The sequence below is a fragment of the Juglans regia genome, chromosome 4, assembly GCF_001411555.2.
Source record: "Juglans regia cultivar Chandler chromosome 4, Walnut 2.0, whole genome shotgun sequence".
Taxonomy (NCBI): domain Eukaryota; kingdom Viridiplantae; phylum Streptophyta; class Magnoliopsida; order Fagales; family Juglandaceae; genus Juglans; species Juglans regia.
The window spans coordinates 32,467,352-32,608,292 of NC_049904.1; the positions used below are offsets into that span (position 1 = coordinate 32,467,352).

The 140,941-nt window shown below is 34.6% G+C and overlaps 15 protein-coding genes and 1 non-coding gene across 29 annotated transcripts in view; 9 read left to right on the plus strand and 7 right to left on the minus strand.

Moving 5' to 3' along the window:
- Positions 1-5,008: 5,008 nt before the first annotated feature.
- Positions 5,009-8,469, minus strand: LOC108985411 (protein trichome birefringence-like). The gene is made up of 5 exons (XM_018957699.2): positions 7,279-8,469; positions 6,690-6,882; positions 6,370-6,563; positions 6,130-6,288; positions 5,009-5,797 (listed from the first exon to the last, which is right to left on the minus strand). Exons 1-5 carry the CDS (start codon positions 8,292-8,294, stop codon positions 5,449-5,451), a joined length of 1,911 nt encoding a protein of 636 aa, XP_018813244.1. The 5' UTR covers positions 8,295-8,469; the 3' UTR covers positions 5,009-5,448.
- Positions 8,470-16,340: 7,871 nt separating this feature from the next.
- On the plus strand, positions 16,341-16,422 carry TRNAS-GCU. The gene has a single exon. It is a non-coding gene; the product is annotated as a tRNA-Ser (tRNA).
- A 1,498-nt stretch (positions 16,423-17,920) lies between these two features.
- Positions 17,921-19,742, minus strand: LOC108982717 (activator of 90 kDa heat shock protein ATPase homolog 1-like). Its single transcript, XM_018954172.2, has 3 exons — positions 18,661-19,742; positions 18,506-18,585; positions 17,921-18,373 (listed from the first exon to the last, which is right to left on the minus strand). Exons 1-3 carry the CDS (start codon positions 19,528-19,530, stop codon positions 18,280-18,282), a joined length of 1,044 nt encoding a protein of 347 aa, XP_018809717.1. The 5' UTR covers positions 19,531-19,742; the 3' UTR covers positions 17,921-18,279.
- A 1,419-nt stretch (positions 19,743-21,161) lies between these two features.
- Positions 21,162-24,496, minus strand: LOC108982715 (gamma-tubulin complex component 3-like). 2 transcript variants are annotated; one of them, XM_018954165.2, is made up of 3 exons: positions 22,039-24,496; positions 21,473-21,932; positions 21,162-21,376 (listed from the first exon to the last, which is right to left on the minus strand). In XM_018954165.2, the coding sequence occupies exons 1-2, from the start codon at positions 24,309-24,311 to the stop codon at positions 21,641-21,643; spliced, it is 2,565 nt and encodes an 854-aa protein (XP_018809710.2). In that variant the 5' UTR covers positions 24,312-24,496; the 3' UTR covers positions 21,162-21,376; positions 21,473-21,640. The 2 variants fall into 2 exon arrangements, with proteins under 2 accessions (XP_018809710.2, XP_035545681.1); XM_035689788.1 differs by lacking the exon at positions 21,162-21,376 and having other exon boundaries at positions 21,758-21,932; positions 22,149-24,496.
- Positions 24,497-29,713: 5,217 nt separating this feature from the next.
- Positions 29,714-34,745, plus strand: LOC108982716 (E3 ubiquitin-protein ligase SINAT2). Of its 4 annotated transcripts, XM_018954167.2 has the most exons (5): positions 29,714-29,834; positions 30,470-30,586; positions 31,482-31,800; positions 32,994-33,380; positions 34,163-34,745. In XM_018954167.2, exons 3-5 carry the CDS (start codon positions 31,585-31,587, stop codon positions 34,481-34,483), a joined length of 924 nt encoding a protein of 307 aa, XP_018809712.1. In that variant the 5' UTR covers positions 29,714-29,834; positions 30,470-30,586; positions 31,482-31,584; the 3' UTR covers positions 34,484-34,745. The 4 variants fall into 4 exon arrangements, with proteins under 4 accessions (XP_018809712.1, XP_018809711.1, XP_035545669.1 ...); XM_018954166.2 differs by lacking the exon at positions 30,470-30,586 and having other exon boundaries at positions 29,715-29,834; XM_035689776.1 differs by having other exon boundaries at positions 29,716-30,586.
- A 988-nt stretch (positions 34,746-35,733) lies between these two features.
- Positions 35,734-39,238, plus strand: LOC108982707 (probable protein kinase At2g41970). Its single transcript, XM_018954146.2, has 8 exons — positions 35,734-35,851; positions 36,343-36,509; positions 36,661-36,917; positions 37,000-37,126; positions 37,216-37,489; positions 37,753-37,885; positions 37,996-38,082; positions 39,113-39,238. Exons 2-8 carry the CDS (start codon positions 36,422-36,424, stop codon positions 39,236-39,238), a joined length of 1,092 nt encoding a protein of 363 aa, XP_018809691.2. The 5' UTR covers positions 35,734-35,851; positions 36,343-36,421.
- A 1,738-nt stretch (positions 39,239-40,976) lies between these two features.
- On the plus strand, positions 40,977-49,567 carry LOC108982709. Its single transcript, XM_018954148.2, has 8 exons — positions 40,977-41,473; positions 42,259-42,618; positions 42,703-42,962; positions 45,337-45,478; positions 45,675-46,046; positions 46,177-46,308; positions 46,886-47,014; positions 47,116-49,567. The coding sequence occupies exons 1-8, from the start codon at positions 41,351-41,353 to the stop codon at positions 49,435-49,437; spliced, it is 3,840 nt and encodes a 1,279-aa protein (XP_018809693.2). The 5' UTR covers positions 40,977-41,350; the 3' UTR covers positions 49,438-49,567.
- Positions 49,568-50,456: 889 nt separating this feature from the next.
- On the plus strand, positions 50,457-51,529 carry LOC108982718 (calcium load-activated calcium channel-like). The gene has a single exon (XM_018954173.2). It carries the CDS (start codon positions 50,471-50,473, stop codon positions 51,113-51,115), a length of 645 nt encoding a protein of 214 aa, XP_018809718.1. The 5' UTR covers positions 50,457-50,470; the 3' UTR covers positions 51,116-51,529.
- Positions 51,530-52,847: 1,318 nt separating this feature from the next.
- On the minus strand, positions 52,848-67,514 carry LOC108982714 (kinesin-like protein KIN-7K, chloroplastic). Of its 4 annotated transcripts, XM_035689687.1 has the most exons (26): positions 67,464-67,514; positions 67,099-67,200; positions 66,454-66,532; positions 66,085-66,346; positions 65,903-66,000; positions 64,354-64,443; positions 63,296-63,348; positions 61,746-61,811; positions 61,594-61,647; positions 61,345-61,404; positions 60,184-60,262; positions 59,971-60,038; positions 58,899-58,961; positions 58,659-58,763; positions 57,865-57,969; positions 57,587-57,694; positions 57,353-57,499; positions 56,764-56,949; positions 56,370-56,516; positions 55,849-56,079; positions 55,057-55,197; positions 54,841-54,969; positions 54,707-54,757; positions 54,467-54,514; positions 54,191-54,364; positions 52,848-53,778 (listed from the first exon to the last, which is right to left on the minus strand). In XM_035689687.1, the coding sequence occupies exons 4-26, from the start codon at positions 66,327-66,329 to the stop codon at positions 53,221-53,223; spliced, it is 3,006 nt and encodes a 1,001-aa protein (XP_035545580.1). In that variant the 5' UTR covers positions 66,330-66,346; positions 66,454-66,532; positions 67,099-67,200; positions 67,464-67,514; the 3' UTR covers positions 52,848-53,220. The 4 variants fall into 4 exon arrangements, with proteins under 4 accessions (XP_035545580.1, XP_035545579.1, XP_035545581.1 ...); XM_035689686.1 differs by lacking the exon at positions 67,464-67,514 and having other exon boundaries at positions 67,099-67,425; XM_035689688.1 differs by lacking the exons at positions 66,454-66,532; positions 67,464-67,514 and having other exon boundaries at positions 67,099-67,425.
- A 10,517-nt stretch (positions 67,515-78,031) lies between these two features.
- Positions 78,032-85,947, plus strand: LOC108982710. Of its 4 annotated transcripts, none has more exons than XM_018954155.2 (12): positions 78,032-78,216; positions 79,778-79,950; positions 80,115-80,374; positions 80,641-80,794; positions 81,479-81,588; positions 81,917-82,004; positions 82,472-82,807; positions 82,898-82,972; positions 83,275-83,903; positions 84,431-84,539; positions 84,640-84,819; positions 85,408-85,947. In XM_018954155.2, exons 2-12 carry the CDS (start codon positions 79,783-79,785, stop codon positions 85,582-85,584), a joined length of 2,286 nt encoding a protein of 761 aa, XP_018809700.1. In that variant the 5' UTR covers positions 78,032-78,216; positions 79,778-79,782; the 3' UTR covers positions 85,585-85,947. The 4 variants fall into 4 exon arrangements, with proteins under 4 accessions (XP_018809700.1, XP_018809694.1, XP_018809696.1 ...); XM_018954149.2 differs by having other exon boundaries at positions 78,089-78,216; positions 79,762-79,950; XM_018954151.2 differs by having other exon boundaries at positions 78,092-78,216; positions 79,685-79,950.
- Positions 85,948-100,584: 14,637 nt separating this feature from the next.
- On the plus strand, positions 100,585-102,414 carry LOC108982706 (zinc finger protein 8-like). 2 transcript variants are annotated; one of them, XM_018954145.2, is made up of 2 exons: positions 100,585-101,413; positions 101,975-102,414. In XM_018954145.2, exons 1-2 carry the CDS (start codon positions 100,740-100,742, stop codon positions 102,024-102,026), a joined length of 726 nt encoding a protein of 241 aa, XP_018809690.1. In that variant the 5' UTR covers positions 100,585-100,739; the 3' UTR covers positions 102,027-102,414. The 2 variants fall into 2 exon arrangements, with proteins under 2 accessions (XP_018809690.1, XP_018809689.1); XM_018954144.2 differs by lacking the exon at positions 101,975-102,414 and having other exon boundaries at positions 100,585-101,962.
- Positions 102,415-111,859: 9,445 nt separating this feature from the next.
- On the minus strand, positions 111,860-114,833 carry LOC108982704. The gene is made up of 7 exons (XM_018954143.2): positions 114,626-114,833; positions 114,457-114,507; positions 114,128-114,179; positions 113,952-114,010; positions 113,757-113,802; positions 112,548-112,681; positions 111,860-112,292 (listed from the first exon to the last, which is right to left on the minus strand). Exons 1-7 carry the CDS (start codon positions 114,749-114,751, stop codon positions 112,287-112,289), a joined length of 474 nt encoding a protein of 157 aa, XP_018809688.1. The 5' UTR covers positions 114,752-114,833; the 3' UTR covers positions 111,860-112,286.
- A 1,725-nt stretch (positions 114,834-116,558) lies between these two features.
- Positions 116,559-127,550, plus strand: LOC108982711 (carbon catabolite repressor protein 4 homolog 1-like). Of its 2 annotated transcripts, none has more exons than XM_018954160.2 (12): positions 116,559-117,307; positions 122,416-123,160; positions 124,166-124,252; positions 124,365-124,448; positions 124,525-124,611; positions 124,720-124,806; positions 125,259-125,312; positions 125,412-125,503; positions 125,649-125,763; positions 125,938-126,085; positions 126,178-126,332; positions 127,390-127,550. In XM_018954160.2, the coding sequence occupies exons 1-11, from the start codon at positions 117,150-117,152 to the stop codon at positions 126,321-126,323; spliced, it is 1,803 nt and encodes a 600-aa protein (XP_018809705.1). In that variant the 5' UTR covers positions 116,559-117,149; the 3' UTR covers positions 126,324-126,332; positions 127,390-127,550. The 2 variants fall into 2 exon arrangements, with proteins under 2 accessions (XP_018809705.1, XP_035545457.1); XM_035689564.1 differs by having other exon boundaries at positions 127,395-127,550.
- Positions 127,551-128,148: 598 nt separating this feature from the next.
- LOC108982712 (DEAD-box ATP-dependent RNA helicase 37-like) lies at positions 128,149-132,749 on the minus strand. The gene is made up of 7 exons (XM_018954162.2): positions 132,516-132,749; positions 131,339-132,124; positions 131,138-131,221; positions 130,043-130,285; positions 129,295-129,462; positions 129,055-129,168; positions 128,149-128,869 (listed from the first exon to the last, which is right to left on the minus strand). Exons 2-7 carry the CDS (start codon positions 132,092-132,094, stop codon positions 128,378-128,380), a joined length of 1,857 nt encoding a protein of 618 aa, XP_018809707.2. The 5' UTR covers positions 132,095-132,124; positions 132,516-132,749; the 3' UTR covers positions 128,149-128,377.
- A 2,021-nt stretch (positions 132,750-134,770) lies between these two features.
- On the plus strand, positions 134,771-139,888 carry LOC109018985 (serine/threonine-protein phosphatase PP2A-4 catalytic subunit). Of its 2 annotated transcripts, XR_002000683.2 has the most exons (12): positions 134,771-134,981; positions 135,126-135,182; positions 135,479-135,562; positions 136,135-136,206; positions 137,124-137,195; positions 137,387-137,427; positions 138,080-138,146; positions 138,447-138,638; positions 138,807-138,896; positions 138,999-139,106; positions 139,241-139,360; positions 139,465-139,710. XR_002000683.2 is itself a non-coding variant. In XM_019001188.2 (11 exons), exons 1-11 carry the CDS (start codon positions 134,889-134,891, stop codon positions 139,304-139,306), a joined length of 942 nt encoding a protein of 313 aa, XP_018856733.1. In that variant the 5' UTR covers positions 134,771-134,888; the 3' UTR covers positions 139,307-139,888. The 2 variants fall into 2 exon arrangements, 1 of the variants encoding a protein (XP_018856733.1); XM_019001188.2 differs by having other exon boundaries at positions 139,241-139,888.
- Positions 139,889-140,217: 329 nt separating this feature from the next.
- LOC109018983 (lipid phosphate phosphatase delta-like) overlaps positions 140,218-140,941 on the minus strand; it is a 2,905-nt gene continuing 2,181 nt past the window's right edge. The window contains exon 8 of the mRNA XM_019001186.2: positions 140,218-140,789. Coding sequence (XP_018856731.1) covers positions 140,388-140,789 — 402 coding nt within the window. The 3' untranslated portion in view covers positions 140,218-140,387. The remainder of the gene's footprint in view (positions 140,790-140,941) is intronic.

A 140,941-nucleotide genomic window follows, 5' to 3' on the forward strand; every position in this document is an offset into this window, starting at 1 on the left:
ACTCTACACTTCCATTTTGAGGATGAGAGTAAGGACATGAAATTCTATGGGATATGCCGAATTGTTTAAGTATAGTGTTAAGTGGGCGAAATCCTCCCCCCCCCTAGTTTGATTGAATTGATATAACGTTGGAAGAAAATGTATTACTAACATATCGTAAAAAGGCAAGAAAAATTGAAACAACATCAGATTTAACATGTAAAGGAAAAAACCATATGTATTTAGTAAGGTCGTCTACAATGGAAAGATAATATATGAAACTTTTGGTGGACAATACAAGAGCTGGTTCCCATACATCTAAAAATAAAAGTTGAAATGGAAAAGATGAACGGGAAGGAGAAGGAGGATGAGGGAGAACATGAGATTTTGCTTGTAAACAAGCAGGAAACACAAAAGACGACTTAATGGTAGAGGTAGGTAAATGAAAGTTTCTAATGATAAGTGAGGTGAGCCGTGGATTAGGATGACCCAAGCAGTAATGCCAAATCTGAGATGTTGTACGTTCTCCAAGTAGTGCATGAGGTTGAATATGAGTGTTGTGTTGGATAGGTGACTGAGATGATTTCGAGTTGGCCTATGCATCAGCTTGAAGTACATAAAGCCCATCTTTAACATGGCCTTGAAGAAGTACCTCCCTGGTATGTAGATCCTTCACAAAGAAACCACAAGAGTGAAATTCAAAAAATACAGCATTATCAGCACAAAACTGTCTAACATAAAGTAGATTACGAGTGATTGAAGGCACATGTAATAAATGTTTAAGAAAAAATTTGCGAGAAGATGAAGAAAACTCAGCCATGCCAGTGTTTTGAATAGAAAGTTCAGATCCATCACCAATGCTAACTTGATCTGGTCCAACGTAAGGAGTGGAGTTGAGATTCAAATTAGCAAAATTAGGAGTAAAGTGATTAGTAGCAGCAGTGTCAGGGATCCAGTTTGTGACGGAGGGAGGAACAGTGGGAAAGGCAATATAGTTGGCATGGATGGAAGAAGGAGGAGGGGTTTGATATGCATGATCAAACCGATGGTAGCAAGACATGGCCGTGTGACCAGACCTGTGACAAACCTGGCATGTTAGGCGTTGAGACGAATTTGGAGTAAAGAAATTGAAATGAGGGGTAGGAGGACCACGACCTCGACCACAGCCTCTCCTTCCACGACCACGACCTCTATGAGAGGTTGGAGGGGAAGATGAGGTCTGAGTGATTGTCGAGTTGGCAGAGACGGGACTAGCAGACAGTAGAGAATGAGTCTGATGTGCTAGTCTTGACTCATGGTTGAGAAGATAGCTAAAAACTTGGGCTGATGAGAGTGGTTCAGGTCGAGTTGTAATGGGGTAACAATTGATTCATAATCGGAACCTAGACCAGCTAAGAGATATATATTGAATTCCGAATGGGAGAGGGGATGACCCGCAGCACTTAGAAAGGAAGAGAGTGTCGTAGCTTTGTTAAAGTACTCTGAAATTGGTTCAGAGTATTTCTTTAAGGTGGCCAGCTGAAATTGCGTCTGCATCACATGAGTAGATGAGTGAGCAAAAAACAGAGAAGAGAGTGTATTCCAAACAGCACTCGAAGTAGTGCATTCAAGCACTTGAGCAAGAACATTATCTGTCAAGGAAGAGTTGGTTGCTGAAAGTATTAGCTGATCTTGAAGAGACCAGTGGGTAAAAGCTGGGTTTGGTTTGCCATCCACAGTGGATGGAGGCAAAGGTATAGAGCTATCGATGTAGCCGAAGAGACAATGTCCTTTAAGAAAGGGTAGGATCTGTTCTTTCCAAAGGAGATAGTTGTCGATATTGAGCTTCACCGGAACTAAATTTGTGGCTAGATTGGTGATAGTGGAGGGGGAAGGGAGGGAGGAAGAAGAAGTGGATTTATCGGAAGCCATAACAGGTAAGGAAGGTTGGACGTGAGTCCTTGATTATGCTCTCTAATACCATAATAAGAAATCGAAAGAACAATGCACAGAACGTGCTTGACAAAATACCAAAGAGGAAAGAAAATCTCTGTAGTGTATTCTTTGTATTTTGAATTTCCTTGCATACAACAGTGCTCTGAAGCAGAGCTTTTATAGACAGTATTACAATGCAGAATCATAACAAACATATTACAAGATTGGATCTCCATTGTACAACTCATTATATTTTGTTATGCCTTAGTATTCCAGAGCATTCCTTGAGGGAGAGTTTTGTTATTTCCGTAGAGAGGTAGGTTTGCATGTAGGTGTTGCACTGGCAAGGTCTTTTTGTAATTTTGATGAATATGTAGCCTTAATAAAGAAGAAACCATTTCATTTCGAATAGATCGATCTATTTCAGAAAAACTAAAATGATTGATCTGGGGTGAACAATCAAGGTTGCAAGAAAAGAGGACACCCGATATTTACTTCCCATCACATATTAAAAACAAAAGCTTTGAATGAAAGGTAATCGTTTTTAGGGGACAATATTGATTGACTTCTTATAAAAGTGGCCGGGATGAAGAAACTGCATCCCGGCCACTTTTATCTCCATGGGCTTCATGGAGATAAAGTCACTCTTAACATCACATATAGTTTCGTTTGGTTCCTCAAATACTCTCAACTCATCTCAACTCATCATTACAACTTTTTCAAATCTCAATATAAAATATAACAAATAATTCAATTTTTTCAAATCTCAAAATAATAATAATATTAAAAAATAATATTCTAACAATATTTTATCATCTCAACTCAACTCAACTCAACTCACTTCAACATCCAAACACAACCATATGTTAGAGATCATGGTTGAGCTGAATTAAGAAACTCATTTCTGAGGTCTGGCAAAGAGCTGCTAGTCAGTACAGGGGGCCTTATTGGAAACTGTGCCGTTGCATGCACTGGTGTGGAATTAAGAAGATTGGCCGTCGAGAGCCCAGATGATATTAAAACCCAAATTCAAACAAACTTGGGTCTTGATCATGAACACAGTACTTGAGATATTTCCCTATAATTGTGATGAGGGCCTGATATTTGAACATCTACAGCAGTATTTACCTGCAGCCTATAAACCCATCCAAAATACCCATTTTAAAATCTGATAACTTCATTATCAAAATTAAATAAATAAGTAAATATTTGATCAGCAGTTTCTCCTGTTAATATTTATTATTATTATTATTATTATTATTATTATACACAAACTAATGCATTTGATTTCCCTGCTGGGCCTCAAAATCTGTGTTGATAGAGAGAGAAGAGAATATGAACCAAGCAAAATGTCTCTTTCATAGTGGTAAAAAAATAATAAAAAAAAAAAACTTGATATCATCATTATTTTTGGGACACCTTTTCTTTCGAGAAAAGGCAAATACATAAGGGTAGTGATAGGGTTACTATCCATCTATTATCCAAGTACATTTTAAATTTTTTTATTATTATTTTCTTTTAAGTATTTTTTTACCATCCTTAATCATTAAGAAAAAATTAAAAAAATATATAATTTTATTAATATTTACTTCCTTAATCATTAAGTAAAATTAGAAATTAAAAAAAAATCAAATACAATTTGAGTAGTAAATAGGTAGTAATAGGATAGTAATCCTATCATTATTCAATACATAATCTTGTTCGTTAGCCAGAAGGTCAAAGTAGTGGGGGATCATACATTTATTACATTATGCGTAGCTCACCTAAATTCCATTACCACTCTCCCTCCCCCAACCAAATGGCGTTTGTATATTGGACTCATCATTAAAGAGTAATAATAATAATAATTCCCAATAAGTCTCAGAATTACTAGGACTAAATTTTGTTAACGATATAGTCTATTTAAAAAGAAAAATTATATACCATACTATCATTCTACTTTGACCTCATTGTGTAAGATGTGATATATTTCTCGCCATTAGATGATTATTTATTTGATAATTTTTTATCATCCAATAATAATAAATGTGTTACATCTTACGTAATCGGATGAAAGTGAGATGAGAATATGATATATATATAGCATCACTTACTTGAAAAACCTAAAATTTATCTACATAATCACATAAAATCACAGGTCATGCATTTTATCTCCATGAGATGGGCTCTTTCATGAGTCAAGGATTGAGACTCTCAAGATCCACTCACCCAGGACAAAAACATCTAATGTGAAAGAGTAATGTTAATCATCATCTTAACTTCCATCATCCATCTATGATTTGGTATTAGGTAATTGAAAATTATTTATTACATTTCACTTGTAAACCTATCATTTAATATCACATCATTGGATGATAGAAAGACGATGAGAATTAAAATGATGAATAAAATTTTTCAATGTGAAAGAGTAAGCATTATTGTTTTTAGTTTTTTCTTTCCCCCCCAAAAAAAAAAAAAAACTACTCTGACCATGTTAATAATGAAAAATGATATTCGTAATGTGCAGAAACTTCGGACTCTCTTTAAAAATAAAAAAAAAATTCAATTAAAATTCTCATAAAAAATTTATTTATTTTAATAATAAAACTCATTTTTTTCTTTAAAAAAATATACAAAACTTACACTCGAGTGTATCATGCATTGCTCCATTATAAATTAAAGTGATTCGCCCCCACTTTTGGTGGGATAAGTTTGTATATATTCCAGGCCAAGCAAAGTCGGTCCACAATTGTGGGTGTTTTATTTACAAAATGAGGATCACCGACAAACAAGTCCGATTTAATCAATAATTTTCTGACTTTTTTGATTAACGGCAAAACATGGCATGTGACACCACGTTCGGAAAAGAGTTTCAGATTTTTTATATAATAAAAAAGGAGCAAGCAGTTGTCCTCTTCAAGCTAGAATTCCCTTTTTCCAAATATAAATAATATTGATAGGAACAACTACGCGAAGAAAACGACATGAAAAAGCATCACAACACAGTCCGTGACAATATATATTTAAAAGCTAGATTCCATGCCAAGGTATTAAAGCTTGACCATCACATATTTAAATGGAAAGCTCATAAATATAAAAATCCTACAAAAATATATATAATAGTGAAGAGAAGAGATGGAAAATAATAATTACAACAATTGCTTAATTATTATTATTATTTTTTTAAATAATATGAGATCGATTTACAATCCTCAGAGAACTTTTGAGGCTTTAGCCAAAAGAATATGAAGTGAATCCTGGGAAACCTTAAACTGGTAAGTGGGAAACCTCTACCCTTTGTTTTTCAGCCATAAGAACAGAGATTTTGATTACACGACGGATTGACCTCTTCCACCAATCTTTTCATTTTTCTGTTTCCATCTCTTCTTCTCCTTCATAATATATATATATATATATATAAATACCCTTTCTCAATTTCATCTCACGTGGTGTGTTTGTCACTCTAATTCCGCGTAACGAGCCAAAAAAACTACTATATTTCACATACGCGTGATTGCACCTCAACGATTAATTAAAATGTGGATGCAGCACCCCCCTATGTTTGTGCAGTTTTACCTAATTCTGCTGTTGCTGCCTTTGGTGCTGTTTAATCAAGAGCTCAGCAAAGAGAACCTCATTCCATGCATCAGGAACGCCGGGCAAGCACCAGTGGCTGCAGTCCTGGAACCTTAGCGGCAATCTCCTTTCCTCCTCAGACAGGCTCTGCTTCCGGTATATTGAAGGATGGCCATCCTTCCGGAAATCTGTCATTCTTGTAATATTCAGGTAGGTGACATGAGTTTTCATGCCTCTGAGAACTCTCTCCAAAACCATCATCTTAGGTGGATATGGCCGCAGATACGTCTCGTTCTTGATGGGCCGAGTCTCCTGGTCGCATTGCCCGCCAGAATTCCACTGTCCACCACTGCACAAGAATAATGCCACTAAATTTATAACTTTTTGACTCTTCCTTATTTTGAAGTCGCAGTGATGCTGAATTATAAACATATACAGCAGAAAACAACGCTCATTATATCTTCAGTGTTTCTTGATTACTATATTGCTAATGTAGAAGAAGGTTACAATGCTGTTAAACTAACAAGACTTTCAAGAGGGGGAAAATGCTTTCAAATATTTTTGCAAAGTGTAAATGGTGACAAATGATGGTTAAGTATTGCATAAAACAAACCAAAATGCATCAGTACCCAAACCTAATTCGTCCAGAAAACATGGAATCAATGTTTTCCATTGGGTTACCTAAAATGGGAAGCAGAATAACCCCTGAAGAAGACCAGAGACTTCGATGGATCTATATTGGCATCAACCCATCGGGCCCATGTAGTTAAAGCTTTTCTAAATGCCTCAAGAACATTCAGCTCGCCATAGACATGGCTTCCTTCTTGATAATAGTCCTTCCTGCAATTTCCCACACTAAATATTAGGTTCATCCAATAGAAAATGCAGACTGTATCATTACCAAAGTAATCTTGCGCGTACCCTTTGGAAGTTTTTTCATGAGTCCACCAGTGTCCAGTGTTAAAGACGATGAAATCTGCCCCTTTATATTGATGAGAAGATCTCCCCACTAAATCAAGACGAAGCGTTTCCTTCTTTGATCCATGTTGGTCGGGCGTTTCCGTTTCTTGAACTAAGAAAGGAGATACAAAGAACTCTATGGAGCACTTATAATCCTGCCCATCCATCCATTCCAATCCAGAAAAAAGGGGACAGAAGTTCACAAAATAAGAAAACGATTCACAAGGTAAATGGGAATTGTAATAACGAAATTAAATAACTAGATTTGTTCGTTAACCTACTTTGAATACGAAAGAGTAGGAAGCTTCCCCACGAAAATGGTGTCTACCATTTGCTTCATAAACCTTGGTCTGATCTTTCACTGAGTTCCTCAAGATGCAAATCAGAGACTCCCACATATTCCTATTCAGAGAATCACCCACAAAAACTAGCCGCTTGCCTCTCAACAAATTCAACAAAATACTTCCGTCCAATCTGCATATGACAGTCCCATTTAAATCAATTTCATCAAAGAAACGAAGCCAGAAATTAAATTAATGGATCACTTCCAAACGAGGTATAAGGTAAGGAACAAAGCCCAAAAATTAAACGCCATAAAAAAAATGAAAATCCGGAGTCCATTACCTAATCCGATCTAAGCAGAACAAGCCTCAGATAACAGAATAAATTATCAGCTTAATGGTTAAATACATTAATCCGAAGCTTAGTAGAACCATCTATAACAGTAAAAAAGAAATTTTATCTATTTATAACATGCCAATCTCTGGATTCAGTTCCTATAAATATAAAAATATATATATATATATATATATATATATAAATTAATGGGAAAACAAAAGTATCGTTGAAATATACAATTACAGCACATACCTTGGGAGACTGCATCCCTTAGGTTTCCATTTCATTTTCTGGTAATCTTTATCGGGCCTGCCATTAGAAATACAATTGAACTGCTCGTCGATCAGTGAGCAAGACCCGGGTTTGTAAAGCGGATACGAATCATCCCTCACCCATTCCCCATCAAATAAATCACAGTTCATCAAAGATTCCACCAAACTATCCTTCCCTTGCGTAACAACTGAATTAGTTCCATTGCTCTCTTTCTTCGATTGCGAAGCCGTGTGGTTCGATATCTCATCTTTCCCTCCAACAAGTTTCCCTTCTTTCTCAGAATTGCTCGTATCTGAGGAACCCGATTTCCCTGTCGGACTCGCGCTCTGATTTGGAGCCACCGGGGCTTTTGGGGCGGCAATTGTACTCTGATTTGCTTTTACAACTGTCACTTTATCAGAATTTTCTGAACTAGAAGTTTGATTTTTCACAGAGGGTAGTTCTCCATTCATCTTAGGAGCCGAATTTTTCGGCAGACTAGCACTGCGATTGGCTGCCACCGGAGCCTCTGGGGCAACAACTACAGACTGATTTGTGTCTGGGACTTTACCCTTGTGAGAAATCTCTGTACTTTGAGTACGGTTGTTCACAGTGGATGGTTCTTTAGCGAGATTAGGAGATTGGGATGTGTCATTACTAGATCTAGACGCGCTGGTTTGTTGAGGAGGAGGAGAAGCAAAGTTACGAACTTGTTGTGGGGATGAGTTGTTGGGCAAGAAGTGCGAGAAAAAAGGAGAGAATCGAGATCTGTAAGAGTCACTTGCCGAGGCATTACTGCTACTGCTATCACTGCCACTGAAGATGTTGATGAACCAAGGAGAAGCAGCGTTGGGAGAGGGGCTGAAAGCTAAGAAAACTGTGAAAGCAACAAAAGCAAACACGAACCCATATGCTAAAACAACGGTTCTTCTGGTTTTGAGGACGGGGAAGAGGCTCTTGAGGTCTGACATCAGGGTCCCGCCGGTGATGGGAATGTGCTTCGCAGCCTCAGCCATGGAGGAGGGTTTCTCACGCTCTTGCCTATTTTGCCTGAGACCTCAAGTCTGGAGAGAGAGGTAAGGAGGAAAGAGACAGAATAGTGCCTGGTTCCAGAGGGGGGAAAATGGACTTATGGCGAAAGTGAATGAATGTACTGCTGAGAGACAAAGACAGAGAGTGGGGGGGTGGGGGGTTGAGTTTAACATGAGTGTACGACGACGGACGACCCATGTCATCTCGGTAAAGACTATAAGGGGTTCTTGTACATGTTTTATATATTTGACCTCTTGTTCCTCAATTAATTGCATGAGTGCCACTACAGGAGGTGCTCTTATCCTCGCACGGAATGCAACTTTTAAGAGTAAAAACTCTCAAAATTAATATTTGAAGCGTGGCTAGCCACCTCTCAATATTTGTTCGGGTTTTTAGAAGAGTTTTCTCTCCATCATTTCACATATAATATACTATTTTTATTTTTATTTTTAATTTTTTAATTTTATTCCTATTAAATTAATTTAATTTTTCTATTCATCGTCTATATATTACTTATTTAATAAATAAAAAATAAAAAATTATATATGATATATAATATAGAGATAATGAGTATAATTTTTATTTTAAAAAAAGAAATATATATTAACAAATATTATTTATCATTCTCATACTATTTTAAGATTCGTTATTTTTATCATTTTATTTACATACATATATTTATATATTATTTTATTTAAATAAAATGATAAAAATGATAACCTCACATATTTAATGTATGAAATGATAAATAGAATTTTTATTTTATATTTAAAGAGTTTGTGTAGTAGTTCAAAATTGAGCTGCATTGAAAGCCGTGGCAAATTATGTAAATATAATAGCCCTACTGCCCCAATTTCCATTACTTATCACCGCTTTCCTAAATGGCTGTCCGTGTAGGACCAAACACAATCACTGTTTACAGTTTTCTGTCGTACAACAAGTTTGTACGTGGCAACACCTAGCTTGTGCGATCCAAACTCGCAGAGATAAAATCCTACGGCGCCAATGTAAACGAAGTCTCAATTTTCAGCAAAGTTGGCAGGCAAGCACGATAGCCTTTGACACCGCGTCGATTTTTATTGGTAATATACGACAGAAGTTCACGGATCAGACGCATAATGGAGTTAGATCTGGAACCACAGCCAGACAGACAGCCTATTACTTCCCTCTCTTTTTTCAAAGATTAAACTAACTTTATATGTTATATTTCAAATAAATAGTTAAAAATATTTTATAAATTAATCTTAAATTGTAAGATATATTTATTATTAAATCAATTAAACGTATCACTTTAAACTATTTAGCGTTTAAATTTATTTTTATAAAATATATGTATAGAACTATCGTTTTTCTATATTTTGTGACATGTCAAAAATAAAGTTCATTTACATATAAAAATATTTTCAATCTATCTTAATTCATCTTATTATTATAATTTTTAAAAATTTTTATATAAAATATAATAAATAATTTAATTTTTTAAAATTTTAAAATAATAATAATATTAAAAAATATATTTTAATAATATTTTATTCAATTTATCTAAAATTATTTCATCACATTTCATTATTCAAACGAGTTTGAGCCTTTTGCCAATAGTTCTAAAAATTTCCATAACACGAAAACGCCCCAATTCTCAAAATAAATAAGATATTATTGATACAAACGAGCCTAAGTTTTTTTTTTTTTTTTCTTTTAAACCTCAAATGCTTCGTACGGTTTCAGGCTTTGAATAATGAGAATTGCTATTGGTCTCAAATTTGGAATTTAAAAAATATCTCGAATAATATAATTTTTTTTATGTATTTTTTTAATTATTATAAATATTTTAAAAAAATAAAAAATTCATAACATTATTAAAAATTATTTTTTTAATCATTCGGTAAAAATAAAAATCTCATTTGAGACATTTTTTGAATCTCAAATTTGAGACTCATAGCAGTACTCTTGAATAATACTCCATATGAATGGTAATTTCATGTCATTTTTGTTGAATAGCAAAAGTCCTAATATGCTTACCAAACCATCTAGACAAGTGCTTCTTCCTCTTCATTTGTCTACATGGCAAAGTCTATATTCTGTTCTCAATACACAAAAGACTATTTCTTACTTTCTTTTATACTGTCGGACAAAATCAACCATTTTGTACTCACACGTCTTCAATTTATTTTAATACATAAACCATTTTTCTTAATCAAATAGCGATTTAATTATTAAAAATTTCCTTTAATATATGTATTTTATCTTTTAATTTAATTATTTCGATGTAAAAACAGTATTTCTTAATGAATCTGGTAGTGGAATTCGGATGGACGGAAAGTGGTGGGTCCCTATAAACCGACGCCACCCTTTACAACTATATTTTACTGGACAATGAAGCCATATGAATATAAATTTATAATATACTTACCAAACTATATTAGACATGTTTCTATACCACCATTAATCCATGATCTTAATTTATATAGGGTAGTGATACCCTTACCACGCTATACTACCGGTCTACTACTGATTTATTTTTTTAATTTTTTTCCTCTGCAGGTCAGGACTTCACAAGTCCATTTCACTGCTCAGATCACGCGATTTGATCGAATCTCAGATGAAAGTGTCAGCTTCTGACAAAAATAATATAAAATTCGTTTCTATCAATATTCAAAGCAAAATGGTAGCCCACGAGTTTACTCTCACATTTTCACCTTTCATCTATTTAATTTTAATTTTTTAATTTTTTATTTAATAATTAAGGAAATAAAATTTAGAATAATGATATATTTTTTATTTTTTAAAAATATGAATAAAAAAAATAAAATAAAATATAAAATTTATATCAATAAACATGCTCAATCATATGTTAAAAATGTGAAATTTATATTAGAAAAAGGATAATACTAATCTTCTCGCTACCGTTTGCATTTTTTTTTTTTTTACTTTAAGATTATGAAAGTGTTTTTTTAATGATGTTATCAATTTTTTTAAAAAAAATATATATTTAAGTGTTAAAAAAATAAATGTAAAAAAAATAAGAAAAAAAATACATCAAAATAACTAACGAAAATCAGTCGTAGCTGTAATGCCATCCTAAATTTAAAGAAAATGATACTCTTATCACTAATTCTTACAGTTTGATATTACTGCTGAAATTTTTTATTTTTTTTATTTAATTATTATTAAAGTATTTTTTAATAATATTGTGATTTTTTTTTTAAATATGTTTAAAAATGTAAAAAAACATATATAAAAATATTTAAAAAAAAAAGGACCAATTATACTTAACTGTCGGAGTAGCACAAAAGCTAAAAAAAAAAAAATAAGTCCATATATTTACGTCAAATCTTACCGAAAACGTGTCGAAGGAGGAAATAGTAAAACTGACAGAAAATTCAAAGTGAAGGGAGCGTGCAGCACTGCTGAGGCAAAATAAATTTTAAAAAATAAACGGGTAGTAGGCCGGTAGTACAGCGTAGTAAGGGTATCATTTTCCATTTATATATACTTCATATGATTGTTAATAAAATAAAACAATAATATTTATATAAATTGACAAGACGAAACCCATAATATATCCATGAGCTATCGTAGAACTCCGCGTGGACCTTGCTTGATTCCTAACCGGCCACGTCAACCCGTCAAATAAGTGCCGGATTCTATGTCGGCGGTTTGTTCGACACAAATGGTTTTTTTTATTATTATTTATTTAAATATTAAATAACTGAAGGTACGACGTACCATGCAAAGAGTATAAGTACGGTGACTGTAATAGACCTTAGTCGTTATAATTGGGTTAAAAATGAAGGGAAATGCTTGGTTGCCTTTTTCAAACTGTCGTTAAAAGTGTTTTTAGTCTATTTTATTTTCTTAAAATATTTAAAAAAGTTATTATTAGTGAATTTGAGTATTATTTTTTAATATTTGAAAACAAAATGTACTTAGAAGATACTTTTGGCGACATATTTGAAGCGGATCACCCAAAAATTAAATAATAAGTAGCTAAATAATAAAAACTCATAAACACTCGCTCAAACTAGATTTAAGCCATAATTTTTTGTCTAAATCCGACTAAAAAATTCAATAAATCATATCAAACCACTTAAAAGTAATTCAATAATTATTGAGCCATCCTCGTTGATTGTATTTTCGGATCTTATTTACTAAAGAAAGATTTATATAGCTGTGAAATTTGATGATTTTATATTACTCATTATAAATTGGCTAGTAATTTTTCTTTTTATAGCTATTCTTTGATTTTATGCAAAAAAAAAAAAAAATACTAAAAACTCAAATGACAATGTTTAAGGTTGTGTTTGGTTGTTGAACCAAATTCAACTCATCTCAAATTAATCATTTATGAAACCCATTATTTTTTCAACTTTCTATACAAAAATTAAACTCGTCTCAACTTACTTAATATATTGTAACTTAAAAAGTTAAATTCATCTTAATAAGATCTACAAAATATTATTATTCACAATCCAATTCATCTCAACATCCAAACGTAGCCATTTTTAATGATCATGCTTGGTTTTTTAAAATTTTCAAACTTTTCTGTTTATGTTAATCCAAATATCTTTTAATTTCAAAATCTATTTAATAAATAAATAAAACTTTTAATTTAGTCAGTTGCTTAAGTTTTCGCAAAACTACCTCATAAAAGTTTTGTTCATGCAATCTTTCAAATATCTTTCACAAGCTTCAATATAAAACACATCTTAAAAATAATTATCTACACAACTTTCTATTTTATTCCCACACACAAAAACCAACTCAAGATCTATCTCAAATTTTTTCTTTCACTAAGTCTATAAATTATACAAACTCTCCTTTACCAAACATTACCTTCTGACTATAAAAAAGAAATAAAAAATATATGTTTCTTTAAAAAAAAAATAGTAGGTCCCTTATACAGATGTTTTCAAGCCAAGTACTTCATCTTAGTTATGTTCGTTTAATTTTTAATTTTATATTTACGATTGGTTTGTATATTTTTCGAATGAGTTCGAACTTATTCGTGAGTTTCTTCATTAATTTCTTATTTTTTTAATGTGTTAAATAAAATGTGGCCTATATATAGGAGGTCAAAGGCTATACGAGAGCATTACTAAATCAATGTAGAACTCACTTATTATATATACATTAACATAATAAATATTAGTTAAGATTTTGCACACGTTACTAAATTAATATTAATAATTAGTTACTTATTTGTTTTAAAATTAGTTGTGTAAATTAGCTAGCCAAACTACAGGTACAACATGATCTTTGTTATTAAAGGTAAACTAAAAACCTTTCTACATGTAAGAAATCACATATATATATATGACTTTATATTAAACAAATTTATATCCAACCTTATATTATTAAGGATTTAAAATACATATATCGCATTAATAATATAATTAAAAATATATAAGTATTTTTTATCATTCCACGCAACAAGGAAGCTTTGATTTCACAAGATAGAAAATCGATCAAAACTTCAAGCGATATTAATGATAAGCTTCTTGTGATTTGACTTCAATTTTAAAATTCGGACATAAAAAAACATCGATCAATATCCGTCAAGACTACTAATATTAATGTCAATTGTCAACTCCACCAAAAGTCTATTTGTAGGGAGAAAAAAAAAACGATAAAAAAAAAAAGCAATGAAATGAGGAACAAACCATAGTATTTGATATGGATTAGAATAGAACAATAAACACAACTTTCATCGTTACACGTGTTGCATCTGCATGCTAAGTCTTACTTCCTTAATGTTGTAATCTTTAGTTCATTCCATCGAGATCGTGGGTTCACGTTTTCCAGACCAAAACAACATGGTCCTATACACACACACACTGACACACACACGAACATTTTGAACTCCAAATGAACCCTTCAGTCCTTTATTCCTTGGATCATTCAGCTTATAATTACTACAAAATGATTATACAAAAACAAATTTATAAAATACCGTAATTTGATGTGTTATGTAACACTTCTCATATCAAAATATTAAATATATATGTTTATATATTTATTATTTTATATCGATAATTATAGCTAAAGATGAAAAACAAAAGCATGTATTAATTTGATTTAAAGAGCATACATAGCATTAAGGCCTCGTTTGTATTCGTAATTCATCTCAACCCATCTCATCTCATCATTATAATTTTTTCAAATTTTTACATAAAATATAATAAACAATTCAACTTTTTCAAATTTCAAAACAACTTTTCTAAATTTCTACATAAAATATAATAAATAATTCAACTTTTATTTTACTATTCATAAACCATTTCAATTCATCTCAATTTATCTTTTATAAAAAGATCAGTAGCAAGTAAATTTCATATTTATTAAGTTTGGTGGGAAAATGATAACAATAAACAAACAATATTCAACGAAATTGGAAGTTGTCAAGCCTCCATCTCAATGCGTCATTTGTCATATGTCATCAAAATAAATAATAATAATAATACATGAAGTAGAGAGAAAGGAAAATGAGACTGAAACTTGCAAAAGGTAACCCATTTGTTTGTTTCCACTCTTATCTTTGAACAGAGGTGTTCTATAAATCGATCATTTGGAGTCCAATAAGTACACCACTCATCCTTCCCCCACTTTTTTTTTTTTTTTCTTTTTATTTTTCCTCCACCGACGGTCGGGAGACCTTTACAACTAAAATCAAGCTTTTTGTGGTTCCATTATTGAAAAGGACAAACTCCACCATTTCACTCTCTCTCTCTCTCTCTTCTGGCTTAAATAATAAGGTGGTGGATTTCTCATTTACTATTTCATATCGACGATTAAAATAATAATGTTGGACTATCAGAGTGATATGAAAAGGAAAAGAGCCGTGACTTCAAGATAATCCTAAGTTTCAGATTAAAAACCTCCGCATTCGGAGTCTCATATTGTCCCGGTGCCTCAAACTTCGGACTTCAGCTCAGCCGGCCAACTCATGTTTGTGGGATATGTATGCACGTTTAAAACAAATAATTATTCGGAGTTCATATATATATATATATATATATATATATTCATTAAAATAGCAATTCCGTGCCCAGGAGGATCTGGGTTGTAATGACAAAATAATAAATAATAAATAATAAATAATAATCCATATAATAGAAATTATGAGAACCAATTAAGCAATATTGCAACCCAGCTAGGAACTTTCGTCCTAGTTATCATGTCAGATGTTAAAAATTACAAAGAACCAGTGTCTTCCGATTATAAAAAGGGAATTATCACCGGCCACTAGGGTCTATCTACTACTTTACGTTTCTATTAATGTCGTAAAAGAAAGTTGCTTTTTATATATTGTAATATTTTCTTGAATTATTCTCGAGGATTATATATGCAAATCCATTGTAAAAGGTGTTCCCTTGGCCCTCATCTCAAAAAAAGGGACTGTAACTGAAGAACCATCCGCTCCATCACCTTTTGTTACAAAGCCCCAAAAGATGACCAGCGCCGTAGAAAAGCCGAGAGACAAGGGGGACGACACTTGAATAAATTACTTCTCGTAAGATACAAAGCTTTACAGGACTAAAGAAACAACGATGGCCTGGCCATCTATCTTGAAGTAACTGTAATTTATATTCTTTGTAAATATAATACTTCTTTGCTCTCATTTATTTTTAAGATGAGATAAATTAAAATTTGAAAATTAAATAAAATATTATTATAATATATTTTTTTAATATTATTTTTATTTTAGAATTAAAAAAAATTAAATTTTTTATTTTATTTTATATGAGAATCTGAAAAAAATATAATAATTAGATGAAATGAAAATAATTGTAAAAACAATCGAGTCCTAAAAAGAAAAAATAGATATAATTCTAGCTGGGCTTCAACTCTTGGGCTGCTTGAGACCCAAAACTGTAAGGGAGGAATATGTCAAACAACTTTTCACGCTGGGGCGGCCCAACAACTTCATGAACTGTGGAAAATATTTTTGAAGACCAACTGGACAAGTTTTCCTTATGCGTCCTATATCAAAACACAAAGAAATATAAATAGAATGGCCTAAGTGCCATACCGTCGCTTTGGCCGAGTGGTTAAGGCGTGTGCCTGCTAAGTACATGGGGTTTCCCCGCGAGAGTTCGAATCTCTCAGGCGACGTTTCTTTTTTATTTTTACAATTTTTTTTCTCAGGCGACGCTTCTAGCTATCGCGAAAATTAGGTAACCCAAGACTTATGGATTCAGACCACCTTGACCATATACGAACTAACTACCTATCCAATCTAAAGATTCGAATGTTTTCAAGCTCTTTTCCGGCAGGTGAAAGCCTTTTCATTCTCTCTCTTTAGGATTACAAAACGCGCACACATCTCAAAACTTTGCTCCCCGTCGAGCACGAAGCCTCACAGTCATAAATTCTTAAAAAACAAAGCCAGCCTAATCTGTTGAGCAGAATATCCATGCAGAAGCCCCAGCTTTCAACTACAACCATGAAGGCGCGCGCACTAATGGCCTTTAAGAAGTCAGGCCTTCACCTCAAAGTCGTAGACCAGAATTAACAATGTACAACTCAAATCAGATTTAAGACACTGTTAGAGCATTCTTATTGGATTGATCAAATTTATCTTTAAAATTTAACTAATATTACACTTTTTTACATTTACTTATTCCATTTAAATTCAATCTCCACATTAGATTAGCCATCCACTCTCTATATAATAATAAAATATTATTAAGTTAATAATTTTTTTATTTAATTTATTTGTATCACATTTTATAATTCTACCAATTTAATATTAATAATAATTATATTCTAATTAAATTAATATTAAAAAAATCATATTTTCAAATGTAATTTAATGCTAATAAAAAAAATTGAGATTAAACTTAATTGGAGTGAGAAATTATTATTTTAATGTTTGATGAACCAATTGTAGTTCTCTATATTTGACTAATCACTGTAGCAGAAATTCAAATTATTTTAAAGATGGTCAATCCAATGTAGAATCTTTTTGGTACAAATTATCTAAATTTTAGCTAATCTTCTCATTTGGCCAAGCCAATGAAGATGCTCTTACATAATACATCTGCAATAAACTCCCAGGAGTTGACTCAAGTGGTACAGGCCTTGGGCATGAGGATATGCTCCCTTAGGTCTAAGATTCAAATTCCCTTGGGTGGAAACAATCTCTAAGGGTCAACGGACTGAAAGATTTTCTCTTTGAATTATCCAATGTGTACTTGAGGAAAACTCCTTACCGAGGGCCTATGTACCCCCTGAATTAATCGGAACACTATTCCTGGACAGCCGGTGCCAAAAAAAAAAATCTGAATTATTCCACAAGCTACTATAATTTTTGATCAAATCAACCTCAGCATTTTGAGCTACCTACTCGAGATCTTTCTGTTTTAGCTAGCAATACTAATAGTTCAAGTTTTCATTAAAAGTTCATCTCAAAATAGAATAGCACGCATCAATATGATTTCTAAATACCAGCATTTCCTCGTAACAGAACCTGACTTCAAACCAGGAACTAGAACTAATTAAAAGATTGCTACTAAATACTAAAATTGCTCAATCACATTCAGCAATGGCTAACAACAAAAAAAAGAAGTTCATATGCAACAGAAAGCAGTAATAAGCACAAATACCACGGTTCTCTAGCCAAAAATGGAAGACAGTTTTGGCAGTAATGCGTTCCGATGTCTTCAAATGCAGTACAGGATAAAACAAGATGAGGGGCATCTAAAGTAGGCAGGAGCATAATCTTAACAAGAGACATCTCTATCATTGAAACCAAATTGCTAAACTGATGGAAGAATTACCAATACAGAAAACACTAAAGTTGTGGTAGTTTAGTTTGAAAGACAGTCTAGACAAAATCCACACTATCAAGATATTCCATGACATTCGAGTGTGAACATAATCCAAACACAGTAGCCTTCCATTACTGATCGAAAAAAGCAAAAAGATTGATTAGAACTTCTAAACATAAGTGGTCACATCCCAAAAATCTCATATACCAAAACCAAAAACTGCCCGTATCCTGTTGAAAATAAGATCCCGCCATCCCCTCTCAGTATTCTCCACCACAGTCGCATTCCCATACCTGCAACCAAAAACAATCCAAACAGAGAACTTCACCCCACCAGCCGAGAAAACAATAAACTTCCTACATTTCTTAGGAACTTCGGAAAAAAAAAAAAAAAAAAATCAAGCCGACCCATCTACAAAGACCCACCTGTCTTCCTCAGGAATATCAGTATGCGCCAGCTTGACTACGGTAACCCCGGGCTCTGGCTCGTCCAAAGCAAGTTTCACCTGCAAGAATAATCCAAGACTCAGTCACTACACCAATCCCATCAATTACAATCTAATCAAACCAAAAGAACTCACCGTCGAATGAATGCCATCGTCCCAATTCGCGAACCTCCAATTCAGCACAATCAATTTCCCATCCTGCAACTCCAAATTGGTCCCAGTTACTGACCCATCAAAGATGCTAAACTCCCCACCCACCTCTTTGCTAATCCTTGCATTACTCAGCGTAAAACCCTTCCATCTATTCTCGTCCATCAGTATCTCATACATATCCCTCGCCCGACAGCTAAACTTCTCGCTCAAAGTTATCGTCTTGAACCCCTTCTTCGCCTCCTTCTTAGCCGCCGCCTTCTTTTCCACAACCAACTCCTTTGGCTTCGTTGCAGCCACCGTCGACTGAGCCTTCGGCACGATCTTCTTGACCTCCAATTCGTCCTTGGCGGGCCCACCTTTAGCCATGGTCTGCACGTAGACCCTGACCTTATCGAAAATCAAGGGCTTCCCTTTCGCGAGCATGGCCTCCTTGAGTCTCCTCCCAAGAGGGCCTTCGTCCTTGATGGAGACCTTCAATTCGGGGTCCTCGTCGGCGTTCTCGTCGGAAATGTAGGGGATTTCGACGAGACCTTCGGCTTTTAGCAGGGAATTGCCGTCGGAGTCTTTGGCCTCACCTTCCCAGGAGAGCGTGACGCTGATCTCATAGCCGGGTATGATCTTTCCCTTGCGAACGTTGAGGTAGGCCTCGCCGTCAACCTTGTCAACCTTCTTGATCTTGATGAAGAGATCGCCTTCGCCGTCGGTTACGGTGAGACCGGAAAGGAGGTTGGACAAGAGGTTTCGGGACCAATCGAGACAGTCAGTCTCGGCCCAGTGCCAGTTGTGGACGTTGGCGCCGTCAGCTCTGTCCTCCACAATCCACCGCTTGTCACCCTCTCCGTACTTTGCCATTGCCCAATGTTAGAGAACCCAAATTAAAGTATAAAGGGAGCTCCGAGAGGAGTTAGTATGTGTGCAATAGCCTGATTATGCGTACCGTAATCTCAGAGAAAGGGGGGGACACAGAGAGAGAGAAAGAGATGGTTAAAGTGAGGGAAAGTGGAAGAAGAAAATCAAGATTAGAACTTGAACCAGGAGGAGGTGGGTTCTGGAGTGAGTCTAGAAAATTATAGAAAATTTAACCATGTTTGGATAAAAAGTGGTAGGAAATTATTTTTTCATAAAAGCCCCGATTAATTCTTTGAGTTATGCCATTAAATTATTAAAAATGAAAAATACTGTCGTGACTTAAGGCATCCTTAAAGGTGAGATTAAAATTTTATAAATAATAATAAAATAATTTATAAATAATATTAAAATAATTTGAGATAAATTTTTATTGAATTTTAAGAAATAAGAGATAGAAAATTAAATAAAAAAATATAAAATTAAAATATTATTAACATCATATTTTTTAATATTATTTTTATTTTGTAATTTAAAAAAGTTGAATTGTTTTTTAATTTTTATTTGAAAAGTTGAGAAAATTATAATGATTAGTTTGAAAGTATTTATATTTAAATGATATTTGAGAAAGAAATGAGATGAAAAATATTTCCAAACATCCATGTAGCTTTATGTTAGTCAAAAGAACTTAGACAACATGTTGAAGTGGGATTTTGGAATTAGACTTAGATAGTGAGATGAGATAAAATAATATGTGAATAATAGTAAAATAGTTTGTAAATTATAACGAATTTGTTTAAATTGATATATTTTATGAAATTTTAAAAAAATAGAGAAAAAATTAATAAAAATATTATAAAGTTAAAATATTGATAAAATATAATTTTCTTAATATAAGTTTTGTTTAGAAATTTGAAAAAATTAAATTATTTTTTATATTTTGTTTAGAAGCGTGAAAAAGTTATAATAATTAAGTAATGATTAAATAAAAATTTAAAATTAAAAAATATTATATTTATGATGTTTGAATATTGAAATAAAATATGATGAGATGAAATGAAAGCTTACTTGCTATCCAAACCAAGCCTAATGGATACAATTTTAAGAAATTGGTGTTTTGAGAGGGCGCGTTGGAGATGCTCTTATTTAATAAGTGAAAAATAAGTTTATAAACACCATCAGCTCATTCTCCAATCAGTAATTGCTTGAAGGTTGGTTCTCTCATATTCAAGTCTACTTATGCTGCATTTAATAGAAATAATTGTTTTTATCATCATAAAAAGAATCGTGTCCGAGCATAAATTTATGAAAAATCTCCTCTTTAAAGCCTTGTTTGGATTCAAAACTCATCTTATCTCAACTCATCTTATATAATCATTACAATTTTTTTAAATTTCTAAACAAAATACAATTAACAATTAAACTTTTTCAAATATCAAAATAAAAATAATATTTTATTCAACTTTCAACTTTCATTTCATCACATCTCAACTCATTATCCAAACCTTCCCTCCCTAAGTGCAAAAACGACTCTATAGGTGTTCGTTGGTTCAAAAAGCAATGGTTTATTTCTATGCCACAACAGAGCTAGACGAACGAGGAGAAAGTAATGAATCCAAGTGAAGGAAGATGCAAAAGATAGGTAAACACACATTGCTTATCATTAGACAATATAAAACTTATGGTACAGTATCCAAGCTCTGGATGCACAGCTTGTGAAAGTCGCAAGAAATCTTCCCAAAGAAAATCATTCACATATCAGATAAACACTACCACAATTCACCCCCTAATCTATATACCTTCAAGTCAATCAAACTTCCACATAAAGCCATCAGAAAAGAGCAACCACCATCTGAAAATTAAGACATGCCTATGTCAGATCTCCGACAAATATTTTAAACTGTGCATACGGACTACGAAAACATAAAGGAGCTAAAAGTTCACATACCGAATTAGAGCAACTAAACATGAACTGTTATATTGTCCTGAAGTCAGCCAGCCCCGATGAATATGATTGTTTCAGTCACTTGGGCAGGAGCAATTAGCAAATTGAAGCATTTTCTTTATGCTTTGATCGTGGAAACTTTCCTCAAACTCTAACACGTCAACTTATTTTCTATAAACTAGGACCAGACCGGCTATAAAATTCAGTGAAGTCAAGCCGGAACAGTAGGAACTTTAGATCAACATGCTGCTGCACAGGCAACTGAGAAAGGAAGTCCTCAAGCAGCAATGAATATTCCTTTGCTATTTCATCCAATTCTTGTCCCGTGTTTCGAAAAAATTCACCGGCACGTTGTGTGAGGGCCTTCCTGCCATCACTTATCCAGGACCCAGGTTCTGAAGCTTTATCACTTACTGGCCTCCGTGATTTGCTCTTGTCTCGAGAGGGTAAAGAGGATTCCATTCTGCAGCAAACATGTACATTAGTATATACTAGCTTGACCGAATGCAGTTCTTACGATATTACAAAAATTTGTACAGAAATATAACAACAATAATACAGATGAATACCTTGCTTCTAGCTCACATATGCCTTCATATAATCGATCGATATGACTTCGGAACCGCAATATAAGATCAAAGAGCAAAAAGAGTGACTTGCAAAGGGTTTGGGAACGTACTCCAAGGAGGGATTTCTCTACAATTGAATGGAGATACTTCTCGTGTGCAGCCAGTAGATCATCAAGATCCTTTGCTACCTCCAGTTCACTCGAAAAATTTGACCATGACACCTCCAAGACTTCAAACATGATATAATATTGCAAGTTTGTTACAAAATGGTTCATGTCATCCCAAAGAACCTGGCATCGCCGCAGTGTTGAAAGCAACTGGAACTTGACAGCACGCTGCAGCTTAGTGAAGGAATGAGAAGTAATACAGTTTGGTTTCATCGTCTTCCAGGCACCAATAAGCGCATGCTCCCCCCGCCTAAACTTCCACAGGAAATTAAAAATTCTTAAATACCTTGCCATAACAGATTCTGTAAACACTGTATCCAAGGGCACTCTTGCATCATATTCCAATGAGAAAACATCCCAGCCTCTATCTCCAGTTTCATGTGGCATCATCTTAACCCTCAACCTATCCAATATGTCAGAATCATCATATTGAGCATTAGAAGATCGAATTGCAGTTTCCAGCAAGCCCGCTAGTTTAAAAGTGCTAATGGTGTTAGCGGGCTCTGAAAGCTCTGGCCCGACAATATCCATTAGGTACTGAACAAAATCACCTTGTCCAAGCAGTAAATACCGCTTAATTGCAAGACAATGTTCTTTGAACTTATACTCCTTGTACATAACGTCCAACAAATGCTTATCAATCCTCTTTGCTGCTTCATCAACCAAAGACTCAAGGGCATCAGTTTCACCATAACCCAGGCCCCCTCTTCTTGTTGTAGTCCCAGCAGCTGTGGCAGCTTCTGTTGCAGCATCCGCCCAACCACGATCCTCACAACAAACCCGAAGAAAATTTATCGACTTACCAGTCCTTAAAATGCGCTGTGCAAGAGATTGTGAGATAAATGAAGGAAGCATCCCAGCATGGAGCCTGTAACCATCTCTCCAAAGAGACTCGGCTTTCACAGGCTGACCCAGAATAAAAAATTCCGCAAATATATCTTCCAACTCCCCTTCCAAAACCCAACTCCTTACCATCTCAAAAAGTGGAGAACAAACTCGCTGGAGCAAGCGCCTCATGAACTCATGCACCAGTGGATCACCGTGCTGGGCATGCAAATGAATAGCCCCAGCCATTGCCCCACCCCTCAAAACCCTACACTTATCAACCAAAACAGCCATTAACCTCATTTTCACCGTCGGCTCTGCAAACCATACCGACAGTCTCCTCAATGAAAGATAATTTTCAGAGCACACCTTCTCAGAAACCAGCGGAATAGGATTCATCGACTGTGCTTCGAGCACTGCCAATAACTTGTAGTACTCTGAAAGCTCATCCTGCAGTGCAGCACAAAAGGCCTGCCCAACGATTCCCACATCCTCGGCAGGAAACCGATCCATACTCTCTGAAATATACCCTTTAACTTTCCGAAACAACCAACCCAATTCGCAAAGCTTCTGGACGACTACCCGGGTTGCTCTTGGAACCTTTACTAAATCCGGTAAAACAAACCCATCAGCATTTTTATCAAATTTGACGTACCTCCCGTCAATTCCTTGACAAGCATACAACACATCTCTCACCAAAACCTCTTCACACACCTCATTCTCTTCCTTAACCAAGTTCACGAACTCCCTAAATGCAATTTCACGTCGATTTTCCGGGTCTTTTGAGACTAACAAAACCCCATTTCTCCAATCTTCTTCTTTGCTTCCTAGAGTACGTGAAACCCTATAACGATTACCCGATTCGGCGTTGTTTAACGCCAAATGGGGCAACAAAACCGAGGAATCTAACTGGGTTTTCGCGGCTTTCCGGTCGTCGGCTATGATTTTGAGCAAATAAAGGACAGCCCATTTGTTATTGACGCTACCTAGGCCGGTTTTGGAGGCGAACTTGGAGTTAAGCTCGGCGAAAGTGAGGGCTTCGGAGGACTTACCTTGGGTGGCGAGACGGCGCTTGATGGACTCGGCGATGGCGGCGGCGTCGGGGGCAATGGAGGGGGTCATTCGGCTGGAAAGTAAGCGAACTGCGTAGCGAAGAGAGTTGCGAAAATCGGGAGAATCAGGGTCAAGGGCGTGCGAATCGGAGGTGGGGTTTCGGGAGAGCAAGCGTAGGACCAGCTCTTTGATCAGATCTGAGACCTTTTGGTGGTCTTCCTCTTCCATTGCCCTTCACACACTCGCACCCACAGAGAAAGAGAAGGGGATTGTGAATTTTTTGCGAGTATGTGCGGACGGAAGTATGGGCGCGGAAACGAGAAGCCAACTTTTTGAAATGGGGTCTGGTCTGGTGTACTCTGCGTGTTGGAGCACATCCGCTGGCGTTGAAACTCGGAACCTGAAAATATCACCAGGTGAGGTAGGTCTCTGAATTTGGCGACTTACCATTCCTTATTATTGAATTTTTTTTTCGAATTTAGATTAAAAATTTTAAAATATAACATTCTTGTATAATTTAAAATAAAATAAATTCAACTAATGTAATTATATAATTTAATTAAAACTAAATATAAAAATTGATTTACGAAAAAAAAAAAAAAGTCAATTTTTATAAAATTAAATTTATTTTTGATTAAATTACACAATTATGTTGGTTGATTGAATTTATTTATTTTTTTCTAAATTATGCAAAAATGTCATGTTATGAGATTCTCAATCTAGATTCAAAGATAAAAAAGAAAAAAATAATAGCTGAGTAGTAAAGTAATAGTAAATAAAGTATGGAACATAGAAGCAGTTGAGTTCATTTGAATTAAGTTTAAATTTAAACATAATCTAGTATTCAAACACACAATTTTTAAATTACTAAACATTACTCAACTCAATACATTTTTACATATGGGACCCACAATCTTTTTCAACTCAAAATCTTTTTACACGCAAGATTCATAAACTTTTTCAATTTCTCATAAACATATCTAAATATATCTTAACATTCAAACAAATTTAAATCCATCTTAGGTGTGTCTCATAATACTTACTTCATCATCTCAACTCACTATTATTTATAAAGAACTCAACTCAGTTCAATTCAGCTCAACATCTAAATACAATCTAAGAATATCATTACCCTACATAAAAATACAAAGATTTTCATGCCAATTTTTACATCAATTGGGCCTCTAAAAGAAATAGTTACATCAATTGGAACTTATTTATTTTCCCACAAATCAAATTATGTTGCCTGAATTTTAATTTTAATTTTAATTTTAAAACTCATCTCTACTGAATTTTTTTTTTTAGCATTTAAAAGAGAATTAATATTAAATACGATTTTAGAGTATGTAAGTTTCTACATTTTTTTAACAAAAAATTTGAGTACACTACTAAAAAAATATTTTTTCATATAAATTTTAGATTTATTTATTTAAATAAAATGTGTGAAACTTGCACATTATTATACCTAACATTACTTTTGAAAGAGGGTTAGGGCTTATTTGGAAATAGATTTTATCCTAAAATTATAATCTCATTTCATTCTCAAACATAATTTAAATACAAATATTTTTAAATTAATCATTATAACTTTTTTAAACTAACTATTACAACTTTTTAAAACTTTCAAATAAAAAATAAAAAAAAATCAACTTTTTCAAACTTCAAACAAAAATATTATTATAAAATTATATTCTAACAATATTTTAACTTTCTAATTTTTTTATTCAATTTTTTTCTCTCATTTTTCAAAACTTAAAAAATATTAAACTCAAACTATCTCACTACTATTTACAAACTATCTTATTACTATTTACAAAATGATTATCTCATCTCACTCCCCAAAAGAGTCCTTATTATAATTTTTATTTGTAACCATGCTTTAGTCCTCATTTTTTTCATATTTTCTCTTAATTTATATCAAATTCTTATATAAAATAAAATAAAAAATTTTATTTTTTAAATCTCAAAATAAAAATAATATTTAAAAAATATTTTTTAATAATATTTTATTTAATTTTTAATTTTAATCTCATTTTATTTAATTTTATTTTATCTATAAAAATAAACGATACCTAATACGTGGTTAAATTGGGTTGGGCCGAGTCTTTGAAAAATATGGCTTGGTGTTTAGGATGACGTCTCAGTTGTTTATTTTGTCGGTAGGGCCTTTTATTTTTTTTAAAGGTCGGTAGGGCCTTTTCAATCCAATCATATGAGTCAATGAGTCATGATTATGTACACACAACGTGACAAAACCAAATGCGCCCTTTCGTTGTTCTTCAGTGCTTTGCGAATTATGCACCTGATATATATTATAATTCAATAATTATATTTAAAAGCATATACACTATACAATTTACGTGATATAATTTAATTTAAAATATAAAAAATATTAATCTTCTTGCTGGGGCTCCCACTGATTTTTTATTTTATTTTTTATTTAATAATTAATGAAATATTTTTTAATGATGTTGTTAATTTTTTTAAAAATATATTTATAAAATGTTAATAAAATACATATAAAAAAATATAAATAAAATATACTAACGGGAGCTCCAACAATATCCGTAGAGCCACCATTAAAATATATTATAGCATATAGATGAAGATATGTTATGATAGAACAAATAAGATGCTACAAAGATGAGTGTGGCAAAAAGGATTCCCCTCGTTAGGTTTGGTTGATAAAGTTGATAAGTACGAAATAATATGGCATAATTGTTTATACGTATAAGATTGCAAGTAGTTTTCAACAGTATTATTAATTTCACATTAAAATAAAAAAAATACTTTGGAACTAATTGTTTATACAGTTCTTATATATACAACGGTAGATACAACAGATATGCAGTCGTTTATGCCACATCAAATTTAAAATGAATTTTTCCTCTCTCATCAGCTCTCTCTCTCATCAACTCAATCTTTTTCTCTTACCAGCTCAAGCAGCTCGGTCTCTCCCTCTCCTCAACTCTCTCTCATCTCTCTCATCAGCTCGGTCTCTCTCATCAAGTATCTCCACGTCAGTTACGTTTGCACGTCATTTACACTATACACTTGTGTTTATATGCTATCAGATGGAAAAGGTACTCGTGCTGTTCTTCTCTGTGGTGTCCAATGTTTCACCCCCCCTGAATTGATCCAATATTCATCAATGTTTTGAAGAGTACTTAATTTTTATTGAAAACATTATGGTTAACGAAGGAATTTTGAGTATTTTTGAGTTTTTTTTTTTTTAAATATATTATATTTGCAAGTCGGTGGATAAAACACACAATTCATATTATTGACATGACAAAACTTGATTTGTAACAAAAATTTAAATTTAAATTCCTTATAAATTAATTCCATTATATTATAGGGATGCTATTCACACCATATAAAACGGCGTAACCCCCTCCCCACCCCCCGCCCTGTATAGGTTGAGGATGGAGTTTTTACCTCAGCCCCCCACCCCGCACCGGGGGGTGAGACGGACTCTCAATTTGCTCTGTCACGCGCTTAATTCAATAATGAATTATAATCCATTAGGCCTAAAAATTATTTATGGGTTCAAAAGTGATCAAAAATATATTTTTGAATCCAAATTATAAATTTAAATTTATAGATATGACTATAATTTAAAATTATGTAGTTTTCAAATTTGTTATTACATATTTTGTATAAATTATAGTGTAATAGAGTAATCTTTTTATAAATTTTCTTTACAATATAAGTTTTACATTTAAGTAATGTGAGATTCTTGTATTATCTTGACAATTTATAAAATAATTATCTTACTATACCTCAACTTATATAAAATATTAAGTAAAATTTTTACTTAATACATATTACTATATTTATATATAATATAAATAATAATAATTTATAAATATATATAATAAAATATATAAGTGTGTAGCAGGTCCCAACCCCACATGCTAGGGGGTGGGGCGGCCCCGTTGGCCACCCCTAAATTATATTGGGGGGTAAAAAGCATGCTCTTCACGCTAGTTCATGAGTAGAATAACTATCTTTATTTAATTTTTCAATCTTTTAACCTTAAATTACCAAATTATTGGCAACGATTTTCGAGATAAAAAGCACTACAAAAACAAATTTCTTGAAACTTTATTCTCAAATAAAACTTATTTTTATATTTCCAAATAGATTTATAACATTCACCCAATATATATATATATATATATATATATCTCAATTAAGAAAAAAGATTATAATCTAAACATGGCTATTCTTCCTGATTCTAAAGGAAAATAATGCTCTTCTTGTCGGAGTTCTTCTTGAGATTTTTTATTTTTTTTACTTAATAATTAAGAAAATATTTTTTTATGATGTTGTAAATTTTTTATTTATTTTAAAAATATTAAAAAATACATATAAAAAAAAAAATAAAAAATGTAAAATACACTGGTGGAGACTCCAAACGATGCCGTAGAGCCACCCTCCTCTAACATACCTATTTTTTATTCCACCCTCCACATTATCAATATTTTGCAAAAGTTCATTTTTTTTTCCCTAAATTTGCAAAAGATCGTTGAAAAGTAAGAAATGGTATGAACTATGACATTTCCCCCAAATGCCAAGCAAAGGACAAAAAGAGTATACTGAATCCTGATTGACCAATGCGAAACTTGTGTACTCCAACTCCCCCAGTGTATACGTTCGTGGAACAATCTGAACTCGCTGCGTTTGAAAAAATGTGTACTCGCCGAGTCATTCGGTGAGTTTGACTGACTTTTACGCACATTTCAATACGGTAAAATGCCTTTGCTCCTTCTTACTTTTTATTTTTTCTAACAAGACCATATATTTACTTGAATTGAGCTAAGCAAACTCCAAAATTCACGTGATTACGCTAAAAAATTTATTCTCTCAAGTTTAATTTGCTTGTATAAGGTTGATGATTTTCTAATTTCATGACATTTTTCATCATTTTTACTAAAGATATTAAGATAAAGTTTGAATAGTGAATTAAGATAAGTTGAAAATTAAATTAAATATTATTATTATTTTAAAATTTAAAAAAATTAAATTATTTATTGTATTTTGTGTAAAATTTTATGAAATTTATAATAATGAGATGAGATAGATTGAGACCCTCTCAAATTGAGGCTTTTTTTTAATAATTTTTTTAATCTAGATATTTTTTATTTTTTGAAAAGAGATGTACGCACTCTAAATGCAATAAAATTTAGTCTAAATATAAATTTTATTATACGAAATATTGTATATAGATATTATGAAGTTTGGAATTAAATACAATAAAATTCACCTTATATCTTTATACTTCTTTCGTATTATAAAAATATTTTTAGAAAAATTATAGGAAATGTCACTCGATTACTCATAGAGGGAACGTGACAGAGGATCCCAGCGAGTAGTCGTTGTTACTCTAGACGCGAGAGTACAGGACTCAGTTCTTTATTCTAGAAATTAAAACGTCAACGGTCTTAAGTAAAAAATAAAATAAAAAACGAGAGAGAGAGAGAGAGAGAGAGGTATCGAGAATTCAAATGTTGCGTGCGGGTCGAGCCACTGGTCCACGGTCTGGGACAAAAAATTAAAACACAAAAAGTAAAAAGAAATTAAGCGAAAAACATTAGAAAAAGGGAGAAACTCTTTATAATAAAACCACATTTCACAGTAATGATTTGTGGAAGCATAGAGACAAGTCGACAACACAGACCTCCATGACCAGCACCGATAAAAACAGGATATCCTTTTTTATTTTTGTTCTACAAATTCCATAACCAGGTAATACGCGCAAGTCCCGGAGCTCGTGGAACTGGTTTGTTTTTGTTGTTTTTTTTTTTTTTCGTTCTGAAAGTTTTGTTTTTGGTTTTTGTTTTCTTGTTCATGATTCGAGTGAAACCCATGAGTTTATGGATTTAATTTGATCGTTTTCTGAGACATTTGGCTCGGAAATCTCAATTGATTATTTGTATATGTTGTGGGCTTGTTTTTTCTTTTGATCGGATGATGATTTTTGGATCGTATAAATGGGTATTCTTTTGGCTTTTCTTCTCGTGCCAGATTTCACCGCATTCTTGATTTGGTTAAGTGGGAAAGATAGTTTTTGGCAAGACCCAGTTTTGCGTTTGATTGGAGTTGGTTGGATGGAATTTTGAGACAGGATTTTGCGTTGTTTTAGTATTCTTATAACTATTTTGATTTATTTTATTAATGACTTAAGTGGGAAAGTAATGATTGGCAAATAAGTTTTGAACTACGTGGAAAATTGTGTTTTGTTTTTAATTTGAATTTGTTCGGGTTTCATATCTTGACTGATTCGGTGCTTGATATAAGAGGGATTGCATTTGCCAGAATTCTGTTCGGCACTTATGCCATATTTTTTTTTTGGAATTTTTGTTCTAATGGTTTGTGCATAGATTTTGATTGCTTCACGGTTGATCTAAATGGAAATGGCTGTTTTCTGAAAACCCACTTCGAGTTTGTTCCGTTTATGTTGAATGCGCTCAAGGTCGTTGGAGATTTGTTTGACTGAGGTATGGTGGAGGAACTATGCGAAACTTTTTGGTCTGGGTTATATATTTGCGTTTAGCTTTGTTTTCTCCATTTTGTATAATATTTTTAAAGCTGAATCACTCTTTATTTGGTGTTTATTTGCGTTTAGCTTTGTTGTTTCCATTTTGTACAATGTTTTAGCTGAAACACTCTTCATGGGGTATTTTACTTTTGAAAACAAATATCGTGTGTTATTTCCTCTTCTTGTTCTTGTTAAGGCACATGCAATTTCCTATCAATTCTAATACTGGTGAACTGCAAAGTTAGAAACTTTTATTTATCTGCAAAGCACCGCTTCTCATTTCCTGACTACTTTCATTGTTTTTCATGGGGAAGAGATTTATTAAAATTGTTTTACTGGGGAATTCAAAAGAAAGGATGGGACCTACTGATGTTGTCAAAGCAAAGCTGTAGTATAGAACTTCTGAATTCCCAGTTACAATCTTTAATCATTAGAATAAACGGCTAGTTTTATGATTTGGGAAATGTTGTTAATAGACAAGTTTTATGATGTGGAAATTGTAGTAATAAACGAGTAGTTTTATAATTTGGGAATTGTAGCATAGAAACACCCAGATAGCATAGAGGCCCACTAGTTGTATAGTGAGAACCTGGCAAACTAAATTCTACAATTTATCAGTGTGATTTTTCTCCACTTTCAAAAGCCAGAAGAGTACTCTTGAAATGCAAGTTAAATAGGACTAATGTGCTGTAAGCATACATCTATGGATCTCTTGCGAGTTGGAAATATATTTGTTCATACTTATCTGGTCCAAGATCTGTACATACTGGAAAACAACAATGGCTTGGAAATATATGGTTTTATTTAGTGTCTATGAGGTTCTTTCACACTAAGATCCCTTATATTCCTGACAGAGCAATATCACCATAGGTGATTGGAGGAGGCACAATTAAGGAGGCAATTACAGTTCTGGATCTTGGTCATTGAGCTACAAATATCATTAGATATCTATCAGCCATGGCTCCTGGTAGCAGCGCTTGCAAAGAAGTTGTTGAGTCTTATTCTACAGTTTCAGATTATGAAATAGCAACAGCAGAGCTGGAGACTATTAGTAAACCTACAAGAGCTACCAATGGTTCTGGTGGACAGCAGGGGATTTATTCAACTAATGGTGTGCATGAACTGCTTGAGTGCCCCGTCTGCACATGTTTGATGTACCCTCCAATTCACCAGGTATGCTAATCCCATATGTTCCATTCCTGAACTTTTTTATGATCTGTTTCTGATAGGACTTCCATTTTTAGTTCTGGGATGTTCATATGGAATGACTCCTGTAATTACTATGGTATCATTCATAGAACATCATTTGAAATTTATAGAATTTAAATTATTACGTTTAGCACGTTTGGTGATGGCTCCATTATATATGCATTCTTTCAATTTTATATTCTACTCCACTGTAAAGGTTGTATTGAAGTTTCAAATGCTGATGTTAACCAAATTCTGGGTACAAATAACTTTCTGTCACATGTTCAAATATAACTATAATGCAGGATTGTTTCAGTTGAAATGAGACAAAAAGGCTAATGTACTGAATACACCGTCGAAGAATAATGCTTAAGTAATGGGCTCTCACATACACACATACATAACCTTGGTATTTTTCTTGTAATCTAGCCTACAATGACGCTTGGGTTCTTACTGTTCCCCTTACAATGCAGGTGCAATGGCAACTATGCGTTTAATGTAACTTGAATATATAAATAATTTATTATTATAGACCCAAAAGGAATTCACTTATGACCAAATCTTAATATAGCTATGAATTATAAAAGAATGTTTTAAGCACATGACAGTGACTGAAGTATTAATTTTCTTGAACATTTTCTATTTTAATGAATCTGTGTGGTGGAAGAATATGTCAAAGGGAGGCATGTCTGTTCTGTTTATTAACACCCTATTCAGTTTTTGAAGCTGCTGGCCTCTTAGGGTGGGGTTTACTTTTAAGTTTTAACTAATATTATCGTTCCAAATCTAATTTCGACCTATTGGATGTGGTATACACCATCTAAAAGGAAGGACACTTTTAGGTTATGAATTTATTACCTGGTGGGTAGCTTTGGAGACTTCTAGGTAGCTGTATAGCTAATGCCTAAGAGATATATCTTGGCTGGTGTTTGGAGTACTTTTTGTTGTAAGTGATTTAACTAGTAATTTGATTGGGAAAGCTTTGCAGTGAGTTGTAACTGCTTCCTACGTTTGAGCTGGTTTGGTTATTACATTTTAAAATAGAATTAGAAAAGAGCTTATTGTCAGTTTTCTCTTAACATGCTGGTTTTGAAATGATTCTAACACATTCTAGATAAGAGTGCCCAAATTTTAAACACATTCTGAACTCCTTTCGTATTTGGATTCTCATTTTGTAGTGTCCAAATGGCCATACTCTGTGTTCAAACTGCAAGATAAGAGTGCACAATTGTTGCCCAACTTGCCGCTACGATCTTGGGAATATAAGGTGTTTGGCTCTGGAGAAAGTTGCTGAATCGTTGGAGCTCCCATGCACATACCAGACTTTGGGTTGCACTGATATTTTCCCATACTACAGTAAGCTTAAGCATGAGCAACACTGTCGATTCCGTCCATTCAGTTGCCCTTATGCTGGATCTGAGTGCTCTGTCACGGGTGACATCCCAACTCTTGTTGCACATCTTAAGGATGATCACAAGGTTGACATGCATGATGGGTGTACCTTCAACCATCGATATGTTAAATCAAACCCACATGAAGTTGAAAATGCCACATGGATGTTGACTGTAAGTATTTTATGCTATGGTCCTAATATCTAGCTAGTTGTGCTGACTTTTGTAATTTCTCAGGTCCCATTTCTATCTTCTCTGTGTCTTATTGGAACATGGAGGAGATGGCCTGAGCCCTGAGCTGTCCCTTATTCATAAATACACTACTCGTTCAAGTAAAAAAAAATCTTGGACGGGCTGGAAGTATATTGGACAAGATATGATTATATCTTATGCCTCATTTCTTGTTAGGGCTTACAAAATCTTGCATCACTCATTATCATAAATTTTTTTATGGTAGCAAGATTTGGTAATTCTTCTTGTGCCTAATTTGTTGGGATTCAGGCTTAGTTAAGTTGAGTTGAGTTTAAGATTCGGTCATTTTTAGCACATAGTGGTAGTGCTGGTGAGTGGCTGTTGATCTAAATTTAGTTTTTAAATAAATGAAATGGGAAAAGTGGTTCCTAATTGCTTCTTGCACTGCTTGGGAACTGATAAATGATAATAATTTCTTAAGCGGGTTCACATGCTTTTTGTACAGGTTGTTTGTAAAACATATTTCATGCTCCTAAAGGAATTGGTCGAGTATTGTTATTTTAATCAAATTGCATTAGTTGCATTAGCAGCAATTAGTTGTATGCGAAGTGATCTTTTCCCTAGATTCACTCCCATATACCCGCTTCCTTATTCAGAAATAAAAACGTTTATATACCTACTTCATATCATGTACTTTTTTCATTCTCTATGCAAACAAGTTTAATGCATTCCAATTTAATGTTTTGATCTGCCTTTTTGTGCAGGTGTTCAACTGTTTTGGAAGACAATTCTGTTTGCATTTTGAGGCTTTCCAGCTTGGTGTGGCACCAGTATACATGGCCTTCTTGCGATTCATGGGCGATGACAATGAGGCAAAGAAATTCAGCTATAGTTTGGAAGTTGGTGCAAATGGTCGTAAGCTCATATGGCAAGGTATACCAAGAAGCATTCGTGACAGTCATAAGAAAGTTCGTGACAGTCAGGACGGACTCATTATTCAGAGGAATATGGCTCTATACTTTTCTGGTGGGGATAGGCAAGAGCTGAAGTTGAGGGTTACTGGCCGTATATGGAAAGAAGAATAACAGCTAGAAAGATTATGAATGTTTAGGTGAGTGTACAGTAAGACATTGGGGTTGCTTCATGTGGCAACTGGTGAAGCTTTAATTATTCCGATTAGGTTTCCCTTTGTGTTTACATGATGTCTCTGTAACTGGGGTGAAGGCTCGCTGCATTTGTTAGCTTGCCTGCAGTCCACATGCTCCTGTTGAAATTAGTGTAAAAGATCAAAACATACCAAAAGATTCATTTGGTATTATGAATGTGTTTTATATTTTATTGATCTTCTATAATTTTGTTATTTCCTTCCATCTGGAGGCTTTTAGTTTTAGCCCTTAAATTAGCTTCTTCTGCAACTTCGTTCACTGTTTTCCATATCCTCGAACCTATCATCACGCGTCATTCTTACCTCTTGACTATTGAGAATGCATGGACAGTGGACGCAAAAATAAAGGTCCCGTAATTTTATTAACTTTAGTGCCTATACTTATGAATCATTCAAGGATCGCCAACGGGCCAAGCAATCAATAGCTTCAATACTTTCTTCCTCCTTTTGAGTGTATTGTACGATGCCTGGGATTTTGGCCTCGACCCATACATTCATTTCTCACTCGTTTGACCCTGCTCATACAAACTGGTGTTAGATTTACAATGAATATATTTCATGTTCTCTGTCTTCTCTATGAAAAATACTTATAATCTACAAATAGATCTTATAAAAATAAACTAATATAACTTGGCGTTGTACTAAAATGGCTTTTACAGTAAATAAATATGACATACCACGTCAAACTACATAAATTTGTGACTGGGTTAAATGACTCGGCTTGCGATATTGTGGTTAGTAAATTAGGAAGTACAGAAGACGTGCATTATTCCTTGAGAGACATGAAATATCAAATATTCGTTTGCTAAGATCAACTTTTGCACCATCAGACCATGTCTACGGCTTTAAACTTGGTTTTTGTATGGAGTTCGGACAATGAAGTTGTGGGTCAAACGGCGACAGTTGGACGTTGCATTTTTATAGCATAATCCATATCTAAACATCTGAGTTTTATTATCTGTGTTTTTATTAAACGAGGCATGAAATCTCCCCGTCTGTCTTTTTGTTTTTGGGGACGTGCATCGTGGGGGGCACTTAGACGTGTAGGGTGGGTTATTAGGTTTGTTTTAGCGGTTAAACCCTCCAACCGAGCTTCCCGCGGAAACAGAAGAACGTCTGCCTTTGCCCCGAAACAGAGACACATCCGAGGAAGTTAGAGAGGAACGACTTTCTGCTTCCCCTGTTTCCAGATATCTTCCCATTATTTCACAATTTCTTTTTCTCGGTCTCTGTCTGTATCGATTGAACTTTTGGTGTCTGTGCTCTTGTCGGATCGTTTGGATCCCAGGTACGACCCTCATTATTGTTATTCGAAAGTTCTTTCAAATGCTGTTAACATGGGAACATCTTTGAGTTTGCATAGGATACGTAGATGGGCAATGTTATCCTGTTATCAAATTTATCTTTTCTTTGTTGGATTAGGTGTGCTGCCTTGCTGTTATATTGAAATCTCGACAGTACTGGTGCTTTGAGATGATACAAAGTAGGAAGGGATCTTTGAAAATTAGAAAAAACTTCAATTATTTTACAAGTGATGCTACAATCACACTCGCAAGTTTCTTTCATCCACTTTCTCGGGAACCAAAAGAATATTTATTAATCTGTTTGTGCGCTTTCTATATTTTCACCTGGCTTGTTTCCATCATTTCTTTTTTATCCAGTTTTGGAGGTAAAAGGGTGGGGTGGTCATTGAAGGTCACTTTCACTGTTGGCGTTCATCTTTCTTTGATTTTTATGAGTCATGGTTTGATGTATGGGTTTGGATTGCTGTAATTGCAGGAGCTATTATATTCTGAGGAATTCCTCTTTCATTTGCTCTGCATGGGGTTTTGAGATCGCTGCAACCACAACTTGAACTATGTTCTGCTGTGGAAGTAAGGAGGAGGAAAACCACGGTCTCCCAGCTAACCACTATACTGCACCACCCAGAGGCGAAGATACATACGGTGGGGATAACAATCCTCAACTCCTTCTAATACTCTATTTGGTGTTATCTTGTTACTCTTCACCTACTCTTTAATTATGAGAACATTTTTGAGTTAGAACAAGGAAATATGTCTAAAAGTGTGATGGAGTGTGATTGCCTCTTGATTACAGGCATCGGGAGAGAAGAACCAAGGAGTTCCAACATGGTCAAAAGTGGAGCTCCTCAGAAAGTATTACCCATTGAAACACCAGCTATATCATTGGATGAGTTGAGTAGGTTGACCGGCAACTTTGACACAAAGGCTTTGATTGGAGAAGGTTCTTATGGTAGGGTATTCCATGCAAAGCTGAGTGATGGTCAGGCTGCTGCAATAAAGAAGTTGGATACCAGTTCATCACAAGAGCCAGACTCAGATTTTGCAGCTCAGGTGAGCTTTTAGGACGTCATTTTTCTGCTGAAGAAGGCAATGCGTTTGGGACTTGATTTTACTGTTTTCACGGTTGATGCAGTTATCAACAGTTTCAAGGCTTAAGCACGAGCATTTTGTTGAGTTAATCGGGTATTGTTTGGAAGCAAATAATCGAATCTTGGTACATCAGTTTGCGACTAAGGGTTCTTTACATGACATATTGCACGGTATTCCAAGTTATTTCACTCTTGAACTTTTTTCTTTTTTCTTCCCCGTTCCTTGTGGAATTCAGTTCATATTTTGTTCTCCAATGCAGGGAGGAAAGGTGTAGAAGGGGCTGCACCTGGTCCTGTTTTAAACTGGAACCAAAGAGTCAAGATTGCCTACGGGGCAGCCAAAGGCCTTGAGTTTCTGCATGAAAAGGTGCAGCCTTCTATAGTTCATCGTGATGTCAGATCTACCAATGTCCTACTTTTTGATGACTACCTGGCGAAAATTGCCGATTTTAACTTGTCAAATCAGTCTTCTGACACGGCAGCTCGGCTGCATTCAACTAGAGTCTTGGGAACATTTGGCTACCATGCTCCAGAGTAAGCCTTAGCTTTTCTCTATTTTTAGCTTCCATTCTTCATTTTGTTCAGTCTCTTGTGGAACATGAACTATGAAGTGCCAGAGGTTCTGCAATTTCCTGGATGAACACAATTGAGCAGTTGATCCATAGACTGCAAATTACATTCCTGTCACGTCTTCTCTTCTTGGGGGCCTCTGATGAAAAACACTTTATTCTGCTCTCAAGATTATTGTTTCCTGATACGGATTTTCCTTTTTCTAAACATTATTGCTTGCTGTTCAGGTATGCAATGACAGGGCAGATAACTCAGAAAAGTGATGTTTATAGTTTTGGAGTTGTTCTTCTGGAGCTCTTAACGGGAAGAAAGCCTGTAGACCATACAATGCCCAAAGGACAGCAAAGTCTTGTTACTTGGGTATTGTCTTCTGCTGGTTTTGTCTGAGTTGCTTTGTTTTCTGCTACATTTGATTTCAGTTGCCTTGCCACCAATATATTCACATCTGATCTGTATTCCAACAACCCCAGGCAACTCCAAGATTGAGCGAGGACAAAGTGAAGCAATGTGTTGATCCCAAGCTAAATAATGACTACCCACCAAAGGCGGTTGCTAAGGTATCCTTTGTTATCCTTTCCCTCAACTTTATTGTTTCAAAACTTGCAGATTTTGAAGCTTTTATATGTTCTTTTGTACTAATGGAGAATACTAGTATATAAGAACAGAAAAAAGAAAGAGCATGAATCTTGGTCTGATAACCTTCCTCCTAGGATATCTTGTCATGAAACCACTTGACTTTTAATTCTATAATTGCAATGTCTAGTTGATCTTGCAATGCATGCCTATCGCGTTCCATCCAGAATTGCTTTTCATGTTGCTAAATTCGTTGGAGGGATGAGCATTATGAGGGCTTCACCACCTAACCATTTGCTTTGTATATGATTTGGACCAAATTATGTTAATGCTATATCAACATTCCATTCCTGTCACACTCAGACTTGCATTCTTCAGTAATTGAACAATCTTTAATCGTCCATTACTGTTATTCTAAGGGGTGTGATCACCAAACGGTGTACCCCTTGGAATGACATTCTCTAATATGGTGATGGTTCCCATGAGGGGTGATGTTAAAGGAAGTGTCAAGAGACACAACCTTTTGATTTAGTCAAAAGGTTGTGTCACTTCTTAAGGATGTGACTTTTGGGTTACCATTGGTTTACCAATGGTTGTGCCTTTTCACAATAGGATGTGTCACTCCTTAAGTTTGTGACCTTTGGGCTACCATTGGTTAACCAATGGATGTGCCCTTTACCAACCGGTGCATGATGGCCTATAAATAGGGGTCATTGGTGCACAAACAAATGCACTCAATTCCCTTTGTTCATCACCAACTTGTGGGACAAATACCCTCACGGGAGTGTCACTATATTGTCGTAATTCCGCTTCTATTTGTTGTTTTAATCTCTACAATTACAGCTTTGCTAATGATATGATATGATATATCCATTGCTTTCATGTTTCATTCAAAGTTCAGACACAAACCCAACCCATGTGCTCGAGGCATGTTTTAATCCAGGAGTTTGAGCAGATTTGTTTATCCCAGAAAAGCTTTCTAGTTCTTACCGTGTTTTCATGTAATATTCTCAGTTGGGAGCAGTTGCAGCGCTCTGTGTTCAATATGAGGCAGACTTCCGGCCTAACATGACAATCGTTGTCAAGGCTCTCCAGCCACTTCTTAACTCAAAACCAGCAGGCCCAGACTCTCATGCCTAATATAATTACCTCAGAATCAGACAAACATGTCTTCTGCATTACGCAACTTTTTCCTTGTTCCTCGGAACCTTTTTTTTTAAATATATATATATATTATTCTGAAATGGATGAAGAACAGTAACAACCATATATGTTGTGTCTGACCTCCTGTGAATTTCCAATCATATATCGTGTGGATGAGAATTGTAGTTCTATAGTCTTGAATTACTCGAAATATTCAAGGGAGAAAGCAGGTTCCAGGGGCCTAAGTATTTTGAAATTGTTTTATCACAAAAAATTACTTATATTTTGACTGTTTTTATAACTACAAGAGTAACACTAGATATAGTCTTAGGATGCGTAAATCCCGTGTGTACTCTATTTGAAAAAATAGATAAATATAAAACCTGCAAAATCGACTATAAATATCATTTCTCTAAATACAAAACAGTTATAAGACAAATGTCAAGACAGAATTGAGTTCCACATTTGTGAACATCGTGCTTAGAGATATCTAATTATGGTTGACTAACACCTCCACAAAAAAACAAACACTCATGTTTTTACTCTATTTTCAAGTAATCATGATTTTCACCACGAAATTTGCTATAATCTCCATAAAAAAACATATTAACTTCAGGAAATTGTCTTTTTCTACTTTTGCCGTCGTGATTATCACATCAACTCGTCATTTTTTTTTTGTGACAAACAAAAAAAAAAAGAAAAGGGAAAAGACTATCACACCATTTAGAAGAACATAAAACTCAAGGCAGATTAAAGATATTAAATACCAAATATGAAGTATTTTGGACATTTAAATAGAGTTTCGTCCAATCCTTGGCACCTCATCTTTCAACAGCGTGACAGCACCACAAGCTCTTCCACCAAAGGACAAATTAAAAGGACAACTTTATCACCACAATGGAAAAGGCTAATTACATACATTGTATAATTCCGGATCAAGCTCAACATCTACTATTTTTATACCAAGTTTAGGACTACATGGAAATGAGAGAAATTCACGAGGTTTGGATTTTATAATATTTGTCGATGTTTGTATATCATTCCAAAAAAAAAGTTGAGGAGATAATTACAAAATAAGAATTTAGGCTTTATTTATTTATTTTTATGACAAGAACATTAGATGTTATTGGAAATTCTAATAAATAATTATCTAATATCTTGAGATGCTAAAAAAAAAAAAAAAAATTCTAGAGTAATGTTATCGTCAACATTTGACTACCATCTCATGACATGTTATTTAATGATTAGAAATTATTTATTATATTTTACTTGTAAGACAATTATTTAATGTCATATCAAGAGATATTGAATGATAATAATAAAAAATATGATAAATATAAGAGTGATGCTACTCTTATCGAAAGTTCGGTACGTACCGAACAGTGTAAATATTTTGTTTTTCAAATATTTTTTAAACCACTTGAAACATGTTAAAAAAATAAAATTTATAAACTTATTAAAAAATATTTCCTTAGACATTAATTAAAAAAAAACTAAAAATACAATTCGGTAAAAAATGCGGTATATAAATTCGGTGGGAGTAATGCTTCTCTAAATATAAATATTATATAAATGAGTATCTAATTAGAGTCGAACATAGGATTTCGTATTTTGTTTTTGCCATTTATGGAAATAATGAGAATATCGGACCCAAATCAAATTTAACCCACACGTTAAATTGTAATGTAACAGTAATTTTAACCTCCCTTTTAACCGAGCCATTCCTCCCAATGCCAGTCCACACTCTCTCCAAATATATTCACAGAGACAGCACCAAATCTCCATTTTCTTTTCGACCAAAAACCCCTACCTCCTCCTCCATCACTCTATCTAAATCTCTTCCAGTTCTCGCCTATCCAATTCAATCCAATCCGTAGATTCATCTCCAAGCAGCACCGTTTCGATCGGTGGACTTGTCGATTTGTAATTTACGAATTAATTATTGTTTTTTTTTTCCTGATCAATTTGCGCATTCCGCAATCCGATTCGATTGAATTTTAGGTTAATCGATCGGATTCGGTCCTTACCGGGCCGGGAACGTGGGCGGTAATCAAGGGACAGGAATGGAAGCATCGGTGAACGAATTTACACGCGCCTGAAAAAGAAAAAATGCCAGGTCTAGCGCACAGGAATGGCCAATTTATTAATGGTTCAACCGCGTCTTACACGCTCTCGGCCAACGGGTTTTGGTCCAAGCATGGCGACGATGTTAGCTATAACCATCTCCAGAAGGTACTAGATTATTTATTTATTTATTTTCTTCTCTTTTTCGAAGTAATATAAAAATTGATTTAGATCATTGTTTGGTATTGGATTTTATGTGAATTTTGATGGCCGGGTTAAGTTTGGATTGGATCTTGGAGTGCTAATTATTTAGACAATGTGTTTTTGTGGGGTTCAGATTGATGATTATTAGCTAGAGGCTTTGTTTTAATTGGATTATTCGTGTTTGGTTTATCGGGTCCATTCTAGATAGTTTAACTCATGGTTTATTTATTTACAAACGTTGCACTTGATATATTATTTGTTTTCATAGCTTTAACTGGGAATCAGTTTTGTATTTCCAATTGATAATAACACATTGGCGCCTATCCGGTGGCAAAGAAACCTGTGGCCAGAGAATGAGATATCATATTTCTTATTATTTGGTCTGTCATTATCAAGAATTCTTAGAATTTGGAATAGAATTTGTGGCGGGATTTTACACGTGTTCTCTATTTTATCTGCTAAAAGGAAACCATAATACATAGACAGAAACATTTGCATGGAAACTGGCGATAGAAGAATTTTCTGTTTCATCTTGAAGTATGTGCCATTTTTCAAATCATTGATGAAAGGAATTTTTGGGTTTTCTTGATTTTATCAATGATTGCAGTTAAGCTAGCAAGTTTCTGGTAACAATTATAAATTGTGATCAACTATATATGGTGTTGCATGAGAATGTGGTTGCTAAGTTTGCGTGAACTTACGAGATGTTGTGATTAGTCATTTATAAAGTGCCTTTTACTTTTGACTAGTTCTGGAGTGAGTTGTCACCGCAAGCTCAGCAGGAGCTTCTGAGGATCGACAAGCAAACCCTCTTTGAGCAAGCTCGTAAAAATATGTACTGCTCTAGATGCAATGGGTTACTGCTGGAAGGTTTTTTGCAGATTGTCATGTATGGAAAGTCTTTGCAGCAGGAAGGATCAGTTGGGCACCTTCCCTACAACAGACAGGGGGACTCAAAAACTCAAAATGAGAGTATTGATAACAGTTGCCAAGATGAGATTCAAGATCCATCCGTACATCCTTGGGGAGGTCTAACCACAACACGTGATGGGTCACTGACACTTTTGGATTGCTATCTGTATGCAAAGTCTCTCAAGGGTCTCCAAAATGTAATTTCCATTGAAACTTATTGTTCAATTAGAATTTATAGCTATTCTTTAATGACTTAGCAGTTGACTTTTTGCTTGAACTAGGTATTTGACAGTGCACGTGCAAGGGAACGGGAACGTGAGTTGCTTTATCCCGATGCCTGTGGTGGGAGTGGTCGTGGTTGGATAAGTCAAGGAATTGCGAATTATGGCAGAGGGCATGGAACAAGGGAAACATGTGCACTGCACACTGCCAGGCTTTCTTGTGATACTTTGGTGGATTTCTGGTCAGCTCTTGGAGAAGAAACACGGCAGTCTCTTCTAAGGATGAAGGAAGAGGATTTTATTGAGAGGCTTATGTACAGGTGTTTTACCTATATGCTTATTCCTGATATGTAACATTCAGTTTATATTGTAGAGAAAATGCATGATAATTAATGGTAATAATGAGTTGCTATTATGGGAATGACAAGATGAATGATGAATGTTCATATTAGAGGTGGTTATTCCTAGGAAAATTGATGCAGAAGAAAAGAAAAGCTTATTTGGAAGCGTATACGAGGTTCAATTTCCACACTTGGTTGGTTTGGAGAGTTTGAATAGTCCTAAACTGTTTTTTTTCAAGGCTTTTCTTCTGGTTCACATGCCTTTGATGTCCATCAAGTTATTGAACATTTGATACTTCTAGCACAAATCTGCAGGTTGATTCAAACAAATCACCAATCTGTCATTCTGGCAACATTACAAATGGTTATCTGATAGGGCATGCACTATGCAGTTAGGATGTTGATTATGGCAGGCTTCAACAGTGATTGGGAATCATGTCCTGTAAGTGACAAAGTGTGTGAAATATTGTTTGTATATCCCCTTGTAAAAGCAGAAATGCTGTGTGATCAACAATATGTTTGAAGGACCATGAATGTTGTTCAAGATAAGAAACTACACAAGCTGCATTAAGGGAATACTACATGTTTGTTTGTGCGGGCAAGCAATGTTCCAATTCCATCTCTACTGAATTTTGAAGGTTCGATGAGATAAAGGCACTATCTGAAGTATTTGGGTCTTTCACTCTGTTTGGCTTCAAATAGAGGAGTAAAAAAATAGAGAAGGAAAGGGTAAGGAAGAGAGAAAAGGTAAGGTAATTAAGATGTCTGGTTTGACTGAAATGCTAGGGAAGGAAATCTATGGCTTTACGATTAATTATCCGTACAGTAATTCTACCATTATAGTCTTATGCAAAAAATGTATGGGCTCTTGATAATTAGCTGAATAAAACAGGGGAAATGTTGAAAAATGCTTCACACAAGCCATTTCCTCAGCAGTTACTCTGGTTGAGCTGGGGATTCAAATGGGAGGAACCTCAGAAATATTTCTTACCATTTCATTCCCGTCTTTATTTCTTAAACAGTAAAGGCAACATTACTTCTCCCTTTTACTTATCATCTTATTTCCTCACCCAAACTGTATGAGGGGTTAAGAGCTGAATGACTTGGCACTGTTATATGCATCAGTTAGGAGACTGTAGACGCCATTATTAATTGGAAAGGCTTCAAGATCCATTGGAAATTTTTCCTTACAGGACCATCTCCTATCAAAGTATTACCACTATGTAATGCTTGCTGTCAAGGTTTGCCTTAGGGGATAATAGGAGGGTTCTGAAAGGCATATCATTCGCATTTTGAAGGATATTGTAAGCTAATTCTATACCTTCTTTCTGGAGTGAATGTCCTTGGCAATATCCACGATTAAGGTCAGACATGAAAGCCATTAGGAAAATAAATAATCACCACTAGGAGTGTAAATTGATACTTTGAATGAGGATTTGGTGACATTGTTGACAGAAGAGGTACAAAAGGCTTTGAAGGGTGAGAGTTTGCAAGAGAGCAAAGAAAGTAAGAATTAACCACCTGTTTCTTCATTGCGAACTGGTGATTGCTTTATGGAATGAGTTATTTGCAAGGGTAGGCATTGCTTGGGTGATGCCTTTTCAAGTGGTGGATTTATTGGCTAGTTGGCAAGGCGCTGCGGGATGTGGAGGCAATAAAGCTGAATGGAGGATGATTCCTTTGTGTTTGTTCTGGTGTCTTTGGTTGGAGAGAAATGGGAGGTGCTTCGAAGATTGTGAACACACAATGGGGGAATTTAGGGATTTTTTCTTTAGCACTTTAAATTTTTGGGTGAACAATCTAGTGAAGGACATGAATACTTGTAATGCTTTATTTTAATTCTATTTTGCTTTAGTTTGTATTTAGGTGTATTCTCATGTATACTCTCTGTGTACTTGGGCTATGCCTATTTACTTGGAATAAAATCTCTTATTACCTATCAAAAAAAAAAAGTAAGAATTGAAGTCACACTCTTTTAACTGGAGACATGGCATCTAAATGATTAGAGTTGCTGGAGGATATTCCCTGCTATTAATAACTGTTTTATAGGATTTTTTTTTTCAATATCGAGTCATTCAGAACAAGTTTTTGCACTGGTGGATCTGGTTTTTCTGTAGAAAGACAGATGCCTTCGAACATCCTATGAACTATTTGCATTATTCTGAAACTGAAAACTTAATTATTGTATATTGCATGCAGTTATTTGCTTGTTTTGTCCTACGTGTTGCACATCAATTACTTGAATACCTAGCATTTTATCCAACGTCCTTGCCCATTTAATGATTATTATGCTACCTATTTTTTCATTAGGATTTCTTGTAAGGTCTTTCTGTTTTCCATATTCTTGTCACAGATTCGACAGCAAGAGATTTTGCAGAGATTGCAGAAGGAATGTCATTCGTGAGTTCAAGGAACTGAAGGAGTTAAAGCGCTTGAGGAGAGAACCCCGCTGCACTAGTTGGTTTTGTGTTGCAGATACAGCCTTTCAATACGAGGTGTTGCTTTTGTCCATTCCTTCAAGTTTCTTTTTCTCCCCCCTTTCTGTGAATCCAGTTAGGAATTCTTGTAAATCTCATTTTAGTAGTTCAGAGAAAATTTTCTGATATAATGTTTTTGATAACTTGTCACGTGCTTTGGGGCTTTTGGTGAGGACTCAATAGAGATGTTGTGCTATTATGACAAACTTCTCAGGTATCTGATGACACAATTCAAGCTGACTGGCGCCAAACTTTTGCTGACACTGTGGGAACATACCATCACTTTGAGTGGGCAGTTGGAACAGGAGAGGGAAAATCTGATATTCTGGAATTTGAAAATGTTGGAATGGTTGGAAATGTCCAAGTCAGTGGCCTAGATCTTGGTGGTTTAAGTGCATGTTTTGTCACTCTGAAAGCTTGGAAATTAGATGGCCGCTGCACTGAGCTTTCGGTGAAAGCTCATGCATTAAAAGGTCAACAATGTGTACATGGCAGGCTTGTTGTTGGGGATGGTTTTGTGACAATCACCAGAGGGGAAAGTATCAGAAGTTTTTTTGAGCATGCTGAAGAGGCCGAGGAAGAAGAGGTAGCTCTATCTCTGTAGGGCTAATTAACTCTTTGCATGCATTTAGAATTTGTTACTTTTGTTCACATATTTATCTCGGTAATCCCTTGAAAGATGTAGATTTTTCTTCTATGTTGTGTAATACTTTTAGGATGATGATTCCATGGACAAGGATGGAAATGAGCTTGATGGAGAATGCTCCCGTCCCCAAAAACATGCGAAGAGTCCTGAACTTGCTCGAGAGTTTCTTCTAGATGCTGCAACTGTAATTTTTAAGGAACAGGTATTTTCAGTTTACCAAGCCTTTTTGGTTCCTTTTTCTTTTTCTAAATAAGAATGGTGTTAAGAAAGCGGGACTAGAAACATTGACTAGTCTGGTAGTAGGTCTAAGTTTATGTTTGGTTTTTCACATAGACAATCGAAGAGTATATTTCTCGTAGGATTTTTGCTAGTTTTTCCATAAAATAAAAGAAGTTAAAGCAAGAATATAGGGGTGGAAGAATGGAACCGGCTTGTTGTTTGATCTAAAAATCCTAAATCGTTGACATATATTTCTCTTGTTACTGCTATGGTTGGTAAACATTAATAGCGGCTCCCCAGTACACTTGAATTCCAGTCCAATGATTCAGTTAGCAATGCTGCATTCTATCAGGCTTGCAAGGAGCAATATTGTTGTGTGCTTGAAGTAATGGCAAGTAGACAATAATTCACCCCTTTGGGTTTTTTTTTAGCAATTTTTGGTAATTTTTTTTCTTGTCCAAGACATTTTTTAGCAACTTAAAGTAGAAAGGACTAGAAGAGATGGCTAGCACGATGCTGTAGATCTTCTCCACCTGATTCTGTGAATACTATTGTTTCAGGTTGAAAAGGCTTTTAGAGAAGGAACAGCGCGCCAAAATGCACACAGCATCTTTGTTTGCCTTGCACTGAAACTGCTGGAAGACCGTGTTCATGTTGCATGCAAAGAAATCATCACATTAGAAAAGCAGGTCTTGATATTTGTGGTATTTAGGGATAAGACTTTGGCGACAAAAGATTAGGGGAGCCATTTCTTGGGAGAAATTCGTCTCACAAATGTTTTTTCCTACAGATGAAACTTCTTGAAGAAGAAGAAAACGAGAAGCGTGAAGAAGAAGCACGCAAAGAGAGAAGAAGAACAAAAGAAAGAGAGAAAAAACTTCGAAGAAAGGAAAGGTTGAAAGAGAAAGAAAAGGAAAAAGATAAAAAATGTCCAGAGTCAAATCAAACTCCTCTTCATCCTGACGTCACAAAGGAAGAATCGCATGAGGGTCCAAATAATCTCCTCGGCTGCCGGGATTCAGTTAGTGAAGGTGATACTATTCAATTTAGGCCTGGATATCCTGATATTCAAGATGATTTTTCAAATGGGTATATTAGTTCAAGAATGCAAGATCGCTCTTATGATAGTCCAGATGGGGAAATTACCTATGGGAAAGATTGGAATGATTCTTTTACAGATGAGCAATCAAGTTTTTCTCGTCGGAGACTAAAATTTCGGAAAGAAATTCAACTGGATCCATCTTTGAAGTGGTCTGACAGACACCGATATGTAACAGCAGAATTTGGGACTGCGGTTCAGAGATCTGAGTCAAGATACTATGGTGATAATTGTGAGACTCCTTCCAGGGGCATGAATGGATCTAATAGGCAGTCAAGGATGAATGCTCCAAAGTCCAATGGTCGACATTGTGGCCCTAAGTTTTGCAGCAACAGATTGAGTGAAAGATTTGACCTCCATCCTTGCAGCTGTAACCAGAATAATGAGTATAGAGCGAGGATTGATCCACATATTTCTACAATCAGAGTAAGTCGGGATACCAGATCTGCAAGCAAGTTAGAGTCTGCATTGGATGTGTCCAAGCAATTTTATCGTGGTAACAAGTATAATCAAATAGAATACTTGCGAGCTGGTTGTGAGAGACCCAAAAACAAAGCCATCTCAGGGAACAATCCTCCTGGCAAAGAGGTGCTTCACTCCAAGAAAGTTTGGGAACCCATGGAATCACATAAAAAGTATCCACGAAGTAACTCAGAGTTCGACTTTACCTTGAGGTCATCTACTTTCAAGGTTGAAGGGGCAAAGCCTGATAATAACTTTGTCAAGTCATCTGGTAGCCATAGTCATTGTGAACACAGTGAAGATTCAGCTGTTATTGATCGGGAGGATAGTAATTCAAAGGAATCAGAACTTCATGGCTTTGAAACTGATGGGCCCTCTGAGAATGAATTTAATGTGGGAGCAAAGGGCCAATGCAACTCAATTGAAGCGGCTTCTGAGGAAATTGGATCATGTCCAATCAGTTCTGCAGTGAATTCTGATAAATCAGCATCTAATGGGACCTCAGAACCCATCATGAGTAGCACATTGAGTTCTGATAGCTTCTCATCATGCCTGAGTGAGGGTGACAGCAATACGGCCTCTTCAAACCATGGAAATCTGGAATCCTCTTCCACATCAGATTCAGAAGATTCCAGCCAGCAATCAGATGGAAGAGAATTATGCGCCCATAATGGCTTCTCTAAGTGTCAGGAAGTTGCAGTGGAGAAAAATGAGAATTCAAATGGCGGGAAGGTCATGGGAAGCAGCACATCTGTTGGTCTTTCATTGGATGGATGGGGAAGTGTTGGTCGGGGGAAACCAGCAACAGGAGTCTTGCAAGTTTTTGATAATGGATCGTCTGCTGTTAGCATTGGTTCTCAACCTCAAGGCATGCTTCCCCCAATGCATAACCAAAACATACACTTTCCAGTGTTTCAAGCTCCTTCAACGTTGGGTTTTTACCATCAAAACCCAGTTTCATGGCCAGCAGCTCATGCTAATGGATTAATGCCCTTCCCCCATACCAACCACTATTTATATGCTAGCCCTCTTGGGTTTGGTATAAATGAAAACTCACGTTTCTGTATGCAATATGGTCCGCTGCAGCATCTAGGTGCGGCTGCCCCGGTATTTAATCACAACCCAGTCCCAGTTTATCAACCAGTTGCCAAAGCCAGTGGTGTAAATGCTGATGAGCAAACTCAGATCTCTAAACCAGGTGCAGGACAAGAAGTTTTTAATAAAGCTAATGCAGAGAAGGCGGTCAGAGCCGGACCGCATCCAAAAGAAGAACCAGGAAATGAAGTGGGGCAAAACGATAATCCTTCCAAATTGCATACGGGTAACTCGGGGTTTTCCTTGTTCCATTTTTTTGGGCCTGTTGCTCTTTCAAATGGATGTAAACCAGATCTGATTGCTCGGAAAGAAGGGGTTATTGGGGATTTCTCTCAAGAATATCCAACCGATCATGTTGAGAGTGATCGTTCTTCGAATTTGAATAAGAAAGAGAGTATGGTGGAAGAATACAACTTGTTTGCAGCAAGAAACGGTACAAGGTTTTCATTTTTCTAATATAGTAATGAGAAGGTGTGAGGTGGCTGTTGAGTATTTCAGTACCCATCTTCTTATTTGGAAATGGTTTGAGTACTTTGTAATTCGGTGAACAATAATCTTCAGAAATTCCAATTTTTTACTTGCAGTATCCTTAATTGTGTGTTATCCCATTTCTCTCATTATATTTCCTAATGTCGAGGAGAGGAAAAGAGAAAAAAGGATTCTAAGAGTGCATAATGTTTGAAGAGTTTTCTATATGGAGTCAGTTCTTTTCCCCATTAATGAAGGATTTGTTGGCATTAATCATTTTCATTTGATTCTGGTGCAAGTTGTTTGGATTAGTTGCGTAAAATATTTTCACTGCACCTTCATAAGGATTTATGCAGGAAATGACCCAGAAAATATACCCAGAGATCAGTTGCTATAAAAATCAAACCTTGATCCTCTGAGCTACACTACACGACTGTTCCAAGTTATTCTCAATATTTTGAATACCGTACCGGTCAAGATACTAGAATGAAATATTTCGTTATCGGTATCGTTTCGGGATAGCGTTTCGAGATAACGTTTCGGGATAGTCGATATATAAATAAATTATATATATAAATATATATAAATTATATTCCAAAATAATAGTTTATATATAAATAAATTATATATAAATATATATATATAAATTATAAATAGTTTAGTCTGAATTAGGGGTTAAAAAATAATTTTGTATTTTAAAAAAATGAAAAAAAAAATAAAAAAAACACAAGCCGAAATATAGGTCGATACAAGCTGAAATTTAGTCCAGTATGACCAGTATTTTAACCGATACAGAACAGATATAGTACCTGTACCGGCTGGATGGCCGAAATGAAGCCGGTATGGTACGAAATTTAAAATATATATTCTCACACTATCAGCTAGAAGTAGAGATGACAGAAATGAAGCCTTGAACTGGGCCTAGGCCCACTTGGATAGAGGCTTTCTTCCAGCCCACTTCTTCGGATTAAATTATTAATTATTTAATATTCTCTAAAATAAATAACAAAAACCACTTCCAATGCTCCCATCGGAACTACCGCGAGAAAACAGTACTTTCTCGTCCCTAACACTCGCTTCTACTACTCCAATGGCCACACCCCAGCTCTTCTCCTCCTTCAAATACTCCGACAGCCTCACCTTGGTGGCCATTTCATTGTGCACTGCCGTAGTTTGCGAGGCCATCTCCTGGCTCCTCATCTACCGCACCAACTCCTACAAGTCCCTCCGTTCTTCCATCGACAAGGCTTCCAAGAAGCTCGAGACGATGAAGACCGAGTCATCTGCCAAGATCGCCAAGAAATCCAAGACCAAAAAGATGGACCGCGTCGAGACCAGTCTCAAGGAGTCGAGCCGCGACCTCTCCCTCTTCAAGTTCAAGTCCGGAGCCGTCGTCGCCCTCGTCCTCTTTGTTGTCTTCGGTCTCCTCAATTCGCTCTTCGAAGGCAAGGTCGTCGCCAAATTACCCTTTGCACCCTTCAGGATCGTTATGAAGATGAGCCACAGAGGTCTACATGGCGACGATGCCACCGATTGTTCCATGGCCTTCTTGTACTTCCTCTGCTCGATTAGCATCCGCACCAACCTGCAAAAGTTCTTAGGGTTTTCACCGCCACGTGGTGCCAGTGCCGGCCTCTTCCCCATGCCCGATCCCAAAACCAATTGATCCGGTCCAACGCTACACCTCCTCTCTTTTCTTGTTGTTCTCAAATTAGGACTTTGTCTTTTTTCTTGTTGTTCTCAAATTAGGACTTTGTCTTTTAGATGCTATCGAATTGACTTGTGTTCTAATTTCAAGCTTCCCGAAGATATAATTGTATGATTCTATAATGAGAATAATGAGAAGTAGGATCGAAAATGAATAGTGATTGAGATGTATTTTAATTGGTTGAGCTCGGGTAAAATGATTGCTGATTCAGATGCAGAAAATGTCGTGTTTTAATCTTGATTGTTACCGTTTCATAAATATGATGAAGCGGCTAGTGTGGTGAACTTTTGGAAGGTATATTTAGGACTTTACACTCATTGATTGTGAAATATTTCTTAAAGTTGACATTGTATCAACCAGAAACCACTTCCATCTAACATGTCATCTTTGATTTAATATTCTGCCTGCTGACTGCTGCATGCTATTTTAATTTTTGTAGTCGTTTAGAATTGTCATGTATATATTTTGTTGTTTGTCTTTGCACATGGATGCTGTTATCGGTGATTTCTGCACACATTATTCATGTATTCAGGAAATGATGTTATTGAATGTGTATATTGACTTTTGCTGCTAGATGCTTTACTTTGAAATTCCTTCCCCAAATTAGTAATGTTTAGAAGAACTTAAAAGCATTGACAATGGTGGTTGTAATGATTAATACACACCATGCTCTGTGAGATGTGTCTCAGGCATTTTTGAGGTTGCTCAAAGAGCCATGGAATGCTAACGCAGTCAGTTTAGGATTTACTGTGAAAGCAAAGATGTGAACAAAGTAATGTTTAATTTCCCCTCATTATAAAGAAACCACACCTTGTCATCTGAAACAGAAGGCATATGAAGTATATTGGCAGACTCTGCTTTGATTGTTAGCGGTGTATTCATATATAGATTGTCGTTCACGCTCGCATAATACCAGTTTGGTTTGCTTATGAAGATAGATGGGAGTGGAAATGTAGTTTCCTAATGAATAGATAACAACTTGTAGTAACTTATCATGATGCTTAGAACTCATAACTTATTTTTCATTTTCAGTTAACATTCTTTTATATTTCTCCTCAGCGTTTTTTTATATTTTTCTCTTCTTTCTTTGTGTACTAAGAGGGTTTGCTTGTTGATGATCACCATTGATCTATGAGAATGCAGCCGGCTGTGTGGTTTCGTGATGATAGTAATTGACCTTTGCATATAGATGTTGTGACAGAGATCTTGATTGTGATTTTATGCTGCCTAACTTGGACATGTACATGACGTCTTTAGAAGGTTGAATTCTTCTTTTGTTGCTTATAATTTGTAACAATTCAAGAAAATCTAAAGACACTTGTGAAATTTATACTTCAGTGTGTCAATATTATAGTGGAGTTCTCTATAATCATTATTAAACGATAAACTACACCTTAAATCCTCGTCGCATAATCTGGTAGGAGAGGTCACATTTTACTGTTGAATATCGTAGTGCAATTAACAACAAACAGAAGAGGTCGTTGGCACGATGTGCAGTGCTGCTTTTATAAATGTCACCTATACAAATCAAGATGGGCAAAAGTGTTTTCACATTTCACACCATTGGCACGGAAGAACTTGATTTATAAGAAAATTATAAAATTTTACTATCGACAAATAAAATCTTTTCATGCAGCTGTGTAAAGAATGTAGCAAAAATAATATTAATTTCGTTTGTACCACGCATGGATTTTGCTGCCAGTAGGAGTAAATATTAGATTAGTAGAACTTCACTTCAGAAATCACAAATCAACATATCAAACTCGCCCCATGCCACAAGTGGATAAACTGTAATTTACACGAAAGAAGAAAAAAAAATACAAAAAACTTTGTATACAATGTAAGAGTGGAAATTGACAAGGAAGGAGCTTTCATTTGTTATGTACACAAACAGGAATCGCCTACCATGCACACCAATCCCTAAGCAGTAAGCACACCTCTCTCTCTCTCTCTCTCTCTCTCTCAAAACCAGTACCAAACTGAAGGCCGAGGATCATAATGGGGTCATTGTTCTAAATCCTAAAGCCGTTTCCATTAGTGTTACCTGTTACCGTTGGTACAAATCAAATTCCAAAACCTTCAACGCGCGGAGTCTGTCTTGTTGATTCAGAAGCCTCAGTTTCGGCACCATGGGATTTTTTCAACTTTGCCACAAGAACCCACATGTTGGCTAGTTCGTTTTCGAGATAAGCTTCTCTTTGCTTGGATTCCTCAACCGATCTTTGAAGCTGAGTCTCTCTCTGATCCTTCTCTAATAGAGCAGCTTCGTATGAAAGCTCTCTCTCCCGACTTGCAGCCAGTTCTCTCTTGATATCAGAGACTGGCCCACCTTGATCGTTGCGCTTAACATGACTATCTCTCCGGCCATTTCTGACTGCAGGACTAGTTCTACGCTGAGTGGGAGAGTTTTTAGATGCGGCCAGCTCGGCAGCCAGTCTCTCGTTATGGTTCATAAGCTTGGCAACTTCTTCTGATAATGCCTTGAGCTCAACAGCAGCTGCTGAGGCTAACCCTTTGGCATATGAACTCTCCTCCGCCAGCTTCTGGTTTCGAAGTTCTAGCTGTTCTTTTGATTCTGTAAGTTCTCCCACTTTCTGCTTCAGTTCTTCAATAGCCGTTGCCTAATCGACAAAACAAGTAAGGATTTAGTACAAATATTGACCTACTTTTTCTTTTTCCTTTTTTTTTTTTTTTTTAATATATGAGTAGGAACCTAAAGGCCGTGTAAACGCAACATCATGACCTTTTACTTGGTTATAAATACTGGCTTTTAGTAGTTTCATTACTACGATTAAAACTACTAAAATCCATCAAACTATGATAGACAGATTCGCTTTTATCACTACCATATTTTTTTTCTTTGGTTTTCTAACTTGTTTTTTTCTTCTTCTTTTGTTTTGCCTTTCGTTTTGCTTTTTTTTTTTTTTTTTAATAGCATTTATTGCTAAATAAAAAAAATTAAAAAAAAAAAAAATCATTTTTTAGATGGCTAGCAATCCTTAGCTAGAACTAGTGAATATGGAAGGTAGAAACCTGTGCTCCTAAAAGCAATCCTTTGCCTGAGCCCTCTTCTCCATGCGAGCTCTCTGTTTCTATAAATCGTTGCGAATAAGTGATTGCAGTATTTAAATTGCTCAACTCCAGTGCATCAGAGAGCTGCTGCTTCAAGGAGGCAATTGTGTCCTGCAATCCTCCACATTCACTGATCTGGAAGAAGGTAACATCAGGTCATAACCGGGACTCGAGTAATAACATGACTGATAAAACGAAATATAAAAATCAAATAATTCTGTTCAAGTGGCTCTGTACCTTCTGGTTCAGCTGCTCTTGAATTACACGATTATCTGCAGCTTTAACCTAGAAAAAATAATGATACAGTGCTCATGATATCAGAAAATGATGTCGGTTTATACATTTCATAATTCTCGTCAATGAGTTAATTTAGTTGTAACACTCAGATTTGATAATGACCCTGAAACTAAAATATGAATATTAATGTAACAACAGATTAAAGATAATTACTGGACCAAGATGTACAAAATTAATCACCTCAAGTTCAAATGACTTCTCGTTCAGTTGCGCCATCAATTCAGAAACAGACTGCAGCATGAAACAACATGCAGCATAAGTTTGGACTTGCGAGAAAATAGAAAGCTACAAGGAGAAGGGAAGCTAAGACTTACTTGTGATAATTCAAAATTATCAATCTTCTTGTGTGAAGCGACGACAATGGAATCAGTAATTTGCTTTTCCAGCAAAGCTATTTGTTCGTTCTTTCCCATGATTTCATCTTTCAAGTTTTTCATCTCCACCTACATTGAAAGATATCTACTAGATTTGAGTTCCTAGGCACAATACGCACAGTTGAAGAAACAGAGCATAAGGTAACAAAATATTACATGAATAAGATCCTTCTGGGGGTTCCGTGTAGCCGCCTCAGACAAGCGCTTCAAAGCACTTGAATGGAGTGCCACCTCTCCCGACAAGATCTTTTTCTGCTCCTTTAAAAGCTCAATCTGATCGATTGATTTTATGCTAGCCTGGGATTTTTTTTTTTAAAAAAAAAAACTATTAATACATGGAGTTTTCAACCTGTGTTCATTTCCAAAGAATCCTTGAAAGGACTTATAACGTCTCAGAGCTTCTAAAGTTGGAACTTCAACGTTTCAAATCATGATCTGGGAGGAAAATACAAACCCCGAAAAGTTGCCCAAAAGAGTCTAAAGTGGCGTTTACAAGCTAGAACAAAGTAAATATTTGTCAAACTCAAAACAACATGGGACCTAAGGTTTTTTACTGGGGATGAAAAAGGAAGTTGTGATGGAAATTGGGTGTGAAACTTGACTCTGAGAATTAAAAACCACAAACCAGCAATTTTGACTCTTACAATCAGTAATTTGTTTGTAATAAAAAAACAAGCATCAATACTAGAAGGATAAAGAAACCAATAGCTTCCAATTTTGTACCCCACAATTTCTAGATACAAACATAGTTCTTAATTGACAACCACATTTGTCCATTGACATGCACTTCAAAGGTGATATAAAGAAAATTAGCGGTAAGGAGGAATTCTTGGGGTAGAGACCTAGAGCCGGTTATAACAACGGACTTAAAAAAATGGTAAGGCATGGAAGTTTTTTTAAATTATCCAACAGAGCCTGAAGAAAGAAGAAAAGAAATCAATCACATACCAGAGGTGTCTCTTGTCCCCGGAAATTATCCCCATGAACTTCTCTATCCTCTCTAGCCTCGGATAAAAGTTCTGCAGATGGAGAGCTTTCTGTAAGTAGAGAATGGGAAAGTCTGCCTTCTGTATGGAGGTTGCTACTTTCTCCTTGTGGTGTTGAGGGTGTACTCATGGACTTTATTTCACTTGACTTATCACTGGTGCTTGTCAAGGTCCCCAAGCCACTTTCTCGTTTCTGGCAAAGAAAAAAAGAAAAGAAAAGTTAACTTGCAGAGGCCCAAGATTTTGAATATAAATCGTAGAAGGAATAGAGCCAAAGAACAATAAAAGGTTCTATTATTTAAATACAAGCATACTTGAGTTTCAACCACTTTTTTATTGTACCTTGATAACGTGTACCTTAAAGCACGCATAAACACAAACAACTATTTAGATTATCTGTTCAAGCATGCATAAACACAAAAATCTATTTAGATTATCTGTTCAAGCATGCATAAACATAAGCTCAAAGATAAAGTACTTTACCCGCGGCATCAACCAGTTTAGGAGTCCATGCTTCCGGGTCTTTTTCTCCTTCAATGTAGCATTAGTGGTTTCAGCATTCCCCTCGTACAATTCAATGTTGTCATTATCTAAAATCAAGTCCTGCCTCTTGTGTGGTAGGCATGCAAGCTGTATGTTTCACACAAGCAACTGCGATCAGCTCATATAGATTGCTTTTTCTTTAAACAAAACAAAAACACAAAAAAACTACGATCTGGTAGAATTGAGGATTGAGAAAGAAGAAAAGCAGTGAACACAGAAAGAGTCTAGTCATCTGGCAGAGTGCTAAATTACAAGATTGCTTAAGGTTATCGAAGTTTAGGTACCAGAAGAAAAACATAAGGGGAAAATAACTTTTGGTACAACTCAGTCACACCTCCTCTTCACCAAAGGAATATCTTCTTCTATGATCAGGTCTATGAGGAAGTACTCTTGATGATTGCGATGCTTTTGAGGAGACCAAAATTAGTTTTGTCAAGCGTTGAATTCTGGCTAATAAAGCAGCTTTAGCTTCTTCTTCTTGTTCCAATCGTGATTGCAGTTTGACTTGACCATCCTCTAGCTTTATACACCAAATCACACCAAAAAAAAAAAGTTTGTCATTTCACATTTCTGTTTAGGTATGTAAATGTTCTTATAGCAATCTAGAGGAAAACTGTTCACGGTAATGTTTTTATTTATTGTAGCTCAAGTAGGTGAAAGGGAGTAGCTTCTTTAAATTATAGTACAGCTAAAAATCTATAACAAATTTATACACACACCACCAAGAGGAGGATCAGATAAAATTAAGATTGTAATCATAATATATGCATGGAAATCTAACGGTAGTAGAATGTGGACTTAGGCAAAACTTGAGGTCAAACACCAAAGCTAAAGACTGAATTTACAATCTTCATAAAAAAGAAGAAGAAAAAAAAGAATCCCCAGGAATACCATTAAAATTAATCATAGTGGTGCAAATGTACCTTTTGTTTTAAGAGCACAAGGTCTTCTTCTGCAGTAGCTTTCAGTTGTGGAACTCTAACAATCCCCCTCCTCAACTGCTCTAACTCTTCCTTTAAAGAACGAATCTCGTTTTGGTACTTTTTGATAAGTGATTTCTCATCAATAATCTGCAGGTTCAGAATTTCTTCCTATAAGTGCCAAAGAGAATACAATGAAAAATAGGGACAGCTCAGAAAATAAGTAAATAAATGGACCTTGTTTTGTGCTGCTTGGATTTCAATGTGTTTGGCACGGTGTGCAAATTTGAGCGTATTATGTGTCTCTTCGGAACTGCTTGATGAAGGAGTGACAGTGCAAATAAGCTGTAATTTCAGAGAAGAAAAGATAAAGGAAGAAATATTGAAACTCAAGTCAGCAAGTAGTATTTATTTATTAAAAAGTAAACTGTCACATTTATATTTTAAAATTATCATCTCATCCACCCAGATATATTTCGTGTCTGTTTCTGCAAAATATATACAAGAATCCTTACAGATACACGTCCATGGCCACTCAATGAAGACTGAAGAAGTCTGGTCAATTTAGAGTCCCTGTATGGTATATGAGCAGCCCTCCCATCTGTTAACTTGGATATAACCTATGACAACCATAAATTGTTACAATGACACAAGTATATTTTGTACGATATCACAATTTTAAGAGAGAGTACACAAAGAACCAACAGATGAGAGAAAAAAAAACTGCATAACCATGTGCCAAGGCTATATTTGCATAGAATCAAATTATAAGGGACAATGTTGTGTGTGTGCAGTGTGTGAGAGAGAGAGAGGAGAAGAGATCGGTTCCATGATAAATTCTTATAAACAATTTCACAATATTTCAAAGCATATTAATTGACAGAAAAATACCATTTTTCAAGAAATTGTATATGCAAATTCAATTACGAATATCCACAAACAAGAACCCCCATGATATAGAAACTATAGTTATATAATTCACTGAAGTCCTGACCCAAACAAAAGTTACAACTGTTCACTACAAATCATGCAATCTCACTAATGATTCTGTGTATTCAGTCTTTTGATGAGAACGACCATCTTCAATATCCATCAAAACTGTAAAATTAGGAGCCACGAATAATATACTGGTTCTCTATCTCACACAAACATGATATAGTCATAAAAAAGCAAACAATTATGAGATCACTTTGAAAGTAATCAAATCCAGAAAAATTAAAATCAATATAAATGACAATGTTGACAAAATGATAAGCAAACAAATAGAACTCCCAAGTAAAAATGCTTGACCAACACAATGAGGCCTCACAGTTCCAAGAGTTAGGAGGCTCTTATTAATATAGGATCCTTCTTTCCGTCTCACACCTGTAGTTTCTGCTTTTGAGCTCTCAGAACCTGCCAGATCGATGAGGTTCTGCAGGTATAAGTAAAATATAAAATTGTTATATGCATTTGAAAAACACAACAGAATTATTTTTTAGAGAAATATGGAAACAGAGGTTAAATACATTCCCGCTGAAACAGTAGTTTATCAATGTCAATCAATTACCAGTTGTGACAGGCTTACTGCTTCCCCTTGACTATTCTCACCGTATGGGCTGCTCTCTATAGTCTGTTAATATGTTAATAAGGTAGTAAAACGAAATGGATAAAATGTCCAAATATAATGGCAATACATCATTCAAAATGAAGGAGCAATTTCATTTCTTATGATAATTTTTTTTTTTTTTTTGGGGGTGGGGGGGTGTTGAAAGAGGGTTGAGCCCTTCATAACGTTTTAAAAGCTCAACCACACAAGATATGCTAGTGCTGCAAAATGTAAGTAGGGAAGAGAGCTCTGAACTAATAGTTAATCAAGAGTTACGTGGTAGAATCTCAAGGGCGAGTAACTAATATGATGAGACAATTCTACTAAGAAATTATATCAGATAGCAGAAGAATTAAAATTATGTGCCTGATCGTGCCATATAATGTGGAGGACCAGTTTTAAGTAATTTAAGGAAACGGGTAGATGATGTGTTCCAAGAAATCAAGAATAGAAATAGACAAGCTGGCTGTTGACCCTGATAGCAAGGCGTTTCAGCTAGGCATAAGCATACTGTACAGTTCACTACACAATGTAATATATAGCTACATCATCAAAGCCGGGCCAGTAAGGTGGTAGACCATATACATGACACAGAATTTACGTTTACAAGTCTAACCATACACTGTAGCTTTCCGAATGTAAAAAGGCACGTGGGTCTTTTTCTGTCTTAATGTCTGTGTTTATTTCAAGAACATTATAAAAAGAAATAGAGTAAAGCACTAAAGCTTCTCTCACCGCTCCCGGTCCCGCTCCCAGTTCCGCTATATTTTTTTTATTTTTTTAATATTTTTTTTTATTTAGTGATTAAGTAAGTATTTTTTAATGATATTATAATTTTTTTATTTTTTTAAAAAATATTTTACAGCATTAAAAAAATACATGTATAAAAAATTAAAATAAAAAAACACAATATTTTACACTAACAGTAGCTCCCAGCGGGACTGGGAGCGGTGGCTGTAGAGCCATCCAAAGAAATATAATGTAAGAAACATTTACTGAAAATCCAAAAATCAATTAAAGATGGGAAGAATACCAGCGTAAATATCGTATGGCTCCTGCTGCTGAGTAAATTAAAATTTGTGGACCCCACATGTCTATGCTCTGTCATCAGTTTTAACAATGCGAGAAGTCAAAAAAATGAGTTCACACGTGACAATTAGACCATTAGTAAGTGTTCCAGCTCAAATTTTTTATGAACCCTATTTTTTTATTTTGGATTTCATTGCATGACAAAACATAACAACACCTTCTCCAGCAGCTATAAGAGAAAGGGCATGAGCAGGGGATAGCACAACTTCCTCCTTTATTCCTTCAACAAAGATGCCCTACAGCCATCAATCAAATTAGAAATTTAGAAAAAGTAATGAACCATGTAAACAACCCAAAGAAGAGTGTTAAAAAAGTGTTAAATAGATGGCCTAAATACAAATCAGTAACTTTCAAGCAGCAAATGTGACATTTGGCATCCCCCACCCGGGCCTTATCGTAACAGCCAAAGCTTTGGACAACTTACAGAATTATCTTGACCTAAACTAAAATGTATAATTAATTCCGATCGACTTATCGCCAATTATCTGCCAAAGGATTGTTTCGCAGGGTCACACACGACATCATACAACTAATAGAGTTTGCCTGAGACCAAGGCTCACACAAACAGTGCCACAAACCAAGAATAGGAGTAAGAAATTCCCACCTCAAGGCTAATGGAGGCATCTCAACTAAGCTTATTATAATTCATAATGTAATTCTTTCACTTTCAATGTTCCTTTTAACTAAAATAGCAAACTTCCACTCCCAAGACATCCTGATGAACTTCAACCATCTTGGCTACACGGCTGAGTTCATTCAATCCACCCAAGCCGTGACCTTCTGCCACTTTCGAAACACCCAATGCACATTGAGCCACGTGCTCTAGATGCCTGTTATGTCCTTGAAACCTCCAGTCCCAAGTCTGTGCCAACTTTAGCTAGTCCTCAACTGCGTCTGCTTGTAGGATTGAGATGCCTAGGAAGCCAATTTATGGCTTTGATTTCATTCTTACCAGAAAGGTTTAACACTGAAAGAGAATAGAGAAAGGATGTCTATAGAAAGTTTTCTCGATGTACCACTATCTCAAGACCTGTGCAAGTGTTATGGGTCCATGTTGAAGCATGAAAGAGTAGAATACTTTTTATAGACACCTTTGTCTATAGTAGTTTATTTTGGCACCTAAAGCTAAAATTGACCAATACCATGTGATTTCCATCTTATTTCACTATGATTCATGACTTTTTATCCTTATGCATTGAATCCCAGCATTAATTTTGCGTAGAAGCAATAAAAAACCAATGACCATGTTTACTCATTGACAATTATCAACAAGGAAGGTAGAATTGTGAAAAAAGACTGGCATGTAACTAACAACTACCTGAGAATCCTCTCTAATTCTTAAATTCTGTCCTGCTGGGTTTAACAAGTCATTCATAACCTGAAATGAAAGAAACCTTGAAGGTTATTGAAGTCATTGGAAAAATAATTCAGCATCAAAGCTAGAGTATAACCAACATATGCATCTTACAAAACTATAACTCATGATAGGTTTATGAAAAACAGTGAGCATTTTAATCGAAGCCATCACAAACCAAGAATAAATAATAGAGAATAGCAAGAAGCTCACCTCATTGTAGATTTCCAAGTATGACACACGAAGAAGAAACTCTCTGTTTGGAGTCTAGGGAATATATACATGTCAGACTCTGTAGATTCTGTAATTTAAAACAAAAGTTATGGATGGAAGGTACAGAGAGGATAATATCCCTCATGCCTTACCTCTTGGATAATGCTGAAAGCATCTTTCACCGCCAGTGGTATAATTCCAGGGGACCTCTGATCACCCTGCAATTGTCATATGTACTATATAAGCATGTTTCTAAGATTTTCACGTCCAAACCCATGGCTTCATTAGTCCTCTCAGTATTTTATCCTAAAATAAAACACAATTCTTGTTACGGTGCAGCAAATTTAAATTGCAAGTTTTAACAAAAGGATGGGATCTTCCAGAAACTGAATTAAGTAAATCATGCCTTCTAAAATTCCTAAATGCATGTGCAACATGGACATGTGTACCTATGGGGTTTAGAAAGTATTAGGCGTATATGAGATGAGATCTACCAGCTAACCTATGCATACGACAACCTAGAAAGATATATATTACCCTTTAGAAACAGTATGGAATTTGGAGTGTATTTGGACCTAGGTGAAACAAAATTAGACAAGCTAACGTGTATGCACATGAAAACCTAGCATGGAAATTTTGAAAATGATGATACAAATTTATAGTGGCCAAGAGGGTAAAAAAAATGAGGCATGAGCATAAGAGCCTGCTTAACGCACATTAAATACATAAACAGAGGAAGTATACTGAAGTCCAATGCCTAAAAGTCAATTAATTAGAAAAGAGAACATCAGTTTGCCGGTGTTGCTTTCCTCCACTTTCAACGTTATTCACAAACAGATTGGAATCATTTAATCCCAGCACACAAATGAACAAAATTATTGATGCAGTAACAGAAAATGACGTTATAGAAAAACCAAATATCGAGAAAGTCTCATTATTAAACATTTTTACAAGTGATTCTTCCAAACAAACAGCTAATATATGCTGTATGAAAATGAGAGCAACCTTCCATAAAAAACTCATTTCAATAACTTTAGGTTGGCCTTGAATTGGTTTAATGGGAAAAATACAACTGATATGAACATGTCACTCACTTGTCATAACCAGAGGTGAAGATGCTCCCAGCTCATTAATGCTAGAATCTCATCATTTTATTGTTGTTTTTCTTAAATAACATCATCCATTTTCCAGAAGATAAAGCAAACCATTGGTTCTGGACAAGCAATGTATGGTTATGTTGGAAGCATCAAGATGGCCAGCCATGATAGCACTAACAAAAGGTAATGACTCTAGGTAAGTTCCACAGTGAAGATAAACGTCCAGAAGTAATTTCTTGTCACCTATATCATGTGTCATATCATGAAAAATTAGAACTTTGAGGTGACAGTGCAGATACAGTGCACATATAATAGCAATTTTGGATTCCCACACAAACGCCACCAATACAAACATTGATCAACTACAGGGATTTCAATAAAACATGATGAAAGCATTGAATCATCAAATTTCACTCCCATTACACAAAAAAAGGTCATGAATCGGTTCTACAGATAAAAATGACGACGACAGCAAATCAAGTCATCATTTTCTAACCACGCAGTATATCATGGAATAGCATGGATATGGTGTTTAAGGAATGTGCATTATCAATGTAACTCAAATACAAGTCAAGGAAAGGAGGGGCTTAAATATATCATCTCACATGCATAGTGTGGGTCTTCCCACTGCTTGTCACCCCGTATGCAAAAATTGTACCTGTGAGAAACATAACACATAGAATAGATAATTAAACAGTGCTGCATGAAATTAGCAACTTAGATAACGATACATATGGCAGTAAAAACAGTATCAGTCTACTTGTTGCCCCGCCTAACACACCACCCAACAACCACCTCAAACACTTTACAGGGAGTACTGGTAGACCAGTATAGACGAGGAAATGGCCTTTTTGGTGCCTAAGCAACTACATCAAGTACCCAGAACTGAACAACGTATTGTTCAGCCACATAGGCTGAAATCAACAAACATTTGGATAATTTTACACACTGCTGATGATTTGCTGAAGGCAAATGGATTTTTCAGTGCCAAAAAAAAAAATTCACCGGTCAAAGATCCAACATCCCAGCTTTCCCCTTGTAACAAACTGCTACCTCCTATAATCTACTTCCAAAAATCAATATGTGGTAAACACTTGTGACTTACAGAAACTGATCATTAAGGCATACACCTCAAATATCTGGAGATTATCATGCTGCAGAAGGCCATCCAAAGCATTTTTCAAATTTTGTAGAAGAATATAAAAAGTGTGAGCAACTAACAACGTTTCATGAGCTTAACTCATCATGGATAGAGTAATGCTTTTGGTTTCTAGTATTAGTTTTAAAGAAGAAGAAGAAGAAGAAGAAGAAGAAGAAGACGGGTATCACAGGGACAAATGCAAAAGGGGCCGGTGGGAGGCCTCCAACAGCTCAAAGAAAAAAGAACAAAATTGATAAATAAATTAGAAATTGGAAATAAATCAAGCCGGAGAAAAATAAAACAAAATTATAAACTTTATTTGAAAAATGAAAGATTTTACAGGCTTGACCTGCCCCCCCCCCCCAAAAAAAAAAAAAAATACCAACTCCAGTTGCCCTCCTCTAGAGTAAGGTCTTCGCCTTGTCCATAAATAATAGTGATAAGACACTTGGGTAGATAAAAGAAAATCTGAGAAAGCTGAATATAAGGAAGAAATCGTTGCATTGAATTTTAGATAATTACCACTAATGCCTTCCATAGCGCCACTAACAACATGCTGGGCGGCAACATCATATACATTCCGGGTTGTGGTTGTAGGGCCAAATACTCGATCTGCAAGCATGGAATTGAAAATCAAAGAAGTCAGATTCAGAATGTTCATACATTGGATGAAAATCTTTCCCTAAAAGAAAACAAGAAAGATAACAAGTCTGCAATAAATAATTAATAGAAAGAGGATGAACAAGCAAACATATTATTATTTATTTGACTTGCTTCAATGAACCATGTTTTGATTTCACACAAACTTGAAGCAAGATCAGCTTAAAAAGTGGTGTTCTTATACAAGCCCCAAACTTCACCCCACTGCAACACGTGGTTTAGCCTTTCACCACTATAACCAAAAATATTCGGCAATATTTCTGAGAATTTCACGACAGAAGATTAAACTTGTGTTTCAATTGTCTCTGCAGGCTTTGCAGCACTGCAAAATTTTCCTAGGTATTTTCTCGTCTCTTCAAAACTTCTTGCAAAGTGAGATGTCTCTGAAATTAAATATGAGACAGACTTAAAAATCATCTAGCATCTTCAAGGTTGCTTCAACTATCAACACAGTGACTGCTGACCGCATTGCTCGTTTGGATAGTGAGATGAAATAAGATGGTTTTAGATGAATTGAATAAAATATTATTAGAATATTATTTTTTAATATTATTATTGTTTTGGGATTTGAAAAAGTTGAATTGTTTATTATACTTTATATGAAAATTTAAAAAAATTGTAATGATGAGATGAAATGAGATGAGATAAAATGGGTTGAGAGTCATTTTGTATCCAAACGGGGTTATTAATTTCATATTGTAAGAAGCATAGGGAGTCAGTTAATCATTTGCTTTTACACTGTGAGGTGGCCAAGGTTTTATGGGATGATTTTTTCTCAAGAGCCGGTTTGTCTTGGATTATGCCTAGTAGATTGGTGGATTTCCTCGCAAGCTGGAGAGGACTATACGGAGACTCTCAAGTAGCGGCAATTTGGAGATTGGTATCAATATGCATGTGTTGGTGTATTTGGCGGGAGAGAAATGCTAGATGTTTTGATAATCTAGAGAGAACAATGGATGAGTTTAAAGTTTTCTTTTTTAAGTCATTGTTCCTATGGGCGGGGGCTTTAGTTGGTAACGGACTTGGTGTCCATGACCTTCTTCTTTCTATTGTAACCTCTAGCTAGGTATTTTTTCATGTATACTTCCTGTGTACCTAGGTTTGGCCTATTTCTATGAATACTATTCTTGATTACCTATAAAAAAAAAATTAATTTCATACTGTAAAGATAAATTTTTTGGATAAATGTTAATTTCACATGGTATCAGGTGTTGTGCTCGTTCATTAAAGGAGAACTGATCCAATTCATGACGGAGAGTGTCAAGATAAAATATAAATGATTAAATCTATATCTTCCTATCAGTTTAAATTTTTTGAACAAATAGTGATTTCATATGTTTGAAATACTAAAGTTAATAGACGAAAAGAACATTGTGATGCTAAAAATTTATTAGGGGTTTATATAGTTTACCGTATGCATAAGCTATTGAAGGGTTATGCTCGTTCCGCACGATAGTTTCACCATCTGCATACCATGCAATCTCCTCTCCTTGACGGATTTCCCTCGGACTACTCCAAACACAGACCAGAACCAATTTAAAGTACTCATCAATAGAAATTTCAAAACGAATCGTTTGGAAATGGAAAATGCACCTTAGCGGACGAAACCGAACTGTAACTGTGACATTTTCTTTGGATCTCTCAGCACCCAAAGGTAGAGTCTCTGAGTAAAAGTGAGGCTTACTTCGAACCGATGAAGATGCAGGAGAGCTCTGACCATCAATAGATGTGTCCAGATACTGTTTGGAAGACGATGTGGTTGAATACGAAAGAGAATTAGCTGCTTTAGACTTAGTCGAACCGAACTTCTTCGATTTTGATTTTTGTTTGGACGCCATTACGACTTCAAGTCAATCTTTCAACACGAAGAAATAAAAATGAACTCCAATTCGATCCGAAACAAAGAGTTCTCAGAAATAGTTCTCTATTCTAAGCGTCCAATCAATTAACCAAGAAAAAAACCTTTTAATGGGAAGTGAGTATATTCTTTCTCCAATTTGTGTCATACGTTTTTCTCCAGTAGTCTGCGGTACGGTGACAACTAAAAACAAGTTCATAATTAGTCAGAACCATCTTTAAGATTTGAGCTTGTCAAGAATATAGCGTCATCTACGGCGGTGTATGCTTGGCAAGAAAATGCAGGTAAAAATAGTAAAGAATAAATCAAAACCTTTTTACTCAAAATTTTCTTTACTTAGAAGGTCAAGAAAAGAGAACAACTCATATTAGCTCCGATGATTAGTTGAATTGAAGTTTTCCAATTCTTGTATAACATCATGAATATCACCCGAAAATATAGAGCTGCAAATTATGCACCTCCATTTTCTCAGCAGCCTACTAGAAAGTAAGGAGAAAATTCTCGACTCAAGCAAAAGGAGTGGGATGCAAAAAAGGTTCAAGAATTGAAACATAGACAGGAAATAAAAAGCAACTGACAAGAAAGTTAAAGGACGTCATTGCCGCAACGTTTAGGGATGGTACATGCATTGAACGGGGCTTGACAAATTCCTTAGTCAAAGCAAAAGATATAGGAAATCGGAATTATCTTTTTTCCCTCTCTTTCCTTCATTTTCTAGGGAGACAAACAGGGCAAGATTTGACGGTTACCTGAAATAGAGCAGACGAGGATAGCAGGCAGACCGAATCGGGTAATGCACAGAGAAAGTGATTTTTATGAGAGGGAGATCTTCTTCGAGCTGAGAGTCAGATCTAAGAGTGAGAGAGTGAGCTAATTAGTCAGATTACGAAGAAAACAAAGGAAAAGACGAGAGGTTAGAGGCAAATTTCTATTTCAGTAGAGCTTTTCACGCTTGCCTTGGAAGCGATGCCCTCCATTAAAGGGCAAAAGCCTCACCACATTTTCAATCCCACCTTTTCTAGACAGAGAAAACTATACTCCTTTATTCCTCAGAGTATATCTATAAATATATAGAGAGAAGAAAAAAGAGCAGAAGAGGAGAAATTTTCCGTACAAAGAAATTTGAGAGACCAAAAATGGCGGAGTTGTATGATTTTCTCCACATTTCTCGTTTTTTTCTTTCTCCTCTGTTTTCGACCAAAACAGTGTGAGTTACATACGGGACAGGTCACAATAAGTGCGTGCGACATGTGGCAAATAGAAGTTTGCCACGTATTGGAAAGACGACGATTTCTTACCCAACGGCACGTACATTTGCGTACTTGTAAAAACTAACCGATGGCTGTGGCGCTCCTAGTATTGTTGCATATAGAGCCTCTACATCCACCCTGTAATGCTAATTGCTACGTGGGAATAGAAAAATATATTTAAAGTCTGCGATTAAATATGAAATTTATATTACAAATTAATTTTTAATAATAAATTTCACTCCATTTTTAAAAAAGATTCATAATATTTATAACTATATTTAATATTATTTATATTAATAATAGACTGTTGAGAAGGACAGTAGAAAATAAGGCCTTAAATATGAATATCTTATCATATTGACATATGTAGTTAAAATTTACATTTAGCCTTGAGTTTTTTATTTTAATTTTATAAAAAGTAAATACTTTCAATCGTACGTTTGAAAACTGATACAACAAATATACTTTCAACACGATGATTTGTACAACTTTTTAATAGATAAATTTATTTATAATATTTTTTATTAAAAGAAATTTAGATCTATTATAAAAGATTATAAAAGAAAGTTACAAAGTTCATTTTGTTTCATTAACGTTGCACCATTACGTGATATCACGTAATTATTAAAAAAAATTAAATATATAAATATATAAAATTTTAGTATTTATTTTTTTATATTTTTAGACGCCATTTTTTGGAATATATTTTTCCTTTTCTAATGGATTACGGATAATGAAATTAAATAAGCTATATAATTGAGACGATACAGTAACAATTCTCATAAAAATAAAAGTTATTCTTTTTTATTATAATTATTTTTTTAAAAAAAACATATGCAAGGCTTGCATTTGAAAATGAGCAATGATAGACATACCAACCATTTACAAATTTTTAAACTTTTTAATAAAATAATATTTTTTTTAATTTTAAACAATCAAATTAAAGTTAAAGTTAACAAAAATATTTTTATTAGAAGTTTGCAGAACAATTATAAGAAATAATAAGAATATCATTTCTAACAAATATATTCATCATTATTTTTTTTATCATCTTCTCATTATCATATTATGTGGTATTAGATTGGTTCACAGATAAAATATAATAAATAATCTCTAATCATATAATATCATATTATAAAATAATAAAAAAATAATAAAAATTTAGATGATGAAGATCATTACTCTATCATTTCTCTATATCTTCATTGATATATATATAATGTGTAATTCAATAAAAGAAAAAAGAAAAAATTAAAATTTTATTTATTTTTATAGATAAAATGAATTGAAATTAAAATTAAATAAAATGTTATTAGAAAATATTTTTTAATATTATTTTTATTTTTATATTTAAAAAAATTTAAATTATTTATTTTAATTTATATAAAAATTTAAAAAAATATAAAAATTAAATAAAATAAATCGAAAAATTTTCTAAAAATAAAATAACCATAAATAATTCCTTTTACGCGACTCCAAAAAGCTTAGGCATTCGCCATCACGTCAATCAAACACTATTGAGCTAATCTTGACGTGATGTATGATGATTGAAGTTTTTTCGATCATCGACAACATAGTTACAAAATGACCAGAAGCATATTCACTGCAATTCCTATCGTAAGAATTTTAAAAAAAATTTTGAAAGAAAAATTAATTACAGTCAACTCGGCTTAATAATAAGCGGGGAAGATAATTCAAGATACCATGATTGGTTGACTTTTCAGGATTTTCTTTCCATTAAAAGCAATTACCATTAAAGAGAAACACTTTTTGTTTTGAAAATGTGTTCTGAATTTATGGATAAATTTTTTTTTTTAATGGTTAAATAAATATTTTTTAATAATATTAAAAAAAATTTAAAATTATTTATGATGATTAAAAAAATATATAAAATAATAATAATAATAATAATAATAATAATAAAAAATAAAATAGCCTATTCAAAATATTTATTCAGGATGCGTAGCAATGCTTACCATTAAAATATGCTAGCGACATAATTATTAAAGATAATTTTATTTTATTTTATTTTTGTTAAATTAAATGAATTATTCTTCTATTTATTATCTATATACTATATATTTATTAAGAAATAAATAAATAAATAAATCATATATGATATGTGATGTAAGAGCACTCTTATTGGATTAGCTAAAAGCTAAATCTAATGAGTATTTAGTTATTAAAGAGTAAAATATGCTCAGATTGAATTAGTCAAATTTCAAATATTTAGAATTTATCTATAGTGACTTTCAAAAGTTTTTCCAAATTTGAAGGTTACTGTACATACATCAAATACATATTTTATTAATTATTTCTCTCTCCTTTTCTCTCTATCACATGTTTTATCACAATTAATATATTAATTTGACTTAGTGGTATATTAATTTAATAAGAACATGATTATGCATTAACATATAATAAGTAGAATAATAAAATATGATAAAATTAAAAAAATTAAATATTTTTAAAATTATTAGTTATTCATTACCATATAATGAATAAATATATAATCTAATGTGAAGATTTAATATGAATAACCAAAATTAAATTCATCTTATATTATTTTATTATTATATAATGAAAAAATAGTTATTCCAATGTGGAGATTTATGTGAATAGAATAGTTAAAAGTCAAATTTATCTTATATTCATCAAAACTGTCATTTAACTTTGGTTAATCCAATAAGAGTGCTCTAAGAACGATAAGTACAATTTTTCATATTTGTATTGCATAGATTTTCTACTAAAAGGTGGATCTACTAATAAAAGTTATTAAAAAAATTACGCTTAAGAATTGTATTTAACATTACTCATTATCAAAATCATTACTATGATAAATATATCGGCAAATATATTTTATGTATGTATAAATGGAAAATGTCACTCTCACCCACAGTGGCTACCCACAATTTTTGCCAAATGTTGTTTTAATGATTAATGATTAATAAAATATTGTTTAAGGAGTTTGTAATTTTTATTTTTATTTTTAAATGTTTAAAGAATTTAAAGAAATATTTAAAAAAAAAATTTACCTGTGAGGATTCTTGATGGTTGTAGCAGCCCCTATATAAATATAAATATATATATATATATATATATATCTTCATATATCTTAAAAGTATGTATAACATGAATAGTAATAAACAGTGATTACTGTTCACGTTAAAGTGTAATGAACAATGATTATTGTTCACGTTAAAAGCCAACAGTATTGAACAGTTATTATTGTTCACATTAAAAGGCAACAGTGATTACTGTTCAGGAATCACTGTTCACGTAAAAGCCAACATTAATAAACAGTGATTGGAAAAAATAAGATTTGAGATTTTAAATCTTAACCCTTCATCTTGAATCTCTAGAATTGATCAAACAGTAGAGATTAAAACATTAAATTAAACAAACTTAAAATAGATAATTAAAATATAAATTCAACTTTAATTTATAAAATACTAATCTTTTATCCTTAATAACAAATAGAATTTTGTTAAATATTTTTAAGAGAATAAAATCATATAAATAATTAGAGTTTTTAATATAATTTAAATCTCATAATATTTTTAGTAGTAATACTTACATGAAAAAATCTACACAACTTCTTATTATTCACATAACCTCCACACGCCACATTTTTTTTAATTTTTATTATTTTTTTCTTTTATCAAATATTTAATATATGAATAATAAATAGAATAATTAAATTAGTTTAAAAATAATAAACTAAAAAAAAATTAAAAATTTAAAAAAATATGGTGTATAGAGGTTAAAAGGAAGTGTAGCACTACTCTACCCACCATATCATCACAATATGATGTCGGGAATTTTAGAGTGTGTACACACTACATAATTTTTTTAAAAAAGAGTAAATTTTATTATGAAAAAATTATTATTTTTTACATATTAATCATTTCTTTATTTTATTTTTTTTCAAAAAAATTACACGTATAGCGTTTGTGTAATCTATCATTTCTCTTTATTATTATTACGACAAAAGTTATACACTAGTAAACGACACTGAATAACTAAGAGTGACAATATGTGACACGACTCATTAATTCAACACGAATACGATACAATAAAAGCGGGTTAATGTTTAGTCTTAACGGATTCGGATTAAAACGGATTGACCCGTTAAGATACAATTGCTTAACAGGTCAACCCGTTAAGAAAGTTAAAGTTACAATTATACCCTTACACCTAAAAATAAAATTATTGGGATTTTAATTTCAATATTTTTATTGTTTGGATTGTAATTTTTAACTTGTAGTTAATTTTATATTTTTTTATATATATTGTGATTTTAAAATTTATATAAAATTATGCTAAATTTAACTAGGTCAAACAGGTTAGGTTAATTTTAGGTTTGTTCAACCCATATACATAAATGGATCAAAACGGATTGACACGACACGATCCATTATGTTAATGAATCGTGTTAGACTTAAAATTTTGATACGATAAGTTTAACAAGTCGGGTTGAAGTTAACCTATATATTATAATATATATGTATTAACATAATACGAATACGAACCGTTAACATGATTTGACACCCCTACAAATAACAATACTTTCTGTGAATTCTTTATGGTATATAGGAAATTCCTTGTATCTACTCCCCTATCAGTAGGGGCGGAATTACCTTATGGCTTGGCCCCCCAAAATTTTTAAAATTTAATAAAAATTAAGTTTTAGAAGGTGTTTTTATAAAGTGGACTATATAAAAATTAGTATTTGATCACTCCAAATTTTTTTTTTTTTAACTTAGTCCCCCCAAACTAGATTTTCTGGTTCCGCCCCTGCCTATCAGAGGAGAAAATTAAAGACTGTTTGTTAGCCGACCACCCATTGTAATTAAAGGATTCCTTTTGTCTAGGATATTCTAATCTTTGTTCTTGTCATTCCATACGACTCCAGGCCAGCTACTTCGATAGCGCATACACAACACCGTACATAGAATGCAAATAAATAATTACAAGCCGCATATCGAAAAGGTTGGAATCTAAGGAGAAAGGCTTGAGAAAAGGCAGTAGGTGTAGATATTTTCTTATCAGATTTTTAATCTGTGCAATTCGGTTCTGTTATAAAAAGGTTATAAAAGATTTATTTATAACGGATAAAACTCAATATTTTGTGATAAAAACGTTCTGTTTCCTTTAAGATAAAACAACCAGTTTTATTCACCCAAAACAGAAGATAATAAAATCACAAGGATCGCAGTTTGATAATGTTCACGACCAAAGAAACATCAATACCACCATTTCTGTACAGATTACTAATATATCACAATATGCACATAAACATAACAAGAATCATAATCAGTGAGCAAGAATAAAGAAAATATAGAGATATGGGAAAGAACACACCGATATACGTGGTTCGACCCTAATGGTCTACGTCCACGGTAGGAATGGCCTCAGAAAAGCCACAGAGATCTTTATTGATGAACAGTACTTCACAGAGAAGCCTAAGTACATTAGAGTTACAATGCCCTCACTGGAAACCCAAGAAATCGCACAGATTTCTTCCCAAATAAGCAAACCCTAACTCACCCTTCTCTCTGCTCTCTCTCTCTCGAAACCAGCCGTCAACAGAGAATGAATACACTCTAGGGTTACAAGGCAAAAGAGATATATATATATATATATATCTTGCAACAGATTCAGCCACGTGTCAAGATCCAAAGGACTAGGGTTAGCACCGCCTGAATGAAGTCACGAGCTCCCCTCACGTGCATCAAGTGAATCTGTTTTAACAGTTTCAACGGTAGAGATCAAGCCAACACAGCATATTAATTAATCACTCCAATGAGAACATATCAGAAAGTAAATGAAGCAGTAAATACAATGTATTGACATACATATTACAGGTTCGGTTGCTATTCATGTCGATCTATATACACTATTTTTTATATTGTCGGAATCTAATAAGAGCTCCCGTTTCAAAAATTGTCTATTTATAAGTAGATCTATTTATCGAAATCTAGATGTATTTAACATAAGTAGTGGGAATACAATATTTCTTTCGTACTAACTTACGAGCAAAAGCAATATTAGACTTGGGGGCATTCAATTGGGATTTCTTTTAAATTTTTTATTTTTAATAAGTTATTTTTTTATTAAAATTATTATTATTTTATTAAAATATGTTTATTTTTATTATAAATAATTATTATCATCGTAAATAATTTGTCATAAATAATCATTTTTTCATATTAAATTTTTGTTCGCAAAATCCACTATCCAAATGTTTTATGCAATAATGCATTTGGTTTTTTCTCGGGTTGAGATTGAGACTTGTGAGGGAGGGACCCATCCTAGAAGGGCCCAGGCTCAAGAAAGGCCAATCCCATGAACTCAAGGCCCAAAGGAAAAACACTTCCGTCATTTAAGAGCCCAGGCCAGAGAATCACGTGCTGAGCCCGTGGCTATAAACTTATTCGGAAAGACCTTTTAGCGCCGAGCTCGGATGTGCCAATAGGATCATCTTAAGACTCAGCAACCTACCGAGACCTACCGTAGGATGTCGGGCTCAACGCCCAGTTGCACACGGACAACTGAATGAGCTCAGTCACAAACCCGTCAAACTCAAGGGACGCCGCACTCAAATGCAGGTGTTAGGAAACCAGACACGTAACGACGCAAGCGCACCCCACGTACGAAGGACCGCTCGCCCACGACCTGACATCCAACTCTGGTAGGAAGCGGCAGGACAGGCCTTGCACGGTTGACACCTGACATGCCATGACCTCTCAGCAGCAGGACAAGCCTAGCACGGCTGACACACTGTGGCATCAGGAAATGAGTGACAATAGGTCTAACACCTGACACGCCACGACTTCTATCGGCAGCAAGACTCGTATCATGTATAAATAATGAGCATCCCTTTTATGGGAGCTCTCTCTTAACTTTTGATTATTTTAATTATTCATCGGAGTATTTCCTAGAGAATTGTCTACTGACTTTGGCATCGGAGTGACCCTAAACATCACCGGAGCCATTTTTCCTTGTTTTCAGGTGACGTGAGCTTGGTTATTGCGAAATAGTTCAGACTGCAAAACATGACATCCACAAAACTGATTCTCAAATATTTGTTAATTGGCTCATCAATGGTGATTGTAATATATGATATTTAGAAGATTTCCAGGATAAATTACATATTTATTTGAATTGTATGGAGTATAGAATAAGACGTGTTTTTCAGGAATGTAATGTTGTGGCTTACCTTTTTGCCTATTGGGGAGCTCATGGTTCTAATTTCGACTGGTATGGAGATAACTTGCTACCTAGTAGTCTCAGAGGTTTTTTTTGCTTTGACAAAATTGATCTCCCTTATTTGTAGATTTCGTAAGGAATTCCCTGGTACGTAATTTTTCTGATTTATTTGCTCCTTTAATCTTTACTTGTATGTGTTTTATTTGTAGGTTTAAATATTTTGTCCAGGGTTGGCATTAAGGGTGTGTTTGGATGTTGAAGTGAGTTGAGTTGAGATGATAAAATATTGTTAGAATATTATTTTTTAATATTATTATTATTTTAGGATTTGAAAAAATTAAATTATTTATTATATTTTGTGTTGGGATTTGAAAAAGTTGTAATGATGAGTTGAAAAAGTATAGTTTTGGACTATTGTATTTTTATTAAACCTCTGTTTTGTAATTAGGATGTCTTAGTCATTTTGATGTTTGGGGTTTGATTCTTTCCTTATTTATTAAAATGTATCCTCAGGTATTTTATTGTAATCATGGTTTTATTTCGTCATGAGTTACAGCTATCAATAAAATTAAGATACCGTCATTTTTCTAAAAAAATAATAAAAAAATAAATTTTATGCAATAATTATTAGTTGGTCTATTATTCTCGCTATTGAGGAAATCGACATTAATTAAATATAACAACAAAAATAAGGCTATAATCGAGCCGAGCCGGGCTTTGGCTTGCCGAGCTCGGCTTGACTCAAAATACTCGAGTTCGAGCTCGAGATTTTTTTTTATTTTATTTTTTGTTCGAGTTCAACTCGATAAGCTTAATTCTAAACTCGAGCTCGAGCTCGAGCTCGTCTCACAAACGAGTTCGAGTTGAGTCGAGCTTGAGTTCGAATTATTTATTTTTTGAATAAGATTTAATAATTAATAAATAAAAAAATAAAAAATCTAATATTGAATTTATACAACTAACAAGTAGAACCTCTATTGAATTATAAAATTTTTAAAAAATTATAAATAATTAATATTTAACTAGTTGATATTTATCCAAAATAATAATATATTATATGCCTACATATATTATTAATACATACACTTAATATAATAGAATATATCTATTTCATATATGGTTCACACATACTAGTATATGAAATTATTAAATTTTATCGACTAATTATTATACAAATTATATAATATATTTATGAAGTATATTCATTATATAGACATAACCAATTAGATTACATATTATAAATTTAATTATAAAAGTGATATGCTTATATTATTAGCTAATACATATATATATGTATATATACATAGGTGTATGCATATATTTATCAATATATGAATGAGTTTTAATCGAGTCGAGCTAACGAGTCGACTTGAGCATAAACGTGCGGGCTTTAACGAGCCTTAGCTGAGTCAAGTCGAGTTTTGTCGCGTATGTATCATTTACAAATCGAACGGATTATCGAACAGATTAATTCATTTACAATCCTAAACAAAAATATCGATTTTTCATGATCTTCAGAATATAACAAAATAAATTATTCAATTTGAGAATTAAATAATCATGTTAAAGTTTAAGGAATAAATTGGTTGAGTTTTTTATATTCTTGTTTATTTTTTAAATGAAATATAAAACAATGATAGTTAATTTATTTATTGAGCCATAAAGAAAACAATAAATAATTGACTACTTAAAATATAAAAACGTGGTTTTTTTGGGGGCTAGCTGAACAAATTCAATTCGGTTTCGTGTCATTGTCTAGGTGGAGTTAGTAGTAGGGTGTCATTAAGTGAGATCTGTCACCTATATATAATGCATAATAAATATTAACTAGAATATCGTGGGAAATCAAATGTCGACGGCTGCAAAGCAGAGTTGGTTGTTGATGGAGATGGATGTTAGACCATTGATTAAGAAAGAACTTCTCTCGATCTCTCCGTCTATTAATTGGAATTTATGTGGTGGGATGGTGTTGAGTCTTGACCATAACAATAAGTACAAAAGATATTTATAAGGATATAACCGTCGCCTAATTATTTAAAAAATAAAAAAATAAAATATGAGATATATATAAAAGAAAATTAATTTTTTAATAATAAATTTTATTTTTTTTTAAATAATTATGCCATGTTTATGATTGTATATAAATTACTCAATAATAATAATAATAATAATAATAAAAGAGTGTTGCTTAAAAATTAGTATTACAAAAGGTATCATGAAGAGGAGTTGTTGGAGCATGCAGAAACCATAATTCCTAATGATATGAGAAAGAGAGGTTGGTTGGAGGGGGTCCCTAGCTATAATCTCTTTTAAGTTACAAAGGCAGTGATGTTACAACAACACATGAAGAACCATAGACCAACAAAAACAATTAATGCTAGTTATATATATATATATATATATTGAGATGATCAGAAACAATTAATACATGAAGTTTTATTTAATCTGTTTGTTTATTTATTTATTTTCACGTGCTACAATGATGAGCATTCAAAACCAATTCAATGGTCAAATTAATTAAGACGGTTCATCTCTTTGATATGAATAATGCTAGTTATACTTTTAGAGTGCGTATGTTTTGTGTTTTTTTTTTTTTAAGAAAAATGAGATCTATTATTAAAAATAAATAAATTTTATAATATTTACCAATTATTTTCAAATAAAGTTTTAAGAATGTAAATATTATTTATCCTTTATTAAATGCTAACGAGCTAGCCTGCCTCTTCACTCACAGTTTAAGTGTTTTTATTTGTCTACTATTTGAATGGACAGCTACTAAAACTATACTACATCCACAAATATGATTAGACACGATAAATTAAACTTGTTTATAGAAGAATAATGATAGCTACAGTCTAAAATGTACACGATTTTTATAATATGTGGGTCCCACAAAAAAAAATAATTTTTCACACTTTTTCATAATAAAATCTAATTTTTTATAAAAGTACTATGTGAGATTTGTGCATTTGAGGATTGTATATATAATTTCTCTTTATAAAAATGATATTTTGGACCTCTTGGGCCGTCTTGGTTGCTGAGCTGGTAGTGAAGACCAAACTTGGGCCTAAACAGAAAAAGGCCCAACTAGAATGGATCATTCCGTTGTAAGAAATTACAAGCAATGGACCGGAGTCAATGTAGGCCTGTCGAAGCAAAATGGGCCCCCGCACAAAGAGCGAGAATGGTAGTTCGTCCAGCTCGAGCCATTCGAGTGCCTGTGGCTAGCAAGCAGACTGTTAGGTACCTCTTCCCAGGAAAGAAAGAAAGAAAGGAGAAAAAATATAATATATAAAAAGGGAAAAAAAGAAGAAAAAAGAAGGTCGTGAGCAAAGCGGTGATTACACTCGGTTTGTGAGCTGCGTGTCCGTACCGACTCCGGAAACCCCAATGTCAATTCACGAGGTATTTTTCTGCCTTTCACAAATCATACTCGAAATAATTTCTCATCGACGATCACTTCCATAGCAAGGCAAAGCATGGGAAATTTTGTTTAGATTATGCTTTTAGTTAGTAATTTATTTCTATGTTTAGCGAATTCCGTTTAAGATTTCTGCCAACTGTTGTTGAGATTCAAGAAGTGCTCTAAAATGTCTAACGAGATAATTTCACATGCAAATGCCATTGGTAGTCCGTCCCTGAAAAATAATTTGTTTACGAAGCATGATTAGTGCATTTTGAGCATTCCTTGCTTTTCTTTATTCAGGTTTATATAAGATAAAGATCCCGCAGAGACGACATTAATGTTTGTGTAGAAAATATATTGTAGCAAATGTGGTACAAGTAGAATGAATGTCGCATTCACATAAGCTGCCATGTCGAAATTTTTTATGTATACTCTATTATGACAAACAGATGATGCGAGATGGTGCAAACGATTAGTATTCCCTTCATGAAAAAGGAATATCAGTAAAATCTTTGTTAAACTAACATGTAAAAAAGTTCACAGCATGTTTTCTATAATTAATGCATTTTATTGAAGAGCTTAAAGGGATATAACCCAACTACTATGGAAGTATACAAAAGGAAACATCCAACTAACAAGAAGAAAAAGAGCAAAAGTCTTTAAAGTCTAGAGAACTAGTAGGAAAAAAAAAGGTAATGCATGTTACGTCCAACTAATAGTTTCTGTGCTTATTTTTTGTTTTTTAAATTTGAGAAACACTATAAACTATTTACCTTGAGCTGCTTTATATAAGTGTTTGGAATCTGCTTGATGTACTAGTGCAAGATATTTCCTATTGATAGACTAAAGACTATGGAAGCTGTGCTGTGGCTAAGGTGCCAGAAGTTGAGCGAGATGTGTTTGAAAGAATCTCTTACACTAAAGAGTCATATTCAGAAAACGATATTGTATTAGTGCCTTTTGGATAGTGAGTTGAGATGAAAGTTGAATAAAATATTGTTAGAATATTATTTTTTAATATTATTATTGTTTTGAGATTTGAAAAAGTTTAATTGTTTATTATATTTTGTGTGTGAATTTGGAAAAATTGTAACGATGAGATGAGATGAAACACTTATTACATCCAAACGGGGAATGTTGAAAGGAAGAAAAAAATTGTAACATGAGTAAAAAGGGGCCTTCCTGCGCTTTTCTTGTAGAAAAATTGACTTTTCCTTTTTCCTTACCTGAATAGCTTGAGGGAAAGGTTTAACTGTGTAATCTGTTGTCGTCACTATATTGCAATGTATATTGAATGCCGCCAGCACCATGTGTAAACATTGGAGGCAGTGGTTGGAAGCATGCAGAAAGGAAGTGTTTCATTCATCAACTACAAAATAGAATGTATTTGTTTTCTCTAAGGCGTTATGCTCCTTCGCATCCCTTATTATGATGTTCCAGTGATGTTGTCTTTTCTATTCCTTACAGTGTACTTTGAGAGTATAAATTTAGTTAGTTAAAGATTGTTTGCTCCAGTACTTGCCATAATTTGCCATCTTCTCAAGGTCAAAAGTTGGCCAGGGGAGATGTCTGGGAAAGCATCAAGTTCACAGTCTAGTGTTGGTTTGAGTGGACCTGGTGGCCTGTCACATGTTTATATCCAATATCCACCCCTACAATGCGACATTTCTGGATCAAGGGGGTTATTCTATGATGATGGAAATAAGTTACTACTCTCCCCAACACTCGATCAGGTAATAAGAAGAACTCAAATAAAGTGCTCCTGTACTTGCATCTGAAAGATTTGGCCTTTTTTGAATCACATTCAAATAATTCCATCAGATTTTAATTTTGTGCTCCTATTCAAAGGATATGGTGTCTTATTTGATTTTTCTCACCATTTCTCTTTTTATAATAGGTCTTCTCGTGGAAAACTATGCCATTTTCTCCTCTTGTTGCCCCTACCTCTGATACGATAAGTGAGGGGCCCATCTTATCTATCCGGTATTCTTTAGACGCGAAGTTTATTGCAATCCAACGGTCTAATCGCGAGATACAGTTTTGGCATAGAGAAACTGGGGAAACTTTTAGCCAGAGGTGCAGATCAGAGTCAGAGAGTATTCTGGGTTTTTTTTGGACAGATTGTCCATTATGTGATATTGTATTTGTAAAGACCAGGTAAGGGAAGTTTTGATATGCTTCGTGTGAATGGTGAAGAATGAAGGCATTACCTTGAACTGATTAACTATCATTGTTATCATTATGAATTTGATACTGATTGACATCACTGCACGGTTTCTCTCCATCTCCACCTTGCCCACCCCCTGTTTATATTCCTGCATTTTTATTTTCATTTGTTTTTTCCCCCGGGGGGAGCAATAGTTTTCAACTAAATTTGGATTTTTTTTTTCTCTTTTGTCTTACTGAGTGGAGTAATATTACAGTGGGCTGGACTTGTTTGCATACAATTCTGAATCAAAATCGCTTCATTTGGTGGAGACAAGGAAATTGAATGTCTGCTGGTATGTTTACACCCATGAAAGTCGCTTGGTTCTTCTTGCTTCTGGAATGCAGTGCAAGACCTTCAGCGGATTTCAGGTATGTGTTACCTTTGCCAATTTTAGCTTACAACGCCTTTGGTCCTTGCCAATGTATGTTTTATTTGATAGGCTGGATTGGTGTATCGGAAAAATGGACTAGGAAACTGGTTTCAAAAACCTCCAGTCGCTCTGATATATGCAGTTTAGATATGGTTCTGAAACCGACTTTATGGTTTTATTTAGAAGCAGAAGTTGAAGAAGAACTCTTCATTATTTCATTTCCATAGGATCTTAAACTGTCCATCCAAAATATCTTACTTTTATTCTGCTCCAAAACTGATATTAGTTGGGGAATCCTTGAATCATCCTCTATAGACGTGTCTCCTTCAAAGCAATGCATATGATCATTTCAATGTGCAACATTTAGGTTATCATTCTCATCTGGTATTGTGATGTTAGTTTAGGGTTTGGTGTTTCATCTTCTTTCACTACCTTAAGATGGATACCTGCATGGGCAGCTCTTTTTTTTTTTTTTCTATTTTTTTTTTCTAAGTAGCTGTGTTATACTTGTAAATCATACTTCTATAAAGCAAAATACGATAATGGCAAGACCGCTTACATATTTAAATAAAAAATGGTGCAACCATGTGCATGCAAATCTTAATCAATGAACATTTGGTCGACCAACTTCTTTTACCTGAATCTTCTATCATCTGACATGGTTAACATTTCTTCTACTTAGCTTTCATCTGCGGGGATTATTCGTTTGCCAAGATTCGAGATGGCAATGGCTAAACCTGAGGCTAACAGTAAGCCTGTCCTAGCTGCTGAAGATATCTATATTATTACGGTGTAGGTGCCAGTTGTTTTGTTTCTCTTGCAAATATATCTATTTTGTTAGTCATTAAGGTGCATCCTAGTGGTCTATGGGCGGGCTTGAGATGAACTGTAGACTCAGACATCCTGGGCTCAATTAAGCACTAGGATTTTCCACAGATTACTTGATATACTGTTTTCATGGGTGAGGTCATGCATCCGGGGTTTACTCTCCAAGGGTTGGTCTAAAGGGTCCTGCCTTGGTGAGGTTCCACAGTGTGTGTATTTATATATATATATATATATATATATATATATATTTAAAGTGTTCCGAAGCATTTAATTTTTTTGGCACTGTTCACAGCTATGGTAGAATATACTGCTTGCAAGTTGATAGGGTTGCAATGCTCCTCCACTCATATAGGTTTTACCGTGATGCTGTTGTACAACAGGTAAGTTTTTGCATCAAATTCTTTCTTTTCCAATGCTTTGATTCACTTAAAAAATATGCTGGTGGCAGAGATACAGAAAAGCTTTTTCCAGTTCCTGAAGGATAGAGGTGGATATACAGGAGTGTATTGTGTATTGTATAATAGGAATAGACATGTGGTTGGAATCTCAAGAATAACTTCCAACCTGCTCCCAATAAAGTGAAATTAAATGGACAATACCTGCTTCCACTTTTGAGGAAATTACCTCTACTTAAATATAAGTTGAAAGTTCTTTATTTTTAATCATTTTTTCATCCCAGAATATGCTGCCTGCCCATTAAGTCTCTAGCTTGAAGGACAATTGTTATTTTCTGTTATTTTGGATTACACATTTATCTGTCTTCTGGACCACAAATGATTTTGTAACTTGACATCAGTATTACTGTTGAGTCATTGACTATTTACAAATTGATGTTGATTATCTACAGGGTTCTTTGCCTATTTATTCAAGCCGGATTGCTGTGAGTGTGGTCGATAATGTGCTGCTTGTTCACCAAATTGATGCAAAGGTCATTATACTGTACGACATATTTGCAGATTCTCGGGCACCCATATCTGCCCCACTTCCTCTATTGTTGAGGGGTCTCCGCAGATTTAATTCTTCTGCTTCTCGATCTGGTAGGGAAGATAGCGAGAGTTCAGAGGCTAATGTTGTAAGTGGAAATGAAACTGTCACCTATGGAGATGAATGGATTTTTCTTGTTCCCGACCTTATATGTGATGTTGCTAGCAAGTGTCTGTGGAAGATTCATTTAGATTTGGAGGCAAGTTCTCTATTATTATTTTTTTTTATCATTTATCAATATTGACATGTTCTTCTTGCAATGAATGTCTATTCTTCTTTTTCCTTGCAGGCAATTTCTGCTAGTAGCTCAGAAATGCCATCAGTACTAGAATTTTTGCAGCGCCGAAAGTTGGAAGCCAATAAGGTAGTACTCTTTATGCAGTTTAGGTATGCTCAGCATTTACCTGGTTGTTTATGGGGACTACGTACAGCAAGTTACAAGTAGTCCATTCCTTCTTCCATAACTACGAACACATACTATCATCAGAAATAAAGCCAATTGCCCAACTAAAATGTAGTGATCATCTATGAAGTAATGAAATATGAAATATCTCATTGTCTTGAGTTATAAAAATATCCTAATGCTTTTCAACCCTTGCTCTTCTTTATGTGAAATTACTTGATGAATTAGCAAATGGTCATTCTAGTTCACTTCTGCTGCTTCAGGCTAAACAATTGTGCTTGGCAATGGTATGCACAGTTATTCTAGAACACAGACCTGTGCCCATGGTTGCCAGGGCAATGGATATTTTGGTTACCAATTATTCTCACTCTATCAAAACAGGCAGCTATCTCAAGGGAATAAAATCTGAGAAGACATCACCTTCTACTGTCCCACATGTGAGTAGTCCTAGTGCTGTGGCTGAGGCAACTGCAAGTAGAGTAGGTTCACTTGAGAAGTCTGTTAAACATGAATTTGCTGCTGGTGTGGACAATGAGCTCTTTAATAGATCTTCAACTTTGTTGAGTTCAGACTCTGAGGAGAATGCCAGCGCTGAACCACAAAAGACCAATTCAAGTGATATTCACTTTTTTTATGGTAAAGTGGATGGAGAAAATTTAATGGGTGCCGAAACTTCTGGTACTGATGTTCAGCCGACATCTTTACAACATCAACTTCTTGGACCGAGTAACAATGCATTGAATGCTAATACGCCTGAGCAGCAGGAGGCTCAACTTACTTCGCCAGCAATTTCACCCGATGAGATGTACAGCTTTGTCTTTGCTCCAATTGAGGAGGAGATTGTGGGAGACCCTTCCTACTTGGTTGCCATCATTATTGAGTTCCTTCTCAGGTATGCTGTATTACTGAACTTGGAAGTTGATTCAAGGCTGTAAAAGCAAAGCATGATGGTTCTAGTTTTTCAGTCTAAGCTCTTTATTTTTACTTAAAAACTAGATTATTCTCCAGTCATCAATCTGGTCAATATGTGCTTGAGGAGCTCATCTTTTACATGGAATTAGTTTATCATTACTAAAGGGCTGATGCTGCTCTGTGATAGCTAGTTGTGAGAGCCACTCCCTGCGTTATGATGACCTCATCCATGCCCAAATTGTACAAATGTGTGTAATAAGCATGATTAGAACTCCCGTCAATGGTCTAGTTTGTGACTCAGATGGTACAAAAGTGCAGAATTTATTGCAAAAAGGCTTGTGATTCTTTTCTGGACCAGGCTGCAAATAAAATCAAGCCTAGAAGTGATAATATGGCAATATCACTAAACATTTAAACACGTGCATACAATTGTTATAATGTAGTCATGCTTTATTTTTCTATTCTTGTCCCATGTCCATGAATTCTTATCTGTATCTACTTTTGCAGTGCTAATTCAGAAAAGGTTAAAGTGCATCCAAATCTTTATGTTTTAACCATACAACTGCTAGCCCGCAACGAGCGATATGCAGAACTTGGACTGTATGTCATAAACAAGGTCTCGGCATTGCTTCCATCTATAAGTGTGTGGTTGAAAGATTGTCTATGCCTTGTTTATGTGGGATTTGATGTTAACAGAGAGAGTTGTTTTGTCACAGATTGTTGAACCTTCTAAAGAAGTTGCATTGCAACTCCTGGAGTCTGGTCGTCAGAATATCCAAACAAGGAAGTTGGGTCTGGATATGCTGAGGCTGCTTTCTTTACATCATGACTATGTATTGTTTTTAGTGCAAGATGGTTATTATCTTGAAGCTTTACGTTATTCACGGAAGTATAAGGTATTACCTATTTTGTCAATCTCATTATAAAATAATGGGAAAACAAAGTACTATTTCATGTTTTTTTTTCTTACATGATATAAATGTTTCTCAATAGCTGGTTTTGTCTTCTGTTATTTTTATCAAGCTCTTGCTGTGAATCTGTTTAGAATCTTTTGATAGATTGTATGTGTTTGGTAACATGGAGTTAATTACATAAAACTCTACCTATTTGGAAGCATTAGAAAAGCTAAAAAAGCGTGAGAATATATGGCTTTATTTCCCAATCCCTTTCCCAGACTGTGTTTAAGGTTGGTAGAAAGTGCATCTTGCTGTCTTTTCCTGGGATGTGCTATTTGCTGAGTAGATGGTTTTGGTTTTTCTTTTTGAAGTTTTAAGATCAGCAGGACACGTCATCCAAAGGAGGATGGTTGTTGTTATTATAATTTTTTTCTGCCAAATCCTTTTCCTGATGGTACTTTCGGTGTATGTTAGTGGAGTTGCTTGTACTTTACAATTTGCTCATTTTTTTCCATTGTAAACTGTGTTTATAGTTGGTTGTTTGTCTTGGTGAAGCTTTGGACTTACAAAATTGAGTACAATTTTCAGGTTAATACCGTCCGGCCTTCGTTGTTTCTGGAAGCAGCGTTTGCTTCCAAAGACTCACAGCATCTAGCTGCTGTTCTGAGGTTCTTTTCGGATTTTATTCCTGGCTTCCAAAGCACTTCCGATCACAATACCTATTATCGCATTCTCAACGAGATGAACTCGTCCATTGCTGCTTGAAGTTTCTGCCAAACGGTTTAATGTTGGAATTGCTGGTCATTGTTACTCATGAAGTGATTATGTTATGTGCGGATCCCAACACAGAACGAAAGGTAAGTCCTCGTATCAAGTTATTTTTCCATGGACATGGCTCGCAGTAAATAAGAGTAATTCCCTGAGAAAGTGACGTAATATGTGGTTGGATTAAGGCAAGTATTCATTTCAACTTCACCACCCTCCAAAGGTCTAAAAAGAGAACATGGAACAGGTTTACTGTGTTTGTCTACACTTTGTAAAGTTGGACATGATGTTCATCGATTATGAATTATAATATTTCCACTACTTTAGCAATGAATTATAGTATGTAATACAAAAAAAAAAAAATAATAATAAATAAAAACATGTTGCCTTTACATGACTCCAAATTTCTCGTCGTAAAAAGTACAGAGGGGCCAACAATATCTCATCTGAACTGCTTCGTTTGGTTACGCAGTTCATATGAGATGTTTTGTTGAAAGTTGAATAAAATATTATTATATTATATTTTTTTAAAATTATTTTGATTTTGAGATTTGAAAAAATTGAATTGTTTATTATATTTTATGTGATAGTTTGTGAAAATTATAATGATTATATGAGATGAGATGAGATAGTTTGATTTTGTATAATCAAATCAGCTTAACTCACCTCGAGCCCTTATACAGCCCACTTCATATTCAGGCAAAGCTTATAATTGGACCAACTTCTGTAGGTTCAGGCTGAGCTGTGCGTCGGTCTCAAGCCCACTACAAATAATTTCTTTCGCCTCTAGGGCCATTCAAAAACAACCAAAACCTCATGAGGTCCTTCGTGATTAGGGAACAATGAACATACCAAGTCAATGAAATGCAGATCTTTGTACACAAAATTTGCCGTAACTAGAACCCCATGATCGTCTTCTCTAAAGAAGCTGACTCTCTTGGCCCACTTTAGTTGACTTCAGACTGCTCTTCGATCTTTCCCAGAAATCAGGATTTGTGTGGCAAATTATCAGCGACTTTAATAGAACATTAATGGCCTATGTTGTAGAAAGTTCCAACCCTTAAATATTTCAAGATATAATAAAATAAAAAAAATCAGCATGCTGGTTTTGTAATTTACTCCAACTTGAAATCATAACCTTAATATATTATATGTTTCTTGGTTTGAATCCTTAAAAAATTGCGTGTATAACTCATGCGCCTAAAAAAGAGAGCTTAGGAAATTTAGCAACTCTTATTGCCATTGGAATACAGTGGACTCAAGAACTAAAAAGTAAAACGTACGGGACTAGATCATCTAAGTAGATTATAAAGCCATAACTTTTTAGACAATAAAATGGGCAACTAAAACTTGACCCAAACAAGACGTAGATGACTATGCGATGAACTAGTCGTTATCACTACCAGTTCACTCTTCGCCTCGAAATCGTCCTTTCCGAAGACAAATTTTCAGTAACTTTTATTTGGACCTATTCAGGGTACTTGTCGTGGGGCAGTGCATGACAGCATGAGCCTATGTTCATGCATTGGTTAGAATTTCGAATCAAAAGTACAACATATGGACTATTTTACGAAACTCCGAGAAGCCTACAATTAACCATTATATATTATGGAATCGCATGCCCAACATCAGTATCAAGGACCCCAACAGCAACAGGTAAAGAAAAAAAAAAAAAAGGGGGACTTCAATGGCTATTAACTGGAGTAGTTTTCTTTTAGGTAACGATCAGACGGCATGACAATAATGACACGATGGCAATTGAGGTAAGATTTTTGCTACACAACTTCCACCACATTTCACACTCCATATTTGTTTTTAATTTTTAAAATTTTTAAAATTTTTTTTAAAATTTTTTTTTTGAGTTTATTCTTTTTAAATTATTTTAAATTATTTATTCATTATTTGTATAATAAATATTTGATAAAAGAAAAAAATGATAAAAATTAAAAAAAATATAGAATGTAGAATATTAAGAAATTGTGAAGAATTTTTGTTGAGGTAATGCAAGTTGCCCACATAGACTTTTCCTAAGACAACGAGGATATCTAGGAAATAGTCCTCAAATATGTACAAGGTCCCATGAGAAACAAAATTATTATGATTATGCTGGGTTTCTTTAACTACTTTTGATCTTGTACTTTGATTAGGTTGGCGATTTGATTATTTGGGTGTCTGTCGTCCATTGGGCTTTGCAAGGGGTTTCCATCACCTAGTGCCCACCGATGCAGGGCAGTAGTACCATGTAGTATCATGTACTACAGTCTTAAACATTGGGAAAATAGAGAGAGAGAAAGAGAGAAGAAAAAAAAGGCAAAGAAAGTAGTCATGTGTGAAGAAAGCAGTCAGTACAAAAGATGATAAAAACACAAGAGATGGAAAGAGTACTAGCATGTTTAGGACCACTGCACGATCAAGAGTATGCCAGACAGCATCGGTCATCAATTTAAGGCAAGTACTATGGCCCTACCAAACTAACCCTAAGTGCATAAATTCAAACCCCTCTTTCTCTCTCTCATCGTAATCATGCGCTGTTTCCCAAACAAGTACGCACCACAACAGCTAGCTGCATGCGAACATGAAAGAAGTGACAAGATGCAGATGTTCCATCACCCAAGCAAAGGGAGAGAGAGAGAGAGAGAGAGAGAGAGTGTGTGAAGGTAAAATGGCTCAGAACGAAAGGAGACAGCATCCAAAGGGCGAAGATGAAATTAATGGGCAACCGTTATCTAATCTAGTCGTTCAAGAAAAGATTCTCTTGCCGATGGAAAATTTGTATATTTAAAAATTGTATAAATCATTTTTCTTAATTAAGTTAACAAGGTTATATTTCTTGCATGTAGCTAGGAAGAAAGTTAACTAGCGGCCGTTTCTTGGTTTTTCCATATCATTTACACGTAAGCTTCTTAATATCATTGAAAGAAAATTATTTATTTATTATCGATTATTTATTATGAAAATAATTATTTTTTTATTAAAATAAGTTAATTTTCTTTGCAATTATATTGTTTTTCTTACAAAGTTTATAATGAAATTCATACCATTACGAATAACATGATTTTTTTTTAATGATGAACGAGCTATTAAAACTTTGTCAAATAATTACAAGAGTATTTGGATTAGCTTTTGGCCATTTATTATAAACGCCATTTTTAATGCTTGGATTAGCTTTTTGGATCATGATTTCATCAGGATATATAATATTTCATATATGCTATATATATGGTACTACTTCAACTAGAATTTGCTCCGAAGTTTTTCTTGAATGATTTTTTTTTTGGCCATTAATACTTAGTCTGCAAGCTGTTGATGGCTATAACTTAAAACCCATGAGATTATTCATAATGCAGGGTACCTTTCATGTCAACGTCTTGATTTAAAGATATGGACCAAAACCCAGTGATTGAAGTAAATGTGGGAAACATTATTATTCATGCGTACATCGCAAAGATACAACTACCAAATTCAGATGCTCTGTCTGTGAAGCACTTTTGTTGTCATTCTCAATAAACATCGAAAAGTGACTCTCTCTCTCTGCATTTAGCGTCACAGCTACGGAGAATCAAACACCGATTAACAGAAATTGCACAATTAATTAATGCATATGAAAGCATAAAGAACTTAAAAGCCAGGTAAGAAAACTGCTTAATTGTATTTAGTCATTTTTTTAAAAATAATTATTTATTGTCAAAATAAATCTATTTTTATCGTAAATAATCATCCTCGTCGTAAATAATCTGTTACAAATATTTTTTTTTTTTGTAACGAGTAAGTAACGATCCATTATGATCAACTAGGGAGGTTCAATAATTTGTTTTTTATAAAAGTACAAGTAATACTCTTTGGTGAAGTGTTTATCTCAATATATAGCTTATTATCACCATGTTTTTTCCCCTTCATAGATATATATATATATATATATATATAAATTCTTAATATTTTCTCTAACATGTGAATAAGAGTCTTTTTCAATGAGCTTAATACCTAAAATATCATGCATGTAAATTAGGTGAAATGTAGAGTTAAGATTCGAAATCAATACTTCTGCTGATCTGATACTATATATAATTAACAATAATGCATGATCAGCTTTCATTGTGATTAGTCAGCTTGTCACAGTCTTTATTCTTTAATTTCATGTTAGTATTCCATATTTTGCTGTCTAACCACGAAGATATGCGGAGATTGTAGTACTTCTACGTACCGCATTCTCATCAGCACTGACTCAGAAAGTTCAATCCTTGGCTAGCTAGGACCTCGAGCCCACTAAATTATCATGGCCATTTCATCAGTACATAAAAACAGAAAAATAAAAAAGAAAAGGAAATTAGTAAAGGGACGACGGATATGACATGATAAATAAAAGATGCCCCCACCTCCTTAATTCAACATCAGAAAAGAAGCCCTTTTTGTGGTCCAGAAACTCTCTAGTTTCAGACAACAATGATATCGTACGTACCCATATTGCATCAAGAGCTTTTAATTTTAAGGAGTTCGAAGAGCTACCGACCTTTATATTAATTAGACAGTTCAGGTCTACTATCATTTACATGTAGAAAAAAAAAAAGAAGAAGAAAAAGCTCATGACCATCCATGCATCCATCATGCTCATGATCATTAATAAAGGGTTATATATAATGTATGGAATATTTGAGGGTGCGGGTCTGCTTTTTTATCCTTCAAAGTCATGCATGCATGCAGGCAGGAACGGTGCATGGGCTCTCTTCTTGATATCTCATTACGGCCACTTGCTGTATTAATTTTCTTTCATCGGCCACATGCTAATTTTCTCTTTCTCTTCGTTTCTGCAAAAAAATATCTTCCAAATATTAAATTTGGAAGGTGATCAAGCTTATGGCGTCGCATGTGAAAGGGCCAAAAATTAAAGAATGTTTGCATGAAAACCTATTTCCCTACTTGATCTGCAGTCTCCTCTTAGGTCAAGTACTCTCTCTCTCTATCTATATATATATATATATATATATATATATATATATATATATTCACTGCATGCCTGCTCTTTATGATCATGAACTTGATTACGAAATTTGGATGTCACAGAGTGATAAGATCGATCGATGCATGGGTTCTATAAACAATAAGAAGCATTAACTAATTTCACGGCTTTCACTTCAAGTAAGAATTAAATCATGGTCTATAATAAGATCATGCAGGTGGTTTTCGCTTTAATTAATTAAGGATATCAAAAAGTATTCTTCAGCTGGAAGAAATATAGCCCTTCGATACACATGAGTTCAAATAAAATGAGATGAAATGTTTTAAATAGTAGTGAGAATTTTTGAGTTAAGATGAAATGAGATAGTTTGTAAAAAAGTGTATGTTTGGATAGTGAGATGAGATGAGATAATTTTGACTTTTTGAGATTTGATAAAGGAAAATACTAAAACTACAACTGGGTATTCCCAACTATGATCCCGACTGTTTTATTGATGTTGTGAATTTAAAAAATATATATATTTAAAAATGATAAAAAAAAATGCATAAAAAAAGCAAAAAAAAAAAAAATCCCAGTCGAGATCTCCCATGTGTGGGTATAGGATTCTTTTTACTGTTTATGTCAGAAAGTAATGAGATGAAATAGAAATGTGAAATTAACTGTTTGGATAGACAAAATTATCTCATCCATTAGACCATATGAGATAGTTTCATCTCAGCTGGCAAACCAAACCGGCCATTAACTTTTTGCTCAATTTTTTCCACATCTATAAATTTATTTGAATTGTGCACTTTAAACTCATCAATATTAATATATGCTCTTCCATTTCAGTACTGCTAGCTTTAGGTGAATTATTTATAGATCAACCTAATTAATAATATAGATATATTAAAGCTAGCTAGGCGCTATCGATCGTAAGGATCGAATTTTCTTATATGGTCCTGATCAGAATAATTAGCTGCATTTAAATATATAGTTTGTCGTCCGGAACGACCTAAGACAAACAAGAATTAAATATAAAAGTCCCGACAAATACATGATCTGATCATACGTACATTAAAAACTTTTGTTTAATGGAAATAGTATCAACTTTTTAGAAAGTAATTAACAGTGACAAAAATGAAAAGAATGTACGTCGCATGCATCCAAACAAGCTAGCTAGGTTTGGACCGTTTGGTTAGATCAGGGACATGACCACTCTATATATTTATCAATCACATTAATTTGGTCCACGTACAGTACTACATGAGAACACAGTTACAGGAGGAAGGATAAATGAGATCAGTTCGTATAAAAGAGAAAAATGTGAGAGAGGCCCTGAAGAGGATTTTTCGTGGGCAATGTCGCGTTCAAGCCACCTAATGGGGAAGAGAGATGAGGAACAATTAACACAAGACAGTGACTGATCTCCTTCAGCCAGCCATAAAAGACAATGAACGAAGCGGCTGGGAGAGGACAGAGAGAGAGAGAGAGAGAGAGAGAGAGAAACCTGCATGATGCATGAGCCATATTTCATAATTATAATGAATTGAACCAGCTCATGTGCTAGCTAGCTAGCTACTTGGAAGCTGAGATCAATTAGATAATGGACGAGAGATCATGAAGTACCTGCAGACTCTTGGACTAGTGCATGAATGGTAAATTCTTCTCGGGTTTCCAACAAAATTATGCTCTTATATGGGTCCATGCTCAAGAAAAGAATTACCAGCTAGCTAGCTAGCTCCATCAATATGCGAGCCGGACTCCCGCCAGATGCATGCATATATGCTATGTCTATCCGGCCCCAGCTTATACGTTTACGACATCATGATGTATTTAATCAAGAAAAACATGATACATACATGTGTGTGTGTATATATATATATATATATACACTAGCGGTTGGGTAATGTGCGAGGCACATTTGTCCAGTTAAAAAATAATTTATTTTGTAAAATATAAATATGTTTTGGATTAAAAAAAAAACGTAATCATAAGTAAAATAAGTAGTATATAGAGAATTTTTTTATGAACTCAATTTCTGTACCTAACAAGTGAAAAGAGATGTGGAGAATTTTCGTGATAGTGATAGTACTTCACTGTATAAATCGAAGCAATCCAACCGAAGAAAAAAAAATGAGAAGTGGTAAAATGAAGGGTTGGATTTAAATCTTAAAAATTTTAATGTACCAGCAGCAGCCTCGTCTTTCAAAAAACAACACACGTAGACATCATATCCTTAGATATGATTTGGATCGATGTATTAATAGTAGTGACATGATTTGTGAATAGTAATATATAAAATTATTTGGATTAAGATGTTTTATTTGATTGTAGAAAATGAGAGAAAAAAAGTTAAAATAAAAATATTATAAAAGTTAAAATATTATTGAAATATAATTTTTTAATGTAGTTTTTGTTTTAAATTTAAAAAATTTATATTTAAGAAAATTGTAATGATTAGATTAACAAATAAAAAAATATTTTATATGTAAATAATATTTTAAAAAATATATAAAAGTTTCTGAAAACCTAAGAATCTATTAATCTCTTCCTCGAACTCAATAATTTTGTTTGAGAAGAGATAGATTGTCAATTCCCTCCTGATCCAATGATGTTGTAAATTTTTTATTTTTTTAAAAATGTTTATGATAATTAAAAAAATACATGAAAAAAAGAAAAGAAAAATAAAAAAATGAAATACATATTCATGACATATTTTCAGGTTACTTTTTTATTAGTTGTAGCAGTTCTCTTTAGTTAATTAAGAATATTATCATATTTAAATTATGTTAAAACTCTAATTATTTATATAGTTATACTTTTTAAAAAATATTTAACAAAATTTCATTATTTATTTAATGATGAAATATTAGTATTTTATAAATGGCTTGGTTATTTTGAAATTAGTGGTACTTGTGTAAAATCCTGTATGGCGTAAGATTTTCTAATTGATAAAAAAAAGCACGTTTGCCACATCTGTCAAATTGAAGAAAAAAATAAAGTGTAATTTTGAATATTAAAATAGTCTAATGTATAAGAATAAAATTATTATTTATTTATATTCATCATTTATTATGAAATTTAAATTATATTAAAAATTCAAATTAATTAGATAGTTTTTTTCTCTTAAAAATGTACAGTAAAATTTCATCATTTATTTAATGATAAAAAATTAGTATTGTATAAATTAAAGTTGATTTTTAGTGTATGATATAATAAACAGTAATAGAATATGCGAAAAAAACATGCGAAGAAAAAAAAAACAACTTCTTTATTGATCATTTAAAACTTAAAAATTAATATTTTTTTCACTTTTTCTTTCTTCCTCTCTCTCATTCCTTATGCACGATTGCGGTATTACGTCGCACATTAGCATTCACACGAATAAAAAAAAAAATCTTTACTGTTCATCGTTTATCATACAGTTGATGAATAGAAATAAGATAAGATTAAAAAAAAAAAAAAAAAAAAAAAAAAAAAAAAAAAAAAAAAAAAAAAAAAAAAAAAAAAAAAAAAAAAAGCAGATTTAGAGTTACTGTTCACGATGAACAGTAATAAATAGTAACATTATACGCACTTTTAAGTATAGGCAGATATATATAGGTAAAGTAGTCACTAATTCATTCAACATGCTTTGAGATAATTAGGTACGTAATTGCATAAACCTAACAAACAGAGATGAATTAATACAGAAGAAGTCGGCCAGCTAGCGCCTCTGATCATGAGTCTGATTATGATCAGCTTAAACTTTTGGGCTGGCCTTCTGCTTATTATATATCAGTCATTGAAATGTGCATAATTATAATTAGAAGTACTAATTAATCATATATATAAACTGCTTTTATATATATACAAATCGATCCGCGGCTACAAAATATTGACCCAAAATTAAAAAGGGCGCCTAGGGTCGGATATATACTATCATTAGGGACATGAAATTACGTCGCGTGCGTGTGATGAGCCAAAGCAAACGGCAGGTGCCATGCCATATCTGTTCACATCAGATCATAATTTCAAACTTTATGACGAGAAAGCTAGCAATATATATGTGCAAATAAGTGGGTGCAGTTGCATTGAACGTCCCCCAATTAATATGGTCCCCTCCCAAATTTAGTCACAACTTAATCTGCGACAAGGACTTTAATGGCAACTGGCGACGAGAGGCCGGTAGTACTGTTTATTTGCAATTGCATGAATGAATTAGGACCGGTACTGGTACTGGCCGGTGGTTGATGTGTGGTCCTCGTCCTCGTCGTTAGGGTTAAGAAATTGGGGGGGTGCATGTTGGGTTTGGGTCCACTTTGAGATGGGAGTGCATGATCATCATCATCTAGCCATCCATTGAAAGGAAATTAAGTAGCAGTACATCATGAGCTGCATATATGCTTCGGTCGTGTGTATGATATATATATATATATAATATATATCAGGGAATGATCGAAATCTAGAAACGTGCAAATGGGAGGCTCAGCCGACGTTCTAATTATAAGAAGAGTTCGCAATCTATAAGACAAAGCACAATAAATTGTGTGTGAGAAATAGAGGTCAGATGGTGACTTATCTGCGATGGTAAAGAAAGCTAGCTAGAATTATGAAAAAAGTGAGGGACCGGCCGGGAATAATGGCAAAAAAGGAGCGAAGCATGCACGGATAAAGCAGACTGTTTTTGCAGAGAGACTCCAAAAATATCATCACCTGATTCAACTTACTATTTCCAAATTCACATACATGAAATACCTCAAATGTCCCTTCCAACAACAATTAATAACGAAAAATTATTTTTACAGCCGTAAAATTCATAAGTATTGTACATCATTTAAAAAAAAAATAAGTAATACAATATTTATATAAAAAAAATTAATTTTTTAATAATAAATCTAATTTTTTTTAAATAATTACTTAATACTTATTTACTCTACGATTATACATAACATTACTCATTAATAATTAAAATATATCTCTTTCCAAAATACATGGACATGTCTTTCAAAACTAGATCGTTTTGCTGATCATCCTTTTCAAGATTTCTTAAAAACTATACAGCTAGACGTACTTGTACGAGGTTTGGTTAGGATCGATGCACTAATTGATGGATCTACGTACTCGTACAAAGCAAAAGTAAGTTCTAATTAAGCGTCAAAGATCATCAGGCAATGGGTGGGTTGCATGGTTTTTGATACTCAGATGAGGTTTTATAGCCGGAGAGGAGGAAGAGTAATATTATATGTAATAGTGAAATATATAAATATTGTATAATTATTTAAAAAAATATTATGAAGTTTATTATTAAAAAAATATTATTTTTTTATATAAATTTTATATTTATTTAATTTTTTAAAATAATTATACGACATTCGTATACTCACTCACGATTATATATAACTATCATTTAGAGGAGGGAGGGGGCCGTGAATGATTATTTGTTTTTCCCGGCCCGATTGTGTTATCCTCTTGACATTGTTGAAGGACCACTTTTCAAAATCCCTGCAACTGATATATATAAAACAGCCAACAAAGCTATAAAGAACCAACGCCAACTATGAGTAACTGGTCCTGGAGAGAGAGAGAGAGAGAGAGTTTCCAACTATGGTGGTCATGTCATTTCTTTATAGCTCAAGAACGTAGTGGGGACTCGTGGATAGACGTACATGCAATTAGAGAATAAGAGGAAGAGACAGATCTAGATGTGCAGGGCCGGAAGATCAAAAAAGATGTCATGAAACATAGCTATCCCCAGCTAGCGCTTTCAAGCAGATAATGATACTAAGGAGAGACTTTTGGATTGCGCATGATCTTCGACCATACATACATACATACATGCATGTACATCTCTCATCGTTTTTTATTATCTTATATAATAATATTATATATGAGTTTGAATGATCTTTAATTTGATTGAAAATAAAAACAAATATTAAATAAGATCAGATCGATGTACAAAAATTAAAAAAAAAAAAAATAGATACTTGAAGTCAACCTAGCTACAATTTGCAAGTAGTACTTAAAGAAACGTCGGACAATAATTTTATAAGATTTAAATCAATCCGTCCATAGATATATAGCTCGCTAGCTAGATCTTTCATTATTTTTTGACAGAACACATACCAATAATGTGGGTTGAGGCTGCTGACAGTGATAAGTACAATTAATCGATCGATCATGATATATCTACACCGTTCGTTCTTGATTCTTGTCCACCGACTTAACTGCTTCATTAAAGTTTAGACCTTAAGGTAGGCGAAAAATCATTACATTATGTCACCATACATAGATGTATGGTCTATTAATCAATATCATGTACGTACCTCCTGTCAACTTGTTTTGAATATTGGATCGACCCAATATTTATTCAAATTACGTACGTACGTACATATATATATATATATACCCGTAGCTAGGTACATACGTACATACTGATTTATAGTACAGAGCTATACTATTTGACCTATATATATATATATATTCATGTACTCCCAAGTTAAAATCGTATATACTATATATCAATGAGCTAGCCGCGCGCGAGGAATACCGCGAAGAAAACTTGCAAGTATTTTTTCAAAAAAATAATAAAAAATTAACATTGATGTACTACGTACACTTCTATATATATAATATTAGAATAATATTGATATATACAAACTACAAATCAAGAAGTATTAAAGATAAGGATGGTTCTATAGCTACCGTCGGGAGCTCTCGCTAGTTCATCTTATTTCTTTTTTTTTTTTTTGCTTTTTTCATATGTATTTTTTAATATTTTTAATATTTTTTTAAATTCATAATATTATTAGAAAATACTTATTAATCATTAAATAAAAAAATAAAAAATAAAAACCCAGCTCGAGAGCTACCAGCTAGAAGATCATCAGCAGAATTTTCCTCAAGATAATATCAAATCAAGAATATATTCTCTACTCTCTTTTAGATTACATCCTGATCATATTTCGAAATCTTCAGCTAGGAAAAAGTAACAAAGGAAATAAAGCGTGCAAAATTTAACAATTTCTTAACATGCATGACACCGTTAAGGTATAAAATAAATAATAAAATAAATATCTTTCTATCATCTTAAGATCTTAGAATAAGTGTTGATTTCATATGATATCAGAACAGAAGTCTTAAATTTGAATACTGACTCTACATTCTATCTTATTTAATTAAATATTTCATGTTGGGCCATCCATATTTTATTGAGGGAGAGTCTAGCCAGGAAAGTGTTTATAATATATAAAATAAATAATAAAACCTACATATTTTCATCTGTTTAAACTTTTAAGACAAGTTATGATTTTACAGACACTCACCCAACAACAATCATGATCTAGAGATCGACAATATAATGCAATCCAAAGTTCATATTTTTTTTCATTATTATATAAATTCTTTCTTTCTTTTTTTTGAAATGTTCATTATTATATTCTAAAACATGATAAATGATGTTATTTATTTTAGATTTTGTAATTATACATAGTCACAATTACAAATACGACATATTTTAAGCAGATATTCATTCAAGTAATAGATATATAAAACTACTTAAAATGTTACGCGTAGACATAAATAAATATTAGAGATGATTAAATTTAAAATAAAGAATGGTATATATTATTAATTCAAACGTCCAATGAATCGTGATGATTACGAAATGTTCATTAACTATTAATGCACGTTAAGATTTGGGGCCCAACCAAAACTCACTATATATATACGTACATATATATATATATATATATATGCATACTCGATCTCGGCGGCCTGTCAAACCTGTTTATTTATGTCAACCAGAACAAGCATGCATTAATGGTAGTAGACATATGCTTCAATCCGGCTAGCTAGCTACTGCGTACGTACTCTTCTATTAATTCTCCGTATTACTGAAGACTATTTGTACGTACCACTGGCTTTAGACAAGCTGCAACCGGTGATAGCTAGGAAGAGGCAGGAGGATTCCCTTCAAAAAATTCGACCACACTGACACTGTTGTCACAAGCAAGCTGACCAGCCACCGTAAATACTGCCAAGAAATTACACTCCAATTACCAGAAGTCCGATCACCACAAACAGCCCCACTACCCACGTAGAAAACACACACCATGCAGTCCTTAGGGTCTAATGATCAGATCATTAAGGTCATGTATATATATATCTGAAGTACTCTTGGACCCAAATATTAGAACCTGCATGCACAACTATGGAAATGGCCCCATGCATGAATCACCAAAGAATCTGAGCGGCCTGGTTAGTGGCTACCATGCAAACTGGATCTAAGCCTGAACTGATCAACCATCGCACCTGCAGGCGGTCTGAACCACCATGCATAGACCCACGGCAATACCGCAGGCCAACCGCAAACCTTAAAAAAAAAAAAACAAAATACCGCACACACATTGATCGCCACCGTGTGGCCGGACTCAAGCCTCAAACAAGCAACACACGACCGAACCGCAATACCATCAGATCGCGCAATATCACTCCCTGATCAAAACCCTACAGGCCGCCAAGATCAGCACACACAATGTCGCCATGTGGAGCTCATGCAAATTAATTAATGAAGCATCTAACCAGATCATCCGCGCAACCACCAAAACCCCTCACACAATCCACAAAAAATAGAAAGATAAAACTGGCCAAAACTCAAACACAGAGGTTGGACTTGGAGCCACCGTGCATGCACCGATATCCTGGGCGCCAAAGACGTGCCACGTACGCGCCACCTTGATGCCCTTTAACTCTTTGGCATTAATGTTATTCATGGTAAACTGAACTTCGACACCAACGAGTCATAGCAATTTATTAAATTTCAAGGGCAGCTTGCATGGTATACGTCAGATCAATCGAAGCTAAGGCTCATACAGTCATGAATACTTTCTATCAATATCAATACCTATATTTTTTTGTATACATAAGTGGCCGGGTACTTCAAACCTCATGTTTCAGTCTTTTCCCATCGGTTTAAAGGACCTTAGCTACCAATACTTGTATTAATACGGCCTCGACGTCAAGTATTCTTAACTAGTAAGCTGCGAGTACAGTAGGTTACAAAACGGAAACTTTTTCTACTTTTTGTCTATTTGGGACTTGTATCTAGCATTACTCGAATAGATACAAGTTCCAAATAGACAAGCCTCATACAAATTTTTTATAAAATAATAGGTCTCACTAATAAAAAATAATTTTTTTTACACATTTTTAAGGTGAGATCTATTTTTTTACAAGGGCTTGTATGAGGTTTATCTATTTGAAACTTGTACAAATCATTTCTCTTTTTAAAAAAATAATGCTAGATTTAAGTCTCAAATAGACAAATTTCAAACAAATCTTTTATAAAAATAATTTTTTATTTTTTGGGCAGCTGCCATATCAGTATCACTAACTAATTATATATATATGGCATTATCAGTAAACGTCCCTGCACAGCAAGATTTACAAATAGAACGTCGCTTGCTATTTCGAGTCGATACCAGTGGTATACAATGTGAACTGAATTCCAATCCCTAGCTTCAATAGTACCAAACCAATTTAGAAAATTATTTATAAAAATCATTTTATCGAAAACAGGTACTGTTAACGACAGGCCCACTCGAATTCCCCAGCGATCGAGTAACGCCCTATATTAATATTATTTTTTATTCTCATCATCTTATAAAATTTTGCGTAAAATTATTAATTTTACATAAAAGTTAGATTCAAAAGATAATGTACTGTTAAAACTTATACCAATGAGGGAATCCTCATTTTTCTTAATATGAATATTGATGAAATTCACATTTCCCGTAATAGTAATGCCCATAACAATAGACTTACTATTATCGTATATCCTCTTCTTCTTCTTCTTCGGTTTATCCCCTGTAGCTGACACATGAGGGGCAGATACAATATTACCGAAATCTAGGGGGTGTAAACGTGTAAAGATCAAACAAAAAACAAGTGAAATTAAGGAGGTGGTACGACTTCGAAAGCCGAAGCCACTCGATCTCAAACTTGGTAGGGCTTGTCGGCTTCACTCTGAGATGGGTCGGCCTCGATTGTGTTAAAAATCAGACCCCTCCGACCCCTTTATAGGCCCCACCACACTCCTTCCACAGCCCACATACCAAACCAAACCTCAACCATTCCCCACCATCTCTTCTCTCCTCCAAGGTGGTGCACTTCACCCACCTGACCTACCCCTTTTTTCTGTTAATCTTACTCCCTGAACTCTCGGCCACTAACTTCTTCCATGGACAAGAGTACGGAGAAAGAAACCCATGACTTCATGAACGTTGAATCCTTCTCTCAGCTCCCCTTCATCCGCCCCGCACCGGTTAAAGAAAAGTGCATTAAGCTTTTCGGCATAGAATTTGGCGGTGACAACCCTGCGGGTGCCACAGACTACTCCGAGTCGGCTGAGACCAACGCATGCGAGGACGCCAAGGAGCACAACGAGAACGTGGAGAGTAACCGCAGATTTGAGTGCCATTACTGTTGTCGAAACTTCCCTACCTCACAAGCCTTGGGCGGCCACCAAAACGCGCATAAAAGGGAACGCCAGCACGCAAAACGCGCGCACCTTCAGTCGGCCATGATGCATAGTAGTCTCTCTGATCCGCAGGTCTATGGATTTATGAATTACCGCCACGGCTCCGCTCCAATGCCGGCATTGACTTATCCATCTTGGAACCCTAGTAATTCTAATACCATTAGTACTGCTGGTAATGGTAGCAGGTATTATGGAAGCCACGGCCCATTTTCTCAGCCTGCACCTATAAATGGGAGTCCTTTGGCCTTGTGGCGAATCCCTGCCGTCCAAAGTAACCCTACTTTGAATCGGGACCGTTCGTTGCACCCGTTGCCATTGTTTGCTGGAGATGAGATGAAGCACTCACAGCTTGGCGGGTCTAGTTCTCAAAGCAGGTATGTTTACGAATCGAAGTCGAGCGTGCAGGCCGACCATGTGAGTTTGGATCTTCATCTGTAGCAGTACGATTCGACTTATAAAGAAATTACTAGAGATTTAAGATTAGATCGAGCAGGCATGCAGTCTTTTAATATGCAAATGAGGCAATTAATCCAAGAGACACTCATGACTAGCTAGTAACTCATGTTTTCTATATATTAACAGCGCAGTTTTATAAAATTAGCATGACTAGTTGATATTGCTATGTAAATGAAACGAATTGATTGTTTTATTTCTTTGAATGTCAGACGTACAACTAGCATATTAATTCCTCTTGTTCAGAATCTTTAACCCTTAATTTACAATTAGTAATGCATCTTTAGGTTAATGAGTAGTGAATCTTTTTTCTTTTTTCTTTTTTCTAAAGCATAAACTAAGTTATAAATTGGCTCTCAAGTAAGAGATCATGAGTGTTTTCAAAATACAAACCGGGCGAATTTCCCTAATTAATACTTTATTTTGTAAAATTCCTAAGAAAACATTTTGTCTAGTGAAATCTATCTCTTGGTTTCCATCAGAGTATTTCATACGTGTGAGGAATATTATATGGGATCTGTTGGATGGACATGAAGTCTGTCTATACACACGTGTGCATATATCTATATATGTGCATGGGCAAGACAGGTGTGGCGAAAAGGGAGGCTCAAGATGGATTTGTTTCAGGGCAGCAGATGGGATAAGAAAGATCAGGTGATAAGCTTTGATGTCTCCTCTGCTGATGATGCAGAAAGACAATGATATTTCCATGGCATCTGCGCACCGGTAGCTCATAGCTAGCTTGCCAATCTTTAATGCATGTTCTGCTTTTTTCTACTCACTCATTCTACTCGTAAAATTATGATCAGTGTCTATGTGCGTGTCTCAGAGAAAAAGAGAGAGAAGAAGTTCAGGGAGAGAGGAAGAATATTAATGTTGAGATTATCAAACTTAAAAGTACTTTATCTTGCATCTCCTAAAAGATTTTTATTGATCCTTCTGCCAATATATATAAGACATAGGGCTGACGAAACAAATATATGCAACGGATTTTAATTAAGATCATTGGTTTTTTTTGCCCCTAGCTCTAATTAAAACAACATATATTAAGGAGCAACTTATGAATGACCCAAAATGATCTGCTCCGTTCGATTTCGAAGGTCTTATGGCGTTTGTGACGACCTTGATTTGGCAAAAGGTTGAAATCAGATGGTTGCGATGGATAGGGTAATATGTTGTTGGAATGGTGGAATTAATGATAAATGAAGTCGGAACAGGAAGATCAGTAACGCAACATCTAAGATTGCTGTTGTAAAAATAAAGTAAAATGAATGATTACTAAAGTTGATCATGAGGATCTACAACTGGGAAGGCATATATATATAATATATATGGGCCATGGATATATCCGTGGCTGTTTCGATAAACAATTCTCAACAATATTCAGAGGCAGCGGTACCGAAGCTTTCATGGCTTTAAAATGGCAAAAAAACAACCCCACGGAAAAAGGACGTGTCCTCCTTTAATTTGCCCTCTAAAGGACGCGGACTCGAACATATGAACATGCAGGTGGTTAGACTGTCATATATCTTTATCTTTCCATCTTTTGCAATTCTGCTTTTATGTCTCTGTGAGAGAGAGAGACAGAGAGAGAGAGAGAGATGCGTTAGCTAGGAGGTTAGTTTTATGTGAGCCCATGAGGATTTTAGAGAGATTCTCCTCTTTGAGAGGAAGGTGGCATTTTCAGTACTGGGCAATAATTTAGTACGTACTGAGAGTTTGCATTGATGGATCTGTCTACTTCTTTCACATGTCTATTATTGTGGCAGCAGAACTGATCATCAGTCAGATAGTTTTAAAAAATAATTGAAATGACTCAATATTGATGAATCCCCGACAGAATACGGAGAAAGCTAGCTAGCTCTCGATTATAAAGTCCATAAGACTTTGTTCTCGTCTTTGATTTTGGGATTTGTGTTTTGTCTCATTAATCCCTCGTCCGAGGAAAATTTGTTTGAATTCTGTAGTAGTACTTATACTGATCATCTAATTTTCATTGTCATTGTTCTTTTTCCCCCGAGAAGTTACATGCTTGATCGAAGAGCTAGCTTGAGAAACGTCCCGAAACTTGGCACCTTGCCACCTTCTGCACCTAATTTCCAGGCATGCAAAATGACATGCATGGAAGGAATTACATGTTTCCTAAAATTTTTCTTAAAAAAACGGATGATTTGAAATTTCATGAGTCAAAAAGTTCATCGCATGCAGTATATATCAAGAAATCATAAGATGGATCGTTGGGGGTTGGTTCGTTTCGCAGGCAGTAGCACAGTTTTGTTTGATGTTTTTATTTTGGAATTCAAAACATGATGAGCTGTGATTTGGCTCTATTAGTTGTACTTGAGTAACTGTAACTGACATAAAAGCTAGCTGACGCATTCTTGAGGGTATTAGCTATACTACCATTATAGAAAAATTATTTTCGTCAATCATTATTTATTGCTCTATATTTTACAAAAATATTTTCGTATTCTATAAAAAATATCTCCACAACGTTCTTCATAATATATATATATATATATATATACATACACACACGAGACCAATATTTTGTATAAGCTACATCTAAATTAAAAACAAAATGAACTCCATCATGATATAAAAAAACCTTACTGTATTTTAGTGAAATTCACTTTTTTATATTATTATTGCATGCACTTGAAGACAGCTGCAAGTAAGTACTGCATGATCTTCCAATAATATTAATGTGAACAGATCCCACACTTTTAGCAACCAAGACAATTATAAAAATAAATTAATGTTTAAGATCAAAAGAAAGAGAAACCTTTGCAAGTGTAAAATTTTAGAAATTCGAACTAAAAACAGAGGAATTGAAAAAGAAAATTAAGAGAAAACTGTATATTTCTTTTTATTATCAGAAAGACTTCATTGAATTAAAAGGGCTATACAATGACTGTATTTATACACATAAAGACTAATGAATTTGTACAATGGCTGCCACGTGCTTGTAACTAACTTAACTAACTATACAAATCAGACTCTTCATAACTGAATTAACTGTCAACTAGCTGTAGATGAATCCCTTTGCTTGACTTCTCGAGATTTTAGTTCCAATCTCTCTATGTGACTTTGTATATTCCAACACCCCCCCTCAAGATGAGAATGGATGTTGATCATTCCCATCTTGCGAATTAAATGATGAAAATTGAGAGATCCAAGAGGTTTAGTCAATATATCAGCTAATTGATGCTTTGAAGGAATGTGAATTATTTTGATAAGGCCTGCTTGTAGTTTCTCTCGAACAATGTGGCAATCTAGTTGTATGTGATTGGTCATTTCATTGTGAACAGGATTAGAAGCAATATCAGAAGCAGGTTTGCTATCAATATACAATAATGCAGCTTGGGAATGAAGAACATTTAAGTCAGCCACAAGGTAGAATAGCCATTGAATCTCACAAGTTGTAGCTGCTAAAGCCTTATATTCAGATTCAGCTGATGATCTGCTAACAGTGGGTTACTTCTTTGATTTCCAAGAGATAAGAGAATCTCCTATAAAAACTGTGAAACCAGTTACACTTCTTTTAGTATCTAGGCAACCACCCCAATCACTATCAGAATATACTTTTAAATGTAAGGGAGATGCTGCAGACATGAAAATCTCTTGACTTGGTGTGGCTTTGATGTATCGAAGTACTCTCTCAGCATCTTGAAGATGAATAGTGCTAGGAGTGGCCATAAACTGACTTAAAACTTGGACTGAGTAACCTAAATCAGGTCTGGTTATAGTAAGGTACAATAATCTGCCAACAAGTCTTCTATATGAAGTAGGATCAGATAGAGGGGGAGAGGAATCATTTGCACTTAGCTTTAGAGTAGATTCCATAGGAAAAGCTACTGGTTTACAACCAAAAAAGCCACTGTCTTGTAAGATATCAAGGGCATACTTCCTTTGACACAATGTGATGCCCTTGGCTGATCTAGCTACTTCTATCCCCAAGAAGTATTTTAATTCTCCCAGATCCTTAATGGTAAAAGAATCATGTAAAAATTTCTTTACAAGATTGATCTGATCAATGTTATCAGAGTCCAGAATAACATCATCAACATAAATGAGCAAAACTATGAAAGTTGTTGAGGTTTGTTTGATGAACAGAGAGGAATATGATTTCCCTTGAGTAAAACCATATTGAATCAGAGAAGATGACAGTTTGAAAAACCACTATCTTAATGCCTGTTTCAAACCATAAAGGCTCTTATTAAGTTTGCATACTCGAGGGTCATTTGAAGATGCATATCCTGGTGGTAACTGCATATACACTTCTTCATCGAGGCCTCTATGCAAAAAAGTATTGTTTATATCTAGTTGATGTAAATGCCAATGCTTTATGGCAGCAACAGCAGGTAAGACTCTGACAGTTGTCATCTTTGCAACAGGAGAAAAAGTGTCAAAAAAATCAAAACCTTCTTGTTGAGTGTATCTCTTTGCTACTAATCTAGCCTTATACCTCTCAACCGAGCCATTAGCTTTGAATTTGACACGATAAACTCATTTACAACCTATTGCAGTCTTATTTAGAGGTAAAACAGTAAGTTTCCAAGTGTTATTGATTTCAAGAGTTTTGATTTCTTCTGCCATAGCAGTTTGCCATTGAGGATGAGAAATGACTTATTTAAAATTTTTGGGTTCAAAAGTGGAAGAAACAGCAGATACAAAGGCTTTATATTTAGGGGACAATTGGGAATTAGAAAGAAAATCAACTATAGAGTAAGGCTTACCAGAGAAAATAGGAGAATTACAGCTAAGAGATGCTTGAGGTACTGAAGTTGTTTGAGTCATTCTATCACAATAAAAGTCTTGCAAATATGTAGGACGATGCCTGATTCTTTCTGACCTTCTAGGATTTTCAATTTGGAGATTTGAAGGCTCGGGTTGCTGAGGTGTATCAGAAGGTATTTCAATAAGTGTATCATAAGGTTGTTGAGTAAATGGCATATTAGATTGTGTTGAATCATAGATTTTGGGAAAGTTAGGAAAAATGAAAGGTGTATGGACAGTATTTGGTATGGAAGGAAATATGGATTCATGAAAGATCACATTCCTAGATACAAAGGTTTTAAGAGTGATAAGATCAAGGACTTTATAACCTTTGATGTTTGGTGGATAACCCAAAAAAAGACACTTTGTGGCTCTTGGTAGGAATTTGTTTCGATGATTGATGATTGTGTTAGCAAAACACAAGTAACCAAAGACCTTAAGATAGTTATAATCTGGTGGTTTTTGAAACAAAAGGAAGTATGGAGTTTGATTTTTAAGAATAGATGAACGAGTTCTATTTATGATATGTGTAGCAGTTAATACGCAATCAGTCCAATAAGAAAGAGGTGATTTCGATTGGAAAAGTAATGCTCTAGCTACATTTAATAGGTGTTGATGCTTTCTTTCAACCATCCCATTTTGTTGAGGTGTTTCAACACAAGAAAGTTGATAAATTATGCCATATTCTTGATAAAAGGCAGGAATTTTAAACTCTTGTCCATTGTCTATTCTAATGGTTTGAATGATTGTGTTGAACTGAGTTTGTACATAGGTAACAAAATTGGTGAGAATAGCTCGAGTATCTATTTTAGTTTTCATGAGATAGAGCCAAGTAAAACTAGTGTGGCCATCTACAATTGTAAGAAAGTAATTGTAGCCAGAATATGATGTGGTGGAAAAGGGACCCCAGATGTCAGAATGGATCAATTGAAAGGCTTTATTTGAATGACTATTTGATACAAGAAATGGTAATTTCTTTTGCTTAGCTAATGGACAAATTTCACAGATGTGATTATGAGTAACTTGTATAATAGGATCTGATGCACTAATGATTTGCAATCTTGCAGGTGGGATGTGTCCTAATCGAAGGTGCCAAATATCAAAATTGATATTACAATTGTTTGCTAAAGAAGTAGAAGGTGAATTGATGGAAACAGATTCTTCACTCTTTGCTTTAGCAGAAGACTTATGTAAGTGATAAAGACCAGACTTTACTTCAGCAATTCCAATCATCTTCCAGTTGTTGAGGTCCTGCAGAACACATTTGGATTGAAATAAGAAGAATCCAATAGAATTTTCTTTAGTTAATCTTGAAGCAGAAATTAGATTAACATTGAAGGAATGAACATAAAAGGCATTATGCAGAGTTATATCAGGAGAAAATATAACATCTCCAGTAAACACAGTAGGAACAGATTGGCCATTTGGTAGATGAACTAGAGATGGTTTAGTAGGTAAATGAATAGAGTTGAAGAAATGAGGAGAACAGATCATATGATCTGTTGCTCCAGTATCAAGAATCCATGAGGAATGATTCTTGAAAGTTGAAACAATATTATAAGGAGGAATTACCTGAGGTAGAAGCAATGTTAGCTGTTGCATTTGAATTAATGTGTGAACTGGATAGGCTATTAGCAAGAGTCATAAGATTTTGAATTTGTTCTTGAGAAAATATATTTAGGAAATTTAAATTTGCCTCCAAGAAAGAAGCATTGTTTGCAATGGGCAATCGTGAGTTTGGATCTCCATATTGTGTAGGAATAAATATTTTTCCTCTTGGACCCTTCCATCTAGGTGGATAACCAATCAGTTGAAAGCACTCATCTGCTAGATAACCATTGTATCCATAGTGAGAACAAACTACATCTACTTTGCCTTTTGGTTTCGTGAATCGACACCATGTGTTGGAGTTTGTCTCTGTGATTGTGCAGCAATCATGGCATGTGAATCAAGGAAAATGCCAACAACATTTGTTAAGGATCTTTGACTTTCTTCTTGCAATAATAAAAAAAAAAAACTTTATTCATGGAGGGCAGTGGAGATTGAAGAAGTAACTGGCTTCGCATAATTGAATATGAATCATGCAGAACAATCAAAAATTTCATCACATAGTCAGATTGTTGTCTTTCTACAAGATTCTTTAAGATATCACATGAACATCTATCAAGAGTTCCACATTGACAGCTTGGAATAGGCCTATAACTAATGTACTCATCCCAAAGAGTTTTGAAATCACTAAAGTATTCAGTGACAGATTTAGATCCTTGAGAAATAGAGCTAAGGGACTTCTCTAAGGAGAAAACTCGTGGACCATCACTTCGAAGATATCTGGTTTTGAGTTCTTCCCAAATATCAAGAGGATTCTGCCATAGAAGCAGAAGAAAGAAAACAAAGGTTTTCAAGAAAAGAATCAAGAAAAAAATCAAGAAAGCAGCGGAATGCTTATACACGATGATATCATGTAAAACTTTAGAAATTCGAACTAGAAACAGAGGAATTGGAAAAGAAAACTAAGAGAAAACTGTATACTTCTCTGTATTATCAGAAAGACTTCATTGAATTAAAAGGGTTATACAATGACTGTATTTATACACATAAAGACTAATGAATTTGTACAATGGCTGCCACGTGCTTGTAACTAACTTAAATGACTATGCAAATCAGACTCTTCATAACTGAATTAACTGTCAACTAGCTGTAGATGAATCCCTTTGCTTGGCTTCTCGAGATTTTAGTTCCAATCTCTCTATGTGACTTTGTATATTCCAACAACAAGGGACAATATTCTTCATTTATTCTTTGAAAATAATTTTAATATTTTTCAGATGCTTTGAAAATGAAATAACCAGCTTGTAGGAAACAAACAAGTTCTAGATTATAATTAAAGACAAATAGTAACCCTAGTGAGATATATTTGATGATCATGATCATGAGTTATCGGCCACTTGATCTTCAATGGCATTAATTTCCACCATTTCTGCTATATATTAGGATATATAATCATATAAAACTATATATGATCCTGACGTTAGATGCATGATTTGATTAAATAATAAGAATTAATCATGTAGAAAACGGTTTCCAGTCGTAAGTTATTCTATTTTCCCAGGTAAATTAATCAAGGAAAGTAAAATAGTTATGAACGATAGATTAATGGTCCAAATATTCTCAAAATTGGTTAAAAAATCATTTTTATGAGTTTTTTTTTTACAAGGTGAAATACTTAAAAATGAACTTTTTCTCCATTTGAGTAATGCTAAATACAGTCGTGGAGTACGTACGTAAGTACTGCACAATTATTTTAAAAAAAAGTACGATCTATTATTAAAAACTAGTTTTTTTTATGTGAATTTCGTATTTATTCAATTTTTTTAAAAAAATTCCACGGCGCTTGCACGCTCTTAGATTGCAAATATCTATATATATATATATATACACACACACAAGTAGTACTGCATGTGTAAAAAAAACGATTTTCAGAGCATATATTTTCCATATATATAACACATGATTAACCGCAAGTCAACGATATGGACATCAATGAACAGAATATCATCCATCGTCATGATCAGTACTCATGCATGAGTGATCATGACCACCAAGCGATGAATTAACTTGTCGATTATTAACAAACAATATACATGAGATCAATTAATAGAATCTGAAATTGGTGACTGGCTTAGCTTAGCTGTAAATGGTTCATATAAGTAGTAAATAATCAATAAAGCATTTAATTGAGGTCTCTTTTATAACAATATCGATCATGAAGTTCAAAATAATTCCACTCAGTAATCAAAATCTCAAATTGTTGTCCAAATTTAAAGATTTTATGAAGAAGTTATTACAAGAAAAATAAATATTTATGACAGATTATTTATGACGATTATAATTATTTGTGATGAAAACATATTCATTTTAATAGGAAATAATTATTTTCGCAATAATATTAACTGACCACAACTAAATAGTTTTCTTATAATGAGTAATTAAATAGATAAATATATGAAGTGATTTTTATTGTAAAACTCAACGTGTAAATGCATGTTTTTTAAAAAAAAAACAAAAAAAACTTGTTCGAGGATCTCAAATTTAAACAAGAATTCGGAGAAAATGTTTTTCCATGTAATTATAACCCAACTATGAAAGTGGGGGCCACGTACAACAAATTAAATGCAACATCAAGGAGACTAGGCGTCATGACATGAGCAAAGACGATAACAAATTAAAGGCATAATAAAGATATATAGAAGGAAGAGTACGTACACACATTTATCATTTGGACCACTTCTTGATCTTACAGCTTCTTCCATGCCAAGTGATATCGAGAGAGACACAGAGAGCAGTGGAATTTAAGAACCATCGGCCCACGCATAAAGTCGTAAACGAGTATGACAGTTTATACAGTGGCCCCTATTTTGGTCCTGATCTCTACGAAGTTGGTTCGGAGCCTGCATTTCAACCAAAAACCAGTGTCACGCACGTACGGTGTGGTCCCGCTCCAATCTGCTGCATGCGAGCCAGCCAGCCTACTACATACAATTGCTTCTTTTTTTTTTTTTAATCTACTTATTGGTTAGTACGTAGATACCACTGTACAAAAATTATTTATTTGTTATCAATTATTTTTTAAGAAAATAATTATTTCTTTTTATAATAAATTTATTTTCATCACAAATAGTTACTTTTTCTTGTAATGGGTATCAAGGACGTATTAAGCAGTTAGCATTTGCAATAAAACTCTGGGGTCCGTACCTATGTTATATATATATATATATATATATATAGTTTTGATTTGGATATTGTATGCATGTATGCTAGACTAGTGTTTTATAATTTGCAGTTTCTTATGCACTGGAAAATATTGTTCGTTTAATTAATGTATCTTCCAATGCATTAATATGATCTGTTAATATATAAATATAATAATGTTCACAAAAGTAAATGCAATCAATCCTTCCTTCCTCCTCGGCCGCACGTGATACTACTACTACTACTACTACTTACAATATACTGAATCATGCATACTCCATGCGGCAGACTTAAGAACGCCAGCTTAAATAATCTTTCTTTCCTACTAATTATCTCATCTCGTGCTAATTCATTGGGCAAGTATGCAGCGACATTTGATGCAATATTTGGCAAATATGGGACTTCAATGACATTTCACTAAGCCAATGTCAGTGCTTTTAGATAGCTGTTTAAGATGAATTGATAAGAGATCAAGAATTAAGTATGAATGATGAATAGAAGAATTTATTTAATTTAACAAGAATAAAATAAAAATAAAAAATCAAGTATTATGTATAAGTAATGTAGGGATGATGAGTAAAAGGTTAAAAAAAAAAAACCATAGCTTCGAAATAACAAAAAGCCAACCCGAAAGCAGGCCTGTAGGGAGAAAGGCCTGGCCCATCTGAGCTTCCAATACAAAGGCAGATTAGGCAGATTATACTACGAAGTATGGACTCGATCCATCGATCAACGACTCACTGCCACGCCCATTGTACTTCAACCCAAGTATTTCTCACTTTTCCCTAACTGATTTTCCCGTTTAAAAGCAAGCAACTCTAGTACTGCTGCACAGCGACTTTGAAAAGGGCTCAAACAAGATAAGCAGTTGCTTAGAAAATCATTAAAATACATATATAGACTAATAGACATAACAGAATTTCCTCATAATTCACTTGAGCAAAATAACACAAACACATAAATGGTAGACAATTTATGAACTGAACATTGAGTTGCCTCCCTCCTAGAATACGCAAACTAGATCATAGGATATACTTGATTAGTCCACTTGTAAATTTTGTTGTATCCACTTTATTGAAGAACAAAAAGGTACACTCTTGTCACTCTCTAAGTCTCTTCTGCTTTGTTCCCAAAGTCGATGCATACTGAATGTGATAGACCGGTTCATCGAGATAAAATACTCAGTAGTAGTTATCATCAACCCAACATCACCCACCTCAAGAGGACAATGTTTCCAACCATTTTACCAACTCTTAAGTTAAACCCTTATACCTGAAAAAAAAAAAAGAGTTAAAACCTTGTAGAATCATCTTGATAAAATTACTATCATTTTTATTATGGGATGATCTCCAGCAAAGTGAAGCGATAATTTATAATAGAAGGTATAAAATAAAGGGCAAATAAGGGAAGAACAATGCTACACATCTAAAATTCCATGCATCTCTGACCACATGTTTGTCGTTGCTTACAAATTGGCAAAAGCAAAGTAGACCTCATAATATGTGCACCTGCAAGAAATCATCCAACCTTTTCTTGCCGAGTCTGGGTAGTGTGGGCCTCTTCAATATGTCGGGTGAGAAGTGAAATTCCATAATGGGAGGCACTCGAGGCAGCATAATACGATGTCACTGTAAGTTGAGCAAACTTTGGAAGTGTATAACCTGCAACAGATTAACAGCCAGTTCAATTTTTGTACATGCATAACTTCAAATTTTCCTAAAAACACAGCTTAGAACCCCAAGAAGAACATGTTTTTTCTCTAGAGAAAGGTGTGCCAAGATAGACAGTGACTATATTTTTCCATTGGTTGATGCTGCATACCCAAAAGCCCTCCACCCCGCCTTCCCCGAATCACTCCTGCTATTAAATTTTTCACCTATTCTTTTTCTCGCTCTGACCTTATTGGTAATCATAAATCAATCCTCAGATACAGGAGCACCTGATACCAAACCGCTATAAGAGCCCTACAACCCATAAATGATAATTTAGATTTTTATAAAAGCTTTAACGATGCTTCAAGTTGTAAGTATAAAAACAAATGTCACTAATCTCAGTGACAGATGATAACAATCCTTCTACAGATTAGATTCATTAGAAAAATCTGTTATCAGCACCCTGTGCATAACCCTTGGCTTCACCAGTCAGAGCCTCTACTCCAATATGTCTGAAAATTCTTTCATTTGATCTCAGATTCTATAAGCCTATACTCCCTGAAGGCTTGTCACAGCATATTGTAATAACCTCCCCGAAGGGATTGTAACGTTTCGAAATAAATGGAAGGTAATCTACTTGCACAAAATGATTTAATATATGATAAAAAAACACAGGATCAAATATCTGCAACCCACCCCACTCCAGTATATATGTACCAAGCTACTTCCAGATTGAGCTAGCCTTTTTCCCTAAATGATTGCAGCTAACTATTTGAGTGAGATTTGTGGGAAACCAGCATATCAAAGACTACTTTGGTTACCTAAAGAACCAGATCAACAATATTCCTAGATGGAATATGTTCTTTGAAAACCAAATACAAAAATCTTTGATCAACGGGCATTAACAGATAAAGGACCTTTTACTTTAATACTTGAAAAAATTGTTAACGGACCAGATCAGCAAGTGAAACAGATTATGTTGTGCATAAAACTCAAGGAAATTTGAGCGCCAGTTTCAAGAAAGTAACTAAATTGAAATTTAATCATTGCACTTTTTTGCTAGAGAAAGAGGGGATAACCATACCTCCAAATGCAGCACTGACACCTGAAAAGAGTAGCAGTGGGGGAAGCTGTGGAGAAGAAAGACAATGAAGGTAAGCTAAGCAGAATTATATGCAATTGATCCTACCAATCTTCCAAGCTAAATGAAGAATGACTGGAAAATCAACTTAAAAAACGGAACAATTGCAAAAGCAAAGAAAAAGTATATGAGATCTACCCCAACTACAAAAGGAAGCCACTTTGGTCCCTTCACGAGATTTTGAAGATACGGGATCCCTGAAATAAAAAGAAAATACTGAGCACTTAATTTGTATACAAAAGTAACCGATCGAAAAAATAAAAATTTGTATAGAAAAGTAAATAGTTTGGGAAGATAAAGGAACACGAATATACCTGCATTGAAACCGTGAACCGCACTAAGCATTGCACCAATACCAGTCCCAGCCTAGTTAGAAGAAGAAAGCAGGAAGAGTTGAGCAAGAGCATTTAACTTAACAGCAGTAGTGCTCTAGAAAGTATAACATTTGAAGACGCCAAGGATACCACGCGCATAAAATAAAAAATCTCATAATTCTATGAATCCAATTAACGTTTAGTAATCCATAATTCTTTATTCGAAGACTTAACGCAAACCAACAACAAATCAACCGAAAGTCAGCTTCCAAAATAAACACAGACTAATACAACTGTTACAGATTGAGGAGATAAGGGAAGAAACTGACCACAGCAGTGGCGTCGTGGAGAACGGGAGTGATGGTCCATTCACCCCTTTCCTGGATCATCAGTAGAAAAAAGTACACCAAACTTACATAAGAGTAAAATCATCAAACGCGTAATGGACATTGCGATTAAAAAAACAACGCCACAGAGAGTGCGTTTGAAAGGGCGTACCGAATTAGGGATTAAGAGGGAGAGACAGCGAGGGCAGCGTGGGGAGCCGAGGCCAGGGTTGATGGTTGGATCGTGGAAGAGATTGCCGTTCCTTAGCTTCTCTTCGTAAACCTCTCTCGTCCCCATCTCTTTTTGCCCAAGCACGCCCGCACGAACAAAGGACAAACTGCGTCTCTCTCTCTCTCTCTCTTCTCTCTCTCTTTTTTTTTTTTTTACTCTTTTTTAGGCCCGTTTTATTTTTTTTCTTTTTCAATTTCAAATTTGTAAAGTTTAAATTTTTCTTATAATTATTACAAATTTTTAAAATTTTTAAACAAACAATAACAAATAATTTAATTTTTTTAAATCTTAAAATAACAATTATATTATAACAATATTTAAATTTTATAATACTTATATTAAACTTTTTATTTTTTATTTCTTGAAATTTCATAAAACATCTTAATTCAAACAACTCTACCCATAAAATTACTAATATTTATTGGTTTAGTTAAACATAATGCAGTGTAAAATTAAGCTATCATTGGGTAAAAAATTTAGGCTCATTTAGATATAAAAACACTTTCAACCCATCTTATTTTATCTCATCTATCATTATAACTTTTTAAAATTCTCATACAAAATATCATAAATAATTTAATTTATCTAAAATTGTCTCGTCTAATCTCATTATTCAAACGAGTCCTTAGGTTATGAACTACAGTTTATCAATGTATTTCAATTAAGTTGTTTCAGCCATTTTATTTTTATATAAAATGATTAACTTACCATTCTCTTAACAATTGTATATAAAATAAAGGATAATTATGCAAAGTTGCGTAGGCAGTCAAAGTAGCTAATCGCCTTAGAATAGTTAACTTATGCTGTGTTTAGTTGTTGAGAAAATTCAACTAATTCCAAACTAATTATTAATATAATTCATTATTTCTTAATTTATTATAAAAAAAAAGTAAACACATCTCAATATACTTAATATATTTAAACATATATCAATAAAACTAACAAAATATTAGTATTCACAAATCAATTTAGATTATTTGATATCACCTAAACATTCGAACATAGCCTTGTACATGTGGTTTAGTAAATCTCTTCCGATAAATAATTGGCATTTGGTTTCTCTTCAACTGGTGTACTCGCATTTTATTTAAATCGAGTCGAGTTTAACTCATACAAGTTGTGCTCAATATGCTTATACAAATTTTGAACATCTTATATAAATTTTGTTCACATGTTTAAATCCAATCGAGTTTATACAAGTTTTGCTCGTTTAATTTTTAAATCAATATTAATATTTACGAACATCTTATTTATTAAAACTTGGTTGGAATAACAATATACTCTTATCTCATCTCAATATCTAAACATTATAATAAACACGACACTTTTTTAATTTCAAATATTTAATTTTTTTATCTAATTATTACTTAATTACAACAATTTTTCTAAATTTTCAAACAAAATACATAAAACATTTTAATTTTTTTAAATCTCAAAATAAAAATAATATTATAACTTTTTAATATTATAATAATATTATAACTTTCTAATATTTTTATTTGATTTTTTATCTTTCATTTATCTAAATTTCATAAAAATTTAAATTCAAACTATTTTATTATTATTTAAAATTTATTTTTTATTATTTACAAATCATCTCATCTTATTATCGAAAGTTTAAATAAGCCGAATTTGAATGAGTATGGCTTGATTTTGACAGTAAAAGTATCTCAACTAATATTATATAATTATCACAAATTTTTAAATAAAATATAATAAATAATTTAATTTTTAATTTTTCATTGATCTCAATTACTATTTAAATCAGGCCTTAAAACTCGAACCGCACACGAGCGTTTATGTGCACCCGTGTACAGATTTTAAAAACAAAATGTCAAAAAGCATGAACAATTGAACATAGCAAACGATAGGGGGGTGGTGTGAGAAAACCAAACACAAACGGGCTAAAAACATAACAGTAGAGAGAGAAACCGAGGCCCTATCATTTTTTTAATAGAAACCGTTTGTGTTTCTCTCTCTCTCTCTCTCTCTCTGCAGGACGGTCGATCACTTAATTTACTGTTCTCACTAACTCCGTAAAACCCTAATTATCTATCGCTTCCTCCCTAGAATCTTCAATCCCTCTTCTCAATCGATCCACTTCAATAGCTTTTCGAAGCCTAACCATTTATCTCCCTCTGTCTGACCTGAAATACCTCACTCTTCGTGCAAGATCCGTGGCGGCTTTCGTTGAATTCGATGCTATTTTAGGGTTCGCTTTGTGGTCCGTCAAGGCTGGCGGGGATTCGAGTCAAGTAAATGGTGGATCCGCCAGGTTTCCGTCCTCCTCCGCACGCGTGGTCTTCCCGAGGAAGCTTCCGGACTTGTTTCTTCTGTCTCTGTCCTTGCGGGTCCCACTCTGTTCGATTGCCGTTAAAAGGGTTACAGAGCTGCGACGATTTCTGAGTGGAAAAACAAAAAACAAAAAACAAAAAAACTAAAAAACGGAAGGAAGAGAAAAAGCATGCTCAGTGTGCTGCGTGTGCACCTCCCTTCTGATATCCCCATTGTAGGCTGCGAGCTAACGCCCTACGTGCTCCTTCGCCGTCCTGACAAGACCGTCACCACAGACGATGTGTTCGATTTTGCTCCACTCGAAGGCCACTTCTTGAGGTACATGTGGTAAGTGATACAAAGCCCCACCATCTTTTGCTATTGTTGAATTTTGGTTTTTTGTTTCTGCTGTTAGGTGAATTTGAATCTGGGTGGTTGTTGGACATTTGAGCCAAGCTTTTCTGTACAGGCTCTGTTAAAGACGAACTTTATTTCGTGTTATTTTTGGTGCTTATAATTGGATAATTTTTGTTATTTACAAGCTTGTATCGATGGTAGTCTTCAATCTTCGTGGGCTTCAATTATGTCTGCATGAATTAAAGGTTACTCTTCTATGTTAGTTTCAGTTACACAAATGTAGAGCTGCTGATAAAAAAAAAGTTACACAAATTTAGAGTTGGAACTTTATTATAATTTAAATGTGGTTTTTTTTCCTAGTTTTTGCTTTTCTATTTGATAGTGCAATAAGATATAATATATTCATTTTTGAAGATCTTGCTATTATTTTTTTTTATAAGTAAACAAATTTTATTGATCAAAGAATTAGGCGAAGTCCAATACAAATTCACGAACAACTATATGCCCTAATTAAGAAGGCGCAAAAGAGACAAGAAAGTCATGTAGGTCCATGCCGTTGAAATCAACAACAATGGCCCAGGTACATAGAGTACTGTAAAATAAAGCTATAAGTTCCTCTATCGATCTATCGTTGTCTTCAAACGTCCACGCATTGCCCTTCTGCCACAAACACCACATGATGCAAATAGAAATCATCTTCCAAACCGCTTTAATCTGCTGCATGTCTCCTATATTTGTCCAGCTGGCCAGCATTGCCACTACAGCCTTCGACATAACCCAAGCCAGCTCTACTCTACTGATCACCCTCATTCCACAAAATCCTTGTTGTCTCACAATGTAGTAGGAGATGGTCCACCGACTCGCCCCCTCCCCTACACATGCAACACCAATTTGTTATGATAACCCTCATTTTCCTCAAGTTATCGGTTGTAAGGATCTTGCCCAAAGATGTCCACAAGAAGAATGCAACTTTGGAGGGCGCCTTGTGTCTCGAAAGTCTTCTCCAAGGAAATTGAATGTTGGACTCTTGAGTGAGAGCGTTATAAAAAGAGCGAACCGAAAATACACCTTTCCCGATGGGTGACCACCACAACCCATCTTCTCGTTGATTGCTTGGTTTAACGGAGTACAAAAGGTTGTAAAAATCAGCAAAACTGCTCATCTCCCGATCTTGTGCTGCTCAACTAAAACTGATATCCCAATGGATCTTCCCACCCGATAACCCCATGACATGAGCCATTGCAACGTCTTTAGCTCTAGCAAATAGTGAAGGAAATGAATCTTGTAGGGAAGTATCACCGCACCATATATCATTCCAGAATTTAATCCTGGAACCCTCACCCAATTGGAGTTGAGTATGTTGAGTAAAGACCCCCCATCCTCTTCTAATGTGTTTCCATAACCCACTCCATAGGCTCCTCTAACTTTTTTAGAACTCCATCCCCTCCATATGTCTCCATATTTGTGCTCAATCACCACCTTTCATAGGGCTTCTGGTTCTTTGTTATATCTCCACAACCATTTTTTGAGTAGTGCCCGATTAAAAATCCTCACATTTCTAATACCCTAATCATCGTAGGAGATAGGACGACTTACCGTTTCCCACTTCACTAGATGGAATTTGAATTCCTCCCTCAAACCACCCCACGAGAAGTCACGTTGGAGTTTCTCAATTCGGCATGCCACACTTGCCGGTATGGGAAAAAGTGATAAAAAAAAAATAAGTTGGCAAGTTAGAAAGTGTACTCTTGATCAAGGTAATCCTGCCACCTTTCGACAAGTACATTCTCTTCCATCTCTCTAGTTTCTTCTCTATCTTTTCAATCACTGTCTCTCATAAAGAGGACGCCCTGGCAGCCACCCCCAACGGAAGTCCTAGGTACGTCAAAGGAAGGGAGGCTATCTAACACCTCAACGTGCTAGCCAGCTACCGTATATTAGGGACATCTTCAATTGAAACCATCTCTGATTTATTTAAGTTCACTTTCAACCCGGATACTGCTTCAAAGTAAAGAAGCAAGGCCTTCAAAACTCAAACCTAGTTTTGATGTGGCTTAAAGAAAAAGTGTGTCATCTGTAAACAACAAATGAGATATTTTAATGATTCCCCTATCCGGGGTTCCAATGGAAAAGCCATTCACAAAGCCATTATTAACCAAATCATCCTGCTTAAACCCTCCATCACAAAGACAAACAGCAAAGGCAAAAACTGGTCGCCTTGTCTTAGGCCTCGTGAGCTATGGAAGAAACCAACTGGGCTACCATTTATCAACACAGAGAATTTCACCGTTGATATGCACCAATGGATCCACGACTACCACCTCTCACCAAAACAGCACCTCCCAAGAAGGTAGAGGAGAAAGTCCCAGTTAACGTGATCATACGGCTTCTCCATGTCAATGCAAATGATCCCTGCTATGCCAACCTTCAATCTATTGTTCAAACATTCATTAGCAATAAGAAACGCGTCTAGAATTTGCCTACCTTTAACAAAGGCATTTTGGAGTTTGATGATGATCTTCCCCACTACCTCATTTAGTCGATTTGCAAGCACTTTGGATATGATCTTATAAACCCCATTCACTAAGCTAATGGGTAGAAACTCCTTAACCTCATTAGCCCCCACCTTCTTTGGGATCAATGTGATGAAAGTGGTATTTAAGCTTCTTTCAAGTGATTGATTTGACTTATTTATGAGAAGCTAATTTTCTGAAGTGTATTTTTTTGTATGGACCAAGTGGTACGCCAAATATGCAACTGTACCTTGTGATCCACGTGTTGGATCATGTGTTCCGCACTTATAGAAAGATCACGCATTCAAAGACATTTGATTCCTATATTTAAAATTAATGACAATGCTATTGTTTATTTTTTTTGATAAGTAAATAAGTAGCTTTATTGAATAGAATGAAACTAGGCAAAGCCCAAGTATACAAGAAGTATACAAAGTGAGACACCTAATTACATTCTAGTGAGCTGAAAAGAAGATAGAAACTCATGGACATTCCCACCCTTCAATACAATAGCAGAAACCACTTTAAAAGAGAGAATACAAAAAAAATCCAGATTTCCCCCACTGTACGCTCTTTGTTACTAAAACACCTATCATTCCTTTCTGACCATAAACACCACATTAAGCACAAAGGTATCATACGCCACGCTGCTGCCAATTGTGCACTGATATGCCTCCTGTTCCAGCACGCTAGTAGTTCCAACACACTCTTAGGCATTACCCAACTCAGTCCTGCTCTATCAAGGATACCATCCCATAATTTCCTCGCCACCTCACAATGCTATTGTTAGTATTTCAACAGATCGGAGTTAGTTTTGATATTTCATGGTTCGCTTTTTTGTTTAATGGAGTATGTAGTTGTAGTGCAATAAAATTGTCCAGGGAAAGAGCATAGGTGTGTTTTTCTCATGCATGGTTAATTAATATTTTTTAATTTTGCTATTAGTTAGGTTCTTGGGAGGAGAGATTTAGATACTTTCCTAACTAGGTTCCTGGGAAGGGAGATTTAGATACTATCCTAACTTCAGATTTTTGCTGTTGTGGTTCTCAGAAAATGAACCACTGGATTGTCCTTGACTGCTCGAGAGACCTAAAATGCACTAGGCAGTGGCTTTTATTGATAAATAAATAAATGTTTATTTTATAACTAGAGGAGACATTGGGATCTCACATGGAATGGAAAGATGTTCTTCATGATAAACTTTTGGAGGCTTCTTGTTTAAAGAGGAAAAAGGCAATTGAACTTAGAAAATATATTTACTTATCAAAAGAAAGTGCTTGCCCAAAAAAGGGGGCAGAAGATCTAGGGAGCCAGTTAGTGTTAAGTATGTCCAAGCTTGACAATAGCAATGGAGATTTGGTACGGAGATGCCTGGGGTGCGACGATTAAGAGTTGATCCACCTGCAGTCACAAGTAAGCAACTCAAACCACTGCTATGCCTATACTTGATGCTGGCTCCATACGGATGCCTTGGGTTTGTAGAGATCTCGATAAGAAATTTATATCAAGTAACCAGAAAGAGATCTTAATCTGAAAAGGTAATAATAACTAACAAGAATACTTTTATCAAATACTTGGGTAACATCTATTTGCTTGATTCAATAAAATTTTATCTTATAAAAAAATTATTTATAAGATTATTTTTTTATAGGTAAAAGAAAATTTATTAATAGAAATGAAAATAGACTTATTCCAAGTTCATAGGACGTATAAAAGGGAAAACACCTGTCAATAACTAGAAATAGATACAAGAAAGTCATGAAAATTGAGTTCGTTTAGATGTGTGATATCCCATTTGATAAGGATAAGGGTAGGTGGTGTATGAGATCCCATATTGCTTAGGAAGAAGAAGTTCTTGCTCTTTATAAGGTTCCAATGGGGCTTCAGTTGTATCATTGATTAATCATTTTGGAGTATAGATCATATGGTTTGGGCCTTCTATTAGGGCGTTACGAGATCTATAGCAATTGCCCATGACATTAGTGTATCAAAGAAGAAACGTCTAAGTTCATCCAATGAGCGTTCCTTGTATTCAAAGTTTCAATCATGATTTTCCCTCCAGATGAACCACAGTAGACATATGGGAACCCCTTGGGTGCAAACAAAATCTCTAGGGACTGGGGGATTTTTCCTTTGAATTACTCGAGGTGCACGTGCAGGAAACTTCTTGCGGAGGGCCTCTGCACCCCTAGGATTAGTTGGAACACTATTCTCGGACACCCGGTGCCAATAAAAAAAAAATTCCATGATATGGCAATTGCTGGGTTGCTGTGTAGACCTTTCCAACTGGTTAAAAGGTCAACTACCCTCCTAGGCATAACTCATACTAGCCCCACTTAAAAAATAATACTCCTATCAAATAATGATAATAATACTTATAAAAAATAACAACTACAATAAGAATAGCAATAGTAATTATCTTTCACACCAATGTCATCTATCAGAGTTAGATGTTGCCTTGCAAGATATTGTTGATACAGATATTGCTTTTTTTGCCTGATATATTACATTTTCTGGTTCACCTAATGGTTTGGAACCCAGAGTTCAGGCTGTAATTATTGACACCAATTTTGGGCTTGTTTGCAGGTATCGTATACAAAGTGATAAAAAAGTTGCTGTCTGTAGCATACATCCATCCGAACAAGCCACACTGCAGTGCCTTGGTTGTGTTAAGGCCAAAATTCCTGTTGCCAAAAGTTATCATTGCTCTCCTAAGTGCTTCTCAAATGCATGGCAACATCATCGTGTTTTACATGACCGTGTTGCAAGTGCTGTAAATGAAAATGGAAATGAAGAGGAAGAGTTGTTTGGGCGCTTCAATAGTTCAGGATCTGCTGCTAGCTTATCTGGTTCTGCATCAACTCCTAGCTTGACTAATGGTTCAGCACCTTTGTATCCTGCTGCTGTTACACAGAGGAGTAGTGGTGAAACTTGGTTTGAGGTTGGACGCAATAAAAGATATACACCAACAGCTGATGATATTGGCCATGTTCTTAAGTTCGAATGTGTTGTAGTAGATGCTGAAACAAAACTTCCTGTGGGGCATGCCAACACTATATTAACTTCCCGTGTAATTCCAGCTCCCTCGCCTAGTCCACGTGGTTTAATTCCCGTGAATGGAGCTGATCTGATGGGGAATCTAGATTCAGATGGCCGTGTTTCGTCCTCTGGAACTTTTACTGTGCTCTCATACAACATTTTGTCTGATGCTTATGCTACAAACGATATATACAGTTACTGCCCCTCTTGGGCTCTTTCCTGGCCTTACCGCAGACAAAATTTATTAAGAGAAATAGTTGGCTACCGTGCAGATATTGTTTGTCTTCAGGAGGTATGCAAACCAAATTTCAGTCATTGTATGGTGAGAAATATTTGGGTTTGACCAGTGGTGCCGTGGTAGAAAGTTTGCAAATTTCAGGTTAAAGCCTTTTTTTTAGGGAAGCTGTTGTACTCAATGGAGGTGTAAAGAAGCTGAAATTACTAATATTCGGCATTTTGAGATGTGATTTTAGATCTCTGTTTTTCACTTTTAGCTACAAAATCTTGAGTGCTTATTTATGCATCTGACCATTTTTAAAGACCTAAATGACCCTTAGGTTTTGAAATTTTTTTGCTAATGCTGAAGCTGAGATACTAGTTTTGGTTTCCTTTAATTAAATCTATAAATGTGGGATCTATTTGGTATTTTTGAAGTGGCGTGCATGTTTTGAAGGGGATTCATTTGCTTCCTTTTATATATGTTATTTTTTATGAGTAATTCGTTTGCTGCTGTTACTGTGTTCTTGTAAATTATCAATGCTGCATGCAATAGGAAGACATGATCCTCCTATGCTATGTTACAGTGTTCTTCTGAATTAACAATCATAATGCGGCAGAACTTGGATTGGAAATTGCCTTTGAAAACTTATAATTTGAGAAAAGGGCATGTTTGGTTAGTGAAAGAGATTTCTTTAAAAAAAAATTCAGATTTGTTTTGTATTGAATTTTGTGAAAGTGGGTAGGTGAGAGCTTGTTTAGGTAAAAAAATTTTGAGATGTATTTGTATTGGGGTTTGTGAAAGTTTTTTTTATAGGTAATCAAGAAGTAAATTGGGGTTTGTGAAATTAGATATGTTGAATTGAAAAGTTGTTTGGATAAAAATTTTGTCAGGTTTTGTGAAAGTTGTTTCGATTTTGTGTTTTTTTAACAAAATCTTAGGCAAATGATTGGTGAAACACTTATTTGAGAGAGATTTATTTTTGGTGTTTAAAAGGTTTTGGATTGAATTTGAAATTCAAAAACCTAATGTTGATCATGCCTTAGTATGACCTAATAATGTATTCATTCTTCCTTCCAGGTTCAAAGTGATCACTACGAGGAGTTTTTTGCTCCAGAACTGGATAAACATGGCTATCTTGGTTTATATAAGAGAAAAACGAATGAGGTTGTTTGAAAACTTCTTGCTTCTTTTACATATATATATATACATATATATATATAAACTTGTTCCTTTTGGTTAGCTTTTGAAGCTCTTTATATTATTGATCTTGTTGCAGGTTTACATTGGAAATACCAATACAATTGACGGTTGTGCAACATTTTTCCGGAGAGACAGATTTTCACATGTTAAAAAATATGAGGCGAGGAACTTTCTTGCTTTAATTGTAGCACTCCATGGTTCTTTGTCATTTTATTGAAGTTTTTGCTCGTGTGCAGGTTGAATTTAATAAGGCTGCACAGTCTTGGACTGATAGTCAATTGCCAAGTGCTCAGAAGAAAACTGCTTTAAACCGGTTGTTTAAGGTGGTTCAGTGTAATTTATATTTTTCCTGGGTCTTGTTCCCAGATGTTGTGCAGTTTATGTTGGCCTGATAAATGCTCATGTGAGTTTTTATTTATTTATATATATAGGATAATGTTGCTCTGATAATGGTTTTGGAAGCAAAATTCAGTAATCAGGGAGTTGATAATCCTGGAAAACGCCAGCTTCTTTGTGTGGTAGGAATTTTTATTTATTTTTGTTAATTCTCTCTCTCTCTCTCTCTCACTCACACAGTGTTTTTCCTTTCGTCCTTCCCCACTTACTCTATACTAAAATTATTAGACATGGAACCCTTTTTTGTGCTATTTGCATATGGGTATGGCCTCCTGCTTTGTGTGCGATCAGGCAAGCTGCTTTCTGTGAGCAGTGGTTAGATGTTGAGGAGTGGCCATGAGCCAGCTTCAGTCCAGGCCCAAGTATTGGTCTTTCTCAGTTGTCATTAATGTATCTAGTCATTCCCTTATACATGCACTGTTGTGGCTTCTTTCTCATTTTATTGAATAGGTCATTATGTGAAGGTTGAGAATCGAGATATGATTCCTTGTCTTTTTCAATACTCCTGCTTGCCCTTGCACTGTGGCTTGTCATCGTATATTCTAACCACATTTTTTTGTCCTTTTGGCTACAGGCAAATACACATGTAAATGTTCACCAAGATTTAAAGGATGTAAAGTTGTGGCAGGTAACAATTGTTTTATTTGGCATTTATATGTAAGCCTTATACTTGTTTCAATCATCAAAACCCATATTAATTTTGCTGACTGCTTGTTTGTCAACTTAGGTTCATACTCTTCTGAAAGGATTGGAGAAAATAGCTGCCAGTGCCGACATTCCAATGCTGGTTTGTGGGGACTTTAATTCAGCTCCTGGAAGGTCTGTCTATTGATATGATATTATTTTTGTTTATTTCTTTTTACTTATTTTGCTAAGCAGATATGCTCCAGCTGATGTAGGACTTTTAAGTAATATATCACAAGTATTGGTTTATGCAACGAGGCAGTGCTGTATTTTGTTGCAGTGCTCCTCATTCACTTCTTGCTATGGGGAAGGTGGATCCATTACATCCAGACTTGGCAGCAGATCCTCTTGGTATCTTGCGTCCAAACAGCAAGTTGGTGCATCAGTTGCCACTGGTAACGCATGTTTTCTTCTTGTACATGGTTTCCGATCCATACTCATTGTTGATGAACCTTTTCTACTCACTAGACTCCTGGTTAAAATGAAAAAGGTGGGAAAAAAGAGTGGGGGAGGAGGTTATGCTTTCTGGTTTAAGGCTGATGCTGGGTCTAATTGATGTGCATTTTCAGGTGAGTGCTTACTCATCCTTTGCAAGAATGGGGGTTGGTCTTAGTTTGGGACAGCAGAAAAGGAGATTGGACCCCACAACAAATGAACCCTTATTTACAAATTGCACTAGAGATTTTATTGGCACACTAGATTATATATTCTACACAGGTGAAATTGTGCAACAAATTTTTTTAATCTGTTAATTTATGATTTTTTTAAAATCGCATTTAAATGTTAAGATATCTGGGTTGTGGCTTCAGCGGACTCTTTGACGGTAGAATCTTTATTGGAGCTCTTGGATGAGGAGAGTTTGAGGAAGGACACTGCGCTTCCTTCTCCAGAGTGGTCGTCTGATCATATTGCACTCTTAGCTGAATTTCGCTGCATGCATAGAGGTAGACGTTGACACTTCAGGGTAAGCAATTGTTATACGTATATAATCTAATTCATTTGTTTGCTCATTTGCTTGCAAGATTTTTTTTTGTAAGCTGGTTGATGTGCTCTTAATACACAGATTTTATCGTTGTTAGTATTTGTATTGATAATTCATGTACATAATCTTTGTTTTATTTTATTAGCAATAAAAATTTTATTTGACCTAAAAAGCACAAGTAAGCAGGCTCTGATGAATTATACTCTTTTCTCTATTAGTGATCCCTAGCATCTGATTATTTGTCACTTTGTCAAGCCTTTCGAGTCTGGTCTGTCTGAGGGAAACCAAGAAAACATTGTTGCTGTTTGGATAGATCAGATGTAGCACAAAACTTGCTTCCAACTACAATGGAGTAGTCTTATAAGGAAGATGCAGGCAATGAAAAAGACATTTACTGATCTACCCACATGGAAAACTACAATGGAGTAGTCTTATAAGGAAGATGCAGGCAATGAAAAAGACCCACCTCCCGTTGTTTCTCCTAGAAGAATATATTTCCTGAACTTAGACTACTTAGTGGAGAAAAAAGGAAGAAAGAGAACTAGGAACCATGATCACATATTGCTCAAAAGTTTTCAGAATGCCTGGAAAACTTTTCTGAACACAATTGTTTTAGTTGATACTTCTGTATTTTATATATCCCATAACTTCAGGGCATAAATTTTGCTTATCATAATAACAAAGATAACTTTAGGAAAGAAACTGATTACCAAGTGCAAATTACTATATCTACTTAGAGAGAAGAATTCTTTCTAGTTCTATGAGGCAAATCAACTTGCAAATGATGAAACCTCTAGTTTGTGGTGAGAAGGTCGAAGATTGTTTTGGCTCTAATACACAAATGATGTGCACGGTAGATTCTTGTTGCAAAGGTTCAAAACATTGCATACTCACAAATGATTAAGGTCCGGGGCGAATCATTTAGGAAGAAACACCTAACATTCTTGGCCAGATTGCTGGCACTGAATTCATAATGTGTTGCTGTACATGGTCTCTTTAATGTGGTTATTGTGTTAACATCAACCTCAAATGGTTGTAGGTCAGGAATGGAGACGCCCAAAGAAGTTGTTGGATAAAGATAAAAGCTATTGTTAGAATTGTAGATCATATGCCCGTGTCTTACTCAGGTATCTCCTTGTGGGATCCTTTCTATGATCTCCTTTGTATTATCTTAACTTGTCTTATAGAAAAAAAAAAAAATTACGATTTTCCCGTACTCAATTACCTTTTTCTTTTTCTTTTTCCTTACTAATAGAAATTTCATTAGAATTTTTCACCAGCTCAAAATAACTTATCATTCCCTCTCGTTTAGTGGCTTGTAATTTTATGCCCTCCTTTTGTCTTTGGGTTCCCCATATTTCCGTAGGTTTAATTACAGTTTTGCCTTTTTATTATTATAAATGTGAATTTTGTTTCTCTTTGTTTAAAAATATAATATGACAAATTCATGAAATAAAAACCCTCGTGGGCCAATTGAGTTATTTGGATGGTTGGTTTAGAATTCTACTCGAGTTTGCGATTTAAGGCACATATCTTACGCTTTGATTTATAATCAGGAAAGGAAGGGGCCGTGGAATCCATTTCTTTCCTCATCTTTTTAATTCGTGGTCCTTCAGACATTTATAGCGAAAAAACCTGATTCGAGTCTTTTAATGAATAATTTCTTAAACAAATTTATTCGCTAGCTACCCGCTGCCAAATCTTGGCTAACTTCTCCAAATTTTTCTCCCTTCAATTTTCTGGTGTCAGGCACAAAAAAATGAATCAACGATTTAGAAAACCTGAATAATTAAGAAAATAAATATATTTTGATAATTGCTGCTTTATGGGCATTAACATCATGCTTGTCCTACAATGCCCAGGAACCACTATAGCTAACTAAAATGGCAGAAGTGCCCGTCCCCACGCCTATCTGTGGGAACACATCCACCCCTACAGAAGGCCATCGACTAATACGCTATACACCCGTCAAATATATATATATATATATATATATATATTAACAGAAACAATGAGACAAATTCAGACTAATCCCAAGCACTGGTCACACCTGGACCATAACCACCAGAAAACCCATATCCACCACTACCTTTTGCTCCACCATGGTAGTCCATAGCTCGATTAAATGAATTCTCCCTCCTAAAATCACGGCCGCCAAATCGGCCTCCCCAAGACCGCCGATTTCTGCCGCTGCCGCCACCACCACCATGAGAAGTTCTAGTCCTTGACGCATATCGTATAAGCCAAGCAGGCACTTCTTGATTTGCTTCTTGCATTAGATCAGCCAGTGGCCTTGCCAGTGATGAATTACCTTCATTAAAGAAGGCCGTTGCTAATCCTGTTTTGCCAGCCCGCCCTGTCCGCCCTATCCGGTGAACGTAATCATCAATATCATTGGGGAGATCAAAGTTGACCACATGCGCTACATGGGGAATATCCAGACCACGTGCCGCTACATCTGTTGCCACTAAAATTGGTGTCTTTCCACTCTTGAACGATCTCAATGCCTTTTCTCTTTCCTGCAAACAAAACCATAAACGATAAGGCTGTGATATTACAATGATAATGTCAAAACTACAGCTGCCGATGGAATGGTCAACACTAATCACAGGTCCAAAGGAAAGAACTACATTTAAAAACTGAAGATAACTTTCGTATTACCGTCAAGGCATTATCCTAGCCGACAGCAAAGAGTAAAGTTCACCTGTTGTGTTCTGTCACCATGAATGGTAGTTGCAGGAAAACCATTAACATACAACCAATGCTCCAATGAGTCGGCTCCCTTCTTTGTCTCCACAAAAACTAAAGTTAAAGATTGCTGCAAATTCAAAAGACAAGTAATTATGAAAATAGTGTGCTAAATATAAATAAAACCATCAAATAAAACAGAAAGGAACTTCATAGGCAAGTCCAAATTGAAGAATGCGAGCATATCTCATGTTACCTTTCCCCGCATTCCACTTTCTTTCTGAGCATGAATAAGATCCATGAGATGGCTTCTCTTGTCATACTCATGAACAAATTCAACTCTTTGAACAATCAAATCAGTACTTGAACCAACCCTTCCAACAGCCAAAAATATGTAATTTGAAAGGAAATCAGATGCCAATCTCTGCATGCCAAATCAAAATCACAAGATTGCTATCAGATAGATGCAATTTGAGGTGATTCTTTTCAGCAAAGTTTTTATTGATAGCCTTGTTGCGTATTAAAAATGGTGATCCAATAAACAGTGCATGTAAAATAACTATATAGAAGAGATTGACTCTTCCCACTGCAATATATAAAGTACTTCCTATTGCAAGAAATTAAGCATAAAGTACCACCTACATTTTTTTATATGTTCTAGTGACAATCAAGAAAAGGAACAAGAGAATTATTGAGGTACAAAAGGGGCACCAAAAAAATCCTATTCCATTAGGATATCAAAAGAAGACCCTATATCACATACTGACCACTCAAGTACCCTGCATTACAAATTCCAAGTTCACACACATGCAAAAATGCACACATCAATATGTTTTCTTGATAGGTATATAATACACACCGATATGTTAAGACTCAAAGGGTATGACTTCTTATTCTTCTTCTAACAAAAAAAAAAGCACCATGACACAACGATTGATAACATAAAATGCATGATACTATTAAGCAACTCAAGAAACCACTTAAACACGACAATTAAGACTTGCCTGTATCTCTTTTGGGAAGGTGGCGCTAAACAGCATTGTCTGTCTCACACCTTGTGGAGGCATGTCCATTTGTTCCACTATCTTTCGGATTTGAGGCTCAAAACCCATATCCAGCATCCGATCTGCTTCATCAAGAGCTAAATATCTGATCATCTGCAATGAGATTCTTGCTCTCTCAAGCAAATCAACCAATCGTCCCGGGGTTGCCACAAGGATATCGACTCCTCTCTCAAGCTCCCGCCACTACCCGCAAAACACATCATTAATTATCAATACAAAATTAGAAAGTAGATATTCACTAAAAGGTCAACCAAGCTGAAAATGAGAAGTATTACGAGTACAACTAACATGTTAGCTATGACCCTTCATGGTGAAACCAAAACAAACTCCTCAGTGTTCCCCACTCCATCTCCCCCTCCCCCCTTTCAAACCACCCCACCCGACAAAAAAAAAACAACCCTAAAGAACCAGTCAACATTTATATGACATAATTTGACAGTTCTTTTTATGAATAAAAATAAACATATTAAGTTTGGTAAATAATTTGACATTTTAACAGTAAACGTCTTTAAATATTACCCACACAAAATCTTATAACCATTCCCATGAATCCAAACCTCATGAGCATTATCTGCCGAAAAAAGAACAGCCACCGGCATTTTACTCGCCAGGATGGTGGAGATATTATCTCAAAGGCAAAGGTGTATCGAACTAAAACAGATTCAGATACTTATACTTAAACAGCTGCACTCTGCACCAGTCAAATCCAAAATAAAGAAATTCCGAGATATAGGAAAAGCAACAAGTCCAATGCTATTGTGTTAATCCAAAAAGGAAAAGCAACTCTCTATAGCGAGCCTACTTCCATCAGGATAAAAGAAAAAAGAAATCAGTTAAATAACATGCACAACCAAGCAAGTCCACATAAGATTATCTGCAGCCCTCCCAAATATAGATGTCAGGACGTTGATAACTTAGAAAGATAATTTTTTTGATGCGTTAACTTAGGAAGATAATAAACCAAATAGTATAATAAATGCAAACAAAGAGGCCAAGGAATCAGAAAACCAAAAAGATTGTCAATATAATGAAAACCTGTTGGTTGATTGGTGCTCCTCCATAAGTAACAACCACCTTGACACCAGTTTGATAGGAAAACTTTTTCGCCTCATCATGTATCTACAATTCAATCAAAATGGAAACAAAAATCAGAAAAATAAAATACATAAATGATCATTTGCAAAGCTCTCAGGGTGCACATCAAGTATGATACAGCAGTATACATGAGAATCTGACCTGGCGTGATAACTCCCTAGTAGGCGAAAGAATTAGAGCAAGAGGGTATGCGGTCCGTGCTCCACGTGGTCTCTGAACATACTGCTCCCGCATGATTCCACTGATAATTGGAAAGCAAAAGGCAGCAGTCTTCCCTGACCCAGTCTGAGCACAAGCCATTAAGTCCCGTCCTGCAAGAGAAATTGGTATAGAATAACGCTGAACGGGTGTTGGTTTCACATACTTGCACCTCCGAATATTTTGATTTAATGCATCCCCCAAGTCAATCTCTGCAAAAGTATTCACAGGGGGTGGCACAGTGTCCCCACTTGTCTCCACCGGAATGTCATCATAAGCCTCAAAGTTAATACCCGTATTTTCTTGTTCGCTAATCGCTTGCTCTGCATTGTCATCATCAACAAAGGGGTTCGCCTCGTGCTCCCTCCCTCGGTCCCACCCTCCATTCCTAGTACTCCAACCACTACGCCCTCGACCACCACCAGAACCATTATGTGCCGCACGCCCCAAGTCAGGCCTAGAACCTCCAGGCCAGCACAATCCAGTTGTGGGTCCACCAAAGCCAACCCGGCCATTGGCTGATGAAGGAACAGAGTGTAAACGATCAGGGGGATCTGTTGAAGGAGGTTGCCTATTACGGAGATGCGGTAGAACATACGTTGATCGGGTAGGGCGTGTTAAGCCACTACTATCAGAAGCAGCAGTGGCTGCATTCTCAGATGCAGAGTTATCTACAGAATCTGCCCACGAAGTTCTCATAATTGCAAAATGTATCGCTCTTTCCCCTTACTAACAACGGAAACAAAATTATATAACAAAACAAACTCTCAGGATGAAGAATCAGATAGGGTTAAAATTCATACAAAAGAGTAGTGATAAAAACAGTTTCAAACTCAAGATTCGTCGAAAATTAGAACAACGATATGACGAAGGTTAGAAATCCCAATCAGCCAAGCAAACATATCAAATTAGAGACTTGCTTAATTTGCTGGAATGCCATCAATATAACATAAATTACGAGCAAACACACAGATTCGACAAAGGCAGTGACAAAATCTGATTTTTCCGTAATAATAATGAGCACGCAGCTGAACATCGAATTATAAAATACACATACATCGAAGGGCTAACAGCACGAAAGAAAAAAAGAAGAAGAAGAAAGAGACAACGAGCTCTATACCTAGCTTCGAGACACAGCAAAACAGTGTGAGGTAAAGAAGAGCGGAAACGAAAATAGCGTAACGAGTAGAGAGAATGAAGGGCAGTGATTTGGCGAATCTGGATCGGAGAATGAAACTTCGAAATCCCAGCTTGTTCAGGAAGACGAGAGGACATGGAGCGAAAGTATCGGTCTGATTCCACTTTGTACAAAACTAAAAACTTAGCAAAGAAGTTTGATGGTAGTCTCGAACTTCTTTTCTAAAGTTTTCTTCGCGTGCCGAACCTCGTTAGCTTTTTCCATATACATTAAACACACGCACGCACGCACTATAGATACTCTTTTTTTTTTTTTTTTGAAAAAGTATTTACATTAGCATGTAGCCGTAAATGTAGATTCGAAATTTATCTCAATTTATTTTATTATTATTTATTACTATTTAATAACTTTAACTCACAAATCTTATTATTACTCATAATAAATCTTATTACTATTTACAACTCATCTCACTACTATTTAAAATAAAAATATCATGTGAAGTGTGTTGCAGTTATAAACTGATGTATAATCATTCTTTTTTTTTTTTCCTCTAATCTGGTGTCGCGTGCCGTTAGTATAAAGTTGTTTTAGGAGACATTTGTATTTAGAGATAAGTTGAGATGGATTGAAATAATTTGTGAATAATAGAATAAAAATTGAATTACTTATTATATTTTATGTGAGAATTTAGAAAAATTATTTTAGGATTTGAAAAAGTTAGATTTTTTATTATATTTTGTGTGAGAATTTGAAAATTTTGTAATAATAAGATGAGATGAGTTGAGATGAGTTTTGAATACAAGGCTTATTTATTTTTAACCTTCTTTTTTTTTACATTTTTTTAATATATTTAAAAAATTAAAAAATATATATCAATACATTAAAAATCATTTTCTTAATTATTAAGTAACAACAAAAATTAAATATATAAACAGTCTAAATGAGGGAGCAAATTTAAGCGATATATTAGCATTTTACTTTCTCTAATATATGACAAATTAAAAGTTATGGGCAATGATAGATCAACGTAATAAAATAAAAATAAGTGAGTTGGTTAAAAATAATAAATTTTTTTGCAACGACTAAGGAATCAAATGTTTAGGAAAAGTTTGGATAGTGAGTTAAATTGAGATGAGATAAGAAGAGATTTAAAAGTAAAATAAAATATTATCAAAATATAATTTCTTACTATAATTTTTGTTTTAAATTTTGAAAAAGTTAACTTTTTTATTATATTTTATTTTAAATTTTTAAAAAATTGTAATAAATGAGATGAAATGAGATGAGTTGTTTTAAATCCAAACAATCCCTAATGATGTAATGAAAATTAGATGAGAGTCGATATAAAATCCTCCCACCACTTCGCAAAAACATCTAAACTCTTGTAGAACCCCTTTTGCCCACCTGAAAGTTTCTTGAAATGGATTGAAAGTTTTAAATTAGAATTATTTTTATTAGTCACTATTTATCATTATACACCCTGTATTTTATAAAAATATTCTCATATCTTATGAAAAATATTCTCACACCTTATAAAAAATTATAAATATAAGATATGAAAATAAATAGCGAGTAATACATAATAAATATCTTTTAACTAATGTCTTTGACACAGTTACTATCAATACTCACGTTATTATTAGGAAAACCTCTCGCAATAGACGATTTAAAGCACTTCATTTATTACATTGTGCCAACAATTGCTATTACATTGGCCAACCATGGGACTAGACCAAATATTGGTATGATTTTTCCATTTTTTTTTCCCCTTTATAATATCTATTGTTCTAGGATAATTGTCGAGGCCTCACTCAATTAATTTATTTTTTAAGATCCATTTGATAATATAATTTTTATCGAGTAGTTTTAAAAATTTTATTTTTAATTTTCATTTAAATATAAAATATTTGTTAATTTCAAATTTTTATCTATTAATTATCTAATTATTATAACTTTTACAAACTCTTAAACAAAATACAAAAAATAATTTTACTTTCTTAAAATTTAAAATAAAAATGATATTCAATATAATTTTGTGATTTTATAATATTTTTATTTTAAATTTTTATTTTTTTATTTTTTAAAATATTTTAACTTAAACTATTTTATTATTATTTATAAATATATTAAATATTGTGTAGATAAAAAGATGATTAACTATAAATTATTTTCGATTATATTTTGGTTAAAAAAAAAGAGAGGCAAAAGCTGTATGGTATAAATGCAATTGCCACGCGTTCAAGTCCCTCCTCCACGCGCTGTCCCATTTCGACTCGGTTGCCCGAGCGAGGACACGAGAAAACCTCAATTCTAGGGTTGGGGTTATCGCTAATTTGGATACGGTACAGGAGCAAGATGGGCTTGGATTCCTTACCGTCGGAATCGAGCAACGACCTCGATGAGCAGATCGCACAGCTCATGGAGTGCAAGCCACTCTCGGAGCAACAGGTTCCATTATTTGTATAGGCATTTATAAAAAATTAAGTGAGTTTAGGATCTGTTTAGATGCTGAGGAGAAAAGAAATTATGAATAAGAAGTTTTCAAATTGTAGTTAAATGTTAGTGATCTGATATTATCTGGTTTTGTTGTAGGTCAGAGTGTTATGCGAGAAGGCTAGGGAGATATTAATGGAAGAAAGTAATGTCCAGGTGCAACTGCTTACCCTTCACCTTATCTTCAATGGATATATTTATGCCGCTAGAAAGAGAGAGAAATAATAACCCAGCTTGCAGTGGCTTTTAGACTGATTTTGAGAATTAAACTCTCTTTCCAAAGAAATTATCTCATGGACAGTATCAGTTTGTTTTCAAAATCCAAGTGAAATATGATTATTTGCTGCTATTGATCATATTTTATTTTTTATTGAGTATATTTTTGGATTTTCAAATTTATCGTCTTAAAAAGGAAAATAATAATTTATTTTTATATCGTTCCTGTCTCACAGCCTGTGAAAAGCCCCGTAACAATTTGTGGTGATATTCATGGGCAGTTTCATGATCTTGCCGAACTATTTCGAATTGGAGGGAAGGTATCAGTCCTAACCATGACATACTTTTTGTATTCAAATTCAACTCCTGTGTTTCAGCTGGGGAATGTCTAAATTAACTAATTGAGACCTGTCAACGAAATGCTTTTGAAGGTTGAAGTGCCCCAAAGGTATTGTGGAGTAAATTGCCTCTAGTCAGGGACCTGTTCTTTTATTTCACTGCATTGTTGGTTTAAAATTCAATTCACTGTGATTATTCTGCTCATTCTATTGACCTCTTTTTCCTTGAAGCAAACTTTGATGATTGATAACTACTGCATGTCTCATTTGCTTTCGTGAAAAGGGTTCTTCAATCATGTTCTTTTTGTTAAATGTGAATTGGTCTATTTAACTTAATTCAATTAGAAACTGCTTTCATAATTAGTGCCAGGTCAATGCAGCTTTAACTTAGTTTTGTTTCCATCATCTCATACTAATGAAATTCTTTATGAAAGAAAACATATCATTGGTTCCTCATTTCTTAATGTATTTTTCTTCTTATTAAGTTTAGATCTACAAAATTATCTTATTAAATTTATATCTAAATTATTTGGCTTTTTTTTATTCATTGACAGTGTCCAGACACCAATTACCTCTTCATGGGGGATTATGTAGATCGAGGGTATTATTCTGTCGAAACCGTGACGGTATGTGAAAGTTGTATCAAGAAACTGCATTTTCCCTTTTCTAGATGAAAAAAAACCATTTGAAATGGCTTCAAGTATCAGTATCATTATGTTTGTTCTAGATTTTAGACAGTTTCTATGTTTGTCTACAACATGACAGGTACAAAGCACCAGTCGGCCATGATATGCTTGTTTTTTTCTTAATGAGATGGGTACATTCTAGTTGTTGATTTTTGTTGTGCTCTTTTTTTTTCCTCCCCGGCGGAGAGGGGGGGGGGGGTGGTTGTTGCATGGGTACGGAATGCTATATATGCTCTGGATCACATTCTGTGTCTAGGAGGAATTACTCCGAGTTATAACCCTTCTGACCAGATTTAACCTTGTTTGAGAACAAGAATGTCATTTGAAGTTTTATCATGTATATACTAGGGTTCATCTATATTTACTACTTTACTGCTCCCAATATGCATACTACATATGTTAACTACTGCATAACATTTCCGTAAGGACTAAGCAGTATTTGATAGCCTATTCAAGTGATAGGTTTTGTAGAGGTATTGATCATACTATTTTTTTCTGAACTTGGAAGTTTGATTTAAGGTAGCTGCTTTTGTTTATCATTCTTGAGCCTCCGCAACTTTGGAAACACTTCAACTTGGGATGTAAATTGTAATGTTGCAATTAACTCAGGAATTATACTCATAATTATATAATTGGTCTTTAGTTTTATTTTTCATTTTTCTATTTTGGTTTGTTGGCTTTATTTTTCATTTTTTCATTTCTGGTTTGGTTTGTTGGCTTTATTTTTTTTTGGGGGGGGGGGGAGGACAGATTGGGGAGTAGACTGTAAATTTACCAGCTTGTTTAGTATGCATGAATATTTTTATTTGGGCCTACATTTGGCATTATTGGTTATGCTAATTAGTTAATTCATGCAGCTCTTGGTGGCCCTGAAAGTGCGTCACCCTCAGCGGATTACTATTCTTAGAGGGAACCATGAAAGTCGTCAGGTATAAATTTGCAATCTAATTTTTATGATTTTTTTTGTTTATAATGATAACGAGGCTTTTATGTTGATTGCAGCACAAGTGATGATGATGGTTTCATTACAAAGATTACATGTTGGTTTCAGAAAAAGTAATGTATCTGTAATACTTTGAGCTAATAATTTCTGTATCTTTTTTGTTTTTCCCTTTGGCAGATTACTCAGGTTTATGGATTTTATGATGAATGCCTGCGGAAGTGAGTTATCTATACATTACCTTGGTTTAGGAGGATAGTAATTTATTTTATCTTTTACATGACAATATTTTTCATTTTCCCTTTAATGCTATATTTTAGATAGTCCTAATATAGTTTTTGAACCTGATGAATAGATAATGCATTTCATCTACCAACTGATGTTGGCGCTTATAAAAAAAAAAACCTATGTTGGTAAGAATACTTTTTTTCTTTATATGTAAAAGTAAAGTTAAGTAAGAATACTATTCTAAGCATTCCTGCTGGAGAACTCGGCTTTTGAAGATTTTCAAATTGATGGACATGTGGGTTTCCAACTTATCGAGGCATGATGACAAGAAAATATAATTTTTCATGACAACTGAGTAGAAAGCGTGGACATTTTTATGAATGACTGAAATCTTGGTCAAAAAAGAAAAAGAAAAGGCTAGGTGATTATTTTTTTTCTGATTGTTAAGTCAGGGATGCACCTGGTGGGTATTAAAGGTAGAAAACAAGGTTATATGATATTGGTATATACTTTAGGAGTCAATTAGTTCACATTGGTGGTTGACACACTAATGTCAACTTACGCAGAAATATATGCGTATACATATATATATATGTATGATTTTTCTTTTTTCTTTCTATTTTTCTTCTTGATGATAATTCACAGGTATGGCAATGCTAACGTGTGGAAGATCTTCACAGACCTTTTTGATTATTTCCCGTTGACGGCTTTGGTCAGTATACTTTTTCCAATTGGTGCTCACTATCAATGCTTGCAAGTAATACAAATGTGATGGGAAAGAGTAAATGTGGAGAGAGATACCTCTCAATGAGCTCGGGAGAGAAGATAGGGTTTTCCCAATTCTTTGGCTGACTCCTGGCTTTGTTATTACTATAATAATTGTTGTGCTCACTGGTTAAAAAAAATATCTCCAGTGTGGCTTGCCAAATTACTGAAGGGGAAGTGATGGTAGTGGGATTTTAATTTTTTGTTGCTAATCATCAATGTTTACATCCTATTCTCTCTCTTTTAGGTTGAGTCAGAAATATTTTGTCTGCATGGTGGACTGTCTCCTTCAATTGAAACCCTAGATAGCATCAGGAACTTTGATCGTGTTCAAGAGGTTCCTCATGAAGGACCCATGTGTGATTTGTTATGGTCTGACCCGGATGACCGGTGTGGATGGGGTATTTCACCTCGTGGTGCTGGATATACTTTTGGCCAGGTAACTTCAACATGTGATTGCGTGCCAGGTGTCTTCAACATCTTCTAACCGATTGCCACGATACGGTTGAGGGGTGTACCCTATTAGAAATGCACACTTTTGGAGTTTTAATTGTTCATTGCGTGGTCTCCTCTATTATCTCTGAGTTCACTTTTTTTTTTTTTGCAGGATATATCTGATCAATTCAACAACACAAACAACTTAAAGTTGATTGCTAGGGCTCATCAATTGGTTATGGATGGATTTAACTGGGCCCATGTACTTGTCCTCCTCACAGAATATGAAATTTTACTTTTAGCTTGCTTGTTTAGAATTATGGGGTGAAATATTTCAATTTTAAAATTATTTGTGTTGGGACAGGAACAAAAGGTGGTGACTATATTTAGTGCACCCAATTATTGTTATCGCTGTGGGAACATGGCTTCAATCTTGGAAGTTGATGATTGCAAGAGCCACACGTTCATCCAGGTCTCTTATCTCTCTCACACATTTTTAATTCACACACGTGATGTATACAACATATAAGTGTTGATGTAGATAGTTGGTGCCTGTGCGCATCTTGTGTACATGCCGTTTACTTGAAGATGTGTCTCATGTTGCAGTTTGAGCCAGCTCCTAGAAGAGGAGAACCAGATGTTACCCGCCGAACACCGGATTATTTCCTATAAAAACAGCTGCCTTCGTTTCCGAATAATCACCAGTTATTTCTTCTAGCAGAACATGTATTCTCGTTACTCTGCTTTCCTGCTCATGGTTGTCAGGTAGGTTTGTATGGGAGATCTAAAATGTATGAATTTTCCTCGCCATGCACTTCTGGTGGTTGCAGGAGCCGAGGAAGATATGTAATAGGCTGGTAAAAAATGCTCACTGATTTGTCACACGTTTCAAACAATGCTGGCAGTGGTAGAGATGGTGTAGCTGAGACAGTCGGGATGTATTATTTCCAGTAGAAATGTGGAGATTGCCTTTTTTTTTCCCACGTTTGTGTGCTCCCATCCCATCTCTTTTGGCCACGATGTGGATGAATGGGATTGTGCTTGGTGGATGGTTTGCTTCCTCTGTTTTTTCCCCCAATTAAATCTTCAACAAGAAAGATGGAAATAGTGGTAATAAGAATGGGATGGTGAGACGGATCCAATTGGCTATAGTAAGAATGGGATGTATGGTTCCCATCTGAAGACAAAGCCATGATAAGACATTGGCATTTTTTTTTTCTTTTATACAAGTTATAAGACATTGCCATTGTCCTTTTTTTACCTTGTTTATTGGTACTTGTGTTTGAGAACAAAGATTTATTGACAAAAAATTTCCCGCATTATAAAACATTGGCATTTTTTATAATGTTAGAAGAGATATAAACTAATGGAGTTATAATGGGTGGTCGATTTTTCACCACTACCTAAAAATATAATTTATTGACAAAAAATTTCCCGCATTATAAAACATTGGCATTTTTGATAATGTTAGAAGAGATATAAACTAATGGAGTTATAATGGGTGGTCGATTTTTCACCACTACCTAAAAATATAATCGCTTATGAGGAGAGTTTATATTTTCATCCACTGCAAACGTTCATGGTTTAATACCAAAAACACGAGTAATTAGCAAAATCATATTACAGGATAAACTATACTTAGATGGGAAAAATGGATTGTTCTCTTAGTAAAGGTATATGATATACAAAATGAGCGTATGGCATATTCTTACAAGTGACGTACTAATCATATTTTTACAGAGAAAACCAAGCATCATAAGCTCACATGAGAGAAGAGGGACGGGACAAGATCCACCACCGACCATGCAAGACCTGCATATTGGAGGAACCTTATACCTGTATCAACATCAAATGCCGTTCCGTTGAAAAAGAACAGCTTTTGGATATAACCAGATTGTTTAATCTCGTCTGATTTTTTCCCATTTCCATTTAGATTTGGGATATAGCTGGTTGATTTAATTGGGATGCCCAATGTGTTGGATACGACAGGAAGAATCCGTTTTGCGAGAGCCTTGCTACAGAACTTCACAATTAGTATCGTTGGTATCCCAAGCAGCATTCTTCCCACAAACGTAGGGATTGTGAGTTGTGAGGTAAATATACGTGGAACTCCTTCATGGTGAAACTGATGGTATGTTTGCTGGATCCCGGCTACCTGAACAAAATTGCTATTTAGTTTTCAATGTTGAAGAAACCATAAAATTAAGAACACAAAATTTAGTCCAGTCCTATCCCGATAATGTAAACAATATATTGAAAACGGAGATTCTTCGATTCCTTTTGCATCCACATGCCGAAACATTCATT

Excerpts from the sequence above, each read along its gene's own strand:
- LOC108985411 (XM_018957699.2), bottom strand. The coding sequence starts at position 8,294 with ATGGCTGAGGCTGCGAAGCACATTCCCATCACCGGCGGGACCCTGATG. Across the intron at positions 6,564-6,689 it reads CCTACTCTTTCGTATTCAAA|GATTATAAGTGCTCCATAGA; the intron begins GTAGGTTAACGA and ends ATGGATGGGCAG. Across the intron at positions 5,798-6,129 it reads TATTCTGCTTCCCATTTTAG|TGGTGGACAGTGGAATTCTG; the intron begins GTAACCCAATGG and ends ATTCTTGTGCAG.
- LOC108982717 (XM_018954172.2), bottom strand. The coding sequence starts at position 19,530 with ATGGCAAAGTACGGAGAGGGTGACAAGCGGTGGATTGTGGAGGACAGA. Across the intron at positions 18,586-18,660 it reads ACGATGGCATTCATTCGACG|GTGAAACTTGCTTTGGACGA; the intron begins GTGAGTTCTTTT and ends TTATTCTTGCAG. Across the intron at positions 18,374-18,505 it reads GATATTCCTGAGGAAGACAG|GTATGGGAATGCGACTGTGG; the intron begins GTGGGTCTTTGT and ends TTTTGGTTGCAG.
- LOC108982715 (XM_018954165.2), bottom strand. The coding sequence starts at position 24,311 with ATGGAAGAGGAAGACCACCAAAAGGTCTCAGATCTGATCAAAGAGCTG. Across the intron at positions 21,933-22,038 it reads ATATGTGAGCTAGAAGCAAG|AATGGAATCCTCTTTACCCT; the intron begins GTATTCATCTGT and ends TGTTTGCTGCAG.
- LOC108982716 (XM_018954167.2), top strand. The coding sequence starts at position 31,585 with ATGGCTCCTGGTAGCAGCGCTTGCAAAGAAGTTGTTGAGTCTTATTCT. Across the intron at positions 31,801-32,993 it reads TGTACCCTCCAATTCACCAG|TGTCCAAATGGCCATACTCT; the intron begins GTATGCTAATCC and ends CTCATTTTGTAG. Across the intron at positions 33,381-34,162 it reads ATGCCACATGGATGTTGACT|GTGTTCAACTGTTTTGGAAG; the intron begins GTAAGTATTTTA and ends CTTTTTGTGCAG.
- LOC108982707 (XM_018954146.2), top strand. The coding sequence starts at position 36,422 with ATGTTCTGCTGTGGAAGTAAGGAGGAGGAAAACCACGGTCTCCCAGCT. Across the intron at positions 36,918-36,999 it reads ACTCAGATTTTGCAGCTCAG|TTATCAACAGTTTCAAGGCT; the intron begins GTGAGCTTTTAG and ends CGGTTGATGCAG. Across the intron at positions 38,083-39,112 it reads CACCAAAGGCGGTTGCTAAG|TTGGGAGCAGTTGCAGCGCT; the intron begins GTATCCTTTGTT and ends TAATATTCTCAG.
- LOC108982709 (XM_018954148.2), top strand. The coding sequence starts at position 41,351 with ATGCCAGGTCTAGCGCACAGGAATGGCCAATTTATTAATGGTTCAACC. Across the intron at positions 42,963-45,336 it reads ATTGAGAGGCTTATGTACAG|ATTCGACAGCAAGAGATTTT; the intron begins GTGTTTTACCTA and ends TTCTTGTCACAG. Across the intron at positions 46,047-46,176 it reads AAGAGGCCGAGGAAGAAGAG|GATGATGATTCCATGGACAA; the intron begins GTAGCTCTATCT and ends TAATACTTTTAG.
- LOC108982718 (XM_018954173.2), top strand. The coding sequence starts at position 50,471 with ATGCTCCCATCGGAACTACCGCGAGAAAACAGTACTTTCTCGTCCCTA.
- LOC108982714 (XM_035689687.1), bottom strand. The coding sequence starts at position 66,329 with ATGGCGTCCAAACAAAAATCAAAATCGAAGAAGTTCGGTTCGACTAAG. Across the intron at positions 61,405-61,593 it reads ACTTGGAAATCTACAATGAG|GTTATGAATGACTTGTTAAA; the intron begins GTGAGCTTCTTG and ends CTTTCATTTCAG. Across the intron at positions 55,198-55,848 it reads GGGGACAAGAGACACCTCTG|GCTAGCATAAAATCAATCGA; the intron begins GTATGTGATTGA and ends AAAAAATCCCAG.
- LOC108982710 (XM_018954149.2), top strand. Across the intron at positions 79,951-80,114 it reads TCTCCCCAACACTCGATCAG|GTCTTCTCGTGGAAAACTAT; the intron begins GTAATAAGAAGA and ends TTTTTATAATAG. Across the intron at positions 83,904-84,430 it reads ATTATTGAGTTCCTTCTCAG|TGCTAATTCAGAAAAGGTTA; the intron begins GTATGCTGTATT and ends CTACTTTTGCAG.
- LOC108982706 (XM_018954144.2), top strand. The coding sequence starts at position 100,740 with ATGGACAAGAGTACGGAGAAAGAAACCCATGACTTCATGAACGTTGAA.
- LOC108982704 (XM_018954143.2), bottom strand. The coding sequence starts at position 114,751 with ATGGGGACGAGAGAGGTTTACGAAGAGAAGCTAAGGAACGGCAATCTC. Across the intron at positions 114,180-114,456 it reads TCCACGACGCCACTGCTGTG|GCTGGGACTGGTATTGGTGC; the intron begins GTCAGTTTCTTC and ends TCTTCTAACTAG. Across the intron at positions 113,803-113,951 it reads GGCTTCCTTTTGTAGTTGGG|CTTCCCCCACTGCTACTCTT; the intron begins GTAGATCTCATA and ends TCTTCTCCACAG.
- LOC108982711 (XM_018954160.2), top strand. The coding sequence starts at position 117,150 with ATGCTCAGTGTGCTGCGTGTGCACCTCCCTTCTGATATCCCCATTGTA. Across the intron at positions 124,612-124,719 it reads CTTTAAACCGGTTGTTTAAG|GATAATGTTGCTCTGATAAT; the intron begins GTGGTTCAGTGT and ends TTATATATATAG. Across the intron at positions 126,086-126,177 it reads AGATTATATATTCTACACAG|CGGACTCTTTGACGGTAGAA; the intron begins GTGAAATTGTGC and ends TTGTGGCTTCAG.
- LOC108982712 (XM_018954162.2), bottom strand. The coding sequence starts at position 132,094 with ATGAGAACTTCGTGGGCAGATTCTGTAGATAACTCTGCATCTGAGAAT. Across the intron at positions 129,463-130,042 it reads CCTTCCCAAAAGAGATACAG|AGATTGGCATCTGATTTCCT; the intron begins GCAAGTCTTAAT and ends TTTGGCATGCAG. Across the intron at positions 128,870-129,054 it reads ATGGTGACAGAACACAACAG|GAAAGAGAAAAGGCATTGAG; the intron begins GTGAACTTTACT and ends TTTTGTTTGCAG.
- LOC109018985 (XM_019001188.2), top strand. The coding sequence starts at position 134,889 with ATGGGCTTGGATTCCTTACCGTCGGAATCGAGCAACGACCTCGATGAG. Across the intron at positions 135,183-135,478 it reads TGGAAGAAAGTAATGTCCAG|CCTGTGAAAAGCCCCGTAAC; the intron begins GTGCAACTGCTT and ends CCTGTCTCACAG. Across the intron at positions 137,428-138,079 it reads TATGATGAATGCCTGCGGAA|GTATGGCAATGCTAACGTGT; the intron begins GTGAGTTATCTA and ends GATAATTCACAG.